At 41.7% G+C, this 144,179-nt stretch overlaps 1 protein-coding gene and 1 long non-coding RNA gene across 4 annotated transcripts; one reads left to right on the top strand and one right to left on the bottom strand.

Annotated features, from left to right (window-relative positions):
* On the top strand, nucleotides 55,384-59,650 carry LOC108635845. The gene is made up of 2 exons (XR_001917966.1): nucleotides 55,384-55,565; nucleotides 59,105-59,650. It is a non-coding gene; the product is annotated as an uncharacterized LOC108635845 (long non-coding RNA).
* On the bottom strand, nucleotides 57,332-124,054 carry SNX10 (sorting nexin 10). Of its 3 annotated transcripts, XM_018047083.1 has the most exons (8): nucleotides 123,865-124,054; nucleotides 123,300-123,356; nucleotides 87,817-87,863; nucleotides 71,765-71,851; nucleotides 68,277-68,377; nucleotides 67,622-67,720; nucleotides 59,636-59,845; nucleotides 57,344-59,182 (listed from the first exon to the last, which is right to left on the bottom strand). In XM_018047083.1, the coding sequence occupies exons 3-8, from the start codon at nucleotides 87,838-87,840 to the stop codon at nucleotides 59,101-59,103; spliced, it is 603 nt and encodes a 200-aa protein (XP_017902572.1). In that variant the 5' UTR covers nucleotides 87,841-87,863; nucleotides 123,300-123,356; nucleotides 123,865-124,054; the 3' UTR covers nucleotides 57,344-59,100. The 3 variants fall into 3 exon arrangements, with proteins under 3 accessions (XP_017902570.1, XP_017902572.1, XP_017902571.1); XM_018047081.1 differs by lacking the exon at nucleotides 123,300-123,356 and having other exon boundaries at nucleotides 57,332-59,182; XM_018047082.1 differs by lacking the exons at nucleotides 123,300-123,356; nucleotides 123,865-124,054 and adding an exon at nucleotides 123,739-123,853.

Here is a 144,179-nt window from a genome sequence, read left to right as displayed (position 1 = left end):
AGAAAGTGTCATTCATACACGAGGAGCCTGCTGTATTCATTTTATTACTCTCAGTTCCAATATTTTCTTTTCCTCTCTATGCTGCTACAGGGAATTGAACTCACCAAGAGGAGATAAATGTCAGTGTTATGATTTGCATCTCATTACAGGACTAGTGTTGTTTCCCATTTTGAAATTTACTCTATAGGCCAAATCTTTAAAGACATTCTTTTTTTTTCCATTTGACATTAAAATGACATATTTCAAAATTTTCTTTTGCCATTAAAATGACATATTTCAATGTGAAATATACCTACTTTGACTTAGGAAGAGCTTAATAATTTGGACCTTGCATTGGGTTTTCATGAGAACATCCCTATTTTAAACAAATAAACAAAAAAAGAAATTACTGTCTTGAGAACATTGCAATTAATCATCTTTGAAAAATGTGTTTACTATTAAAGACATCATAAAGAAAGATACCATGTATTACATTTTAGTAACACCACTTTTCTACCCTGTACAAATGTCTATGTTCAGACAAAGGGCAGTAGAAAGTTGAGGATTGAAGATACCATGTAAAAGACTAACCTGAATAATTTGGACCAAAAAAATATAGTTTCATTGATCTTTAGGTATGAATTTATGTATGGTTCTTCATTTCTGCTGATGTTTTCATGACAAAAATTAGCAATGCCTTGTGACAGTATGATTATGTCATATTTTAGCCATTTTGATCAGTCTTTGAAATAGTCAATATCCTCTGCCATCGCTTTGCCACACAAATTATGGTACCCAGCATTAAGCTCCCTGAGGATGGGCCGGGAGGAACAGTTATTTCTCTTCTTGTCTAGTCAAATGCCAATAACCACAGAATCAACTTCAAGGAGGCTGTGCTAGGTCAAGATTTGGGGTGTTTTAGCTTAAGGGCTCCTTCTCATATTTTTTAAATTACATATTTGGCCAGAAATCATACAAATTCCATGCTACCCAAGGTGGGGGAAAATGCTTTTCTCTTGCTTCTTAACTGTGAAAGGGGGTGTGTGATGATTGGAAAGGTAAGTCCCACGCTTTACCAATGGCAGGGTAGCCAACCAATCATGAGGTTGCCCTTCTTATTGTCTCATTTAGCATGAACTCACAGGTTAACAGTTGAAATGAGGGCTAGGGTTCAGAGCAACATCTCAAATTCCAGATCCCACATATACCAACCATAATGATGTGGGCAAGTTACTCACCTCTCTCTGCCTCAGCTTCTTTACCTACAGGTGAGGGTAACCATATACCTCTCAGAGTAATCACAGACGAGTCCATGTGACTGAAGTGTTCAGAACAGTGCCTGGCACACAGTAAGCACTATATCGGGGTTTGCTGTCCTCGTCACACATCATCATCATCTGTGGATTCCTTTTAGCCTTGCAGTCTCTCTCTCTTAACTCCAGATACTTGAGAGCAGCTAAATCAGCTCATAGCTGATTGGAATTCTTGGGTTCCTTCTTAAACACTGTTGTTGGAACTATAGCTTGGACAACCACCAAGATCTTGACATGATCTAATACAGCTGAAGATGCTCATTCTCTATGAGCCAGCAAAGCTACTCTCAGGCATATACAATGAGGAAATTCTTAGATCTGTGCACCAAGAGACTAGATTGGATTAGCATGGTTTGTAATAACAAAAAAAAAAGGAGACATTCAGATGGCCATCAACAAGAGGATGGATAAATAAGCCTAGAGTATTCCTATAACAGAATAACGAACAGTTGTATGAATAAATTATGCTACATGTATCAACTTAGACAAATCTCACAAATATAATATTTAGTGAAAAAAGTTACTCATAGCAGATCTGTATGATTCCATTTACATAGGGTTCAAACATTGGCAAATTTTTCTTTAAACAGCAGAATGATATGCATGAAAACATGAGAGTGGTTTATCTCTGGAAGCAAGAGGGGTGTTCTTGGAGTCTCCATGGTAATAATAATGTATTTTAATTTGGGTGGGAGGTATGTAGACATTTTACTGCAAAGTTTTATAACTCACATAGATTATAAAATTTGTAAGTATTTTAACATTTTATTCAAAAGCTCTTCCACAAAGAAAAAATAAAACCACCACCTTGCTGGAGTCCCACCCTGTCTCTCTCCTGTGGGGCTCCACACACACTTGTGTGCTTGTGCTAAGTTGCTCCAGTCATGTCTGACTCTTTGTGACCCTATGGACTGCAACCCCCCAGGCTCCTCTGTCAATGGGATTTTCTAGGCAAGAATACTGGAGCGCGTTGCCACTTCCTTCTCCAGGAGATCTTTCCAATCCAGAGATCGAACCAGAGACTCTTATATCTCTTGCATTGGCAGGCAGGTCCTTTAGCACTGGTGCCACCTGGGAAGCCCCACAAACGCTTACGGCAGCACAGATTTCAAGCAGCCCGTTTCTCCTCTTCAGTGCACTGGGGAACTCTGCAGCAGGTATTTTTCTGTTGTTCAGTCTCTAAGTCAAGCCCAATTCCTTGTGCAACCCCAAGAACTGTAGCACGCCAGGCTTCCCTGTCCTTGGCCATCTCCCCACGTTTGCTCAAAATCATGTCCACTGAGTCAGTGATGCCATCCAACCATCTCATCCTCTGTCACCCCCTCCTCTTCTTGCCCTCAATCTTTCAGAGAACCAGGGTAGGAATGTGCAGTAGGGTCTGGTTAGGAAAGTATCCTGCCTCTATTGACATTTTTATTTTCTTAATAGAAGAATGCAATATTACGCCAAAATGACATGGACACCTCATCTTACAAACATTGCTCTGCCCATCACCTCACAGGCAGGAGGTGGGTTTGCTTCCCCTGTTTGGTAAAGAGGAAATGGAGGCACAAACCACCACAGTCCTACCACCTAACTGTGCCAGTCACTCTGCTTCCTTCTGGGGGCTTCTGTTCTGTTGATCCCCAAAGGTGCCTTCAGACACTATCCGCAAGTTCTCTATAAACCTCTATAAACCATCCGCAAGTTCTTTTGGAGGTAGGAGAGTTATAAATCTTAAATTTAAAAAACAATGAAGGGAACACACCTTTGGGATTAAAGCCCAACTCTCCTGATTACAAGTTCCATAACTGAACGTCTTCTAAGTGGGATTGAAATCCATATGTGGTGTTCGTTAGGCACCACATGCAAGCTCAGAGCTGGGGAGAGAGGAGGGAACGCTGGAAGCTGGGGCCAGTGGTACACCTGCAATAAGGGCACAAGTCACAGACAAGAGCCACCAACCCCCACCATGGGCCCCTCCGGGCAGCCACCCAGGGCTCCTCTTTGCATCACGTATTTGTTTCTCAGACTCGGGGATGGGAGAGGAAAGAGAGAAAGGAAAGGAAGCAATTTTTCTTCTTAATAGGTTTGCTCCTCTTGCTCTGGGTGGAATCAATGCAAGTGGGGTTGAACACACTCCTTAACTTTCCCTCCCCTCAACTGCTTCCTTCCATTGTAAATAATTCAGACAGAATAAAATAATCATGTGCTGGTAATTACCACCACCCCCTGCCCCCAAACGAGTGATGACTGCAATGTGGTCTTCCTGGATGTTATGGTGCCCGGGCTGCTAGCAAGTTAAAGCTGGGATGTGTGTGGCATCTGAAGTTGAGGGCAGGAGGGATGTTGGTTGTTCTTCCTGAGCAGAAGGACAATGAAATGATGCTGCTGTGCTTCCGGGGAAATGGCTGGCATTCTGCTAAGAGCCCTGGAAGCAGCGCAGTTTAAACCAGCTGCTCTAAAGCAAATTCCCCTTATTTTTCATTCTAATTTCTAGCTTCATGCATCAGAATAAAGCTTCTGTGAGAGGCTCCAAGGCACCCCTACCCTCATCAAGAAAAAGTATGCCTTTTCTCCCAGCTTCGCAGAATTTTTATTTAGTGGGCTTATTTCTTCATGCCAACACCTTGCCACCTGTGTGGGCCTCATTAGCAGGAACCTTTAGGAGAGGAGTAAGCGGTTGTTCTGCTTCAGAATATCAGTAAAGTTCAGACAGCGATGGCACTAGTTACAATATGAGAGTGAGCATGTCTCGACCCCATAGAACAAAGTGGTGGCAACTCACCAAAAAGGGAGGGAGGGGGTCTCCCAACAAAACTGTGTGTGTGAGCAGTAGAGGGTAAGGGCTGTGTGGTGGAAAGGGTGTCATCTGGATAACAGTCATTTACAGGGACTCTGCTTGATAATAATAGTTCCTTCAAAAAAGACGCTCTGCAGACTCATCACCTTCATGGAGAATTAAAGAGGCTGTAAACAATAACTTTAAAAACAGCATAGATGGGGCTGTTATGATCTCAGTTTGTTACTGATACTCAGCGTGCATGCACGCAAAGTTGCTTCAGTCACGTCCAACTCTTTTGCGACTCTAAGGACTATAGCTTACCAGGTTCCTCTTCCACGGGATTTCCCAGGCAAAAATACTGGAGTGGGTTGACATGCCCTCCTTTAGGGGATCCTCCCGACCCAGGGATCTAGCTCACATCTCTCAAGTCTCCTGCATAGGCAGGCAGGTCATTTACCAATAGCGCCACCTGGTAAGCCCAATAGTCTTTAAATAAAAAGTTGGACTGAAGAGACTAAATGCATAAACAGGTAGACCAAACTCTCGCTCTTCCTTCTTGTTCTTACCCAGTCCTCTGAGCTGGCGGGGAAGCCTCAGGCAGTGGAGGGAAGAGGCCTTCAAAGCTCAAGGATTCTCCAGGCTGCCCGATACGATGGGAGTAGAAGCCGACCCCTTCTCTCTGGCTGTTTCTCAGAGCCACGAGGCTCTCAATCTGACCTGTCCTATGCTGTAGGTACTAGGCACATATGGCTATGCACACATTAATTTATTTTAAATAAGATTTAAAATTCAGTTCCTCATCTCAAGAACACAGCGGCCACACATGGCCAGTGGCCACCCTAGTGGTCAGAGCAGACACAGAACACTTCCATCATCTTAAGAAAGTTCTCCTGGACAAAGCTGCTTTAACACTGGCACACTGTAGAAGAAATGCAGGCGTGCTGACCACCTGGGGGAAGTCTTTCACAAGAGAAGGAACAGGATTCCCAGGGTGACATCATTTCCACATTTGGTGCAACTATTGAAATCAGTAAGTATCGATGGGAAACTACGCAACACCCAGTGTCTTTAAAATCCTATTTCTACATTAGTGAGTCTTAAGATATAATTACAGGACCTTTTCAAGTACTTAATAAGTATAACCCTCAATTTGGTTAATTTTCCTCTTCCATTGGATGTTCTTAATTACTAGCATAGGGAAGTTTTTGGATAGAGGAAAAAGCATAATCTGGGTGAAATTATTTTCCATATTCTAAGAGAAGAGTAGTGACTGCAATGATAATAAGAATTTTTGCATTAAAATATTACAAAATACATTAGGTGGAATAAATTCCAAGATATTAGCATTTGGAGTCGCAAAGAGTTGGACACAACTCAGCAACTGAACAACAACCCACAACCCCTCTATTCTACCTCAGAGAGAACCTGGGTCAACCCTCAGGTGTGTCTCCCAGCTTCAATCAGGAATCGGGCACTGTGACTGGCTCTGGAGGGTAAAAATGACCCAGACAGCAGATGCCAGCCTCACTATCAACCCAGGGAACGGGAAGTACAACGATAGGCTGCCCTAGAAAGGCATCCAGCAGGGAAGGGGTGTGAGCCTGGATGAAGTCTTAACACCATGTGTAAAACTCATTTTTAAATGCCATATTTAAATAACACAAATATTATGGTGCTAGAAGATTTCAGTATGTTTTACTCTAAAAACAGCACAGACAATAGAATATTGGTGTACTGCACTTAGCACTGGAGAAGGAAATGGCAACCCACTCCAGTGTTCTTGCCTGGAAAATCTCAGGGATGGGGGAGCCTGGTGGACTGTCATCTATGGGGTCACACAGAGTTGGACACGACTGAAGCAACTCAGCAACAGCAGCACTTAGCATTACCGTCACTGGGGGGAAAGTGGCATTCACATTTCTTGTTCCTATACTTTGAATAAGAGCAGAAATTTCAAGAGATTTCTTCTGACATCTAGAGCGTTACACATTTGTTTCAAATATTATTCATCTTTTTAAGGAACTCTGATACTTGACGTGTGTTCCTCTTGATTTTCCACCTCAGTATCCAGACATTTACTCAATTACTTATTTATTCATCTATTATTTTTTCCTTTGTTCATTTACACAAATGTTTTCCTTTCAACAAAAACATACCAAGCATCTGCTGTATGTAAGGCACTAAGTACAGAGCTGTGGTGGATTCAAAGATGCATCAAAAGCCTCTCCAACTAGCAGGCTAGGAAAGACCAGACCTTCTGTTCATCTGGTCATCTTCCCAAGCCCTGTTTACAGGGAGAATCGCCATGTGCTGGGCTCTATGTTAGGCTCTGATAAAACTTTCTTGCAAGATTTTGCAGTCATAAAGGAGAAACAAACAGTTAATCTTATAAAGGTGGTACATGACTACACGATGATTGTTAAAGGGAAGTGTAGGCAAAGAAAGTCCTTGGGGGTTTAGAAACAGGGGCGCCCGCTTCCCACCAGGAGAACAGGGTCACTTGCTGAAAGAGGTGCCTTTTGAACTGGATCTTAGAGCTGGAGGCGCACAGGCTGAAAAGGCAGGTCACAGGGGTTAATGGGGAACCTAAATGTTGACTGGTCTAGAAACTAACTACCCGAATACCATCCCAACTAACAGTGGAATGCAGACTCCAGCACCTGCCTTTATTAATGAAGGGCAGTCACTTTATCCATACTTGTAAATACCTAAGAACCTCTGTCTATTACATCTACTCCGTGATTGGTGCTCCACGTCCCAGGAAATAATTATATCATCAGTTATAATGCCACGCAGCTACTAACACCAGAATTCACTTACATTCCAAGTTGGTTCTTCTCCTTTCCTTAAATGTTTACCTGATAGTTTAATTCATCTTCAGAGTGATAGATCTTTTACAAAAGCCCCAGGAAGTGAAGGAAAGGATTCGTTCTCAACAGGTAGAAATTTGTAATGTAGGTGGTAAGAAGAACCCTGGACTTGAAGCCAGAAGACAACTTATGCCTGCTCTGTCATTTAGCAGCTGGTGACGCTGGGCAAAGCATACACATGCTCTGACCCTCGATTTCTTATCCTTCTATAAAATGGAAGAAGACAAATCATGTGCGCCTTCACTCATCTATAAAATACTGGGGAAACAGCAGCTATTACTACATTTAGATAAGAGTTTGGAATAGTTACTGTTAATTCATCATCTGCCAAAAATAAATCTAGAATAACTTTTTCTTTGTGAATAATGCCTTCTTCCTCAACAAAATACTAATTTTCTTTCTAATTTAAAGCTACTCATTCTTCAAAAATATTTTATAATCCACATTGATGTGAGTTCTTCTGGCTCTTTTTTATCTTCTTTCTAAGCTTTTGTTTGTTGTTTAATTTAGGAAAAACACAAAGGACTTATTTTCTAATTTAAATTTTGAAACATGAATTTTTTGATTTCCTACTGTGTGCTTAAATTCATATTTCTTGTCAGGCAAGATACAGACACAGTAATGGGCATGGGCTCAGACCTCAAAGATATTACAATCTGACTAGTTACTTAAGGTCCTTATGATTGATTAGATATTTCATCAGAAATATGCACTTTATCCCCCCAACCTCCATGGGAAGAGTGTGCTTCCCTACCCGTCAGCTTTGGGTGGGCCAAGTAAACATCTTTAACCAAAAGGAGACACAGGCTGAAGCTTAAAATGTGCTTGTGCAGTGGGGCTTGCCTTCTTGTACTCCTGCCATCACCTGGAGAAAACACTGTCCCAGTTAGCCCCTTGGTCCAAGTCAGGCCAGACCCAGATTCGCAGGATGAAGCAGAGCCAGTCCAGTTAGCCTGCAGATCCAGGAGAATAAGTGACATAATATAATTCACACAAACTGGTAACCCAAGGCACACAAGTTGCAGAATCCAACATTCCACACACTGGGATTGTCCCTGCCTCCCTTGGTAACTGTACCTATTGATAACACCATAACCTTACTGTATTGTTCACGATAAGAACTGTAAAGAAGGGCCCTACCTGAAGAATGTTGTTTTACTTTTCTGTCATTGAAAGCAATGATTTACTCCAGCTTTGGCCAAAATAAAGCACAACTATAAACAAAAGCTAAAACTGGCCCAGACTACAAGTTGTGCTCTGCAGTGGAAGTTTCTGGAACTCAAGCAATTATTTTTCCTTTCAGTGCATCATTCCTTTTCTTTAAATATAATTTGTTACTTTGGAATAACTTTAGATTTACAAAAAGCTGCAAAATTAGTATAAATGGTTCCTATAATCCCTTCTCTCAGCTTCCTCTAATGCTATCATTTATTTGGATTTCACCAGTTTTTCTCCTAATGTCCTTTCTCTGTTCCAGAATCCAACGCAGATTCCCACAATGCTTTGTCTCCTTAGTCCCTTCAAATTCACGACAGCTCTTTAGTCTTCCTTGGCATTCATGTCCTTGACACTCTTAAAGATTACTGGGCAGTTATTTTTCAGAATGGGTTTGTTTGTCTGATGTTTTTTCATAACTGGAGTGAGGTAATGCATTTTTAGTAAGAATACGGTGATGGTGTGTCCTTCTTAGTGTAGCACGGGGGGGCCAGGCAGGTGAGGAACTGTCTTATTGCTAGTGATAGTAACCTTAACCTTGATCACTTGGTTAAGAGGGTATCTCCTGGGTTTCACCACTGTAAAGTTACTATTTCTCCTTTATAGTTAGTAAATATATTAAGAAAGCTACTTTGAAGTTGTACAAATATCCTGTTTCTCTTCAAACCTTCAGTGCTGATTTCAGCATCCATTGGTAGATCTTGTTGCAACAACAGCTGTGGCATGTGCCGAACGGCAGATTACACCTGAAATTAGAGGGAAGCAGCTAATGAACCATCCCTTCTCTTTCAAACCTCTATTTAACCAGTAATGAGATTTGAACTAAGTGTGCAAAGGGGTAAAAGAGGTCCAGTTCCTGAAACGAAGGTGCCTCCGGCATAATTTCTGGGTTGCTTTGCAGAGTCAACTAAACAGCAGCTGACAGATCTTGCTTAGAAGGCAAAGAGAACAACTGGGACTGCACCCAAGTCCCATGCTAACCAAGGGGAACAAAGCCATGACATAGACGAGAAAACTGCAGTACTATGTTCAACACAACCAGGGGCTCAACTTATTCAGCTGGCTCCCTTGTTTTCCATTTGTAATTATAGTCACAAAGAGACAGCCTCCTCGTGTGCGACCCTACAGCAGAGCCCCAGACAACATCCTCATTTTCAATAACTCTTCCCCTTTATCTCACTCTGCCTGATGCCTAATAAGCTGATTGCTATTTACTTTGGACCAACAGCTAATCTGTTAATGATTGATTTTAAATTTTTACGGTCATTTGTCTCTGGCAGGACCTGAGACTGCAAAAGGCAGTCCTTTCCTACCTGATGAATTGGCTTTTTCTTTAAGAAAAAAATAAGAAAGAAAAAAGAGGAAAAAGATTTAAGTCAAAAGTCTTCATAGTTGCGTTCTGCTGACAAACAACTGACATTCAGTGAGACATTTCAATGCAAAAAAAAAAAAGAAAGAAAGAAATGTTAACTCTTCCCCTAAAATTCATCTGCTTTTGAAATAGTCAGCAAATAATAAAAGTGGACATTTTGCTAATGGTGGCATGGGGTAAAGACCCTCTTCCATACGAAGTAAATTGTAATTGTACCATAAATTTGCAGAGCCTGAGATTCTTAATTAACCAAATTGATGCTCATTGTCCAACTGGGATGGGATATCTAAACTAATGTCTTTACTGTCCTTTAAAACGATCTAAATTGCACACCATATGATATGCATATTTTTTGCAGAAAAGTAAATTTTACTTTCAATGAAAAAAAGAAAAGTCTATTGAATAGACAATGGTTAAACTTGTATCACACAGCAGTGCTCTGCAATTTAATCACTGCTTCTAAAAATAAAGCTATAGATAACTACAGTATTCTAAAAAGTAGAGGGAACACCAGGCATGGAAACACTGTGTGCATTTATAAACATTGCTTCTTCCACAAAGTCAAGCTTGCCTCAGAGATGCCATCTCTAATTTTGTAAATGAACACAACCCCATGGCTAGTATTCCCATCAAATATTTATTAAAACGCACCCCAAGACCTCTCATCTCAAAATGGAATTAAACTCATCCAAGTGTCTCTGAAAGATGTGAGTGATTTCAAATGTGAACCAGCACTTCCAAGAAGTGAAAAGGAAGGACACTGGTTCGAAATGATGTTTGGGTACCTGTAAGTGGTAGCAGGTCTTCCTGGAGGGCCAGTGTTATAAATTAGCAGATTCGACATTTTGCAGAGCCTCTAAATGGAAAGGCTCCACTGTGTGAAGGATAAAAGCCCTGATCTTATTAATATTTTAGATCCTGCAAGACAGTGAGGCTCCATCTGCTGTCAGTACTACGTGAGAAAGAACCGAGGCAGAAGGGGGACAGAAACCGCGGCCTCCCAAATGGTCTACTGACCTTCCTGAGAGGCAGATGTCATGTGACAGCAATTGCCTATCTCAGCAGACATGCTGGAAAACAGGAGAAAGTGTTAAATATAACCAGGTAGACAGTGATGAATTGACATACTGAAAAATCGAACGCTTCAGTAATCAGCCTAAGGATCTGATATCAACAACATTTTTCAGTTTTGTCCAAATTCATTGAAAGGTGTACTTTAGCAAGTTCACTTCTCATTGGTAAGACCTTTCATCTTTATGCTGCTTTTCTGATTGGATTCTGTGTCATCATCAGTTTGGGTGGCTCCACACACAGGAAGCAGACAGACTCTTCACTTGTGAGAGAAGGAGGCCTGGGATGAGCACAGATATAAATGGGTTTTACTCCAACATTAATTAAAAAACTATTAAATATCTATCACAGTGGTTATTTAGAAAGAATTATTAGAGCCATGGTATATGAAAATGCATCAGGTACTGTGTTCTAACAGCACAGTAAACCTGAAATATTAACATATTGCCTTCTATTTTGCAGTAGGAAGCTTCTATAACTATAATTCTAATTATAGAACTCTAATTAATGTCTACATGGCTTCAGATAACTTCATTAAATCATTGGAATATTTATATTATCCAAAGACAATCTCTATCCATTAGAATAAACAAATCCTTTAAAATAACTTTTAAAAATGCTACTGATGTGCTTTTCTTTTTATGAGACACATAAATCATATTATTTACTTTAAGGTTTATTCATCTCTGTAGCAGTATTCCAAAAATTCTTTACCTCTAAAACACTTTTTATCCCTGGTACAGATGGATGTAACAAGGCTGTCAGCTGAGGTCCTTCCCTCCTTTGAGTGTGAGGGATAGTTGCTCAGTCATGCCTGACTCTTTGCAACCCCATGGACTATAGCCTGCCAGGCTCCTCTGTTTATGGAATTCTCCAGGCAAGATTACTGGAGTGGGTTGCCATTTCCTTCTCCAGGGGATCTTCCCGACCCAGGGATCCTGCATTGCAGGAGAGTCTTTACCATCTGAGCCACCAGGGAAGCCTACAATTAATCTCCTTTGAGATTGAAATACTAACTCAAGTCTCCAACCCTCATCTTGTGGCAAGTTCAATATTCTCCCCTAGATTTCTGAGAATTCCCAAGAGTTTGTGTTCTCATAGTCACTTCTCTCTCCCCAATGACTTCTTTGGGGTGAGTTCTTGATCTCACTGTCTCTCATCTTTTATAGCTGCCCATACCAACCAAGATTTTGAAGGTAATCCCTTTTACTTAATTTGCACCAAAACACCACTCCAATAAAGTATCTGTGTGGAGGAGACTTTGTTCCCTTAAAAGTCTCTCATCAGGTCCCATCTCTTGCCGCCACCGTACGGTCTGCCGTACTTCATCGTTCTCTTTTCTTTCTCCTCTGCTTGCCCCCATTCCCAAATTCCTGTAAACTTATTCCACAGAGCAATTTGCTATCTCTTAGCCTAGCTCCAGACTGTTCAGACTATCTCCTGGGGACCTTATCTTCATAGCCAAATACTTCTATTAAGGTGGCAGACAGTCTCCTCCCTAAAAGGAATTCCTGGCTGGCTCTTAAAATAACAGCATTTTCCTCCAAGCTGCTCATATATTACAAGAGATAAGTGACTCATTCCTGCAAACAGTCAGGAAAAGAAACACAAAGGACAACTAATTTTGTGATAAGCACCATAGGAAAGCATCTACAACAGAAGGCCTACAGCAGACAGCAAGATAAGATCAGAACCTGGAGGCAACTGTAACTTGGAAGGCAGGATTCTGAGGGGATTCTGTCCTGGAAAGGACCAATAAAAGGGTTGATTCATAGACAGCCAGAGGCCGAGGGCCGTGCTGAACTGGAAATGAGCCTCTAGCCCAATGTCTTCCTAAGACTCTGAGCTCCTGGCTTTTCCCAGATATTTCAGTGTAGGAGCACCACAAATAGTGTTGTATGTGGCTAACTTCCTATTGCAGACTAAGCCAGAACTTAAGATGAGACAATTCCCTGCTGCATGGATGGGTAGAAAGAATTCCAGGAACTGACCAGAGTCAAATTCTTTCCCTTTACCAGCTTGAATACACAAGATAAAGCATCTTTCCACTACCTATAAGTGTCAAGCGAATCAGAACTATATGGAGATCATTCAACCTGTGACTTACAAACCCACATTAGATCAACAGCCTTAACGGGGTGTTGAAATACCAGATCCAAGAACCCAAATTGAGAGGATGACTTGATTCATTAGCAAATTCAGACACATCCTAACTCCTTTAAGACAATTCAAGCAGAATTTTACCTTAAAATGTTCAAACAGGTTTCTATTCAATGCATTTTTTATTTGCTCTCATAATAAAGAAATTATGACTTCTAAACAGATAATAAAAGTAAGTCAACTAGGTTCAAAGCTAAACAAGAATATATTAGTTCAGTGCTGGAAGTGTATATTCAATGTCTACTGTGTTTAACTCAGTGGGAGGCAAGTGTGAATGCCCATCAGTACACATTGGCATAAAATCATTGCAGACTGCTTGTAGGTGGTGGGGAGGGAATTGAGTAATTTTACCAAAATTTGTTTCAACTCACAGAAACATTTACTCAGCTATAATATGCTGGACAAAATCTGCCCATGCACTGAGGAGAAGTTACATCTCAAGGTCCGTGAAAGAAAATGTCTTGTAATTCATCCAACATTGTCCTTTACATCATAATAATATTATTCACCCTATGCTTATTGAATTAATTTATTTGATTCAATATATATTAATATATATAATTATATAGCAAGGGCTTCCCAGGTAGCTCAGTGGTAAAGAATCTGTCTGCCAATGCAGGAGACTCAGGAGATGTGAATTCAATCCCTGGGTTGGGAGCTAGCCTGCAGAAGGAAACGGCAACCCACTTCATGCCTGAAAAATACCCCACAGACAGAGGAGCCTGTTAGGTTACAATTCACTGGATCTCAAAGAGTCACACGACTGAGCAACTGAGCACACATACAATAAATTGCAAACATTTTCATTCTTACTGTAAGCCAGGCACCATTATAAAAGCTTTATATATGCTAACTCAAATCTACATTAAAACAACATTATAGGATAAGGTCTATCATTTTTTCCACTTTACAGCAGGGGAAACTGAGACATGGAGACAGTATAATCACCCAAAGTCCCACAGATAACAAGTTACCAAACTAGGATTTGAACACAGGCAATCTGGCTGCCCAGGCTTTTATACTTGTCTTGTAGGCCTTCTCTGGCTTCCACCAAATGCGGGTCCACAACTGATCCTCAGCAACTCCACAGCAGCAGCACCAGAAGCAAGAGCTGACTTCTTGTGATCTGATTACCGGTAAATATTTGAGGGCGGAGGACCCAAGAAAACCCCAGTAATCCAACCTAACTGCAGGGAGGGCAATAGCCAAATTAAGGGAATTTGCATTACAGAATGTTTTAGAATGTACTGGTTAGGTTCATTACAAATGCATATAGTGCTCTTAACCACAAGTCATTAAATGTTTCACGTCTAGGTTCCAGTTCAGTTGCTCAGTCGTGTCTGACTCTTCGCAACCCCATGGACTGCAGCATGCCAGGCCTCGCTGTCCATCACCAACTCCTGGAGTTTACCCAAATTCACATCCTTTGAGTTGGTGATGCCATCCAACCATCTCATCCTCTGTCGTCACCTTCTCCTCCTGCCTTCAATTATTCCAAGCATCAGGGTTGTTTCAAATGAGTCAGCTCTTCACATCAGGTGGCCAAAGTATTGGAGTTTCAGCTTCAGCATCAGTCCTACCAATGAACACTCAGGACTGGTCTCCTTTAGGACAGACTGGCTGGATCTCCTTGTAGTCCAAGGGACTCTCAAGAGTCTTCTCCAACACCACAGTTCAAAAGCATCAATTCTTCAGCACTCAGCTTTCTTCACAGTCCAACTCTCACATCCATACATGACTACAGAAAAACCATAGTCTTGACTAGATGGACTTTCGTTAGCAAAGCAATGTCTCTGCTTTTTAATATGCTGTCTAGGTTGGTCATAACTTTCCTTCCAAGGAGGAAGCACCTTTCAATTTCACGGCTGTAGTCACATTCTGCAGGGATTTTGGAGCCGCCCAAAAAATAGTCAGCCACTGTTTCCACTGTTTCCCCATCTATTTGCCATGAAGTGATGGGACCAGATGCCATGATCTTAGTTTTCTGAATGTTCAGTTTTAAGCCAACTTTTTCACTCTCCTCTTTCACTTTCATCAAGAGGCTCTTTAGTTCTTCTTCACTTTCTGCCATAAGGGTGGTGTCATCTGCGTATCTGAGGTTACTGATATTCCTCCCAGCAATCTTGATTCCAGCTTATGCTTCCTCCAGCCCAGCATTTCTCATGATGTACTCTGCATATAAGTTAAATAAACAGGGTGACAATATACAGCCTTGACTGTACTCCTTTCCTGATTTGGAACCAGTCTATTGTTTCATGTCCAGTTCTAACTGTTGCTTCCTGACCTGCATATAGGTTTCTCAAGAGGCAGGTCAAGTGGTCTGGTATTCCCATCTCTTTGACAATTTTCCACAGTTTATTGTGATCCCCATAGTCAAAGGCTTTGGCATAGTCAATAAAGCAGAAATAGATGTTTTTCTGGAATACTCTTGCTTTTTCAATGATCCAGTGGATGTTGGCAATTTGATCTCTGGTTCCTCTGCCTTTCCTAAAACCAGCTTGAACATCTGAAAGTTCATGGTTCACGTATTGCTGAAGCCTGGCTTGGAGAATTTTGAGCATTACTTTACTAGCGTGTGAGATGAGTGCAATTTTGCGGTAATTTGAGCATTCTTTAGCATTGCCATTCTTTGGGATTGGAATGTTCCAAGGACCTGCTTAAATAAGCAAATAAATACTATTTGCATATGAGGTTTTATATGCCAAAGTATTAAAAATAATTTTTTAAGATTTTTTTTCTTTTGATGTGGACCATTTTTTAAGTCTTTATTGAATTTGTTACAATATTGCTTTTATTGCTTCAGTTCAGTTCAGTTCAGTCACTCAGTCGTGTCCGACTCTTTGCAACCCCATGAACTGCAGCACGCCAGGCCTCCCTGTCTATCACCAACTCCGGGAGTTCACTCAAACTCATGTCCATCGAGTCAGTGATGCCATCCAGCCATCTCAATTGCTTATGTTTTGTTTTTTTGGTTGTGAGGCATGTGGGATCTTAGCTTTCTGACTAGGTATCAAAACTTTGTATTGGAAGGCAAAGTCTTAACTATTAGACCCCTAAGGAAGTCCCCTAAAAATAATTTGTTAACACATTCCAAGGAGTATATTACTTGGACTATTTGATTTCTTTGTGAACCACTTCTCCCATGAAAATACCAGAGTAAATACTAACCTGAGCTGGTGCACAGTTGGAATTAATTGAGGATGCATTAGTGAGGACATACTGCCACAGTAACAGCAGGTCTGCATGTCTAACCTAGTCTGTGAGACATTGCAACACTGTGAAATGTATCTTGCTCTGCTTCATCTTACATTGAGCACCCCCTTTGTCACAGCCACTTGGCAATCCTGAATATATCTGTATTTGAATCAGGCAGCTGGGTGGGCTACACTCCTCCAACTCTCAACATGCAGTTCTCTCTTCAATTCTTAGTGCCAACCCTTAATTTACATATGACATTAAACACTTAGTTGCTCATGCACTTGTTTAATTAATTTTTGCTTAATCATTCTTTTTTTCCTAAGACTCCAAAGAGGAAGTAAATCCAACACAGCTGACTGCCCGCCGTTCTTCTTTTTTTGGCAAAGGCAAGAATCTGTTCAGTTACCTACCCCTCCCACATATTCTGTTGTTGTTGTTATTGTTGTTCAGTGGCTTCAGTCATGTCCGACTCTTTGCAACCCCATGGACAGTAGCCTGCCAGGCTCCTCTGTCCATGTGGTATTTCAAGCACGAATACTGAGTGGGTTGCCACTTCCTTCTCCTGATCTTCCCTGACCAGGCAGCAAACTCCTGCATTGGCAGGTGGATTCTTTCCCTGAGCCACCAGGGAAGCCCCAAGATAACTCAGGACAAATCCTAACTGATCCCTGTGTGCTAGTGTGTGCCAGTGAGCAAATGCCAGCTGAAGGGTGTTCAGCAAAAGTCAGCTGGAGGGTTTCTGAGTTTCTGAATGCAAACTTATACAAGGATCAGAGAGGCTCTCTCCATTTCTATTGGATGTTACTATGTCTAGATGTGATGTCTGGCACCATGGCAGCCATTTATGACCATGAGATCAGCTAGGGTGAAGATGATAGAGCAGAAAAATGAGAAGGACCTGGGCCAGGCATGTGCTAGTGAGCAATTAAATTAACCAGCTACAGAACTGAACTTCTCTCCTTATAAACCTCTAGTTGTAGGAAATAAGAGTTATCCTCACCAGTTTAGCAAGTGAACACTTTCTGTTGCCCAGAGAGCTGAAAGCATCCTAAAAGAGATAGCAGGGAATGTGACTGTATAATTCACTTTAATTAATTTGTTCAACACATATTAATTGAGCGTTCACTATCCCCAGGCATTCTTCTAGAACTTGGGCATGAGCAATAAATAAAACAGATAAATCCCTGCCCTTATGAACATACATTCTAATGAGGAATTCACTTTGTGCAATGCCTTATATGCTCATCACAGCCCAAAGTGAGAAGAGAAAAGGCATCCAATCCTGGAAGGATGAGAGGAAAGTTGCATTTATTGTGCATCAGGACACTTAATCAAAGGCTATTTCATTCAGTCACTGTGGCTACATGGTAAGCTTGGTGCTGTGGCTCCATTTTACAGAAGAAGGTGTTGGGGCTCAGAGATCATATGTAGAAGAGCCAGGATGAGAATCCAGATCTTCAACACCAACTCTGACACTTTTTTAGCTCTCCTGCTACATCAAGGCTGAAGGATGTCCAGTGGGTCAAGAACTAGAGATCAACCAGATCCTGGTGTCCAAACAGATGGACACATCATGGAGACATATCTCTACCTGATACCAACACAGGGCTATTGTGTGCCCCTTAAGGACTGTAAACAGGACAAGGCAGTAAAATCCAGAACAATCCCAAACAGATGGATGTCTGGCAACTGTGAGATAAACATTCAGAGTTTTTGATGAGTTGGTGACAGTGCAGGAAAGAATAGAGACGGGCGCTCTGAAGGGTCTGTGATTTCCTGGCCTGTCAGCTCTGATCCAGACTGCCCTGCAAGGGATGTGGCACCACCCTCTGTAGATGATAAACACAGCTCGGTGATCACAGATAAGCTGACAAAAAGAGGGGAGTCAAAGGATGGCTGCTGTTTCACTTGAGAACTGCATGTTTTGCTATAATTATGCATAAAGGAATCCTTCCATAAATTTCTGTCTAGGATGCTATTTAATGACAACATGATGGAGGCTTCCATTTATTGAGCATCTGATACATGCCAGGCAGTGTGCTAAGTCCTTTCTATGTAGGATCATATTATAAAGTTAATTCTACTGTTAATTTTGTTTTTACAGATGAGGAAACCAGGGCACAAAGCATTTTCGTCATTTGTCAAACGTCTCAGAAAATAAGGGGCAGAGATGAGATTTGAACCCAGTCTGTCTTTTAACTACTGGTCCATACTCCCTGTGTTGAGGATTGATAGAACTTCAAGGCCCTGTGTGCTCACATCCTGCACTCCGACTTAGGATAGCTTACCCAAAGTGAAAGACTAGGTTACTTGATTGCTTTGTTTTGCCCAATTTGCCATGGGCCGATAGAGAGTTCTACTATATCTATATAGAACAGTTCCACCACATATGACTTATAACCCAACCTGCTCTATATTCTATAAGACCATCCTCTGACTACTTGGATGGTGTGACAATGTCAAATCACCATGAAGGTTTTCATTCTAAACATTTCCTGTCAGTCTCCATACTGTCTCATTGTGGACCAGCAGCAAATAGTTTAAGACAGGCACTGGTCCACAGACCATGCTTTGCACAACACTGACCCAGGACACTTAACAGGCACCCCCTAATCCTGAAAAGGCAAGAGGGTCAGTTGACAATGATGGGTGTTTTTATGTACAGGAACATCTTAGAGAAGGAAGTCCAACATTTAAAGACCCAATTGAAAAGGGTGTGTGGGGGGGGGGGGGTGTGGAAGAAGCAAAGACATTTATAAAAAGGTAGTTCACAGACCTAAAAGCATCCTTCATTATTATAAACTGTATTTGTCGAACAGTAGAACAGAAAAATAATTCTGATAAAGCCATTCATTGGAAAAGCACAGTCATTGGAGGGGTAGATCTAATATTAAATAGAAAACAAGATTAACATACAAAATTACCTACCTAATGTGATCCCATCTCCAACACATCCAAATCTGCTATCAAAAAAGGGCTGTGTAAAATATCCTGTCCTTAATTGTAATTTGGTAGCTATTTTAGCTACTGACTAGTATCACTATTTTCCTTAGCATACATATTCATATCTCCTAATTTTAAGAAAGTTGTTATAGGGGAGTTCTCTGGTCACCTAGTGGTTAAAATTCTGGGCTTTCACTGCCGTAGCCCCGGGAACTGGTCGGGGAACTGAGATCACACAGCAACAAGGCAGGGCCAAGGGAAAAAAACAGAAAGCTGTTATAAATTCATACTCAACTAAGGTATAAATGACTGATAACTCCTAATATTTCTCAGGGAGCATTTGCCTTTTAATGGGAGATATAGTTAGCTAAAAGGAATTAATTCAGTAGGTAAGTTGAAATCAGATAACAGATGAGGTTGGCTGGAACCCCTGATATTATATGGCCTGTGCCTCACAAGCTTGTCCCAGCTCTTCTTCCAAATAAAAAGAATAAGAGTGCTGGCTAACACCAACAAACCATGAGGCCAAAAATACAGTTGGCTGCCTGGTTCACTCACTTAGGAGGTACATATGTGGAGGCTTTTGAATTATTTAGGTTTTAAAACTCACCTACTTTCAAAAAGAATTTGAAAACACTAATGAAATTTTAAAAACAGATTACAAACAGTTGACGATATCCAAAAGACAGATAGAAAGATATTAGTAGATATCATATCAAATTCATTTACATTTTCCTCCCAGGACACAGCATTGTTTTTTTACTCAATAAAAATTTGCTGATTGTGTCTTCCATAGCACCTTCCCCAGCAGGTGTTCCAAATGAACAGATTTAATCAAAGCACATCAACTTCAAGGCTTAGCTATTTCTTCCTAAGGAAACATGTGGAAATTGATATATAAATTAAGAGTATTTGTTAAATTTCAAGCAAACAGCATGTTCTGTTCACTGTCTTATTTTCCCACTAAACCATCAGGAGCATCTCAGGCCTGAAGCACATTATGCACATTGTGTGTTATCACTTTATAATGGATTTAGAACCCAATAGACTCTCTTTCCCCTCACCTCACCACCAGATGATATCCACATAGGTCGAATCTGGTGTCAAGCAAATTAAAAGTGTTATTTTATTATCCAAAGTAATTGTTTAAGTATTAAAAGGCCATTATGCTGAATTGGCTATGTTGGTGATTATGCCATTAAGAATGTGGGGCTAACTATTGGTTAAGCTGAACGCCCATGTTCGTGAAAGCTTTCTTTAGGCTCTCCTATACGTGGCAAATCATTCTTAACTGGGTACTCCAAATGGTCTTTGTACCTCAGATGTATTTGTCTGAGCCATTAACACATTGAAGCCCATCCCCAAACTCCCCAAGCAACTATTAATTAACAGTGTAAGAAGAAAGAGCCAGGCCTCCCATTGTGATGTGGCTGGGACTAAACCTTTCAGCAGTGATGGTGTTCAGAACCAGTCACTGGATGAGATCTCTTATTGACATCAAATATTTCTATCATGGGAAGAAGCAGGCTGGGCAGGAAGGCTATTAAAACAGTGCTTTTATTCAGAGCACTTTTTAAACATCTGGGGGTGGGGGTACAAATATGTTTTTGAAAGATTCAAGGAATCTCAACCTTGTGAGGAATTTTGAAATGAACTCCTTAGCCTGACCCTCAAACAGCTCCCATATCTGAGGACTCAGTAGGTGCTAAGCCCTAGGTGTTTCAAGTATTATCACTGATGCTTACAAATTCCTGCAAGGTTTCTGTTTTACAGATGAGGAAAAGAAGCTTAGAGAAGAGACTCTTCGCAAAGTGTCATGGCAATCTAGAAGATAAAACAAAGATCCATACAGGTCAGTCTCCAAAACATAGGCTTCTATTGTACACTGACCCCCTAAAACAGCAATCTAGCTCCAAGCTTATATCCTATGCCAGAGGGTAGCTTGTTCAAGCACATATCTAAGAACCATATGGTTAATCATAAAACCAACAAAACCCTGTAAATATCCAGAAATAAACTTTACAGGAAACAGGCAAAATCTGTTTGTGATACATACACACACACACATACACACAGAGGGACAGGCTTGAACAATTGGGAAATCATGTCTCATTCATTCTCTTGTAAGACTCAGAATTGTGAAGAAGCCAATTCTTCCCCCCCCCCCATTAATCTATAAATTAAATGACTTTAATGAAAATCCCAACAGGATCTTTCTTGAAACTTTGAAAAATAATTGCAAAGTTGATCTGGAAGAATAAACATTCAAGAATAGCCAGGGAAATTCTAAAAATGAATATTGAGACATTAAAAAGTATGGTCCTGGCACAAAAATGCAGAGTGATCACATGAAATGACCATGATAGAACCCAGAAAGTATATGGGAATTTAGTACATAATAAAAGTGGCATTTTATATCAGTGGTAATAAAATAAATTACTCAAGAAATAATCTCAGAAAACTAGCTAGCCATTTGGAAAAAAAAAAAAAAAAGAGCTGGACCCTAGCCTCTTTCTTTATACTGAGTTAAATTCCAGAGGGATTAACAATTTAAATGTAAAAATTAATACTATAAAGCAATAGAGGGAAAAAGAAGATTTTTATTATCTGGGGAAAATGGCAGTCTTTCTTATCATGAGTCAGAGGCCAGAAATGAAAAGGAGAAAACCTGATAAATTTTATTTTGTAAAAAAAAAATGTAAAATCCCTATAATTTACAAAAAGGCAAATAACAAAAATATTTGCAATAAATACAGTTTTTAGAGTTAATATCACTTATCTAAAAATTATATAAAATACTCTTTTCTGGGGCTTCCCTGTGGTCCAGTGGTTAAGACACTGTGCTTTCAATGCAGGTTTGGTCCCTGGTTGGGGAATTAAAATCCCACATACTGACCTTTAGCAATAGAAAATGTCTTTAATTTAAAAATAAATACTCCTTTCCTTATATTTTCCACATTGCTTGATATATTTACAATGAGCATACACCATTTTTCTACTTAAGAAAATAATAAAGCTATTTTTATAATTTTAAAAGAAGTATTTGCTTAACCATGCCTATTTCCTCCCGGAGAAGGCAATGGCACCCCACTCCAGTACTCTTGCCTGGGAAATCCCATGGATGGAGGAGCCTGGTAGGCTACAGTCCATGGGGTCGCTAAGAGTCAGACACGACTGAGAGACTTCACTTTCACTTTTCACTTTCATGCATTGGAGAAGGAAATGGCAACCCACTCCAGTGTTCTGGCCTGGAGAATCCCAGGGACAGAGGAGCCTGGTGGTCTTCTGTCTATGGGGTCGTACAGAGTCGGACATGACTGACGTGACTTAGCAGCAGCAGCAGCCTATTTCCTCCAGCGTATAGCTTGCAATATTTAAAGGAACCAAAAACTTTAGTAACCAGTAACCTTTAGATCATACCATTGCAACCCTAACCACAGAGGGTCTCAAAGCTGAATGCCCTGAAGAATCACTCAGGATGGTTTTACTACTGATACCAGGGTTAGAGGACTTTGCTTTTAAAGTTTAACAAGCATCTTGATGCATCGCATCTGCTAACCTCACTATGAAAACTACAGCAGCATATACAATCACAGAACATTTTATCCTGCAAAAAAGTACACTGAGACGATCTCCACATTACCAGGAGATGCAGAAATATCAAGTGCTTCTTCAAGCAGCTACATTGCCCACTGAAGAACTGCTTTCTGTCTTGTAGTGTTGGTGGCCTCTTAAGACCTGACATTAGAATCTTGGTGCCAGAAGAAATTTACTGTCTAGGTTTATCCTCAAGATGGCTTACATTTTAGGCCAGGAAAAAATTCTGGGGTATGACACTAAATTCTCTGCAGCTCTGTGATGTGAAGTAATGGGAAGTCTGTCTTCTGCAGTTAAATGACTCCTACAGGAATTCAATCTTCTGCATGCAATCTGAATTTCATTTGCTGGAGATGTCACATATGTTTTCTAAGGTGGAAAAAAAAAAAAAACACTTCTGCTCCTTTATCGAAACTTTCCTGCTTCATCCTGATGATCTGATTTTTTCATAAACTTGGAAATGAACTTTATAAGTTTCAATTGGCTCCTCTTTTCCTCTCCAGTTTTCACTTCAATATTAGGATCTTCACAGGCTTTAAGTATTGAGACACTAGTACAGTTCACTAGGTATGTGTGATTTATTCAAAGCTATCTTGTTTGATCGGGGCTTCCCAGGTTGTGCTACTGGTAAAGCACTCGCCTACCAATGTAAGAGACAGAAGAGATGCAGGTTGGATCCCTGGGTTGGGAAAATCCCCTGGTGGAGGAAAGAGCACCCCAATTCTGTATTCTTGCCTGGAAAATCCCATGGACAGAGGAGCCTGGCAGGCTACAGTTCCTGGGGTTGCAAAGAGAAAGACACGACTGAAGGTCATGCTCCTTGTTATATTAGAAACTTAACATTTTAAGTCAATTGATGGAATGTCTAGACTTAAATGCAATCTACTCTGAGAGATCTTCCCATAATTGGGTTTTTCAAAGGACTTGAAGGCCTTAGAAATTGATCATTTTTTCCTAATTGTTTTTTCTCTTCTTTCAACTTTTAATGACAGTAGTTAGGTCCTATAACCCACATGTTTAAATTAAGCTTGCAGTCATTTCTCTCCTCATACATAGGTATTATGGTACTAGATAAAAACAATTGTTAACTCTTTATTGTTTATCCAACAGTTCATTTCATCCTTCTTCAATCATTATTTGATTGATTCTTACTGAGCACCAAGATAAAGTTTGATTACTTTGCTAGATCACAAGCATATAAGAATTTTGGAAACTAATTCTGAGTTATATAATTTTTTTCTTCCCCATGCTTCCCTCAAAAGGAACCAAACTCTATAATCACAACATAGCTCCAGGAAAATCAACTGTACAACTACTATGAAGGAAGTCTCAATAATCTTGGTAAATGGCCATGAAAAAATTTTGGAGTAATGTCTAATGGGGGACTAACTAGCATTACTTTCATCTGGCGCTCATGGCCCCTAAATGGGTGCTCTCGGATCTCCTAGTCTTTACTGGTGTAGAAATACTCAAGCGTCCTGCCACCCGCTGATGTATATGACACTGCTCTGCCAGCTGCTCTACATCATACTGGTTGAGGGACACACTCACAATGACCATTCTTCCAAAATAAAATTTACTCTCCTTCAATTTGGGAGTGGATCACTTGAAGACTTTTTAAGTTAATTAATTAGCTTGTTTGCCTGTGTTTGGGTCTTAGTTGCAGCTCGCAGGATCTTCACTGTGTCATGCAGGAACTCTAGCTGCATCGCATGGACTCTCTAGCTGTGATGTGCCAACATGGTAATTCCATGGAATGTGGGATCTTAGCTCCCCTACCAGGGATTGAAGCCACGTCCCCTACATAACCAGGCAGATTCTTAACCACTGGACCTCCAGAGAAGTCCCTGAGAGTGGACTGATAAAAGACTGCTGTGTGAACAAGAACTGCTTGTCTCCAAAGTCCTGATACACCAAAGCCTTTGACTACATGGATCACAACAAACTGTGGAAAATTCTTAAAGGGATGGGAATAACAGACCACCTCACCTGCCTCTTAAGAAATCTGTATGCAGGTCAAGAAGCAACAGTTAGAACTGGACATGGAACAATAGCCTGGTTCTAAATCGGGAAAGGAGTATGTCAAGGCTGTATATTGTCACCCTGCTTATTTAACTTATATGCAGAGTACATTGTGAGAAATGCTGGGCTGGAGGAAGCACAAGCTGGAGTCAAGATTGCCAGGAGAAATATCAATAACCTCAGATACGCAGAAGACACCATCCTTATGGTAGAAAGCAAAGAAGAATTAAAGAGCCTCCTGATGAAAGTGAAAGAGGAGAGTGAAAAAGTTGGCTTAAAATTCAGCATTCAGAAAACTAAGATCATGGCATCTGGTCCCATCACTTCATGGGAAATAGATGGGGAAACAGTGGAAACAGTGGCTGACTTTATTTTTGGGGCTCCAAAATCCCTGCAGATGGTGACTGCAGCCATGAAATTAAAAGATGCTTCCTCCTTGGAAGAAAAGTTATGACCAACCTAGACAGCATATTAAAAAGCAGAGACATTACTTTTTCAACAAAGGTCCGTCTAGTCAAGGTTATGGTTTTTCCAGTAGTCATGCATGGTTGTGAGAGTTGGACTATAAAGAAAGCTGAGCGCTGAAGAATTGATGCTTTTGAACTGTGGTGTTGGAAAAGACTGTTGAGAGTCCCTTGGACTACAAGGAGATCCAACCAGTCCATCCTAAAGGAGATCAGTCCTGAATATTCTTTGGAAGGACTGCTGTTGAAGCTGAAACTCCAATACTTTGGCCACCTGATTTGAAGAGCTGACTCATTTGAAAAGACCCTGATGCTGGGAAAAACTGAAGGCAGGAGGAGAAGGGGATGACAGAGGATGAGATGGTTGGATGGCATCACCGATCTCCATCAATGGACATGAGTTTCAGTAAACTCCAGGAGTTGGTGATGGACAGGGAGACCTGGCATGCTGCAGTTCATGGGGTCGGAAAGAGTTGGACATGACTGAGCGACTGAACTGAACTGAACTGAAAGTCCGGATAATGATTTGGGATTGGCACCTGCTCACCCAGGCAGTAATAAAATCTCTCTTTATCTCTCAACAACCTTGTGCTGCTGCTTGATTTCTGAGAAAAGTAAAAATTTTCTCTCAGTGTCCAGACCTTGCTCCATGCCCCCTCGCAAAAAACATATCAAGCTGGGATCCATCAGGGGTCTCCCTTGGAAGTAATTACCACGGATTTCACATACAAGATGATCTCATAGGAAGCTATTTTGGAAATCCCCAATATCAACGTGTGGGGTAGATGGCTTCACTCTGTGAAGTTTCAGCAAATCCCCTCGGATCACCCATTTGCATTAGTGTAATTCAAGACTCTGAGCTGTGACCAACAGGAATGGCAAAGAACCCTTCTTCAATAATTCAATAATTTCACCAAATTCCCATATCTTAGATGACTCATTAGTCATAAGAGTCATTATCATGACATGTGTTTTGTTTGGTCCCAAGCAGTCTGCTTGTGTTTATTTTGCTTCTAGATAGGCTCCAATACAACTTGGAAAATCTTGAGCCTAAAAATTGGGGGAATTACATAAAGTTCATCAGGAAGTCAGCACAGACTTTAAGCAAGTCTCTCATGCTTTGGGACAAGATGGGCTGGGTAATAATTCTCAAGTTGTCAGCTTGAAGGAAGGTCTCTAATCAATAGGCCACAGGGTTCTCTCTGTCCTTAGACATTGTCTCAATCAAAACGCTTCCCTCTGCCCCAGACAAGGACATGGATGGCATGCTTATCAAACCCAGTGAAATTCATTCAGCATATGAATCCCAAGAAACAGGACACTTGACATCCAACTCTGCAATATTTCTCAGGAAAACCACTCAAGTCGTGCCTATTCAACTTTCAGTGAAGATGGGATTTAGTTGCTTATGAAGAGTAAATTATCAGAAGATTTACACTGCCTGCCATTGTTTTGGTTTTTTTCTTCATTCTCATTAGCATTGCTTTGTTGGAGTGGGGGCAAAACGTGTATGCAGACTTTGGAACTGTGGTAAGTGTCCACGGTAGTTAGTTCCAGCAAATTATAGCCAGCATTTACTACCATCTTAAAGGAACAACCCAAGATATCACGCAGTGCTCCTTGACACACAAAACAGAAAATAAAAGTCCTTGCAGGCAAGTTCAAGTCCTATAGCTCAAAGGCTATTGAATTTTAGAGGTGATAAAAATATTAGAAATTATCTAGGGTGTATGTTCCATCTTACAAATGAGGCACTTAAAAGCTCCAGGATTCTCAGGACTTTCAAACACCCCACGACAATCAGACAGAGAGCCTGAAAGAGAAGCCCACTCCTTCCTTATATGTCACTCCCTTAATGCTCCAGCATGGGAACTCAATGCCTCCTTTTAAGTAGGTGGTGCCTCCCCTTCAGTCCCCTTCCTCCCCACACATTCCCCGTGAGCCCGTCACACCAGCATTCCTCCAAAATTCCATCCCTTTACTGTGACTTCTTCTGTCTAGAAGTCCTTCCTTCTCAGGCTGGAAACCATTCCTGAATCATCTTCCAGCTCAAATATCAGACTTCAGGGAAACTATTCACTCCATCACAGTTAGTTGCTTATGTTCACTTTGCCCATATTATGGAATTTTCAGACTGGTTTCCATCCCCCTGTCTCTCCCACTGTGAGCTGAGGAACAATGACTGTCAGCCATCTTGAAAATCCAGCTTCAAGCAGAGCCAGGTATTTGGTGAACAATAACTGGCCATATTAAAACAATCAAATCAACAACGACAATTAAAAGAAAAAACTTTAGGTCAAGCCGCATTCCATAATTCCATTCAAGCCACAGAGATTAAAAAGACAAAGGTTTTCCTCTCAAAGGGCTTACAATCCAGAGGAGAATTCATTTATAACTTAACAAATATCTGCTGAATGATGAATTAATGTGATCTAATTCCAATTCTCCCGTGTTGACAAGCTATTACCAAAATTCAACCGATCTCAGGGTGTTTTGTGGAGCCATCGTTTTTTATCTTGATTAACGAGACTTCCTACTTTGTAGTCTAACTTCCTTCATTTCATTGCATTTATCACAGCCTCCAGTGCTCAACTCTTACCATAAAGCTGTGCAGAGAACATAGTGGAAAAGTTCACTCACATACAAGTGTCCCCATGAAAAAGCTATACATTGGCCTGGAGTGGGGAAATAGGCCACATATTGCTAGCTGGAGTATAAAGCAGGACAATCAATCTGGTTATCAGATATGCATCAACATTTTAAATGTACACCTCTTAGTCCCACCATTTTCACTGTTGAAAATTTACCCTGTGAACAGATTTGCACAAATCTGCAAATATATATTCACTGTAGTAGGAGGTTGAAATAGCATAAATTTTTAAATTAAATCTATATCCTAGATCCATATCCATACAATCATTGCAAAGGATGTAACAGATCTAAATGCCCTGAGGAGAGACGTTCAATATATTATTAGTTTAAAATACAGGGCATTGGAGAGTTAGGCTTGGTGTTATCCCACTTGTGTAAACAAAGAATTGATACACATATTTTTATATGTATAAAAATTACTAAAATATACAAAAAATATTAACAGATTGTTAACAGTTGATGGTATAAAAGAAAGGAAGGAACAGGAGAGTTACTTATTTTGTACACTTCCGTAGTGTTTGAATTATTTTCCTATTGAATATATTCTATGATGTCTAAAAGTGTCTTCCACCTGCTTATCATCTCCTTGTTTCATCTATTTCAGTTTAGCCAACTTGGTTTTCTCAAGACTAAGGTTATAGATTCTATACTAACTCTCTCAAACTCATACGCATCTGCCAAACTTATTCTCTCCAAACCACTTTTTCTGTTGTAAATATGACCTTCCCAAGGTTTTTAGCTTATGATTAACCAGATGAAACCATCAGTACATAGACCTCCAATCTAGGTTTTGAGTTACAAAAGGTACTTTGGGGGGCAGAAAAATGCTAACTCAATTGCATTAGTTAAAACATCAGCGTTAGCAACACCACAGTGTCATGATGCAGGAGGTCAAAGATCCATGGACTCAGGGAGTCACAGCAGGGCTTAACTGGGGCAGTTCTGGTTCTGCCATTAGAACCATGAGCACTCCAATCTCAATGAAAATGCATAAGACACCACAATTATCTCCGGATCATCGACTCGGTAGACCCAAACAGCTCCAGTCTATCGTGTCAACGTGTATTCTGGGAGTCTTTAATGCACGGATCATTGGCGAGCTGCGCATAAAAGCCCTGTAAGAGCTGCGGCCGTGCGTGCAGTCAATGCACACTCAGGGACTCCCCCAGGTCCGCATCATTGGCAGCACATTGTGCCAATGCATACTTCGGGAGCCCTGTGCATGCTAAGGAACCATGTACTCCAAAAATACCTCTGAAATAGTTGTTACAGGACATGCACAGTATTCACTCCTCTAAACGGCATGTCAGCGAGTTTAGCGTGCAACAAATAACTTCTAAAAGGCACAAAACACTCCTAGAGGCCCAGCTTCACACACAGACGGTTAGTCCAGGGGACTGTGGCACGACTGTGGTGGGAGCATGGGTCTCTCCTTACAGTGAACAAAGGGATAGGAACAGCCAGTTTATGCAATCAAAGCCACTGCTTCTACTCCGAGCTGTCAAGGTTTTCAGTATATCACTGACTACTTCCTAATTATCTGCCTGGGTATTTGATGCTTAAGAACTAAGAACCTTCTCTCTCTCCCTTGTCTTGTTCCAAAGCACCTGCAGTGTAAGGTGAGAGGGTTAGAGGAAAGCGCCTTGGATCTTAAGCCTCTAGACTAGCACCTGCCCAACAGAAATATAACGTGATCCACATGTGTCATTTTAAATGTTCTTTGTGGTCACATTTTTAAAAGGTAAAAAGAAACAGCCTTAATAGATTTTAACAATATATCTTATTTCACCCAATATATCCAAAACATTATCATTTCAATGTCCCACCAATATTTTAAATGATTGAGACAGTTCACTTTTTTTTTTTTTTTTGGCTTCACAATCTAGTCTGTATTTCACACAGCACATCTTCATTTGGACCAGCCAAAGTTCAAGGGCTCAACAGCCCCACGTGTCCAGCGGCTGCCCCAGGGACCGCACAGCTACACAGGCCTAGGAAAAAGCACCCATCCTAGGAGCTTAAATGTTCACTGCGCCCCGTCGACTACCTGTCTCAAACAGGGGTCTGTCTAGCCTGCGCTTCCTCTCCTGGCAGCGCTGAACCTGCCGAGCCGCCTTTTCTCAGCCGCTTTTGCTGGTCAATCTGTCTGAGGCTTTGAAATCCTAACAAGGGCCACAAATAAGCTTTCAGAAACGGGACAGAACGACCTTAGGCCAAAGTGATACTGTCAGGGTCCGGTCCTCTTTCTCAGAGGTGGAGATGAAGAGAGCGAGGGGCTGCTGGGTGCGCGGAAGGGGAGCGGGCACAGCGCCCATTGCGAGGATGGCAGCCTCCCTGCTATACTACACCGCCCCCCACACTTGCGGATCAGCAGGGCTTGTGGGTCACGGGGAGTCGGCCCCAGCGGGCGTGGCTGGGGTCTGAGGCTGTCTTCCCAGGGACACAAAAGGCAAGGATGCGAGGAGAGGGAGACAGAGACAAAGATGCGGGGGAGGGAAGAGAGGAGAAGGGCCAGGGCGCTGGTACGGGTGCGGGCAGCAGACAAGCCAGGGCGCTGGTACGGGTGCGGGCTGCAGACAAAGCCGGCGGCTGTCAGGGGGACAGCGGGCGCCGCGCTCATCCGGGGACTCGCGGGACGTGGGAGGCGGGGGGCGGCCGGCGCCCGGCAGGCCTATTTGAATATCAGCCTCTGCCACACTCGGGGCGCCGCTGACAACTTCATTACCTCCGCGGATAAAAATGACTGCGGGCGAATGCAAATGGCGCGCCCGTCTCGCTGCCTGCCTCCGCTCCTCCGCCGGCTGCGGGCGGGGCCCAGCGCCGCGCCCCGCGCCGGACCCACCTCCCCACTCTGCCCCCGGCCCCGCGCAGCTCCGCCGGAGTCCCGCTGGCCCGTGGGTCTAGGACAGGAACGCGGTGGCGGCGGCCGGGAATTGCTAATCTACTTTAATTTCCTTGTGAATGTTAAGAAAATGCCCTGCTTCTTAACTGTCGTTGAATTAACGTGTGAAAATGCCAGAAAAAAAGACTACCCTGTGCATGGGATTCCTAAGCTTGAACCCTGGTAAGAGGAGGCTGGACCTCATTGGTTTCCAGCCACCAGGCCCGAGGTGATGAAGCTGGGCGAAAGCATCCCCAGCGCCCATCTTTGCCCACAGAGCAAGCAGGAGAGAGGGTGTGCGACGCCCTGTTCCCAACCTTTCGGGTCCTCCTGCCACCAGGGCGTTGCTCAGTCACCGTGCTGATCCCGCTCCCAAATTCCTGGCCCAGCTGAGCAGTCCATATGGGAATGGAGGCAAGTCTTGTGCAGAAGGGAAAGCAGCGTTTCCAGAGCCTCTCTCCTTCGTTTGCATAGAGGAGGGGAGGGCTCACTCCCTGGCAAGAAGTCACCTCTTGCCTTGGACAGCTGCGGTTATTGCATGTGGACTCCTTGCGAACTTCCTGAGGTCGTTTTTACTAATAACACCAGTAACAGCAATAACAGTAATAGTAAACATCTACTGAAGCCTTATTATGCACAAAACATTATGCCGACTGCTTTACCGAGATTATTTTATTTTTGCCACACCAACCCTATTGCTCTCCTGGAAATCAGGGCTTAGCCAAGCCTTGCAAGGAGCCCAGGGTAAGCCAGGTAGGAAGCGGTGGATCACGGGTGAGAACGAAGGCCTCCTTCCCTCTAGAGCCTAGCCTGTGCTCTCAACCATTCTGCAGTTTTCTGGGCCTCTCTTTCAGCTCACGTTGCTGTACCATGCCCCCTTCCTTCTCCCCTATCTCCCCCAGCCCCCGAGGCCATTCCTCCCTTGTGGCTAAAGGGTAAACCCTAAATAGTATAAATCAATCAGATCAGTCCCTTCTTTTGTCCAGGGCTTGACTCAGAAACAAGCACGTGACCTGTCCTGGCCTACGCGGAAGTTGGGGGAAACTCTGCTGGGTGGGGGCGGGTCTGAGAAATGCTTCCCTGCGGGATATCGCTATAGTTTCAGGGTGTTCACCACCTGGTGGCGCTAGTGGCAAAGAACCAGCCTACCAATGTAAGAGACAGAAGAGAGGCGGGTTGGATCCCTGGGTTGGGAAGATTCCCCGGGAGGAGGACTGGAGGCAACCCACTCCAGTATTCTTGCCTGGAGAATCCCATGGACAGAGGAGCGTGGGGTGTGGGGCGGGGGGAGACAGCCCATAGGGTCGCATAGAGTCGGACACGACTGAAGAGATTTTAGCACGCACGCACCACCTGGTAACCAGCAACAGAGCTACGCTCAACAGAGATAGATTTGCAGTATTTAGCGCAATTAATGCCAGGGCTGAAGTTTAGGAAAGTGGCGTCCTAGTCCTTTCTCTATCAACAGTGAAATCATGCTGCTGCTGCTGCTGCTAAATCGCTTCGGTCATGTCCGACTCTGTGCGACCCCATAGACGGCAGCCCACCAGGCTCCCCCGTCCCTGGGATTCTCCAGGCAAGAACACTGTAGTGGGTTGCCATTTCCTTCTCCAATGCAGGAAAGTGAAAAGTGAAAGTGAAGTTGCTCAGTCGTGTCCGACTCTTCGAGACCCCGTGGACTGCAGCCTACCAGGCTCCTTAGCCCATGGGATTTTCCAGGCAAGAGTACTGGAGTGGGTTGCCATTGCCTTCTCCTGCTTCATGTTTATTCAGGATTTTATTTAAGGTTAATTTCTTTTTGGAACAAGAAATAATATAAAGACATTAACAAATGAAAACTCGAGAAATTTGGCCGTGTCTATTCCCCACTCTGTTTCTTCATCTGTAAAATGACGCAAGAACTTCTGCTCCTGGGCAAGTACATCCAACCTCCTTCAGTCTCAAGGCTCTCAACAGCTTTTACCTAGCTCCCTTTTCCATCAGGACTTCTCTTTGCCTACACAGGCAAGTCATCTCTTCCCTCCCAGGGCATCAGACCCTCCATCTAACTGTGCTGCAAGCGCACATCCAGGTATCTGAGCTTGACTGCCTTTAAAATGTTGTTTACTAGCCTTCAAGTAGTCTCTCTGGGGCACTTGGATCTGGTTTTAAGCATTTTGGAAAACAATGGCTACTGAACCAGTCATTTGCTTGATTCCCTTGGCAATTGCTTTAAAATACAGAATCAAATTAGAATGGAAATTTTCTTTGATTGTTTCATTAAAGTCATGGATACTTTCTATTAAAATATGCAAAATATAGTATAGTATACTATACATATACTATAAGATATACTGTATTCTTTAATAATTCATCCGGAATCAATAAGTGGTGACCAGCTCAAATACCCTCTAATGTTTCCCACCACCAAGGAAAGGAAGCCCAAACTCCTTAACAAGACATTCAAGACAATTCACAGTCTACACCTAACCAGCTCCAGCCTTATCTAGCTACCATTCAGTTCAGTTCAGTTGCTCAGTCGTGTCTGACTCTTTGCGACCCCATGAACTGCAGCATGCAACACCTCCCTGTCTATCACCAACTCCCAGAGTTTATCCAAACTCATGTCCATTGAGTCGGTGATGCCATCCAACCATCTCATCCTCTGTCGTCCCCTTCTCCTCCTGCCCTCAGTCTTTCCCAACATCAGTGTCTTTTCAAAAGAGTCAGCTCTTCGCATCATGTGGCCAAAGTATTGGAGTTTCAGCTTCAACATCAGTCCTTCCAATGAACACCCAGGACTGATCTCCTTTACGATGGACTGGTTGGATCTCCTTGCTGTCCAAGGGACTCTCAACAGTCTTTTCCAACACCACAGTTCAAAAGCATCAATTCTTTGGTGCTCAGCTTTCTTTCTAGTCCAATTCTCACAACCATACATGACTACTGGAAAAACCATAACCTTGACTAGACAGACCTTTGTTGAAAAGGTAATGTCTCTGCTTTTTAATATGCTGTCTAGGTTGGTCATAACTTTTCTTCCAAGGAGGAAGCATCTTTTAATTTCCATGGCTGCAGTCACCATCTGCAGGGATTTTGGAGCCCCAAAAAATAAAGTCAGTCACTGTTTCCCCATCTATTTGCCATGAAGTGATGGGACCAGATGCCATGATCTTAGTTTCCTGAATTTGAGTTTTAAGACAACTTTTTCACTCTCCTCTTTCAGTTTCATCAAGAGTCTCTTTAGTTCTTCTTCGCTTTCTGCCATAAGGGTGGTGTCTTCTGCATATCTGAGGTTATTGACATTTCTCTCAGCAGTCTTGATTCCAGCTTGCGCTTCTTCCAGCCCAGTGTTTCTCATGATGTACTCTGCATATAAGTTAAATAAACAGGGTGACAATATACAGCCTTGATGTACTCCTTTTCCGATTTGGAACCAGTCTGTTGTTTCATGTCTAACTGTTGCCTCCTGACCCGCATATAGGTTTCTCAAGAGGCAGGTCAGGTGGTCTGGTATTCCCATCTCTTTCACAGTTTTCCACAGTTTATTGTGATCCACACAGTCAAAGGCTTTGGCATAGTCAATAAAGCAGAAATAGATGTTTTTCTGAAACTCTCTTGCTTTTTCGATGATCCAATGAATGTTGGCAATTTGATCTCTGGTTCCTCTGCCTTTTCTAAAAACAGCCTGAACATCTGGAAGTTCACAGTTCACATATTGCTGAAGCCTGGCTTGGAGAATTTTGAGCATTACTTTATTAGTATGTTAGATGAGTGCAATTGTGCGGTAGTTTGAGCATTCTTTGGCACTGCCTATCTTTGGGATTGGAATGAAAACTGACCTTTTCTAGTCCTGCAGCCACTGCTGAGACACCCCTAAGTCATCCTAGTGCATTTCTTCTCCCACGACATGGTACTTCAGTAGGCTGGGTGCCCACATTCTCTAGGATGCCCTTGAACCTCATCTCCAAGTTTTCCAAGTCCAGACTAAATACCACTTTTTTGCAAGAAGCCATTCCCTTTCCTCAGATTTAACGACACAGAATACTCAGTTGTCTAGTATTTGTTCCCAGTAAATTTAACATGTTTTGTGTTTATTGATACCCAGTATTCTAGAAATAACTCCCATGTCCAAATAGCAGAGGACATAAACATTATTATGCAAACAAGTAAAATGGGTTATAAATATTATAGCAGACTGTATAATAAAGCTCATTCCCAGTTTAAGGATGAGCTGTTCTCATGAAGGCATTAAAGCTTCTTTCACCTTGTTTGTGTTAGAAAAACTTTGATGCAGGTAATAAAAAACCTGTCTCTACTAGCTTACCTGGAGAATCCCAGGGACGGGGGAGCCTGGTGGGCTGCCGTCTACGGGGTTGCACAGAGTCGGACATGACTGAAGCGACTTAGCAGCAGTAGCAGCAGCAACTAGCTTAAACAGCAAACAAAATGTAATGTTTCCTGTAGGACAGCTCAAGAGAGCAGGTGCTGAGGTTAATTAATTCATGTTTAATATTGTCAAGGACCCAGATTGTTCTCATCTTTCCACCACTCCATCTTCAGCTTACTGACATTGTCCTTAGGCAGTTCTCCTCAGGGTCCCAAAATGGCTGCCATACTTCCAGGCATCACTTGAAGACATGGTAAAGTCCAGCCCAAAAAATGAGACTCAGTTCAGTCGCTCAGTCGTGTCCAACTCTTTGCGACCCCATGAATCGCAGCACGCCAGGCCTCCCTGTCCATCAGCATCTCCTGGAGTTCACTCAAGCTCACGTCCATAGAGTCAGTGATGCCATCCAGCCATCTCATCCTCTGTTGTCCCCTTCTCCTCTTGCCCCCAATTCCTCCCAGCATCAGAGTCTTTTCCAATGAGTCAACTCTTCGCATGAGGTGGCCCAAGTACTGGAGTTTCAGCTTTAGCATCATTCCTTCCAAAGAACATCCAGGACTGATCTCCTCCAGAATGGACTGGTTGGATCTCCTTGTAGCAGTCTTACTTTAAATTTCTTCTTACGAATGAGTCAGTTATACCAGCAGACCCCTCAGAAGATCTTTCCTCCTATTTATTTGGCCATAACAGGACCACATGCCTCTCTGTACAATTTCACTAGCAAAGGAGATGAGATAATCATCACTGATAACAAGTCAGAATTTACCTTTGAGTTATATTGGTGGGGAAGGAGTGGGGGAAAGGCAAGAATTAAGACAGACAATATCAAAACAAAAGCTGTACTTTAGTCACTATCTCAGTCATCTATTCCTGCATACAAACTATCACAAAGCTTACTGGCTTTAAAAAAGAAAATCTATTTTCCTGAAGAATCTGGGCTGGGGAAAAAGGAGTGATTCTCAGGGAAGAAGGGAAGATTATTAGGTAGGTATTTAAAAGTATTTCTCTGCAACTTATGGTTTATGATTTGAAAATCAAATATCCTCATATTTAAATTATTCTTGTGAGTATGTATGTGTGTCTATGCTCAGTTGTGTCTGACTCTTTGCAACCCCATGAACTGTAGTGCACCAGGCTCCTCTGTCCACAAGATTTCCCAGGCAAGAGTACTGGAGTGGGTTGCCATTTCCTTCTCCAGGGATCTTTCCGACCCAGAGATTTAACTCACATCTGCATCTGCCTGCGGATTCTTTACCACTGAGCCATCTGGGAAGCCCCCAAATTATTCTTATGTTGGTCTTTTCCACAAAATATGGTGTACATTTTGTATATTTGGAAAATATACACACAAAAAAATGGTGTATATTGATTTAGTCAATAGTAAGTTGGCTAAACACAACCAGCAATTTTCTTAGAGGGTGGTAAAATCATTTTTACTCTTTTGCTTTGTTTTTTCCTAAAAACTAGCTACATAATGGACTCCACATCTTAAGTTTTCCTGTCAATAATAATGCTTAAATGAATGAAGTAATTTTTGCCCTAAATCTTTAGCTTGCAGATATCTAAGAATTAAGATCAGGAGGATAGCAAGTAATTCTTTTGATTTAGCAGATGATTTGTTAATGGAATTACTAACCATGGGAATATTTACCCTTTTGGAAATCAGTAAATCACAGAAGCTTTTGAAGACATCATAATTAAGTAACCATTCCCCTCTTTTAATCAGGGCCAGTAGGAAAATTACAACATACAGTCTTTGTTTTGTAATGTCATGTTATTGTAAATAGGCCTTCTAGTTCTCCTGTAACTTTTATGTATCTGAGGCGAAAAAAAAAAAAGTTCTTAAGTTGTTGCTATAGTTAGATTCATATCATTTACTAAAATAATACATGGTATTCCTTTTGTGACTATATCTTCCATCTTCTTATAAATGTATAACTGCCACTATAACAATACCCAGTCAGATGATGAACGTTCACATATTAATGCTACCTCTCTCCCTTTTCTTTTTTGCCCAAGAAACTCATGGCAGCACTGGAACAAAACTGAATGTATTTCAACATCATCTTTGTGAATCACAGACCATTAAAGCCGAAATCAGCCCCAGAATCAGCTCTCTCATTTGATGAGTGAAGAAAGAACTTAAAGAATTTTCTGGAAGTTTCCAGGCTAATTAGTGGTAGTATGAGATCTCATTATCTTGTTTTCTGGTTGACTGCTCTTTACAACGGATAATACTATTAATGATTAACATTAAGGACAGAGCTAAGTTTAACCAGGTTATCAAGTCAGATTCTTTAATGTGGAATTGGTGACGCCCACTCAGTCATGTTCCTGCAGGGGGCAGGGTTTCCATTCTATTCTCAGGGGCAGAGAGCTTATCCTCTAACCTCCAGCCCATCATACCAAGAGAGCCCATCTAGCACTATATATACCGTCAAGCCCCACTCACAGATACCTCAGATCACCTCAGATCCCTGTTTTGTTACATGTCCAGCAGCCCAGGAAAAACCAGGGTACAAGGAACGTACTTGATAAGGTGCTTCTCTCTTCCATGCTTGTTTTTTAATTAGTGAGGAAAAGGGGGAAAAGAAGAATGCAATTGATAGTGTATTTCTTACCATCTCCTCAGCATCACAGTGAATTGAAAGCCAAATTTTAAGATTAGAATCTGACAGCTCAATCATGTTTTTTGTTCTCAAATGCTAGTTGAATTTTCCCCCTTAAATAATTATTTGGATTTAGAAATCCCAGGGTCTGTATTTTTTCAATAGGAAATTATTCCATTTGCTTCATTTATTTAAATCTACAACTCATCTGTTCAATTCATACACTTATAAACAGGAGGAAGGAAAATGTACTCCAACTCTCTAATATTTTTTTAACAACTAAAGCACAACTAAGAAAATGAAACCTCTACATTCCCCTCTTCCTCCACGTTCTCTTCCTCTTCTTCTTCCTTTGACCAACAACTGCTATAATCCACACTAATGAGGTAGACTGTGCTAAGAATTTTCTTCACTTAACATTTCTCATTATTAATAAATTTTACACTGACAACTATAAAGTGAACACTTAGGATTTATGCACCTAACCTAATTACATATGCTGCATGTATGCATTTCATTATTTACTTGACAGATTCATTCCTTGATATCATAAATAATTAAACAAGAATCAAATATTAACAATCAGATACATATTAATTCTCCTAAAATCTGTAGAAACAAACTATATTTTTATCTTCAGTTCAACAAGCACTGATTAAAATGTCTTCATTAGGCAAATTTCATAAGCAAAGTTCTTGGTCTACATTTCTTACCTTCTCTAAAAATTAAACCTGGGCCAAATTATTCCAGAATTACTTCATGGAAAAAAATAAATGTAGCAGTATTTCTAACAAGTCATTGGATTCATAATCTTTGTCAAGCACGGTTGCATCTTATATATGAAACATTAATCTTTGTGTTTGTTAGGAATTTTCAATATACTTTTTATTATAAACTAGGAACCAGCACCATCTTGGTTCTTAGTAGCATATTATCAGAGCTTCTTGTCTTATGAGTTGATGGGGTTAACCAAATAATAATTATATAACTCGTTTAAAGAATAATATCTAGGCATTGGATAATGGTAAGAACTACATTTATTGGGGCTGAAATTTTACCCTGAGATAAAATGTATAGCTGTTACTTTATCTGCTTTTAATGAGCTAGGTTTAAATTTTTTTAGTCATGTGTATCAACATCTTCATTGATCAATCTTTTCTCACATATTATCGAATTTGCTTTGGTAGAGCATACCATACAATTTCATCATTTAAAAAATGTTAAAGATTCATGGATAGCCACATTATTCATAATAGAAGATTAATGCCAGGCTGACAGGTTTTTGTAAAGATCTAACTCTTTTTTTCTAAGTGCATATACCATATCTATGTGAAATGTACCTCTGATGTTGCATATTGATTACTCTCCTCTCTTCTTTTCTAAAGCTAAAGAGAGAATATTATGGAATGATTGTCAGGGTTAGTGTGTCTCTGACCTACACATGTACTATTAATAATTTATGAGCTGACTTGAAATACAGCATCAAGAAACCAACTGAGGACCACTGCTGCTGCCTGGAATGACATATACTCGGGGTTGACAGCATGTGCACCCAGATTTTGAGGTCCTGTTGTTAAAATATGTAGAGAGACACAAACGTTCTAAGTGCCAGAGCTAACTGAATGGAAGGAAGCCACGCTTCTTTGTTACAAATCTCTAGGAGCTATATTTTTGTCTTTTGATCCTATCCTTTCCATGCCATGAAATTTTCTTATTAAATTATTTAATCAGCTTGCCAAGTGTACTCATGGTGTCTATAAACATTAGAGAGTCTCCACTCAAGAAATACGGAGGTATAGCAAGCAGAAGCTCGGGTCTTCTTATTAACCACATTCCTTCACATCCAGAGGTTGTCTGGGTGGATCCTTCCAGACTGTGTTCTATGCTCACACAAAGATAGTGGGGGTGGGGAGAGAGATTTCCCCCCTCCCTCAAAAATGGTGTCACGCTCTACACACTGTGCTGCAATTTGTTTGTTTCACACAACATATCAAAGACATTTCCCAGATCAGCATATATATTTGTAGTTCTTTTTTTTCCCCCTTTTTTTCTCATTTATTTTTTAATTGGAGGAAAATTGCTTTACAATGTTGTATTGGTTTCTGCTGAACAATAATGCAAATCAGCCATAATTATACATATATCCCCTCCCTGTTGAGCCTCCCTGCCCTCCCCCGATCCCATGCTTCTTGGTCATCACAGAGCACTAGCCTGGGCTCCCTGTGTTATATAGCAACTTCTCACCAGCTGTAGTTCATTTTTTAAACAACAACATAATGTTCCATTTTATAGAATACCATGGCTCATTTATCCACCCCCTTATTAACAGATTGTTAAGCTTCAGATTTTTCACAATTGAAAAACAATGCCACGTACACTGAACATATATACTATGTACTTGCTTAACTGTTTTGCTAAGACAGACTTCCAGAAGTGAAATTGTTAGGTCAGTAACTAATCTTTTAAATCTCCTTAACCCATCAGTTAGGTAAGAATCAAGAAGTATTACTATTTAGGATTTAAATATTATAACATTTCATTAATAGATTCACTTATAATATGTAAGTGTATTTTTTAAAAAACATACTTTTACAACTTTAAGAGTATGGAGTAATTTTGGGAAAGATTATGTTTTAGTTACATTAATTCCATATGTGAGTAGCTTTCTGCAAAAGCAGACTAAAGTCAAAGTTGTTTCCAATGTTTTAGCAATATGTCATCAAGTCATATGTCTGTATATATTATTTTTAACATCAATGTCCAAAGCAGCCAGTCTTCATTTCAGCAATGCTACCCATAACTAAGGATGTTTATGGAGATTGACAACTGTTAAACCACTGAATGCTTTTCAAAATATATTCAAAAAATTTTATGTGTGAAAACATTTCATCTAGGAAATGTAATTAAAAACAAGGTTATATGTATTTGAAACCATCACAAGTAAGTAAACTTATAAAATTTCCTGCTTTTCACCTAAACTGTTTGAAGCCTTCTACAAACAGTGTAATGGTTACCTAGTGTGTCAGGTTCTATTATGTGAACTAGAATATGTTTTCAGAGAAGAAGCTTGCATCCGATGACAGACACTTCCTATCTGCTAGGACTCATATATAAAAATTGGAACATTGATCATTTCATGTAGAGATTTTCCATAGCAAGAAGATAAAGGGAAATCTTGTTATGCTAACTGATTTACTAGTCAAAAGCAGCCAGGACATTGAAACCTAGAAACTAGTTAATGGTTTGTAACAAGTCAGAAATAAAGATGTTCAACCAAGAAAATGACATTAAGCAGCGCTGGCTACAAGAGAAAAGAGCAGCCTGTCAGAATCACACGAGGACTGTGGTGACAGGTAGACAATAAAATGGGATGACACTGGGTCCTCTCACCAGGGGTGTTTCCAACAGCTTTCTCTTGGGAGTTTCCATGCACTTCCTTTGTAGGAAACCTTCCCTTTAAAAATGGCAGCAGACCCCTTGGAGGTCTTATTAAAATTCTCCTTCTGTGTTATGAAGTGTGTTGTTTAAGGCAGATGGCAGCGCCCGAACAGTTCATTCTTCATCGTATAAAGGAAAGTGAGAACAACAGTCATACCAAGAAGGTAGCTTGTGGCTGACACATCCCAGTAACATTGCACGGTGGCCATCGTCAGAGAGGAGATGAATCAAAGGGGAAAATCAGTCCGCAATCCCACCTAAGATGGCAGAAAGCATGAATCTAAACAGAAGCAATATGGTACGTAATGAATATTTCATATTCAGATTGATACCCATTATATCTGCAAACAAATTTCATATACCAGTTAAAACCTCCATAGCACCACTAGGATAAACATTGTTTTTTGTTTTTAAGAGAAATTTCCTTTCATTCATTCTCCACTATAAAACTGCAGCTAAAACAGTGTAACTCTTCCTACCTCATTATGGACTATAAAGGCTATGCCACGCAAGAACTGAAAGAAAGCAAAGGGCCTAACTATTGCCCCATGACTTCTTTCATACAAGTAATTTCAAGGAATCAATCTACTTTATCTAAAATAATGCTATCACTTTTTTACTTACCCCTGTTCTAATGTAAAGTTAAATAATTTCCTGTATGTCTTAAGTAGTATAATACCACTAAACTATTTCCAATAGAGTAATAGCTTTGAGAACACTCTTCTAAACCATTTCTCTCTTTTTTTATTCTATCCCAACATATTTTAAGTTATATGACAAAATAAACATTTTATAACCTTTTTCAGCTGAATTTTTTCTCTACTAATGTCATTTCAACCAGTGGGAGATCTATATTTTCCATGCTGCAGTTCAACATCTAGAATTATTTCTGATATAGATTAGCTGTCCCTTCATGAACCATGAAAGACAAAATCTAAGCCTCTTTAAGCCCGTCTTGTTTGACAGCATGCACGTATTTACATGAAATATAAAGCAAATATTTGTTCTTTTCATACAAGCTGTCAGCACAAACTTGCGTTGTTTAGAAACCTGTTTAGACAAACAGAATTGGCATTTACCACATAACATATGGTAAAAGGTCAACAATAGGTAAAATCAAAGATTATCGAAAAAGAAAGAAAGCATTGACATGCATTTGTGGAACCAAAGTTGATTACATTATGCTGTAACTCATATAGTACATTGACAATTAAAACTTCATTGTTTATTCATTGTTTGTTTAAGAAAATGTGAGGCTTAATTTTAGTTGCTTCCTTATCAGAGTATTAACTTTTGGTTCACTGCAGGGATAGGTGTAAGAAAACTGTTACCTGGAAAGTTCCCAATTAAAATTGCTTTTCAGATTTTTCTCCACAGAACTTTCTAATTGTTAATAGGAACATACTCTGGACATTTCTTGATATTACTGCCACCTAATCGGGTCACTGAGCTACCAACTCCAACTGCCCAGGACAGTCAGGCTCTTGCTTCAAGGAACTAGTGACTCCTGAGTGTGCAGGAGCAGTGGTTTACCGAAAAATCAAATGTGCTCTCCTCCTGCCTTTAGGATTTGCACTATCATGGCTTTCCTGGCGAACGCCTCCACCCTGGGGGCACATTGCCTCTACCTCTAGACCTGCTCTGTTCTGAAGCCACAAGGACAGGACTTCTGCCTCCTGTGGACAGCGTCCCATCTGCTGAAAACACATTTTAATAAGTGAACTCTATTTCAAGGGAAATACCTATTGGTATTAACAAGAAAATAGCATCTCTACAAGATTCTCTGAAAAGAAATGCTGTCAGTGCCACTCATTCTACCTTCAAAGACAAGTCCCTGTAATTACTTTCTCCCCTTCATTTCCTTGTCCGGATAAAGCAACAAGATCAAGAGAACCTATCCATTTTCCCCAGATACCTTCCAAACTGTGTGTCCGCTTTTGCAGGCTGGGATCAGAAATTTCATTATCTGTATTTGTATTAGTAATTCACTGCACAGAGAGAACAGGGGGCAGAGGAGGAGAGCAAGCATGAAAGCAAACATCAGACAGACAATTGTATATATGCAAATGCTTGCAAATTTCTGCCAGCATCTCCCTATCTATAGCCAAGCAACATGGAAGCCTATTCATTCCTCAGTCTCTTCACTGCCAAACATGGTTGTGGATTTGAAGAGGAAAATTCAGGAAACATTGAACTTGCAGCCACTGAGACTAAATCTAACTCAAAAACTATTACATAAAAGGCTAATGCATAAATATAATCAATGATTTTCTAGAAAGACATGAGATATGCAGCCTCCTGGCCACAGAGAGCAGAAAAACAAAGATGCCCTGGGAGGGGGCAGGAGAAGGGATCTGTAGCAAGTGACTCTCCAGCCAAATTGTCAGAGGACTGAAAGGTTTACCTCCAGGCTTCATGTCGTGCATGTGCACAAGGTGCCTGGGCGAGAAGGGGTATGGGAAACCAAAAAGAGGCACGATGAAGAAAATGCCCCCCAATTCATAAATACAAAGCGTTCACTGTCAAATGAATATACATGGTGTTTGAAAATGACAACAAAAATCATCATGTATTTTGTTTTGCCTTGAAATCAGTTATTCTCAAACTGTTGGTAATAGAAAATTTCATGATTTCATTCTTATATGTATACTCTACTCACTGTAAATCCCTTTCACATATAGCAATTCCATTCATCCACAAAATTATGTTTCAGTGTAGGGTCAGCATTATATACCCAGTTTACAAGTAAAGAAACCTGGACATGGAGGTTGAGCCAGCTCCACTGTGAACAGAGAGCTAAAGGGGTGGGCCTGAAGAAAATCAAGAGACTTGTGAGAAGAGAAGGGAAGAGGGTAGGTGAAACAATGGATGTTTACTATGTCTACTAGTTGTCCTTCAGCTACGGCCCCTGATTCATTCTGTCTGGTATTATGGTGAGGTGTTTTCATGTGTATCTGCTCTCGGATGGACAGCCCCTGAGAACTTTGTATCTGTTATCATTGTATCTCCTGAAGGACTCAAGACAATCCTTAGAATATAGGATATGCTCAATAAATGTATTTTTGACATTATTGTTTCATTAAACTAGTTTAAAGAAAGTGAAAGTGAAGTCGCTCAGCCATATCTGACTCTTTGCGACCCCATGGATGGTAGCCTACCATGCTCCTCCGTCTATGGGATTTTCCAAACTGGTCTTTTAAACTAAAAGACCACTTCAGGTTTTTTAAGTTCTGTGGTATCTTGTTCCTTTTATTTCATGGATATACATAAAATCTCAAACACTGTTAAATACTTTCTAACACTGTCACAAGAGAAGACTCTACACATGGACATCACCAGATGGTCAACACCAAAATAAGATTGATTATATTCTTTGCAGCTAAAGATGGAAAAGCTCTATACAGTCAGCAAAAACAAGACTGGGAGCTGACTGTGGCTCAGATCATGAACTCCTTATTGCCAAATTCAGACTTAAATTGAAGAAAGTAGGGAAAACCACTAGACCATTCAGGTATGACCTAAATCAAATTCCTTATGATTATATAGTGGAAGTGAGAAATAGATTTAAGGGACTAGATCTGATAGACAGAGTACCTGGTGAACTATAGACAGAGGTTCGTGACATTAAACAGGAAACAGGGATCAAGACCATCCCCATGGAAAAGAAATGCAAAAAGGCAAAATGGCTCTCTGGGGAAGCCTTACAAATAGCTGTGAAAAGAAGAGAAGTGAAAAGCAAAGGAGAACAGGAAAGGTATAAGCATCTGAATGCAGAGTTCCAAAGAATAGCAAGAAGAGACATGAAAGCCTTCCTCAGTGATCAATGCAAAGAAATAGAAGAAAACAACAGAATGGGAAAGACTAGAGATCTCTTCAAGAAAATTAGAGATACCAAGGGAACATTTCATGCAAAGATGGGCTCAGTAAAGGACAGAAATGGTATGGACCTAACAGAAGCAGAAGATATTAAAAAGAGGTGGCAAGAATACACAGAAGAACTGTACAAAAAAGAGCTTCATGACCAAGATAATCACGATGGTGTGTGATGATTCACCTAGAGCCAGACATCCTGGAATGTGAAGTCAAGTGGGCCTTAGAAAGCATGACTATGAACAAAGCTAGTGGAGGTGATGGAATTCCAGTTGAGCTATTTCAAATCCTGAAAGATGATGCTGTGCTTCATGATCCTGAAAGTGCTGCACTCAATATGCCAGCAAATTTGGAAAACTCAGCAGTGGCCACAGGACTGGAAAAGGTCAGTTTTCATTCCAATCTCAAAGAAAGGCAATGGCAAAGAATGCTCAAACTACCGCACAATTGCACTCATCTCACAGGCTAGTAAAGTAACGCTCAAAATTCTCCAAGCCAGGCTTCAGCAATACATGAACCATGAACTTCCAGATGTTCAAGCTGGTTTTAGAAAAGGCAGAGGAACCAGAGATCAAATTGCCAACATCTGCTGGATCATGGAAAAAGCAAGAGAGTTCCAGAAAAACATCTATTTCTGCTTTATTGACTATGCCAAAGCCTTTGACTGTGTGGATCACAATAAACTGTGGAAAATTGTGAAAGAGATGGGAATACCAGACCACCTGACCTACCTCTTGAGAAAGCTGTATGCAGGTCAGGAAGCAACATTCAGAACTGGACATGGAACGACAGACTGGTTCCAAATAGGAAAAGGAGTATGTCAAGGCTATATATTGTCACCCTGCTTATTTAACTTATATGCAGAGTACATCATGAGAAACGCTGGGCTGGAAGAAGCACAAGCTGGAGTCAAGATTGCCAGGTGAAATATCAATAACCTCAGATATGCAGATGATACCACCCTTATGGCAGAAAGTGAAGAGGAACTAAAAAGCCTCTTGATGAAAGTGCAAGAGGAGAGTGAAAAAGTTGGCTTAAAGCTCAACATTCAGAAAACGAAGATCATGGCATCTGGTCCCATCACTTCATGAGAAATAGATGGGGAAACAGTGGAAACAGTGTCAGACTTTATTTGGGGGGGCTTCCAAATCGCTGCAGATGGTGATTGTAACCATGAAATTAAAAGACACTTACTCCTTGGAAGGAAAGTTATGACCAACCTAGACAGCATATTAAAAAGCAGAGACATTACTTTTTCAGCAAATGTCCGTCTAGTCAAGGTTACGGTTTGTCCAATGGTCATGTATGGATGTGAAAGTTGGACTGTGAAGAAAGCTCTGAGTGCCAAAGAATTGATGCTTTTGAACTGTGATGTTGGAGAAGACTTTTGAGAGTCCCTTGGACTGCAAGCAGATCCAACCAATCCATCCTAAAGGAGAACAGTCCTGGGTGTACTTCGGAGGGACTGATGCTAAAGCTGAAACTCCAATACTTTGACCACCTGATGCAAAGAGCTGACTCATTGGAAAAGATTCTGATGCTGGGAGGGATTGGGGGCAGGAGGAGAAGGGGATGACAGAGGATAAGATGGCTGGATGGCATCACCGACTCAATGGACATAAGTTTGGGTGAACTCCAGGAGTTGGTGATGGACAGGGAGGCCTGGCATGCTGCAATTCATAGGGTTGCAAAGAGTCGGACATGACTGAGCGACTGAACTGAACTGAACACTGTCAAAGACAGAACTTCAATAGTGGAAGCAAATAACCTATGTTCATAATTTACACATATTTTGACTGTCCTCTAAAATAATTTCCTGTTAATTTTACACAGGTAAGAAAGAGTAAGCTTCTGTGGTGCCTTTCTAAGTCACTTCATTTTGCTCTTCTATTTTTTTTCAGCAAATGTTATATTTGCTGAAAATCCGAGTGCCTAAGACTCCCTGTGTCCTTTCATAATCTGTTAGCATGCAGTTGCTCATCATTTGGATTTCACTGCAGTGTAGAAATGACCTTAGTCTTTCCTTGAGTCATTTAATTTCCATCTTTCTGGCCTTTCTCAAGGAGTCTCCTCAAAGCCTGTAATCTCAAGTACCGCTTCTTTTCCTTCTTTCTGGGTTTATAGCCGCCCTGCTTGAGATGGCCCAGCCTTTCCTGCAGTTAGACATGGCCATGAGCCTGAGTTCTTACAAAGAGATGTGGTGATGGTTACAACTACCAGATCATCTGTTTAAGGATGTCTGGGGTTTGATTTCAAAGAATCCAGGAAAGGGGGACATATCTGGGGCACAGAATGGTACAACTTCTACCACATGACCCTAACTTGAAACTGAGTGATGGGCACATGGGGATTAATTATACTACATTATCCCCACTTTTATTTCAATATATTTGGAATTTTCTATTGAAAAATAAGTTCAAAGGTGCTTGCCCTAGTTGTGTTATCTCCTTTCCTTATCACTGGCAGGAAATAGAAATGACTGGAGCGAACTTGGAAAGCACCTGTGGAGGATGGCAGAGCCAGCCACCCAGCCTGGGTCCTGGAGCAGGACTTGTCCACCTGTCTTGTAGACTTCCTGAAAGAGAAATTGATTTCTCGCTCATTTGAGCTATTGCACTGTGGGGTCTCTGATAGCTACAGAGTTCTCTACATAACTCAAGCCCCTTATTTAGTTACATTCTATTTCAAAACAGACTGGACCATAAAGTCTTTGGACCATGAAGAAGGCTGAGTGCCAAAGAATAGATGCTTTTGAATTCTGGTGTTGGAGAAGACTCTTGAGAGTCCCTTGGACTGCAAAAAGATCAAACCAGTTAATCCTAAAGGAAATCAATTCTGAATATTCATTAGAAGGACTGATGCTAAAGCTGAAGCTCCAATACTTTGGCCACCTGATGCGAAGAGCCAACTCATTGGAAAAGACCCAGATGCTGGGAAAGATTGAAAGCAGGAAAAGAAGGGGACGGCAGAGGATGAGATGGTTGTATGGCATCACTGGTTCAATGGACAGGAATTTGAGCAAACTCCGGGAGACAGTGGAGGACAGAGGAGACTGGCTCTGGTGCAGCCATGCAGTCGCAAAGAGTAGGACATGACTTATCGACTGAACAACGAATTTCAAAACAGTCTCCTTTACTCTAACAGCCAGCATAGTCTCACTCATCTTCCCCATTCCTTTACTTTCCTTGGGCTCTCTTATTGGTCGGCAGGGTTTTAGAACTCAATCAACATTTACTATGGTTACATTTTTTTTGTTCCTCTGGAGATCAGGCTGAACCACAAGCCATACAAACACCTAAATGGCACCAAGACTACCTTAAATTGCTCACAATCCAACTCACCGTCAAAACCCTTATAAAAATGTCACTTTTTAGTCTGGAAGTCTATTATTTATACAGTTATTGACAAACTTGATTTAGAAAAGAACTATACGTTACTATAGCAAAACTTAGGATGAAGTAGTAATGTTGAGAACATCTCAATCAGATAATAAAAGGTTAAGAAAAAATTTAATTTTCTTTACACAAAATATGTTTGTATTCTAAACCAGTATTCTTGCCTGGAAAGTCCCATGGACAGAAGAGCTTGGCAGGCTACAGTCCATGGGGTCACAAAGAGTTGGACACAACTAAACGTGAGTGCACACACACACACACACATTCTAAACCACTGTGTAGGCTGCATCTGATCCACCAGTGTTTTGTCGCTCACCTCCCCAGGCCAGCACAATCCAACACAGTGCTTTCAGGATCTTTGAATTTCAGTGTGTATACAAGGCAAATGCTCCCCAGTCCAGAAGTTTCTGTCCTTCCCTGTGGCCTCACACCAGCCTCTTCCACACTGACCCTGGCCATAGATTGGGCTTAATATGTATAGCCCAATCTATGGGTTAAAATAATTTTCTAAAAGGAGTTGTTAATCCTTGTGATGAATTGCCAAAGAAGGTCACAGACTCTTTCTCCAAAGGTCCTTAGAAATAAAGTAGATTTTCACAGAATGACTTTTAGAGGAGGTCCCGTGAAGGTCAGAGGATGACTTAGGTAAACCAACAAAGAGAAAAGCAAAAACAGGATGCAAGCTAATGTTTGTTATTCGTTGAAACTAAACAAAAGGAGGAGTTTGGGGAAGTTCACTTTTCAGGGTTAGACTGCAGGTTTCACTCTACTCACTTTTGCTCACAGGGAAAAATCTAATCAGCTGTAAGTACAGCCGACTATTCCCACCCTCGGCCCCCCAGTACTGTTCACACTCCACACTCCTCTCCCAGTCCTCCTGTCCACATCCTTCAGGAGAATTCTGTCTTTGCCAGACTAGTTCCTGAGCTATGGCTGCCCAGGCTGAACGAAGTGTGGGCAGGAATCGAGAGAACTGGGTTTACATTAAGAGTAAATAAGGTTAGAGAACAAGGAAAAGGCAAGAGCCAGTGTGGGCTAGGATCTGGAAGTTTGGAAGAGACTAAAGTTATCACAAGTTCAAAAAAAGCTGACAAGAAATGTGAGATGTATCTATGTCTATCTATGTATATCTATCTAGAGACAGAAAGAGAAGAGGACTGAGGCTTTTAAGAAAGTTTTGGAGGTTAGTATCAGAGTCCGTTGGTATTTTTTAAAGAGAATTCAGTAAGGCTTTAAATTATTTTTCAGTTGCTTTTTAAAAGTCAGACTGGGCTTCAGCTTTAAATGGGATTATATGACATAGCAGACTACATTTGGAAAAAATACTAGTCTGTCCATCAAGTCAAATATTCCAACTTAATCATCCACTATTTATTGAATATTGATTACTCTATTATGTACAAACTGAGCTAGGCACAGTGTCTTGGAAACAAATTAACCAAAAGAAATATTTCACCAAAATATTTCATCGAACGGTTTCTTTGATAACCGAAAAGAGGAATCTCAAGCAAAGCTTTGATTGACTGCCATGTAGACCTCATGAATGGACACCTACATCACCATGTGAAGGTCTTCTGCCGCAGAGAAATGAGACATGAGGCACTGCAACAGCAGGTTCTCCTACACCCTCCCAACAACCAACATTTTCCAGTTCCAGGAGGCAGACCTCTCTGAATCACCTACCACCATTCCTGAAGTTGGTCTGCTGCTACTTTTGCTAGTTCTACCACAGGAAAGGGGCTTTAAGAAGGGTCTGGATACCCTTTGCCTACATAGGAGTGTAACTCCTCTCTGACTCTGGAACTCCCTCTGTATTAAACTGTGGCTGGTGCTGGGAGGCTGGGGCGGGCCAGAGATAAAGTGCATTCTTCATCCTCCAGGGGCTTCTGCCTGAAGAGAAGATGGGTGACCACCCGTGCAGCGCAGGGGCATGGGTACTGCCAGAAAGGCAGTGCGAATGTGCAGTAGGTCCTGCCTGGAAACAGCAAAAGCGTCCCCTCCCTGCGGGGGGTGTGGTCAGAGTGGGCATCTGCACCAGGAGACATTTCATTAGAGTCTTGAATAACTAGGTGAAATGATCCAGGCAAGAAGGCATGAATAAGGAAACCCAAAGAGCCTTTCAAGCAGAGGAAACTTGCTCTGATTTCATCAGCACCTCACAACTTGCCCTCAGGGTGTATTATTATCTTCATGTTGTATATAAAGAAACAAACTCAAAAGGTTGAGGGACCTACCCCACGCCACTCATCTTTAGGCAGTGAACCTAAGATTTAAACTTAGCACCATACTCCCTACCTCTTTACAGAACCTGGTCACTGAAAGGGAATCCTTCTCATTTAGTGATATCCACATTGACTTCCCTGGGGGCTCAGTGGGAAAGGACCCGTCCAACAGATCAGAAGACGTGGATTCAAGCCCTGGGGTAGGAAGATATCCTGGAGAAGGAAATGGCAACCCATCCAAGTATTATTGCCTGGAAATCCCACGGACTGAGGAGCCTAGGGAGCTACAGTCCATAGGGTCACAAAGAGTCAGACATGACTTAGTGACTGAGCATGCAGGCACCCATCTCTCACACCATATCCTCAAGCACACTTACGATGAACATGTACGTGCTCAGTTGCTCAGTCATGCCTGACTCTTTGCGACCCTATGGACTATAGCTGCCCAGGATCCTCTATCCATGGGATTCTTCAGGCAAGAGTATTGAAATGAGTTGCCGTTTCCTCCTCCAGGGGATCTTCCCAACCCGAGGATGGAACCCTCATCTCCTGCATCTCTTTACACTGGCAGGCAGATTCTTACCACTGAGCTACCTGGGAAGCCCAAGGATGAACACAAGTGTCCCTTAATCATTCTGGGAAAAATATCCAAAGTATTATAGACTCAAAAGATCATGAAATTTTTATTATTTTTTCAGACAAAATTTTATAACAGTATCCCGCCCCCACCCCCCGCACACACACACACACACACACAAATACACACACACAGTATATCAACATATGAAAGGGACTGGGAAGTCCTGCAAAAATAATAGGCCATGAAAACTTCCACCCTACCTCCTTTTTTCCTTTTCTTTCTTTCTTTTTTTAAAATAACATTTATTAACACCTTTAAAGACATTCTGTATTTAGTCTTTTTATTGTACTGATGAGAATACTGCAGTCTACAGAGGGTGGGAGCTGCCTTTGGGTATGTGTTAATGGCAGAGTCAGAACCCAATTCAACAGATTTCCCTCCTGTCAACACTCTCTTGGGTAAATCACACTTCAAAGTGTCCATTCCATACCTCCAATATATAAACAGTACACACAGCACGAGAGCTGATAACCTTGTAATTGTCAACTTACAAATTACTCTCTTAAAAAAAATACAAAGAAATCCCTAGGTGAGAGCTGAGATGGTGTATACAAATTTGAAGTGTGTTTATACACACTATTAATCGCCCTTGTCATGGTTTACACTAGTTATCCAAGTCTTGCTGATATCAATTGTTTATCTTCACAGACTTCCCACTGAAATAATAATACTAATAACAACTACTAGCTTTTTTTTTGCTCTCAATGTGAAGGATAACATTAATATATTGATGCAAATTTCCAGTGTTTATCTTCATGCATGCACTTAAATGGAACCACAGCTGAAGAAATCACTTCTTAACAAGATAATCACAAAACAAATCTTTGTACCAAGTACTTCATTACTAGATCAAATTCCGTTATCACTAACTAAAAAAAAAAAAAATACTTTGGAATCTGGTTGGAATCAAGACAGCAAAAAAAAAAAAAAAGGTGGGAGAGGAGATTGGAAATCCTTTTGTTTTTGCAAAGATTCACATTATAGCACTATTTCTTATATTAAAATTGAAGTTGTTTGACTGGAAATTCTTTAACGTACAAATTTAAAAACATATTTCAAGAGCAGTCAGTACTCAACTTCGTAGAGTATTTATGAATAATAACACACTAGAAAAGGTCAATTGGGCTTTCTGTCTAAAAAGTTAAATATTCAGCGCCTGTATTCTGCATTTGTTACCAAAGTCCCCTTTATCAGCAGAAGGAGGCAAATGATACCCTGAAAATGTTTTAAACGTGCAACTTTGCTTATCTTCCTGTATTAATGATCCTTATGGCAGTTGTTACATTAACCTTATCACATTGCACAGCAATAGGGGAAACCGATTGTGAAAAGAAGAAAAAGAAAAAGCATTTAGTTTAATCTTGAAACCTTTTTTTTTTTCTAATCGAGCCTTTTTCTGATTGTCAAGGAGGGTGAAAATGAAAGTTAGATTTTTACTGGGTTTTCTTAAAACCTCAAAGAAGAAACTAGACATTTCCAAATGGGTGACTCATTAACCACCATATACTGTGAAAAGAACACAAATTAGAATATCGACGAATGGCTCATTCTATGAATTCTGGGTTTGCTGAGATCCACAAAGAGGCTCTGACTAGGAGACAGTCAATGGCTCCAGAGAAAGCCAGTTTCTCTTCCAAGGCTCCAAATCACTTATTTGTGGATACGTTATTCAAAACTTGCCATCTGCCTCTAAGACGTCTATGTCCTTCTTCATACATTTGTGTGCACGTAGAGGAAATTCAAAGGCTCCATCTTTTAATCCCTTGTACCTTTGACAATAGTAAACCTGACCCTGAGACCCTTCTATCTTCTTATTCTCTCAAGGTGCTTGAGAAACCACCTAACTTTATGACTAAAATTAATGTTTTTATTCAACTGCAGATGCTTGAGCTCAACACCCATACCAGCAGGGTGAGAATCAGCCCCTTTGGTTCCTTCAGCCAGGTAATATGCTTTTTCCTTTTTTTTTTTTTCTTTCTTTTTTTCATTTTCCTTTTAATGCAGAGCAGGGCTACTGATTACAAAGAGGCAGTCTGACTCCAGCAATAGGTCTTCTTCACTAATCCTCACTGTCATGGAAATTCCAGCTGCTACAAGAATAAGAGGCTCAATCCATATTTGCCAGCTCTAATATGAAATCTGTCAGAACCCAAATTAATGAGTTCCAAATTCCTTACATCACGATAACAGGTTAAGACTGGTCAATTAATTACATAAATCCTTCCCGATTCATTGTGCGTTTGCAGCCCAGATTGTGTCTTACATTACTCCATGACACAGGCCTTTTGGCTCCTGTTGTTCTGCAGAAAGGCCCCATTTAAGTGGAGGCTGCCTGCCACGGCAAAATGTTAAATGTCACCCGTTAAATTTGCACTTTTCTATAATTGCTTTTGTTAAAAAAAAAAAAATTAAATTACAGCACAGGGCTCCCAGTACACCACTACGCAGAGGGCTGGGGTTGTACTGAATGGATCCCAGGGCAGGCAAGCTGTCTCTTACCGTTTACACAGGTGTGATAGTTTACAGTCTCCTTTTTACCTGGTGCCCGGTAGGCAGCAGAGCCCAGAACGTGCACGTTTATGAAAAATATACCAAATTTCCCTAAGATCAATGGCAACAGAAACATGTATTCAGAAGATTCTTTTATGAAAAGATTAAAATAGGATTCTTTAGCCAGCTTCCCTTTTGTTTACCAGTGCAAGTATTAGGTATATAAAACACTTGATCTAATCACCTTTTCAGGACTATATATTGTGCAGATGTGAGTTATACCTGTTCAGGTCTTTGTGTTGAATGTTGCTGATGGTTTTGCTATTTGTAACTGGCACACACCTACAGAGGGCGAATAATTGAGGATTAAGATCTCAAAAGACTTTTTAAAAAGTATCCAGACTTTAATCCTTATTAAAACATCAAAATGCACCTGGAATTCCAATGGTTAGATTTAGATCTAGAACTGTAAGGGGTCCAAGCTCCGAATTCCGAGTGCCATCTCTCTTCACTGCACTACACTTCTGGTGGAGTGGACTCTTTATGCACCTAGTTGCTCTGTATCCAATGGAACCAGTGCCGGTTGTATTTCCTGCGTCATCCTTTTGACAGCTGGCTGTTCTGAGAATAAGTAAATGAACAGATGACGCTCCGAAGTACCGACGGAAACCTGGGTAGGGCGTGGGTTCTTTCCACTTGGGAGCCTCACCATCACACCACCAGGCAGAAGCTAGCCAGACCCCAGGCGGCGCGTTCTCCCACGGATCGCCGGGCCACCCGCTGGCCTGGCAGCGCCCCCCTCTGTCCTCCTGCAGCCTTGCACCGGGTCTGCCACTGGCCGCGGCCTTTTTTCTAGGGTAAAGGAAGCTCGGCCTCTGGGCTCCCTTGAGTGGGGTGAGGGACTTGTCTTTCCCTATACATTCCCCTCACACTCCCTCCACACACACGCACACATCAAATGTAGACCCAGGGCTGTTTCAGGACCCAGAAGCACGCGCTTCTTCCTCGGCGACCCAGTACCGCAACCAAGCGCACCTGTCCCCTCCCTACCCACAAGGAAGGGGGCGCATTAACGCGAAGGCGCCTCCACCGCAGGGTTTATTTAGGGCTCTGGGGAGACTACAGGGGAGAGGGGACAACCAACGTGTGCGGTGCGGGCGCAGATAAAACATTTGGAACGCGTGGGCTTCGCCCCAGCTCCATCGCGACCCCGGAGCGCTTCCGGGCCCCTACAGGCCACAACCACACCCTAGCCGGCAGCGCGTCTTCGCCCTCTCTTGGGCCCAGCGGCGGGGTCGAGGGCGCAGCGCCGCGCGAGCTTCTGCAGAACAAAGACGAGTCCAGCCCTAGAGTGAGAACCGCCGCCGCCGCCGCCTCCCCAGCTCCGGTCCGGCCGCCCTGACTCAGCTAAGCCGGAAACCCACCCGAGCGACTGGCGGCAGCCGGTTCCACTCCCGCTCCCAAACCAGCAGGGCCCCGGAAACGACTGAACCTGCAGTCCCCGGGGGTCATCGATATTCAAACCTCCCTCCCGCACCAAGCCCGTCACCTCAAGCCCCTCTGCATTATTATTTTTATTATTTTTTTCAAGCCGCCAAGCTGTCATTCTATTAGGAAGGGGGCCTCGCGGTGCCCACGTTCGAGGCAGGTGGGCAGGGGAGGGGGCACTGCAGGTCGGAGCTGTAAATCCTGTCTCTTTGCGGTTGTTGTTCCCACTCACCACCCGCCGCCCCCCTCCACCCGGGTTGTTTTTTTTTTTTCCTTTCTTTCCGCCTAGCAGTTGCTATGGGTTACCAGGACGGTTGCCATGGGTTACCGGACTGAGGCCGGCTGGCTCGCTACCTGCCACCCAGTCGCCGCGGCCGGCGGAGCGGCCCGGGTGGGAGGCAGCGGGAGCGCGCGTGTGCGGGCAGTGGCGCGGGGAGTGTGCGCGAGCCGGCCGGGCGCCGCAGCCAACAGGCGGCCTGGGTGCCGCAGCGGGAGCGCCGCCGCCGGTGGGGTGGGGGGCAGAGCTATAAAGAAGGCCCGGAGGTAAGAAGCAAGCAAAAACACAACCACAAGTTATGTCCGTGCTGTGCCTCTAGCAGCAAAGACAAGCGGTGTGGGGTTTTGGATGCGTCTACACTTCTCGTCGGGGGAGAAAGGGTATTTTCCTGTTTAGCATAAACCATCTGTATAGTGTCTTTAGAGTCTAAATTCCGCAGAAAAATTGTAGCTTTTTTTTTTTTTCTTGTTTCCTATTATTTTGAAAGGAAGTCTTTGGAATTTTGGAGAAAAGGGGTCAACTACCAGTTTGCGCAGCTAAAATAAATTAGCGTCCAGTGCACTGTTCCTAACAATGATCTAGAAAAGTTTCCATCAAGAGTGAAGAGCAATTGTGTTTGACTTACAGGAACAATGGTGACTCGTTTGTGAGCTGCATATGGCAAAGAAGAAAGCCAGAATCCTTTGTAAATATTTCAAATTTAAAGCAATTTTTGCTTATGTACATCCTAAAGTTTTTGAATTCCATTCTACTAAAATGTATTAATTCCGTAGGACCTTTATGTGCAAAGGAAAATTGTACCTATGCTTTGAATGTCTAATTACAATAATTTCAGACAGTTTTTTGTATTTGAAAATGTGTGTATATACATGTTATATATATATAATAAAGGTCTATATTCCAAACAAAAGCAGAAAATAGTATGAAATAAATTGTCCCTCTGTTGAAAAGATGCTGCATTGTATTCACAAAGTGACTTAAATTATTAAGAAGAAAACTTACTTAGAAATAGAATAAGCTTTTGCTATTTTTGTCTTAAAATTTTAGAAGCCTTTCATGGAAAAGGGTCTTCCTTTATGGCTGAAATATTGAAAACCTTATCTGTACCACAGCTGCTCAATAATGATGAATCCTCAAGGCACCAAAAAACATAAACTGAGTTCAAAACAGCATTCAATTTAATGCTGGGATATAATGGTAATTGTGGCTAAGCAAAATGAATTTGTTTAAATTCTTAAGAGCCATAAAAGAATTTTTTAATCTTACTATAGTAAGGTTATTGCATATCACTTGTTTGTATTTAATTATTTAGTAAAATGTGAACCAGAGTTAAAAAGCTCCTGCAAAATATTTAATATCTTAAGGTACATAATTCAAGAGTAGCATTTCTGTTTTTCCTTAGTAATTTTTAAAACTTGCAATTTTAACTCAATTTCTTTAATCACTTTCTTCCAAGTGAGACTTTAAAAGAAGCCCTAAGTAACAGGTTGTTGACTTTCATTGTTGACACTTTCGGATTGTACATAAACTCAGTTCTGAAACAGAACACATAAACTAGCTTAATAGGTGAATAGCGTGCCCTTTCAGAATTAGCCAGAGAAACATAGTTTTGCTGTATATAAATCATAAAACATCCAGGTTAAGAATTCTTTAAATTTGTTACATTTTAAATAGTTTTAAATAAACATCTATTTTATTTAGTTATGTAAGTAATTGTTTTCTTTCTCTAAAGAAAGCTTTATAAAAATATACCAGAGAAAAATAAGAGATTTGAACAAAGCAAGAAAGCCACTAGGGGCTGAAGTTCATTTAAATCTCTCAGCTGCTGGGAAATCAGTTTTAAGAAGCCAGTACTTAGATATCAAAACAACCAAACCAAGGCTATGCCTTAAATGTATACAACTACAGTGAATATGAAATCAAATTTTAACAAAATTATCCATTAAAAATTACTGATGATTCAGAAATATACTGAATTTAGATCTAAGTCAGAGGAAATATATTGTATAAAATAAGCAATCCAACAAACATGTTGTTTTTTTTAATGTTTAATGTGAAAATGATGATCTCATGAAGTTTACATACCACAGTATTACGCATTACTTAATATCAATTTTGACGGCTATAGTTTCGTCATCTAAGAATTACATTACAATTGGTGGCACAATATATGCTTTTCAAAACTACTGTAAAACATAACATGAATACAAATACATATTGCCAAGGAGCTGGTGACCACACTGAAATGACTGAATAGCAAACTTCACATGTCAGCAAGATAAAAAGAAATTGCTAAATCTTCTTTCCTCCAGTATTAAAATAATGAGTCTTAGATGATAAAGTAATAAGATCCAAGATACATTAAATCAAAATATTTACAAAAAATTCAATAACATTTTAGACCAAATAGAAAACAAAAAGGCAAAATTAAGGAAATCATTTGTATTCTATATTTAATTTTTTTCTGTTGACTCTCAGTTACAAGCATTTCAAAGACTTTTTAAAATAATACAGTAACTTTTAATAAACTCCTAGTTAAAATGAGGGTGAGGTAACATTTAATTAAAGCAACAAGTTATCCCCCTTATATAAAGATATCTTCTTGTTAATTTCAGAGATATTTCATACCATTCAACAAGGAAGAAATATGAACAGTTATCTCAAGAAAATGCTGCCTCATCTGAAATTTGAAGTTCAATGTAGTTTATCTAAGATATTTTATCTTTGACCACTATAAAAAGAGACATTTTGTTAAATTATACCAGTCCTTAGGCAGATGCCTTAAAAGAAAGGACTTTTTAAAAATGAATAATTAATTCTGAAATTAGCAAGTTCATATCCTTTTCTATATTATGGGAATATTTACTGGCAAATTTTATTAATTTTTATAAGATCCTACTTTTAACTTAAAGTAACAAGCAACCGTCACAGATACTGAAAGTTATCTAGTGCTAAGAAATTGCACATTAAGTCAGAAAATAAATCATGAACCTCTAATTCTAATTACACACAGATAATGAAAACAAATGGTTGTTCCCAGAAACCATGTGTTAAAGCTGATTTTGGACAATGAAAATGTATTTCTGAATCTATATATTGCAGATTTGTTACCGCTAAGCCACCAGGGAAGCCCTCTATATATTGCAAATATAAGCAAAATGACTAGCGCTATTTCTGGGCTTTTTATTTTTAAAGATGTAAACATTATTTTAACATGTCTCTATTCATAAGATACATTTTCCATCTAAGTGTGAAATAGAATAATGGAGAGGTTAAACACTCTTAAAATATTTCAATCAACCATTCCAAAGCTCAGTGTTTTTCCAGTGCAGAGGAGGGACCCACAAAATTCCAGCTGCCTGTCTGAGAGGCATTCTGGTCTGTGCCGTCAGTCATACACATACCTGCTGTGTTTATGCTAACACTGCCCCAGTAATACAAGAAGAAATGCTCCATCTGGATTTGAAATGCTACCTATTTACCTATCTTTTAAAATGCAATAAAGCCAACTAGATTTTGTTTAAACATATAAATCATTTCATCTGAGGGCAGGATCTCATTTTACCAATAGCGTGCGCTGATCAAGGAGAGTGCTGCATTCACAGGCTTTTAGCTTTTCACAGAAGCTTAGCCAAAATAAGACAACATAAAAATACCACTAAGAAACAACACAACATCTCTACAAATTTAAATACTTAATATGACAGTGAGCTTTAGGTAAGAATATATTATTCGCAAGCTTTATTCTCTATGACTGGACACAATTTGCTATTCCTAAAATGGTAACATTAGAATTATTTTTCAGGATTCCTGCGGAGCTGTGCTCATTTTACATCCGTGCGAACTGCTGTCATCACTACTATGTCCAAACCCAGAGGATGAACTGGAAAAGAAGAGAGGGGGGAAAATAATAAAAAGAGGAAATTGGTTTTCACAACACACTCAAAGCCTGAGTAACAGAGGAGAACTTTAATTATCTCCAGTCACAAAGAGAGACAGGAAATTTGGACTTTTAATTAGCCATTTGGAGTGCAGTTGGATATTTTTTTAGCTAGATAATTTAAACGCGAATAATTCAAGTCTGACTAAATGAAAGTCACATAATCAGAATGCAGATAATTGAATTTCTACTGCATTCATTAATTCAGTGTGGAGGTGTGTGTGAAGACTACTATGATGAGCTGTCACAGCTCAATAAAATCTCAGTCAATTAATTTTTTCATTATCTTAGTATTACATCAACAAAAAGTGGAGTGTATATATGTCTATACACACGCATATGTGTACGATGTGTTATATAAATATGTATACGTTAAATCAAAATGCAAGGAAATACCTTTCTGAATCATAATCTATATCGTTTTCTTTTTTTCCTTCCTCTTCTTCAGGGAAACGTCTGTTCATCAAGGCAAACTTGTGAATTGCTTCTTCTACAGAGTACTTGGTCTGCCCAGAAACACATGCCTCGATGTCTTCTGAATTCAGATGACTTTGCAGGAAGAGGTGAAGGCTGCTATCTGAAAGCAGAAGTGCATTCTGTAGAACCCTATGTAAAAGAAAAAAGAAGACATGATCAGTGCACAGGGAGGGACAGTTAGAGGATGGGAGAGAGAAAAACATTAGAAATGTGCCACTGAAGTGATTTCTCTACTCTGGCAAACTTGGCATTAATTACAGACTCTCCCTATTAAAAGGATGAAAGCATATGTTAACTTTTATTCGATTATTTGGAAATTTAGGTGAGTAAAAACATGAAGCTAATAGTTAAGAACATCTGTTAAAAGAATAACTTCAAGGACATTTCTTCAATTTAACCATCTGTTATGACCATGTGGATTAATTATGGAAATATTTTGCTTAGATAGTCAGAGAAATTTATTCTGCCTTTAAAAAATTTACTGCCTACCAGCATGTCAGTTCTGTGATCTTTATTGGCTAGGCTGTCATGAAACATCAAAACTTTCAACAACTATTAAAAACTGTATCAAAAAGTCAATACATTTCTCAGCATGTCTTACATTTTCAAACTTTACAAAGATGCTTATATAAAGGTTCACAAGGGCTCAATTGAGAGGGAGCATTTTTTGAATAGTTAAGGTTGACCTGAAATTTCTCCAAAATCTTCAGCATATTTTAAAATGAGTCACTAAATAAAATTGCTCCCAGCCAGTTTTACCATATATGTAATTAAAATATGATAAGTCTATAACAAGTACATACAAGCCTTCCCACATTCCAAGATCAAAGTTTACAAAGGGAGTACAGATTTCAGCTAGTACATCATGGAGAATGAAAAAGTGCCCTGTAGCCAAAGATATACATGCTCAAATTCATTTTATCAGTTAATGTGTCTTTTCTGAAATGCATATCAAAGAACACCCTTATGTTTAAATAAAAACTGGTTTTCTCTTTTTAGCAACGATTTTGACATATGATAATTTAGTCTCTGTTAATAGTTCAATAATGATATAACACAAAACACTAAGACCGGATGCTGGGACAAACCTGGAACACTGAAACGCAAGTATAATTCTGTTCAACACAGGATTTTTCATATGGAGATCTATGAGAAATAGAGTCTTTCAGACCAACAAAACTTACCTTATATTCTGCGTGTTTAAATGCAGAAAACAAGTTAATTAGAAAAGTAAACAAGTTAATTAGAAAAGTAAATCTCTTTTGATCATTCATACCAATTTACTTAAAAACCAAGGTCACTGGAATATTTCCTTCTCTTTCAAATAAGACAGTTATTTCTTAAAGAAGGCAAGCATCTAAAAATACACAGTATCAAAACCAGAATCTGGCTGTCCTCTTTGCTTCAGATAGGTTTACAAATGGTTTTTGAGAAAACTTTCTTTACTGACCTACTAAAATGAAAAGTAAAACCTTTGTGCGTTTTTAAAAGGCAAAGCCTCAAGCAAAATAGCTAAATATTTCTACTCTTCCATGTCCTCTGCCCTGAATTCCCTCAGTAAATGACCATATCACATGATAAAGATTAATTTACCAAGTACAAGGAGTAAAGTAGTAAATCCTTTTTACTACTCTTTGAGATTTATTTTCTACATTTATAAATGTTTACCACTCTTGTTTTAAATGCTTCAAATCAAGAGAAGATTTATACAGCAATGACCCATTAATATTAACTTGCATTCGCTGTGAAGTTTGAACTGAGTGTTTCCTGTGTCCTTCTGTCAGTGGTTTCCTGCCCACGATGTTACAAGTAACTGTTCATGGGATTATACTTACTGCTTTGTTTCTGTTGGAAATGTGTTTTATTTTCTTTATAAAATAATGGGTAATCTTTAAAATTGATTTTGGATGCTTCGAGGCATTACACCACAAAAGTAATGAGCACTAATGCCAATGATATTGGACACAAATTCATTTTAGCTTTATTTCATGTCTAAAGCAATTCTATTGAGCCTTGAACTGGTCACACACTGTTATTAACTTGCTAGTAACCTAACACATGGGTATAGCAAACAAAAGTGATCAGAGTCCAGGTTGATCAGGACCTCGAGGCTACTGTCTTTTTTCTTGAACTATAATTCAATTTCCAATTTTACTGTACATTAGACTCATTATTTCCGTCTTGTCTTTCTGCTTCATACTGCCATCTGGAGGACACACAAGTGAACAGCCAGAGGGAGCTTGGCACACCTAGTTCAAAATTCTGAAAGGGGAGAAGGATGTGGCTGGGAACATCTGAAGACCGGTACAGAGTCTTGAGTGCAAAAACATCTGCCCAGTTTAGGTTTTGTGAATTTCCTCTGTCTGGTTAGCTAAATTTATGCCATTGTACTCCATGGATAAGTTTTAAATAAGCAAAAATAATTTTTTAATTGTATTTATGATTTTTATTTTCAGTCGTGTTTCATTCCAAAATTAAAAATACAAAATTTTCAGTGTTTTCCCATCTGGTTCAGTAAGCATAATTAGTTCATTTTAAGTAATATCTGATTTACTGTATATCAGAGTATTGTGACTGCCATCATAATATTAAATCCTATTTTTACCCTAGTCATACTTATACCACATTTTCCACAAACAAATTTAATAGCAGAAAATCAACTTCGAACTTGACATCAACTTCAAACTTAAAATAAGGAGTACTTTGTAAAACAGTCAGTAAAATGTCACCTTTATAAGTCTCCATAAAAATAAACGTATATAATTTTCAAGCCCTCATAAAAGGAACAAAAAATAGCCTCTAGAATTTTAAAGGAATTTTAAGCACAAGGTATTTATAACATGAGTCAAAAGTTATTCCTTTCTCCATAATAACTTTAAACAAAGCAAAACCTGTTTTTGCTCGAATTAAACACATTTGAAAATCTGGTTTTCCTCAACACGAGTTTATTAGGTGTATTCTATATTGCTTCAGCTGAGAATATATATAGCTACGCAAATCATGTAACCCTAACTAAGGATGCTCTGAGTCTACAGAACCCAATTTAATGATATATATACACATCTGTATAGCGGGTGGAAGGTTAGCAGTTTGATGTAGAAAAAAAAAATTAATTCAGCCTGTTTACCTCTTACCACGAGAAAAAAATAAAACCTACAAATCTTCATTGAAGACATTCATGATCTGTGCTGTGGTGCCCTCTATTGAACATAAAGACTTATAAAAATTGTGTGTGTGTCTATGTGTGTGTGTGTGTCTGTGTGTGTATAAAACTAGCTGTAGTGTTTCCATGATACCCTTTCATAAAAAATTTTTTATATAAACTCATTAAATTTTTAAGACATACAGAACTGTAATATGAAAGTCTACCTTGTAAGGTATGTGTAGTTATATTAATGGGATGAATTCAGTAAAGAAGAAAAGCTGGCACCCACTTGTGATAAAAAAGTGCAAAAAAATAGTAGGAATGCCAGTTTCATAGCTGGAGACTTACCAACAGAGCTATAATTTAGTCTATAACTTCTTTGTTCATAACTATTAGTAAAAGTGACTTACAATTTAAAATTAGCCAGGGAGGAAATCCCAAAGGGAGATTATACCCAAGACTGAGGAAAAATGAATATATTTGAAAAATTTCACAATCATACCAACTTTAGCTAGCATTTAAGAGTTCTAATTATAAAGCTGCCAGTTCCTGGGATTAATATAGTGCCTCCGCCTTTCTTATAATTTCCTTATCTATAAAACTGAGATGAAACTTGACCCCTAATATTGTCATAGGTATTGAGATAAAACATGTAAAAAGCTAAACATAGCCAGTCTTCAATAAAATGATATAAATTCCTCTTATTTGGTACCTCAGCAAAGGAACAACTTTCTAATTTCTCTATGAAGACTGCCTGGCTATGTACTTTGCTATCAAATATGCATTACTTCACAAATGACCTTAAAATGGAAAAAATACATATTTATATTATAGATACACACCTATGCACAGAAACAGCAGTATTTTGGTTTCAAAGAGGTTGAACATATATAACACTCTTGGTTTATAACTTCAAAATCTATATAAAAACCAAGTTTTTTAAGAATTTAAAAAGCAGCATGTTTTATTTGGGGCATTTATTGGGGAGCCCCCTAATTTCATTCCCCTTCATCATCACCAGTTTAAAAACCAAGTCTTAAAAATACATGCTAAAAAGGGAATTCCTGGTGGTCCAGTGGTTGGGACTCTGTGCTTCCACTGCAGGGAGTTCAGGTTCAGTCCCTGGTCAGGGAACTAGGATCCTACATGCTGTGTGGTGCAGCCAACAATAATTAAAAGTACACGCTAAAAATCTACAATACATAGGCATATTCCGTACTTTAATATTGTGGTGTTTTCTTCTTAAATTCCAGAAGTGCCCTACAAACAAGGAACAGGCTACCAATAGTAGCCTCACTTAACGGGTAACCCACAGGGCCTCAGAGGACACCAAGGTGGGGCCAGGAGACAGATGGCTGAGTTGCACGTGGCATCCAGGTTCCCAAAGTGGGCTTAGGCTGGGGGGACAGAGGGGTCCACTAGAGGCAAAGACATGCAAGGTTGCTATTTCTACACACATGGGACAAAGAACAAGACTATGTATCAGATTTGAGGGGCACAGAAGACGGTGGGGAGGATAGCAGGGGCCACAGCATTCAGAGCATTTAAGTGAGGACTGAATCCAATGGTATGGTATTAGACTCCTTGTTTCCTTCAGGAGCAGACTACATAGAAGCACCAGCTTTCGTTTTTCATGTGAAATTCATCTCTTGGAGACTAATGTTCACAGACCATAATGGGACAAATAACTCACAATGGTGTCTGCTCCATGATTTGACTTCTGGATGACATCAAGATTCAACTTTAATGAATCAAGACATCCCTGATAAGTATGCAGTTGCCTCCCCGCTAGAATGGAAGCTTCAAGAGGACACGGATATGTGTCCGTCTTGTGCAGTCCTATATCCTCAGTACCCAGCCTGGTCAAAAGCAGTCACTTCATACATTGGCTCACTGAGTCCTTTCCCAACCCTTCTTTGAATGACACAACTATCCATGAGGTCGGTGATGCGTGTATTACATTATTGCACTTTCCAGCAAACCAAGGCTCACAGGAATGATTGGCTTTTCTGAGGTTACAGAGCCAGAAAACAACCAGGAGCCAAGATTCACAGGAGAGCTGGAACCCAATCCCTCGAGCTCCTGACCCAGGACACTTTCCATTATGACCTCTGCATGAAATTCAACCAGCAAACTGCCAAACCATACAGCGTGCAAGAATAACCTAGAGTAACTAAGCACAACCCCTCAACAGCCTACTGACTCTCACACCGGCATGAATTTGGTTGCCCAATTGTGCAAGGAAAGGTCATGTTCAAAACAATGAAGTAATTCCTAGTCAAAAAAACACATGCCTTGAGCTTAACAAGCAACATAACCAAAGAGACACATGGTGTCCTTTGATGTCAAATAAGGACACTTCTCTACAGAAAACAGGCAGCTCCCCAGATGCTTACGGAGACTGCAGGATATGACTAGCCCTGTCCAGGACTCACTGGCGATGGCTGGTCTGCAGTTTTCCCCAGCAGCATCTGGAGTGACAGGCCACTCTGCTAACTTGACTGTGGGGATCAGCTCTTTAGGGAGAGGCCATCAGCCACCTGGGTCTCATATAGACAATTAAAATTGGAGCTATCCCCAAAGGGAAAGGGCAGGAAAAACTTGAGCAGGTCTTTGTTCTGTCATGCCTATGAAACGCCACAGAACATGACTGTTAGGATTTCTGAGGACTTGGCTTGGTTAGATTCTTCTGTTCTCTTGTCATTTTTATTCCTCTGTTTCTACCCTCCCTTTTTCTTTTCCAGCCCTCCCTCAATTTATAACCTTGGCTGTTTCTGTATGTCTCCATGACCCCTTCAAAGGAAAAGCATGATACCAATCTAATAGAAATAAATATTAATATTCATGTGGATACTTAATACCCAAGCCTTTGATGAGTGAGCCATAGAGAGAGAGCGCCAGAGGGCAGTATATTATTTCAGGCTAGCTCGAAGGTGCCAAGTAGAAAATTCAAGATGGCTTCAGATCCTGAAGCTAGTAGAAAAAGAGTTCAGGAGACTGGGCCCTGCCAGTAACTAGTAGTCATAGGACTCAGCTTATTCCCTTATCTATAAATAGGAAGATAGAAAAATTAGCTCAAAGCTATTTCATGTCTAAGTGCATTAAAATAGTGGCTGACACTTGGATATCACACATTATATTTCAGTCTGTTGTGAGAGCTTTACATTCATTAACTGATTTAATCCTCTTGACAGCCTTATGAAGTAGATACTATTATCACCCCATTTTACAGGCGGGCAAACACAAGCACAGAGGAGGTAAAAGGCTTGCCTAAATTCCCAGCTAACAGGTAGCAGAAGCAGGATTTGAACCCAGGCAGTCTGGCCTCAGAGTCTGTGTGCAGATTAGTGTATCGTCCCATGGGATGAATATTCCAGGATTACAGAGTAGAAATTTAAAAAAGAGGAATTATAGCAGTATGAATTCAAGTCACTTTCACTGCCATACCAACCATTACCAAGTGTTCCAGAGCTAATAACCCACTGTGTACATGTGTGCTAAGACAATCAGTTGTGTCCAACTCTTTGCAACGCCATGGACTGTACCCGCCAGGCTTTTCTGTCCATGGGCTTCTCTAGGCAAGAATACTGGAGTGGGTAGCCATTCCCTTCTCCAGCAGATGTTACTGACACAGGAATTAAACCCATGTCTCTTACATCTCCTGCATTGGAAGGCAGGTTCTTTATCACTAGCACCACTTGGGAAGCCCTAATAACCCACTAAGACTATTTAAACACCAATAAATACTCTCTTATAAACATTCCCTCCAAAGAGTAGCAACAAGTTATTCACTCAGAGGATCTCAGAACAGTGTTAGCAGCCCACTGTAGAGCTGATGTTGGTATGTCGATCCTAAACGTTGTAAATAAAGAGAGTTTCTAAGAAGTGCCTTTTAATAAGGCACATTTATTTCCTGGCAAATTTTACTCTTGTCAGCTAAACTCCCAAGCAATTTGGCTCTGCTTTATAGCTTAAGGGAGTATATATTTATTATCTGATTCAATTAGTTCATTGTTTTCTTTCTGGAAGGTTTGGTCCTGAATCTGCACTGTGTGAGGTATGCCACAAGGTGGTGCTCTAATATAGGAAATGACTGAGCACAGCACAGCACAAATGGATTTATAGTTCTGAGGATTAGTATTGGCTTCTATTGCCCAATACCTGAAAGTTACTGTAGAGGACTGAATTGTGTCTCCTTGAGAGAGATGTTCTTCTTAAATCCCAGTAACCTATGATCATGACCTTATTTGGAAATAAGGTTTTAGCAGGTGTAATTAAATTAAGGATCTCAGGACAAGATGATCCTGGATTTAGGGTGGGCTCTAAATCCAATGATTGATGTTCTTTTGAGAAAAAGGAAAGGAAATCTGATACACAGAGAAAAGAAAGACATGTAAGGATGGAGGCAGGGATTAAACTAGCTTCCCTGGTGGTTCAGACTCTGCCTACAATCTGTCCAGGTTCAATCTGTAGGTTGAGAAGATACCCTAGAGAAGGGAATGGCAATCCACTTCAGTATTCTTGCCTGGAGAATCCCTTGGACAGAGACTGGTGGCCTAAAGTTCACGGGATTGCAGAGAGTCAGACACGACTGAATGGCTAACAACATAGGAAATAAATTATTGAGCATCCCTCCAAAGCAGATTATCAACATTTTAGAAACAGGAACATTCTCTCCGGCTTGATCACAGGACCCTCAATTCTTACAGAATGCTGTGCTCACATGTCCCATCTGACCGCCAGAGTTTCTGCACACTTACTTTCTGAGGAAATCTTCCAAACCCTGACGGCGCTGATCTACATGCTGGCGATTGTTCATGTTGAAAAACAGGTTTTTAGATGGAAGTTCTGGCAGTTGTCTTATGAGAAAGAAAAAAAAAACTTTTTTAATCATCAAATCAAGGTGATTTAGTTACAGAAATCCCTCAAAATGAAAGCAAATCATGCATGATAATTATCACAAAACTATTATATAATTATACACATATTTTATAGTTATATAATAAGGATATGAAAAAAATCAGTTAACTTAAAGAAAAAATATTTTTAAACATTTTTGAGGACTTTCATGATCAATACTCATATAAATTAGTATAATTCAAGTGGTGAATTTTGAACTCAGAGGAAACAGCCAAAAAAATAAAGCTATATATTGCAATTGAGAAGAAAGCCTACAAAATCCTTCCTATATATCAATACATGTCAATTTTTTAATTGATGTATATTGTTTACAATCTTATGTTAGTTTCAGGTGTTTTCCATTGTTTTTCAGGTTGTTATCCATAAATTATTACAAGATATTGAATATAGTTCCCTGTGCTATTCATTGTTATTTTATATATAGTGGTGTGTCAAATTTTTAAGTATTGAATATAATAATAAAGTCTTTTTCAATATACTCTTTAAATCACTTACACCAGTAATGCATTACTTTGGAGTCTCTGCCTCAGCCACACAAATTCTCTATACCTTCTTCTCACACAGGATGTTTTCATTGTAAAACACATGCTATTGGTCTGTTTAAAGAAAACAAAAAACATAAGCCAAAAAAGTGCTTTTCTTGTATCTTTAACACTCTATATGTCCCAGTATTCATTTAAAGTAGGATTTTAAAAATCAAAAATAGATTTGCATTTATGCCAGACTCAAATCTTGCATATAACCCACCAACATAGCATCCATGAAGACAGCTGGGGTGACATTAATGAGCAGTGATGTCCTGGGGCAAGGCATGAACCTGCCTTTCCCTGAGTCCTGACGTAGCTTCCTGCTCATCCATAGCACTCCTTTCAGAGGCAAATCATAAACATTAGGCAAAATCCTGAAGCATAAATGATCAGTAAAAGCTCAGGGTTATCCACTGCATTTAACCCCATCCATCCACCCATGGAGAAGTCTTTCGGGATTAGCAACACCTTCTCATGGTCCTCAACATGACATTGCAGAAGGCCACATCCTTGATACGGCCATCATCACAGACCACACAAATCACCAGGGATCCTGAAGTCACCTTTAAATAAGCGATCAGCATTCCCCTTCTCTACTAGGTGTGCAAGAGAGTGTGATCAAGTGAGAGGCGTGTGGTGCACAGGACAAGTATGTGTGTGGAGCCAAAGTCCAGTCCTGGCTCTGCTATAAGGAAAGTGACTTGAACTCCGGTTCCTCAGATGGGAAAATAGGGATGAGCTAGCACATCCCTGTTTCCCAGGGTCATCGTCAGGACTGACAATATGCAATGGTAAATGTTATCTCAATATCATCATTAGTTACTAGATGTAACTGGTACTTTCTGTTACTTTAAGGCAGATTTAGGAAAAGCCACCCTCAGAGTCCCTACCTGAAGCAAAACCTCGATGCTTCTCCTGTGGGTTTTACCCAAGGCTGTTTCTCCTTTGTGTAAAACAAGAGACTGGCTTATGTCTATTAGTTTTGTAAGAAGATCTCTATTCTGCCTATTAATTTCAACATTCTATTTAATAATCTTTATACTACCAAATGAGAAATTTTTTTGCCCCAGAGACTAATATTGTTTCAAAAACTGTTATCAACCTGCTTAATATGCACCAAAGGCTGTTTTCTCTGGGAAGTGTCAGTGATAGCAGGCATTAGTTCCTAGCCGTCCCCATGAGATGTACAGCACAGCTCCTGGTAACTTTATAAAATTCAAAGAATCTCAGGATGCAGGGAGGTTAAGAAATTTGTCCACAAAGTAGTTACTGGCCTAAATCTCATTGTGGACAATTTGGCAGCAAAACACGCTAGATGGAGTTTGTAGCACAATAATAACATTGTGTGTGTGGATTTCAAAGCACACCAAGGCCTCAACTAATGTGACCCTTGGGGACTCAGTCAGCAGGCCGTTTACATCAGAGTTTGTGCCCCAGCGAGGCCTGGGTGGGCATCCTCTCAGTGCTCTCTCCCCAGAGAGGACCAGGCCACTGCAGAGCCTCCTGAGCCTTGGGCACAGACGGAGTCCAGGTCAGCTCCCTTCATTTCTCTGCTCAGAACCACTGTGGATGGAATAACTGGAGATCCATGTGGTGCCCACACCAGACAAAGGTCTATCTATAAGTCCTTCATTTGCAGGACAAGCTCAGGAGAGAATGCATGAAGGGCTACTCACCTCGACCATCTGTTCGTTTAAAATTCCAGGTAAATGCTACAACTTCAGAGTTGTCTGGTATTATTTCCCTTGAGGCTAATTTAAATGGTTTAAACACCAGCTCCTCTACCTGCAAAGCTCTATGGGTCTATGGGTGCAGTGTCTAAGCAAGGCTAACTAGAACTATCCAGGCTCCCCATCCATTCCTAATCATACAACAGGTGGAAGCCTCTTCAGGATCAGGTTACACCGAGAAAACCAATTTATTAAGTTCCTCTAAATCTAGTTGCTGATTTCTGCTATCTACCAAGCCAAGAACATGTATTTATTGTCAATTTATTAGAATCTCAGAGAAATGCCAACCACTACTACCACAGAAAAATGCCAGAGCACCACCAAATAGTACTTGTGGAACCCATTATTTCTGGCTTTTAATGGACATTTCTGAACTCACATCAAGTTATTTATGTAGAAAAGAAGGATCTATACTTTCATTAACTCCCTGAGGATAATTCAATTTCATACCTACTATAAAGTGTGTCAATAAATATGTCAAAATTTGACCCACAAATTTTTTAGAGGAAGTCAGAAGGCAACTAAAGAATTTCATTTTCAAATGCTCAGTCTTATATACTCGTGTTATAATTTTCCACACAGAATGCATATCTAGAGTGACCTTATGGGTAAAACCAAAGCAAAATCAAAATACAAGGCATACCCTGATAATGCCCTTCAACACCATCATCAAAAAAAAAGCATTCTGAGTTTTTACTTATTTTCTAAGTTGAGGAAGTTTGAAAGAAAAAGGGAAGAAAGGAGAAAAAAGAGAAGTTTAGTGGCATTGAGGTGACCAATATAATAATTTAGCTACTAACAATGGGAAGAGTAAAAAGTGGCTAAATTTTATCTCACTTGTATAATACTACACAGTCACTGATAAAATCTGAGCCCATTTCTATGCTCTCAAGAGAAGTCTGAACTAAATCAGACAGAAGAAATGACTATCTTCATGGTCAAGGGCTAATAAACTATATACACCTGTGGGCCAAATCCAGACACCACTTGTCTTCACAAATAAACTTTTACTGGAACACAATTACACTCACTCATTTATGTATTGTTTATGGCTGCTTTCAGTTATTCTGAGAGTCTGTACGGCCCACAAAGCCAAAGATTTTTACTACCTGGCCCTTTACAGAAAAAGACCTTTATTCAAGATAATTATAGGAGGCCACACAACACACAATACTCCTCAAAAGATTATGATACAGTATTATTTCCTAATAAAATAAGTCATTTCTAGTTAATTACTTCTCTTAATTACTCAGAATTGAGACCAAGGCAAAAATAATTGCACATATTCATTTCCCACTTTTCTGTTCTACATATAAAACACTGCACATCTCTTTTCCAGAGAACTCTATATCCTCTCAGAACTTAAGATTTATCAGGTAATATAGTCTGCAGAAATATGCCATAACAGATCATAAAGAAATACCATTAATGAGCTATAAAAACTCTTTGTGAATTTTAGATGTTTCACATCTTCAACATGAAGGCAATAAACATTAAAATATTAATATTAACAAAGGTACAAAGAGGAATTCAAATAAGTCCATTTTTCAACTTTAGGAACCATCATATTACTTCATTTAAGAGACAAGCATTAGTTGCAATCATTCAAATTCAGTTCTTTGAATTAGAAACATTTTTATAAATTTCACTTATATCGTAGTACCCATCAAATGTATGCTACCTAAAAATTACTATGATTTCTATGTACTATTGATGGCATACTTACATGAATACATATCTCATAGTCGATATAAGAGTGCCAGAAGTCCTCCTTCTGAATCCTAGGATCTCGAACCCAGACACTTACAAATTCCTGTAAGGGCATCACAAAGAAATATGTTTCCAGATTGCAAGTAGGGCTCGGAAGGGCTGAGAGAAATGACTGTACTAGAACAAAACTGAAAGGCGCTTTAACTTATGTGGTTGTAATCCTTTAAAAAAACAAGAAGTTAATGAATCAAGCACCACAGGAAGTCCAAAAAACACTATTGCCACAAATGGAATTTTTACAATAACGCAAAACTGAGCTGGGCGCGATTTGGTTTTACAGGTTATATGAAGACAATAAGAACAGAGTATTCTGAAACTGATTTTCAATTTTTAATCATGAAAAATAGGTTCACATTTTTATCAAGTTTTAAAAAAGGTCATTTGATACTTTCTTCATTTCTCTGCATTAAAACTACAGGCCCTGCCTGATAAGTTACTTGCTGCTGCTACTGCTAAGTCGCTTCAGTCGTGTCTGACTCTGTGCGACCCCAGAGACGGCAGCCCACCAGGCTCCCCCGTCCCTGGGATTCTCCAGGCAAGAACACTGGAGTGGGTTGCCATGTCCTTCTCCAGATAAGTTACTTGCTAGAACACTAACAAGAAAGAGTGACAAAGGTCGTGTGAAAAGCAAGCAAGGAGGGCTGAAAATCACTTTTGCGCACCCCATGCCTGAGAATAAGCAATACTAACTTAGTAATATGAACAGAAAGATGGGTACTTTTAACATATGTTTCTATTCTTAAAATATACTTTCCCATGTGGTAAACTACTTCTTCATAACAACCTCATGTTATAGGTAAAAGTTAGAGAAGTTAAAAAAATACAGAGTAGATCATTTTATTCCTTTTTAAAGATAATAAGAACAGGAAACACGGGATAAATTTTAAAATACTTTTTGAAAAAGTGCTCTTCACTACATCAGCTTAATTTTAAAATATGAAAACATGTACAACAAAAAATTGTTATGTTTGGCATGATAATCTTTGAAAGTATCATTAATTCATTTGGTGATTATAAATTTGCTAACTGAATTTCATTTTACATATTTTTAACCTTTTGTTTTGAAGAAGAAAAAAGACTTCAGGACTGAAATTGTAGGCATTTCTACTGCTTTGCTTTAGCACATCTGAGGAGCAGGCTGTCAATCCTCCAGAGCAGCAGAAGAAGAAATATTATGGAGTTTTCTGGACAAAGAACCTCCATTCTGTTATGCAGATAATAAAATGAGAGTTTGCAAGACAGAAAATTAACAGAAAGGGAGAAAGACAGTCCACATTCCCTTAAATAGCTTTTGCTACCTGTAAGTCTCACCTTTTAAAGTAATACTTTGTTCTTGCATTGGAGATTTCTACCCAACTGCTTGTTCTCAATACGCATACAGAGGTGACGACTTAATGCTCCAAAAAGACATTTTGAAATCTTTTCATTATGTATTTTTAAAGTCATTTAGAAGACAGACAATAAAAACAAGGCAACAATACAGCAATGTTCTAAACATTTTGGCCATTATTTCTTAAACACACATTCTTAATTATAAGAAGGATTATAAAAACAATTGTTGATAAGAGCCCCTCTTACATAAAGTGTAGCTGGTTCAGTGTAAAGCAGATTCTGCCCAGGGGCAGAAATGAAACAGAACCCAGGCACCCTGCCCTCAGGGCACATTTCACCTCTATCTCCTACCAGAGTGTGTACGTAACTCATTTTCCCGCAGTGCTTTTCAGGCACCCATAGTTCTTAGAAGGAATGAATCAATCATCAGTGAATCAATAAACAGAGGGACAAATAGGTTAAGAATAGGAGAGAAGATCAGAGTCCAGGGTAGACCACATCTAACCCTCTAAAGTGTCCCCATACACTCAGGGCAAGACAGAATGTTGACAAGGGCTACCAAGGTTATCCTGCCCCCATTCAGCCGGACTAAGGGAGAAGTCTCCTAGTCAACCAGTCACATGTAAGCCACACTCCCTCACAGGGTGCTGGCAGCTCCACTTTTCCACTGGAGAAGCAGAAGTTCTTGAAAATCCCACAGGGAAAATTAAATATTTCCAACAGTTCAGTGTTCCACATTAACAGCAGAAGACACACACCCGTTACTGAAATAGTGAGCCTTTCCCCAGGTTAAACAAAAACGAAAAGACAAACAAATGCATTTGCCAATTTTATACAAACCTGTCATTTAAAAAAGGATTTCTGAACTAAAATTATAGAATCCACAGTTACTACAGCATCACAGACTCCTTGACCACTCAACATATTATTAATTGAAGATGGTAGTAATGACAAATATTTCTCAAAAAAATCAGAACTTTTCCCCCCTGTTTGTCTGCTATTGCCCAACTACTAACATCTAAACTTTGAGTAATATGTCCCTTTTCATGGAAAGAACACTGAAATTATGGTCACAAGACCAGGGGTAAATTCTTGTTCACTTACTTCCTAAATTATGTGCTTATTCACTGAGCCTCTGTTTCTACATCAGGAAAATAGGAATGATGGCTATCCAACCTATCTCAGCTGTTCATTAAGAGGATCAAATTATAAAATACCTGTGAAAGCAGCAGGAAAATTTTATTGTGCTACATGAAGTCAAATATTATATAGAAAGGAAAGTGCTTATAAACCCAAAGCATGAAGGTCTTCCCATAGACCTTGGTAATAAGCAATTCAGAAATGCTAACACAATTATCTTTTTTAAGTACAAATTTATTAATTTAAGAACCTAGTAGCAAATACTTTAATACCGTAATTTTTCAGTAAAAGGCAGAGAGACCTAAAGATTTCACAGGACTTGCTCGGAGCAGGCCCCTCATAATATTTGTAGAAGGAATGAATATCATAATGACAAATTACAGTAAGGAACCTAGTTTCCTCATCTTAATGGGTTAGAATTCTCAGATTCTACCTTTATTAATACTCATTACATCTAATCTTTATGTAGGGAAGGATATGTTGAAAACAGATTCTAAAACTAAGCTGGGAAAAAAAAAAATCTCCTAAGAACACAGCAATGCAGGCTCCGATGAGAGCGTATTTTGAGTTGGAGGCACACTCAAAATGCACACTCAAAATTAACTATGGTGCTAAGTCTCCAAATACTTTCTCAGTCCTGAAAATCTTTAACTTGGTTGAAGTGCTAAATGGTAAGCTTCCTTCCTTCTCATTCCCTTCCACATCTCTGTGGCCCTGAGAGCCATCCCAAGCTGCTGTTCTTCACATCCTGTTACCATTCCAGGGTGACCTCATCCAAACATATGGTTTCAAGCACACAGCACGAACTGATGATTCTCTCTCCATCTCAGTCCAGGCATCTCCCCACATATCCAGCCTCCTGCCTAGAAGGTTCACTTGAAAATCCCATTAGTACACAGAGTCCACACCCTTCCCACATCCTCCTCCTCATCTCATCCCCAGCAACCCAAGCCAAAAATCCAGAGTCCCCAGACTTCTGTCTTTGACTCGCTGACCAAGTCCTGCAGTTTCACACTCCTCTGATACACACACCACTCTATTCCCTCTGTGAGTGCTCTGACCCAAGGACGGATAGCATGCCCAATGTTAATGCAAGTGCTACTAATTGATCTCTGGGCCTGTATCCAATTCATCCCCCATACTAAAACAAGAACAGTTCCAAAGCACACATCTGATGATGTCATTTTCCTGCTGAAAATCCTACAAACCTGTCCCATGACCTTCAAGATCAAGTTCAAACTCTGTAGCTAGCACAATACAGCCTTTCATGATTTTCACGCTACTTATCTCCAAAGACGAAGCTTGGGTCACCATACATGATAGGTCATTTCACACCTGCACACCTCTGAACACGCTGTTCTCTCTGCCTGCACTGCAGTCCTCATCTCGCTTTCTGCTTTTTCCTTTATTGTCATCATCTGGTTCTTTCATTTTTTGCTAACTCAAATCCATTTTCAAAATGTAACTCAGTCACTAGAAATCCTTCTGGAATTCCTCTGGAAATCCTCAGATTCCTCCAGTCTGATTAATTTGACTCTTCTCCAAGCCCCTACTGCCTCCAGGCAGACCTTGGGCATCCTCTCTTTTCACCGTGCCTTGTTGCACTGTACTTACCTGCAGGCCTCCTTCACTAGATGCTAAGCTCCTTTAGGGTAGCTTAGGCTTTGCAGTATAACTTAAGTGCCTGGCACATCCAAAGCAGTCCATTAATACCACTTAATGAATAAATGAATGCCTGTAGGAATAAATGAATTGTCTTCAGGGGGAAAAATAAAGATGAGATCAAACTTCAACTGAAATAAAAACCTCATCCACTTGGGCTCTTGGACTCCATGAATTAATGATAAGTTATTTAGCAGCTGGTCTAAAGTTTATCTTAATTTAACAAACCCCTTCCTCTAAGGGCGTGCCAATTAACAGCACATGGCTACAAGAGCAATGTTTAAGATCTATGAGAATCAACTGTTTTTCGAGCACCCTAAAGAACTCCAGAAGCACCTATTTACATAGAAATAATTGAAAATCATCCTGAAAGCTCCAATAACCGGAGTCCCCTAAGACTTCTACCAGATGACAATTTGTTTGCCTAGTTGGAGTTAAAATGTGTACTTGAAAGTAATAAAAGTACATTTATTTTAAAATATTCCATAATTCAGATGGGCCTCCCCTCCCCCACACCACAATTAGTAGGAATTAGTGAAGTTTCACGATACTTCCAGCTATGAACAGCACACCCAGGAAGCCAATGTTCACCTATAATCCCTTAATTAGACGCATCCCTCATGATCCTGCCCACCATCCTTCAAGGGAATGTTGACAGCCTGTCAGCCACAAAGGACAGCTCCAAGTTCCATACCTAGAATCATATGGATTTCCTATGAAAATTGCTTCTGCAGCAGCAGTTAGTCAATTTAATAACCTTATTAAACACTTTAATGACTTCTTGGGCCTAATGATTATTTCTAGTATGAAGGAAGAAGTCAGGCAGAGTAGAATTAAAAATTTAAGCTAACCGATCCCTACTGTTCTCCATGTGAAACAGGCTTCTGAAGAAAGACTGCTGCACTGTTTGAAAATCTAATTCCTATGTTGTCTTATAATAATCATGCCTTGGTTTCAGTGTACCCCCTTCCCTCTCCCAGCCCCATTCCACGTTCAACGTTTATCCATGTATCCATCTACCTTGCCTTTTTTCCCTTAGTCCTTATATGAGATGAAATCAACAGTAAAAATCATCATACTGAACAAAGCATGCATATGGGTCATGCACTGTGGTGTGTTTTACACGTTTTCCTTTAATCTTTACAACAATCCTAAGAGGTCAGTAATATTATTACCCCATTTTACAGACTTTAAAAAAAATTGGCTTCTAAAGCTTGAACAACTGGCTCAAAGTCAAATGGCCATTAGGCTCAGCTAGCTTTCAAACTCTGGTCTGCCTTGCTCCAAAGCCTGGGCCTTACACACATTCTATCTGGTGGTTCGTAAGCAATAAATAATAAATCTCCAATTTCACTGTATTTTCAATTTCACATAAGTGCATTATTCTGGAGTGGAAAAAATTATTTTCTTTGCTCTTAGCTACAGCATCAGTTCAACCAGCATGCTCTTCTGAAATTCTGTCCCACTAGCCTCTCAAAGGCCTTATATTTTATTTTCATATTTGTAGCACCAAGCACAGTACTGGCATCCATTAGTAAGTACTCATGAAATGCTTGAGAATTAATTAACCAAGTGATTTCCTAGAAGATTCAAAAACAAAGGATGTATAGGTTCTGTATGCTGAAAATTATAAGATGCTGTTGAAAAAAATCAAAGAAGTATATACTTCTTTGTATATATTTATGGATTGGATGGTTGGCTGGCAACACCGACTCAATGGACATGAGTTTGAGCAAGCTCTGAGAATTGGTGATGGACAAGGAAGCCTGGCGTGCTGCAGTCCAAGGGGTTGCAAACAGTCAGACATGACTGAGCGACTGAACTGAACTGAACTGATGCTGAAGCTGAAACTCCAATACTTTGGCCATCTGATGCGAAGAGCTGACTCACTGGAAAAGACCCTGATGCTGGGAAAGATTGAGGGCAAGAGGAGAAGGGGGCAACAGAGAATGAGATGGTTGGACGGCATCACTGACTTAATGGACATGAGCCTGAGCAAACTCAGGGAGAGAATGATGGGCAGAGAAGCCTGGCATTGCCGCAGCTCATGGGGTCACAAAGGGTGGGACATGAGTTAATGGCTGAATGAACAATAAAACTTTTAGAAAAGAAATATAGGAGAAAACTTTTGCAACCTACAGTTAGACAAAAAGCTCTTAGATTTGACAGCAAGAGTATAATTCATACAAGGTAAGAGAGCTAAGGACTTCCCTGGTGGCCCAGTGGTTAAGACTCAGCACTCCCAATGAAGGGGGCACAGGTTCGATCCCTGGTCAAGGAACTAAGATCTTGCATGCCACACACTCCAGCCAAAAAATAAAATACTATAAATAAATCATTTAAAATGTTAAAAAAAAAAAAAGGAAAGAGAGCTAAATTCTACCTCACCAAAATTAAAAGCCTTTGCTCTGTACCTCCTGCAAAGAGGCTGCAAAGACAAACTGCAGACTGGAAGAACATATCTGCAAATCACTCAATCCTCAAAGGACTTATAGTTAGAATATATAAAGAATTCTCAAAACCCAACATTAAAAAAAAAAAAACACACACAAAGAATTCAACTAGAAAATGGGCAAAACACATGAAGAGACGTTTCACTAAGGAAGACACACAGACAATGAAGAAGCCCATGAGAAGACGTGCAACGTCATTAGCCGTTGTGCGTGTTTGTTAGTCGCTCAGTCATGTCCAACCCTTTGCGACCCCATGCACTGTAGCCCGCCAGGCTCCTCTGTCCAAGGAATGCTCCCGGCAAGATGTTGTGAGGAGGGAGGTGGGAGGGGGGTTCATGTTTGGGAATGCATGTAAGAATTAAAGATTTTAAAATTTAAAAAATAAAAAACTAAAAAAAAAAAAAAAAAAAAAAGAATACTGGAGTGGGCTGCCATGCCCTTCTCCAGGGGATCTTCCCGACCCAGGGATCGAACCCACATCTCCCGCATTGCAGGCAGAGTCTTTACCATTTGAGCTACCCTGGAAGCCATTCAGTTCAGTTCAGTTCAGTTCAGTCGCTCAGTCGTGTCTGACTCTTTGCAACCCCATGAATCGCAGCACGCCAGGCCTCCTTGTCCATCACCAACTCCCAAAGTTCACTCAGACTCACGTCCATCGAGTCAGTGATGCCATCCAGCCATCTCATCCTCTGTCGTCCCCTTCTCCTCCTGTCCCCAATCCCTCCCAGCATCACAGTCTTTTCCAATGAGTCAACTCTTCACATGAGGTGGCCAAAGTACTGGAGTTTCAGCTTTAGCATCATTCCTTCCAAAGAACACCCAGGGCTGATCTCCTTCAGAATGGACTGGTTGGATCTCCTTGCAGTCCAAGGGACTCTCAAGAGTCTTCTCCAACACCACAGTTCAAAAGCATCATTTCTTCAGCGCTCAGTGTTCTTCACAGGAAGCCATTAGGGAAATACAAATTAATACCACAATGATATGCCACTACATACCTATCACAGTTTCTAATGGTATTATTCACTATTTTTTTATTTTAGCCATCTTGACAGATATACTTTTTAAATCTTCACTGTAGTCTAGCTTTAAACTTTATAGTATAGTAAACATAACTGTGTTAACTGAAAAAACATTTATTCGGATTACAAAAAGATGAATACAGACAAAAGATAATGCCCAAAGCAGGTGTTAGGCTAGTGAGTTTCAGTTTTTTATAGCCTTGATGAGAATTTTATATCACAAAAATGAAGACTTGTTTCATTTTATACTCCCTTTCTCAGAACATTTTTTTCCTATTCCAAAGTATATACCATTGTATATGTTCATGTATTTGAACTGGAAGACTCATTCATTCAATTAAAATCTGTTGAGCCCTGGCTCAGTGCCAACAGAGAAAGAGTTTAACCCAACACCTTATTCACCAGGGTTCCAGCCAGGACTCCCACGTAACAATCTCAAAACGAAAATTTAGCCCATTTCACACAAACTACATTCTTTTACAAATAACATGCTTGAAAGGCAGAAGAAATGTACCAAGTAACCTTCCTTTATTTCTTGATAACAATTATAATAAATAACCTAAAAGACATACTACAAGGGATGTTACTTGTCACTTTATAGCTTGAAGTAGGTTTAAATGCCATCCTCTGGCAGTTTTGAATGATGACTTTTAAGAAAGCTTTTATTACTTCAGGATAAATAACTGTGGGTGAGCTTTGCCTTTTACATGAATTATAATAATTTGTGATGTTACAAGCTTCTCTACACAAGCAGCATCCAGAATTAAGTACAGTTACCTTTCTGCATCTCATAATAAATTAGGAAAAGTGAGTCGAAAAAGACTCACCTTTTACAACAAGAAATAATTGCCAACCTGTGTTAAACTACACCACAAGAACACGAAAGATCAGCAAAATCCAAAATATGAAAATGTCTACAGGTCAAAAGGTGTAGTTTCTTCAACAAATAAATTGCACAAGGGGGAAAAAGGGCAGAATAAGAGGTTTTAAGCAATATATTAACCAAATGCCATGTGTATTCCTTATTCGTATCAGGATTAGAATAACCAAATATACAAAGTTTTTTTCAACATCATCAGGGAGACTTGCACACTAATATTTGATGGTATAAAGGAATTAATGTTAATTATTTAAGCTGTGATAATGTGGTGTGTTTCTAAGAAGGGTCATTTGTTAGAAATGCATACCGAAATATTTACAGATGAAATTACACTGTGCCTAAAATTCATTTCAGATCATTCACCGGGTGGTAGCAGAAGGAAATGGGTGGGGGTGGGGCTTGGTCATGGATTAATAATGTGTTAATTGTTGAACCCTTAGGCATATAAGGGTTCATTATATCGTTCTACTTTGTATATGTTTAAATTTTATAATGAAAAGTTAAAACCAGTAAAAGAAGAGAAGCAAGAGAGTAAGAGAAAAAGGGATGGAACTCATCTCAAGAGGAGTGCTTTACGAAGAGACACATATGGCAACCGAAAGTGAGAGGAAGTCAGAAATGTGAATCTAAGAGCTAACCTGAGTTCAGCCTGTACTAACACCACTAACATAATGACGTCCTAACACTGACCTACCTCTGGAAAAGAAGAGTTTCTCACTATCATAAAAATAAAATATTATGTAACTAGAGAGAGACACAATTGCAAATTCAGATGATAACACCATGAAAATGAAGTCCCCCTCCAACTGCACTCCTAGTTTCTTGTCCACCTATCTAGGACTTTTATATATTTTTAATATTATATATATATACATATAACTGGCATATATATGGATATAGCATGTATACATGTGCCACATATATATAATATTATATACATAAGTAGCATATCAGTTCAGTTCAGTTCAGTCGCTCAGTCGTGTCCAACACTTTGCGACCCCATGAACCACAGCACGCCAGGCCTCCCTGTCCATCACCATCTCCCGGAGTTCACTCAAACTCATGTCCATCGAGTCCGTGATGCCATCCAGCCATCTCATCCTCTGTCGTCCCCTTCTCCTCCTGTCCCCAATTCCTCCCAGCATCAGTCTTTTCCAATGAGTCAACTCTTCACATGAGGTGGCCAAAGTACTGGAGTTTCAGCTTTAGCATCATTCCTTCCAAAGAACACTCAGGGCTGATTTCCTTTAGAATGGACTGGTTGGATCTCCTTGCAGTCCAAGGGACTCTCAAGAGTCTTCTCCAACACCACAGTTCAAAAGCATCAATTCTTCGGCATTCAGCTTTCTTCACAGTTCAACTCTCACATCCATACATGACCACTGGAAAAACCATAGCCTTGACTAGACGGACCTTTGTTGGCAAAGTAATGTTTTGAATATGCTTTTGAATACGCTGTCTAGATTGGTCATAACTTTTCTTCCAAGGAGTAAGCGTCTTTTAGTTTCATGGCTGCAATTAAGTGATTCTGGAGCCCAAAAAATAAAGTCTGACACCGTTTCCACTGTTTCCCCATCTATTTCCCATGTGAAGGGACCGGATGCCATGATCTTAGTTTTCTGAATGTTGAGCTTTAAGCCAACTTTTTCACTCTCCTCTTTCACTTTCATCAAGAGGCTTTTTAGTTCCTCTATATATGTGTCTATATATGGATGTGCTCACTTGTGTCCAACTTTTTGCAACCCCATGGACTGTAGACCTCCAGGCTGCTGTGTCTATAGAATTTTCCATGCAAGAATACTTGAGTGGGTTGCCATTTCCTTCTCCAAGGGATCTTCCCAACCCAGGATTGAACCTGAGTCTCTTACATCTCCTACACTGGCAGGCAGGTTTTTTACTACCAGAGCCACCTGGGAAGCCACCTGTACATATATATATATATATATAATTTTTAATGCAAATGGGAGCACACTGTAAATACTGCTTCATACCTTGGTTTATTCATTGCAAAATCTTTTAGAAATCTTTATGTGTGAGCACATAAAACTCAATGCTATTTGTTTTAAAACAAATTGTTTACTTTAGTACAGTTTTAAACATACAGGAAAACTGTTCAAAGATAACAGAGAATTCTCATATATCCTATATGGGATATATGGAAACTATATACCCAGTTTCCCTGATTATTACACCATATCACATATGTAGGGAGGAAAGGAGGAAGGAAAAACAAATTGATTTCTGGCGATTGGGAAAGCGTCATGTCTTGTCTTATCGCTGCCCTTTAAATGTCCCCAGCATCGCAAGACACCAGGTAGAGGCCTTGCTTATGGATATTCTTCAATATTATTCATGGGTTCCAGGTTAGTCAGTTTCCAGTCAGAAATCAACATTTAAAAATGCTTTCCTAGAGCAAGCCCAAAACGTTACCATCAATCAGCCTAAGTGTATCTTGGACATCTAAGTGTCAAGCTCAGAGCCAACACATCCAAAATAGCAGCACCTCCCTTCTGACTCTCCCTGTAGGGGCCTGAGTGGCTGGGTCCTCATGGGGCCTGGAACTTTCCCAGACACTTTGGTTCTGCTCTGCTCAGGGTACCTGCTGCCACAGAGCTAATGGATTTATTGTCACTCAAGTGTCAATAAATGGTGAAGTGAAGTGGAAAGTGTTAGTCGCTCAGCTGTGTCCGACTCTTTGTGATGGCACGCACTGTAGCCCCAGGCTCCTCTGGGCATGGAATTCTCCAGGCAAGAATACTGGAGTGGGTAGCCATTCCCTTCTCCAGGGGGTCTTCTCAACTAGGGAACGAACCTGCACTGCAGGCAGATTCTTTACCATCTGAGCCACCAGCAAAGCCCTAATAAATGGTAACTGACATTACATCCAATATAAAGTACGTGCATTTTGAGGGAATAAAAACTCTTATCCAAAAGGCATGAATCTCTAGAAGTTTAACTCAGCCATCACGACTCAGGAGAGCTGGGGAGACACACACACACAAAACAGGTCTCAGCACACCCTTCCTGTCACATCACATACACAAGACTGTCTCACTTAAACCAAGAAAGCCCTGGGCAGAGGAACAAACCCAGTTCCTTGGAGGGGCTAGAATGTCACACTTCATGAGACTGTAAACTGCTTATTTACATATCACACAAGATGAGCTCCATGTAGCTGGAGCCAAAGGGCCTTAGTAATATAGAAAACTCAAACTGTTCATTCTGGACATTAAAATATACAGAGAACAAAAATGCCTGACTCCACAAAAGACACCGTCTGAAACGTGTTTCCTGTCACAGCCACCTGCCTTTTCATAAGGGTTCTGGGTTCTGTCTCATTAAACAGAAGAGTTGATTCAGTTGGGTCCATCTAATTATTCTTATTAAAATATGTAACCATAATATTTTAATTGTAAATTAAAGCTGCATGCATGAATGAATCTGAATTCATTTTAATTTTACAATGGCCCAGTGCCAAGGCCTTTTTATGGGGAAGATCCATCAGCATGGATACTGCTCTCGTGGGAATTCAAACCAATGTGCAAATGGAACATGTTTAACTAACAAGGGAGCCTCTCCCTCCCTGCTCTCCTCTCTCTAGATTTATTGCAGTAATAAAGCTATTTTAACGAGAGAGTGCAATTGACTCCCCACCACCCTCGATCTTTAAAAGAAAAATTTACCAAACTTCTAGGCTGGCACTACCAGTTAGGTAGAACCAAGATGTCAGTCTGGGGCCATCTGCATCTTAAACTTTCTCTTTTTTTGCCACACTGCATGGCTTGTGGGATCTTAGTTCCTCAACCAGGGATCGAACCTAGGCCCTAGCAGTGAAAGCATGGAGTTCAAACCACTGGACTGCCAGGGAGTTCCCCGGTGTGCATTTTGAACAAGGATGGTAACTAGGTCTTGATTCATGTGCCAACCTCATGATTAATTAGCAACGTTTCCTGTGGGCACTGAGAGCAAAGTGCTTATACACACACTGCCCCCTGGGTCTGGATTCTAGAATAATTAGGGATACTGCATTCAGCCCTCACATACCCAGTTGTGGGGGAATCGAATTATTTTCCACTAAACAGCCACCAGCCACTAGAATATTTAAAGTCTCCACCAAAACCTCCTCCACTGCTAACTGGCACTGACTCCAGTGTGCGGCTGGGTAGGTGCTGATATAAAAATACCTTGATAACTGAGGCTTGAGGAAAGCCTCTTCTTGACTTATAAGCTGAGGCCTGAAAAATAAGGAGGAGTCAGTCAGCCAAGGTGGTGTGAAAGCAGTGGGAAAAACATCTATGAAAGCGCAGGAGCCCAGGGCTAGCAGAGCAATAAAGTCCCTGAAATAAGGAGTGAGATGGGTGCTGGGTGGAGGCAGGGTGGGAGACGAGCCTGGGGAAAGAAGCAGGGTAAGATCATCTGGAGCCTTAGAAACCACATTGAGGAATTTGCACTTTGTTCTAAGAGCAACGTGTTAGAAGCCAGGAAGTCACTCTGACCACATGCAGGAAATGAACTGATACGTGACGAACATGAATGTGCTATGGCACATTGAGAATCTCGCTGTGCTGTGCTGGTTTCTTGCTAACAGAGGCCAAAGTAAATTTCTAGACATTATACCTCTTTCTCCTTACGGATATTTTCCTTTTCAGTTGAAGGACTTTCCAGTTTAAAATTCTTTAACGTTATGCAGCTGCATTAACACTCTGTGTGTGCAATGCGCTCAGTCATGTCTAACCCTTTGGAACCCCATGGACTGTAGCTCACCAGGCGTCTCTGGCCATGGGATTCTCCAGGCAAGAAAACTGGAGTGGGTTGCATTTCCTTCTCCAGGGAATCTTCCTGACCCAGGGATTGAACCCAGGTCTCCTGCATTACAAGTGGTCTCTTTAGTGACTGAGCCACCAGAGAAACATTAATGTTATAATAACATTAATGTTATGATGTTATATAACCTTAATGTTATGATATTACATAATTATTTATAATAAAGGACTTTCACAAGGTCAATAAAATGCTTTCTTTATGTAGTCGGTTAAAATTTGTGTCTAGTTTTTATGAATTGAAATGAACTAAAAATTAACATCAAGCAATTAAACCAGCCAAGTCAAAAAGAAAAAGAAACGCTTCTTCTAACTGGAAAAAAAGTCTCTGTTGCTTTCATGGGGAGCTTTCCCCACCAAGAGAACAATTTTTAAAATGTGCCTTTGGAATAATGCTGGCCGTCAGCACAGCCCTGCTCCCTTGGCATAACCTGCCCAGGGCTCAGGCCGATACAGGTGTGTAGTGAAGCATTCAGCTTACCTGAAGGGAGGTCTGGCCTCTGCCTCTGACCACTGGGAGGTGATCTCTAGGGCCCCAGAATGTCCTGACTGACAAGAGTATCTTTGTTTGCCTGGGCTTTGACCACAGGACAGTCTAACAATGTGAATAGGTTGGAGGCTTAAGGTCACACTGTATGAGCCATGACCTCTGGAGGAACTGGAGACTAAAGGCCTGATCCCAGGAGCAGTGGACACTAAAGACTGACCATGCAGGCAGGATGTTGTTGTTGTTGTTGTTCAGTCGCTAAGTTGTGTCTGACTCTGGGACCCCATGGACTGTAGCACGCCAGACCTTCCTGTCCTCCACTATCTCCCGGAGTTTGTGCAAGTTCATGTCCATTAAGTCAGTGATACTATCTAGCCATCTCATCCTCTGCCGCCCTCTTCTTCTCCTGCCTTCAATCTTTCCCAGCATCAGGGTCTTTTCCAATGAGCTGGCTCTTCGAATCGGGTGGCCAAAGTATTGGAGCTTCAGCATCAGTCCTTCCAAGGAATATTCAGGGTTGATCTCTTTTAGGATTGAGATCAATATCTGAATATCCTGGTTTGATCTCCTTGCAGTCCAAGGGACTCTCGAGAGTCTTCTCCAGCAGGCAGGATGAGCCTCAGAGAAATCTCTGGACACCAAAGGCTCTGGGGAGCTTCTCTTAGGCATTATCATACAGAGGAGAACTACTATCACACCCAGCAGCTCTGCATTTGGGCCCTTCCCCAGGCTGACCCTCTGCACCTCTCCCTTCAGCTGATCCTAACTGGTATCCTTGCTCTGTAATAAACCATAACCGTGAATGTAACTGCTCTCAGTGAGTTCTGTGAGTCTTTCTTGTGAATAATCAAAACTGAAGCTGGTCTGGGGAACCCCTGAACTTGAAATCACTACTGGAAGTGACGGCAGTGTGAGGACTTGCAGTTTGGCCAGCTTCACAGAGAAGGTGTTTCCTGAAGCAAGCAGCTTGGTCCCAGTACTGTTTACTACAAGGACAAGGAAAAAGCATCCCTGATCATGGTACTGTGTGCAGCTCACTCTGTGAGGATGTTAGGGAGACTGACTGGAAAGGGATACAAGGTACCTTCTGGGGTTCTGGAAGCATCCATACCTTGATCTGAGTGGTGGTTACACAGTTGTACACATAAGTGAAAACCTACTGAGCTGCATACATAAGATATGGGCATTGTATGCATTTACTGCAGTTTACAGGTGTTATACCAATTTTTAAAAACTAAAAAACAAAAACACTGCCTTTGAAAATGGGGTGGGGGGCAGCCTGGACTGCAAGTGTGGAAGTGGGCTGGACTACTGAAGAGACTCTGAACTCAAACACGGGGCTGAAAGAAAGAATGAGAGATCTAGCAAAGAAGTTTTCTGGAAGAATTCTCTGAAATGGATTGTTTAGGGTTTTACATTTGGGGAAAGCAAACTAAGGACCATGCAGCCGTGTCTGACTGTGTCTGTGACTATGTGTGTATACACGGAACTGTTGTGTGTACACATGTGACTGAACCTGAAAGGTCCAACGAAACTACTGAGTTTCATTCAGCTCACCTAGTAACGACATGTGTACTACCATAATCATCAGGGCAGACAAACAGGTTCTTCCGAGGGAGACCGCTCAACCCAGGGCTGGTGTGCTGGTCATCCTACCCATCTTCCAGCCAGACAGCAACTCAGCAAGCTGGGGTCAGAAGCCTGGGAGGCCAGGCTGGGATGGGGAAGGGACAGCCTTCCCCAGATTATGTGAAACCAACCCCAGAGATCCAAGAGGCAACAAGCAGGACAAAACTGAAACTAGTGGCAGACAGTTACCCTGGGTGGTTACCAAAGGTGGGGGAATTCAGAATTAAGTAACGGAGCAGAAAACCCGAGACAGCAGGCCAAAGGGAGACTGTTCAAAGCGGGGAGCAGAGCCTGGGAGAATTCTGAGTCATGGAAAATGATACTTTCAGAAGCAGTGAATGGGAGTGAGCAGAGAGAAAGTGCAGCCACTGGAACCAAAGATAAAGGCCAAGATGGCTGCAGCGATGCTGGGGAGAGAGGGTGTGGAAGCAGGAAGACAAATGCTTTGTTCTTTCATTAGCCCCCTTCTATGATGCCCTATGGTATCTTGGCTTTCCTCTACAGATTTATGGTTAGAGAACGAAGATCCAACCTCGAGTGAGTCAAAGCACATGAAGTCTTTATTTTCTGATTTCTTAAGACATACCTCTTTCTGCTGTTCTGGAAACATCTTCAACACAGAACACGATCAATCTGAAAAATAAGATACAACACTTGGTGATTTGGAATCTCCATACAGGAGTAGATAGGCCCCTCAGGGCCTCCCGCCCAAACTCTCACTGAGAACCTGCCCTCTGGGTCTCTGAAAAGTGTACCTATGCTCCTCCCAGACCCCAAACCCTGCAGACTACACCAGAATGAAGATCGGTCCACCTGGGGATTGGGCATTTGGGACATGGCAAGACCAAGGCAGCTAGATGATGACAGGCCTTCGAACTGAAGATGAGGCAGAGTCAGGCCAGAGTCAAAATCTTGGGAAAATCAGAAGGGGCTGGAGATGTCAGTGAGCAGAGGGGCCATGAGGCACAGCAGGGTATGCTGGTTAGCACTGAGATGGAGAGAATGAAAAAGATACCCAGAGATCCACCACTGAGAAAGGCCCTGACTACTCAGATAAGAGATGGTGTGGCCTCAAGAAGGACAAAGGACAAAGGTTGGAACCTTGACTCTGACCCACAGTCAATGCAGGCAGCCTATCGGCTGATTCCAGACCCTGCATGTCCCTAGGATTGTCTATTGTTCCTTAAACCCTCATTTATTACAACAGCTCATTGGAGTTAACACCTACTCCTTGACCCCTCCCGCAACCCCCCCAAAAAAATTAAGTCCCCCAACTATAGACATGCACACGCACCTTACAATGGAAAGGTGGCTATGACTGCAAAGTCAGAATCTGCCTTTATTCTGATAAAGTACATCTGACCTCATTTTTCCAGATGATTATCATCCACAAGTATTTCCTGAACCTCTAAAAACATCCCTGGAACCCTAGGGAATACGAGGAAGCAGGAACACCAGCTCTGGCCTCCAGTCCCACGTGGTGTTAGGGAGGAGAGAACCCAGAGCAGACAGAGGAAAGAGCTCCTGCAGGAGGAGAGCAAGCCTAAACAGGGAGGTGGGGGAATGTCACCTGGGAAAGCTTTACTGAGAAAGTACTTAAGCTGAGGCCTAAACAGTGGTGTGATTTAGCCCAGAAGGTAACAGGAAAAAGGCATTTTAAGCAGAGGGACTGGGATGAGCAAAGGGGCAGAGGCTGGAAGGAGGAGCAGCTCAAAGAGTTTTGGTTATTGAAGGAATCTCTGCATCCCCTGAGAAGTAGGCCATGGGTTGCATCCATCTGGGGATTTGGCTGAAACAATGATTGGGCGGGTTCTTGACCCCTTCCAGATCCTCCTGCCAAGTCCCACTCCTCTTCCACGATGCTGCCCAGAAATCACCTACCAGCTCTTGCCCCAGCTCTTGGCCCCCATTACACAGTGAATTACGCGATTCCCTGCTGGCATTAACCTCACTTGCATCACAACCTTTGTATATTCTCTGTCTCCCCAACTGGCTGAATTTCTCCAACAAAGCATTCTGTGTTTCCTTGTGTAAACTTCACAACCATCCTTTACAGGGCTTCCCTGGTGGCTCAGATGGTAAAGAATCTGCCTGCAATGAAGGAGACCTGGGTTGGGAAGATTCCCCTGGAGAGGGAAATCGCAATCCACTTCAGAATTCTTGCCTGGAGAATTCCATGGACAGAGTAATCTGGTGGGCTACAGTCCATGGGGTCACATAGAGCTGGACATGGGTGAGCGACTAAGCACACACTTTACAGGTAAGGAAATAGAAGGAGGGTTAAGTTGCCCCAGGTCACAAAGGAAGGGAGAGATGGCAAGTCCACTTCCCAACCCTTGTCTTCTCATTGCCCAAGGCTGCCTTCATAACTGTGTGATGTAGACAAATGGTTTAAAGTTTGGGTCTTAATTTAATTCTCTCCAAAGGGTTTGAGTTTTCCAACCTCTCCCAGCCAAGGCAGAGGGACTCTGCAATTCCCATGGGGCATTGGCTACCCTGAGAAGCTAAAGACCAAGTCAAACTGTAAAAATAGGAAGCTAAGAAGTCTAAACCTGTCCCAAAACATCACAGAGAACACATGGTCAAGCTTTAATATTTTGAACCTGGATAGTGGGATAGGGGTGCGGTTAGGGGGCAAAGAGCTTTATTTTCCACTGATACACTTCCAGATTGTTTGAATTTTTCCATAATTTTACACTTTATGAAGTAATAGTCATTTAAAAATAGACACCATAATTCTATCAGAAGTGTTAAAAAAAAGAGATGACAGGCCCAACATAGAGTTACTTGTGCTCAAACCAAGACTTAATTCCTAACCCGTCTGCCATTACAAGGCTGCCCAGGTGGTGCTAGTGGTAAAAAACCCACCTGCCAATGCAGGAGACACAGAAGACTCGGGTTTGATCCCTGGGTCGGGAAGATCCCCTGAAGGAGTAAATGGCAACCCACTCCAGTATTCTTGCCTGGAGAATCCCATGGACAGAGGAGCCTGGTGGGGTACAGTCCATGGGGTTGAAAAGAGTCTGACACGACCGAAGAGACTCAGCACGCACTGCCGTTACAACCTTTCCCAAGAGTGCAATCCTAATCAGTGTGGAATTTTCTAGTCAGCACCAGTGAGGCTGCTCTTTCGATCCCCCAAAGGAAGATGAGATAATCCCCGTCTGTCCCCCCAGGGAGGTTACCTAAGCCAGAAATGATCCTTTTGTTTGTTTGCGGCTTCTTTGTCTCGCCTCTGAAAACCTCTCCCTCTCTGCAAGCCTCTGGAGCTCCTCTCTGCTTGCTGGGTGGAATCTGACAGATTCATGAGTCGTTCAATATGCAAATTAGATCCGTAAAATCTATCAATACTTGGTTGCATTTTTGTTATTCTACAGAAGAAATAATGACTCAAACACAAATTATAGAAGTTTTTACTTCATGTTAAATAAATAGCAGATTCAAATGTAGGAAGAGATGCTACCTTTACAACACGTGACACACCGATAAAGTGGGGGGGAAAAAGGAAAATTATATACTTTTAAAAAGAAAATAAAGCAATGTATTTGATGACTTTTCTTACTCTCCCTTTGTGGGGGGGAGGGGGAACAGCTCAGTTAATTTCACTTTCTGTGTTTGTTTCATTTCCTCCCACAATGTTCAGCAAGCTTTCTATTCCAAAAAAGAAAAAAAAAATCACTGACTTCTTATTTTCATCTATTTAAGGATATACCATCAGTGGGGTTATTTAAAATTCAAGGTTTAATTCAGTGCCAGTTTTCCCCAGAGCAACTCTTGTTGGCACCTATGTCCTTTGCAGGTCTGCAGTGGGGACTGCAGGTGGGGATAGGGGTGGAGGGCACAGTCCTCCCCTCCTCTGGGGGAAGTTCTTGGCCAGGGTCTTGCTGCAGGGGGTGGCTCTACAGGTACCCTGTTTCCTATCACCTGGGGGGCCCTCCTCAGACACAGAAAACAGCCTCAGGGATGGGCACTGGACTCCAGAGAAGCCCATCCCTAGGGTAGCCAGGTGCCAGAGGCGTGGCCTGGCGTGGAAAGCAGGGAGGGCTGGCACCGGTTTCCTCTCAGCATCTGCAGTAGGAAACACCAAGACTTGGCAGCTCTCTGGGTCCTGAAGCTAGGAAATGATGGTGAGAAAATGGAAAGATAACAGTGCTTTAACTGGAGTTCTGCAGACCAGAGCTTATACTTAAAAAGAAGTCATGATGTAGATAAAAGATCTCTTGAGATATTAAAGAAACTGGCCACCAGAAAAGCTGGGTTTGCAGAAGCCAACTTCAGCTGCTGATGTGCACACGGCTGCCTGCACCAGCACCATAACTCGGAGGTCTTACTTCCCCAGGGGCTTAAGTGCCCAGGGTCTCCGGTTCCCACGCACAGCATCCTTACGATAAACAACCTCTTGGTCGAGCTTGAGGGAGATAGCAATTCACGTAACCAAAAGAGCTCAACAAAAAAGAAAAAAGAGCTGCACCAAAACATGAGAATGGACAGAAGTGGGGCGTCCATGCACTTTTGAGAAGGGCCAGCAAGGTGTGCAGAACCATCCGTAAACCAGACGCATGTTGCTCTTCTTAGAGCTTTATAAAGGCAAAACTCAAATGGAAAAATAAGATGAAATATGAAATTCAGTTAAAGACAAAAATTATCATTTTTTTGTCTGGAAAGACAAAATTACCATTAAATTTTCCCAGCATTTATCACGCAAATACTCACAAATATATTAAAGAGGGTGGCTGTTGTTCAGTCCCTAAGTCATGTCCAACTCTTTGCGACCCCATGGACTGCAGCACGCTAGGCTTCCCTGTCCTTCACCGTCTCCCAGAACTTACTCAAACTCAGGCCCATTGAGTTGGTGATGCCATCCAACCATCTCATCCTCTGTCACCCCCTTCTCCTTCTGCCCTCAATCTTTCCCAGCATCAGAGTCTTTTCTAATGAGTCTAAAGAGAATGAGCAGTCTAAAAAAATTACTGGTTCATAATACATAAAATAATGAAATACTAAATTGCTAATCTCTAAGACATCTCTACAATGGGTTCCAATTATGGTCATAACTCCAGTACTCTTGCCTGGAAAATTCCATGGACTGAGGAGCCTGGTAGGCTACAGCCCATGGGATCGCAAAGAGTCGGACACGACTGAGCAACTTCAGTTTCAGTTTCAGGGCAAACGTAGGGTCTGAAATCCAGAAACAAGAAAAAATATATACATACGTATAATATTTTAGCCTCACAACTATTTTGGAGGCCTTTAGGATAAGTGCTACCTTTGACTTACGGATGCTCCAGACACAAGCATGTGCATGACCTCTCCTTCCCTTCATACACATGCTAAGGAGAGTTACTGAGGGATAGCAAAATACAACCAGGATAAACAGAGTTCAAGGGGGAAAGTCATAAAAAGCAGATGAAGGAGAGAGGAGGTGACCACTAGAGCAGACAAGCAGGCAATACTGGACTTCCTAACGTGTGCTGTGACATCCTCTCTCCTCAAAACAACCCAAACTTCCCAGATCAAATCCGAAAATATTTTTCACACTTCCCGAACAGTCTCCTTCCTCTTTAATGCTACTAAGTTTCTCCTAATTAGTGATTCATCTGGTCTACTCATTTTCCCCTTGTAGAAAAAGCTGATAAATCTCAGAAGTTGGGGGAGGGGTATTAGTAATTTAAATATTTAATGTGAGTTAGTCCAATTGGATTGCATTTCTATTAACCAAGAGCGATCAATCTTCACCTACTCACTCCCATCCCCCACAGCACAAAACCATGCACTCTTGGTTATATGGAGTTCTTTCCAGGCTGATGTATCCCTCAGCGCCCTGCCACAGGACCATGAAAGACCTAGGCACACAGCCTCCTGAAGAAGAATAGAAGACGCCCTGCTCTTTTCTCCTGTCAACAATTGGAGAGGCATTCTTTCAACTCTCCACTCACCCTACCCCTTCACTTGATAAGAGGACTTCCCATCAAAATACTACCTGATGGTAGCATCAAAAGAAAAAATATCTGGAGGTCCAGTGGCTAAGACTCTGTACTCCCCAATGCAGGGGACCTGGGATCCTTTGTGCTGCAACTAAGACCTAGCACAGGCAAATAAATAAATATGTTTTTTAAAAAAAGAATAAAATGCCTAGGATTAAATGTATCAAAAGTACAAAACATAGTCTGAAAACTCAACACACTATTCAAAGAAATTAAAGAATCTAAACAAATGGAAAAACATCCCATGTTCATGGATTGGAAAACTTCGTATTGTTAATATGTCAATTCTCCCCCAAACTATTTGACAAATTCAGCACAATCTATATCAGAATCCCAGATAAATTCTTGCTAAAAACTGACAAAGCAATTCTAAAACTCCTATCTAATTGCAAGGAACCCAGAACAGCCAAAACAACCCCGAAAAAGAAGAAAAAAGTAGGAGGACTCTTATTTCCTGATTTCAAAACTTGTTACAAAGCAATAGTACTCAAGACAGTGTGGAACTGGTACAAGGATAAACAAATAGATCCACGGAATAGAACTGAGAGTCCAGAAATAAACCCTTACCTCTATGATCAACTGATTACATCAAGGGTGCCAAAACCATTCAGTGGGGAAAGAACAGTCTTTTTCATAAGTACTCCTGGGACAAGAGGCTAGCCAAGAACTAAGTTGGACCCCTACATTATGCCATATATAAAAGCTAATTCAAAATGGACCAAAGACCCAAGTGTTAAGAGCAAAAACTATGAACTCTTAGATGAAAACAGGTAAATATATTCATGGCCTCAGATTTAGCAAAGGATTCTTAGATATAATACCAAAAGCATGAGCAACAGAAGGAAAAAACAGACTTCATGAAAATTAAAGTTTTGTGCTTCAAAGGATACCGTCAAGAAAGTGGAAGTCAAAGCACAGAATGAAAAAATATCTGCACGTCATTCATCTGATAAAGAACTTGTATTCAGAATATATAAAGAACTCTTACAACTCAGTAATAAAAAGACTTAAGGATCTAAAGTAAAACAGGCACGGTATAAATGAAATTTTCTAAGAGAATAGAATTTATATGTTCTCACCAAAAAATAAAAGGTAAATAAGTGAGATGATGGGTGTGTTAATTAACTCAATGGGGGAATCCTTTCACAATGTATACATATACCACTGTATTGTACATTTAAAAAATTTTTCAACTGTACCTCAATAAAGCTGTAAAAAAAAATACTAAAAAGACTTACTTACTTTAAAAATGGGCAAAGGATCCTGAATAGACATTCCTCCAAGGAAGATATACAAATGGACAATAAACACATGAAAAGATGCTAGATGTCATTAATCACTGGGGAAAGCAAATCAAAACCACAGTGAGATACCACTTCATTTCCATTAGGCTGGCTAGAATAAAAAAGTCAGATAATAACAAATGTTGGCAAGAATGTGGAGATTGGAACTGTCATATATTGCTGGTGGAAATACAAAATGGTATAGCCCCTTAGGAAAACACTCGTATTTTCTCAAACAATTAAACAGTTACCATTTGACCCAGCAATTGCATTTTAGGTATATACTTAATAAAAATGACACAAATGTCCACAGAGAAACTGGTATATAAATATCAGCATTATTCATAACAGTGAAAAAGTGTAAACAACCCAAATGTCCAGTAATGGACAAATGGGTAAACAAAGTGTGGTATATCTATATAAGTTGTATATCTATATAACGGAATATTATCTGACAATAGAAAAGAATGAAATACTGACACAAGCTACAACAGAGATAAACCTTGGAAACATCGTAGGAAGCGAAAAGGAGCCAGTCACAAAAGTCCACATATTATGCAACTTCCATTCACATGAAAATCCAGAATAGGGAACTTTATAAAGACAGAAAAGAGATTTGGGGTTGCTTAAGGCTTGGGGCAGGGGACAGTGGGTGAAAGAATGGAGATGGGGGTTACAAAGGGTGATAGCTAAAGGACAATGAAATGAAGTAATGAAAATATTCTAAAATTGACTGTGGTGATGGCTGCACCTATCTATGAAGACACTAAAAACCACTGAATTGTATATTTTAATCGGGAAATTGTACAGTATGCAGATATCACAGCAAAGCTATTTAAAAAAAAAAAAGTAGAGTACTATCTAAAACCCTTCATTCACACCCCTAGCGTCAATCATCCTGCAAACCACATCTGCCAAGAGAAAGACCCTCCAGGCATCATCTCTCCCAGCCCTTGTGGTTTCCTCATCCCTACCTAGTTCTAACCCCCTCCTCCCTTTGCCATCTCTTCTTCTAACCCTGTCTTCCACCATGCCCCAGGAACCCTCAATACCAAGCCAGCAAATGTCTCACACCTGCATTACCTCAGCAGCTTTAGCTGAGCTTAGTCCTGGCTTCTCCACTCTCCTCTTCCCTGTAACCCTCCCAGGCTGAGGCTGCTCATGTCCTCAGCACTCCCATTTCTCAAGATGAGGAGAAACCAAATTCCCCTGGTCATTGTCATCTCCAGACAATAATTGCCAAGAAGCACCCAGAACCTAGGCATGGGATCCAACTCCCTTCTCCTCACCTCCCAGCATCAGTTCCTTCTCCCCAGACTCCTGCTCCTCATCTCTGCATTTTTAGAGGCCTCCTTGCGTGTTCCCCGCCACTTTTTCCGGATCCCTCCAAGGAGGACCTCATTCACAGCATGACCTAACGGTCCCTGGTCTCACCCTATTAGCCTGTTCCTCTTCATTCCTATAACCTAATCCTTTGTTTATCAATAATTTATCAATCATGTGGCCACATCCCAACCACGAACTGTTCTTTGAAACAGAACACTAAAAGCCTCCTCTGACCACTACAGCCAACCCTTCCTTTTCTCACTTTCTCACTGTCATACAATTTGCTCTTCCACTTGAATGGAAAGCCACCAGAAGTTTTGATCCTACCCTCTTATTCCTGCTCCGGACTTCACTTCCTCACCATTCACGTTTTCTCCCCTCCAGCATCCTTATTTTCCTGTTCCATTGACACACAGCCCCTTTTATCTGCCAGTCCCCCAAACACGGATCAACATAGCCTCTGTCTCCTCCACTTCTCTCTTGTCCTGTTCACTATCGAAGAAAAATCCAGTCATTTCTGTGACAGGCTCCATCTCCAGGTTCTGAGTTCCAGCCTAGGTGGGATTCTCCAGGGTTCAGGAGTCCCTCCGCTCATCCAGCAGCTTCAGACCATTATATCTCATCCAGCAGCCGCCTCCTCCTCCTGGTCTACTCCCCCTGGTCTTTTCCCACTTCATCAAACAGTAAGACCATCAGGTTTATACTCTTCATCTTGGTCCTCTGCTACCTTGGAATCTACCCATACGTTCACCCACTTCCCTTAGTCTCCAAAAAAACAAAACATAAAACTCCTCCCTGTCTTCATGATCTTATCTTCCCTACCTTCTTCAATACATCAGTCCATCAATTATTCCACCTCCTTAATAACTCCAGCTTCTTTCTTTTCACTAGTCCCTTCTCCTTCCCCAACAAGCAAGCTCGGGTTCCTCTCACCCCAGTGTAGAGGGGAAGGCCTGGCTAGTCCATCAGTCTAGGAAAGACCCAGCACTGCGGTAGACATCAGAGATGGGAAAATGACCAGGTCCTGGGTTTACTTACATCAGAGTGGGAGAAGAAGGAGAGTTATCCAATAAATGGACAACTCATCCATAAAAAAGAATGAAAGTTTGCCATTTGCAAAACATGGATGGATTCAGAGGATATTATGCTAATGAAATAAGCCAGACAGAGAAAGACAAATACTGTATGATATCACTTATACACAGAATCTAAAAAATACAAAACCAGTGAATATAACAGACTTCCCAGGTGGCGCTAGCAGCAAAGAACCCTCCTGCCAATGCAGGAGACATAAGACATGGGTTCAACCCATGGGTCAGGAAGATCCCCTGGAGAAGGAAATGGCAACTCACTCCAGTATTCTTGCCTAGTAAATCCCACGGACAGAGGAGCCTGGCGGGCTACGGTCCACAGAGTCGCAGAGTCAGAGTCAACTGAAGTGACTTAGCACAGCATGGTGAAAATAACAAAAAAGAAACAATCACAGATATAAAGAACAAATTAATGGTTACCACTAGAGAGGGGAAAGGGAGAAGGTCAGGATAGCAGTAGAGGATTCAGAGGTACAAACTATTAGGTACAAAATAAATAAGCCACAAGGATATATTGTACAACATAGGCAATATAATCAATGTTTTATAATAACTATAAATGGAGCATAGGAGAAGGCAATGGCAACCCACTCCAGTACTCTTGCCTGGAAAATCCCATGGGCGGAGGAGCCTGGTAGGCTGCAGTCCATGGGGTCACGACACGACTGAGCAACTTCACTTTCACCTTCATGCGTTGGAGAAGGAAATGGCAACCCACTCCAGTGTTCTTGCCTGGAGAATCCCAGGGATGGGGGAGCCTGGTGGGCTGCCATCTCTGGGGTCACACAGAGTCGGCCACGACTGAAGCGACTTAGCAGCAGCAGCAGCAGCTTTTAAAAATTGTGAATCTACATTGTACACTTGTAACATATAACATTGTGCATCAACTGTACTTCAATTTTTAAACACTCCAGGAGGAGCAATCGCCTTGTGCCAAAGTCCCAAGGCAGAGCAAGCCTGGCTTACCTGGAGCTAAGGAAGCCATGGGGATGGAGCTGGTGGAAGACAGAGAGGGGCTCAGAAAGGGAGGCAGGCCCCCTGTGGACCTCAGTGAAGAATCTGGACACCCTGCGGGCATTTCCAGCAGGTGAGAGACAGAATCTGACTTACAGACTATCAAGGGCCAGAACAGAAGCAGGGAGGTCTGTTGGGAGGCTACTGACGTGGTACAGCTCACAGGTGGTGGTGGCCCAGACACAGAGCAGCAGCAGAGGGAGGTATGAGAGGAAGTGGCTGTTGGTGTGCTTCCCCCTTTGTGCATATCCAACTGGACAAGAGAGTAAGCAATGACCCACGGCTGCGAGGAGAAAAGGACCACGGCATCTATCTATTCCAGAAAGGTTCAAGACTTCTTGGTGGTCTGCGCTCCCAATGCAGGGTGCACATATTCAATCCCTAATCAAGAAACTAAGATCCCACATGCTGCAGAGTACAGCCAAAAGAAAGGTTCGGCGAGACATGCTTCAGGGGAAGAAGGTAGACACTCACGGTAGCTCAGGCCCTGCAGGTGATGAGTGAGGTCCTGGTGGGGAAGAGGGTGTTCTTCTCCCCACCTCCACACTGACACCAGAGGCTGGTCTTAACTTGCAGATGGTGAGTGGCCTGTGCTTGGTGGGGGACCTGAGCAGTTTTTGTGGTGAGGCACTACGCATGGCTTCCCAGCAGAAGCCACAGACTCACACTCACCTTCCGCTTTAATCAGGGCAATTCCCAAAGGGTCACCACAGCCTCGTCTCTGCTGCTCCACACCCGTTCTCTGTCTCAGTCACCACCCCCTTCTCACACCCAAAGGAGGCCACAATCAGAACCTCCTTGTGCACATCCCCATCCAGACATCCTCCAGGCACCTCAAACTGACTGTGTCCCATCCAGGCTGGCTGTCGCATGCCACCTCTTCCTGCCCGCCCCCAGAACACAGCCAGTTCTCCCTCCTCTTGTGCCATCTGTCTTAGTTAATGGTGTCAGTATCCAAACACTGACTCAAGCAAGAATCCCAGACACCATCTTTGATTGCTTCCTTTCCCTTACTTTACAAATCCAGCTGGTCAACAAGCCCTGACCATCCTTTCTCTCTAAAGCCCATTCCCTGCTCACAGCCTCCAATGTCTCTAGCCTAATTCAGGCTCTCGACACTTCTATCCTGGACTTGAGCTGGAACAATGGTAGATTCCTGGGCCGGTCACCCTTAGCAAGTGCTTATATATGATTTTTGAACAAATGAAAGAGAATGCATAAATAAAGAAAACGATTGAGTGAACAGATGAGTGAGGAAATCAAACAAAAGAATCAATGAATGCCGTGTAGAAACAAAGAAAACTAAAAAAGATATAATCTAGTGGAAGAAATGCAGCCAAGCAGGTACAAGGTGTCAGGTGACATAGTGTTATAGCGTGGGAGGGACGGAAAATATAGAGATTGTCTTCCAGGTGTCAAGGATGAAACTGGGCACTTCATATATGCTTCACACACGACTCACCCAGAAACCATGTGATATACTGTGCTCCAGATGGGGAAATCGGCATTCAAAGAAGTTACTGAAAGAGAACTACCCAAGGCCATCCAACACATAGGGGCAGGGCTCAGACTCAAACCTAGGTCTGCAGTCCTAAATCCCATGTTGGTTAATGGGCACAGGCTTAAAGGAAGGGCCAGACTCCAAAAGATAATGATAATAATCAACACCCAGAGAGTCCTTCTGCCAACGGTCACTGTGCTCAGCACTTTACATGTATCCTCATAAAAAATTCTATGAGGTAGATGTGAATATTAGCGCCATTTTAGACTTAAGAAAACATAAGTACCGAGAAGGTAACAAGTAATTTGTCAAAGGTCATACAGCTACTAAGCAAAAGAATTGAGATTTGAGCCCAGGTGGTCTTGCTGCCATGTCCATGTTGCCCTAATGATGGAGGTGAGATGCCAGAGGTGGGTTCCAGGTGGGAGGAGTGGTCTGATTACCCAGAGAAGCAAGAAGTTACAAATCACTTTGGAGAACAGGAAGTTACTCATTGTGGCTGGGATCAAGAGGTAAGGGGGGTTCATGTTTGGGAACGCATGTAAGAATTAAAGATTTTAAAATTTAAAAAAAAATAAAAAATAATAAAAAATAAAAAAATAAAATAAAAAAATAAAGTTTTACCCCCCCAAAAAAAAATAAAATATTTTATAAAATGTAAAAAAAAAAAAAGAAAAGCTATGTCTTGATGTCTTTCATCAGGGTTAGGAAAATTCTCAATTATAATTCTACTTTGGTGTCCTCAGTTAAATAAAATAGTATTTTTATTTCTCAAAAAAAAAAAAAAGAGGTAGTGGAAAGTGGGACTCCAGGGAAAGGTGGGACTAGACAGGCGGCTTCCTATCACCTGGTCCAGGCCATTGGCCTGACTTGTCTGATCAGGTTCCTCCCTCCTCCACAAGGTAGTCAGCAGTTGGAGGAACACATTCACCGTTTTCTTAACCAAGGTGTTTCGTTTTCTTGCATCTGAACGTGGAAAAGGCAAAGGAATAACTGACTGGTTCAAGGTTTTACCGTTAACTCCCCCATATTCCATGGAGATAATATCAGTGCCATGATCCCTTGGCATTGATTTTTTTAATTATTTAAGATAATTTTATTTATTTGTTTTTGGCTGCACTGGGTCTTCATTGCCGTGCGGGCTCTTCTCTAGTTGCAGAGAGCAGGGGCTACTCTCTAGCTGAATTGTGTGGGCTTCTCCCTGTGGTGGCTTTTCCTGCGGTGGAGCACGGGCTCTAGGGCATGCAGGCTTCAGCAGCTGCAGTTCCCAGGCTCTAGAGCACAGTCTCAGTAGTTGTGGCGCACAGGCTTAGTTGTTCCACGGCATGCGGAATCTTCCTGGATCGGGAATCAAACCCATGTCTCCTACATTTGCAGGCAGATTCTTTACCACTGAGCCACCAGGGAAGCTGTGGCACTGATTCTAACACATATTTAGTTTGAAAAGATTACCCTATTTTTAAAAGTCCTCTCTGATTTTTTTCCTGGTACTGTAAGTGTCCAATACATTGTCACCTTCACACCTCATTGTGCTGTGCTGTACTTAGTCGCTCAGTTGTGTCCAACTATTTGCGACCCCGTGGACTGTAGCCCACCAGGCTCCACTGTCCATGGGATTCTCCAGGCAAGAACACTGCAGTGAGTTGCCATACCCTCCTCCAGGGGATCTTCTTGACCCAGGAATTGAACCGGGGTCTCCTGCATTGCAGACGGATTCTCTACCAGCTGAGCTACCAGGGAAGCCGTTACACCTCACTACTATGAGGTTATACACAAGTCTGTCAAATACAAATTTCTGTTAGGAACACTTTAGCAGAAAAAAACGAAAAGGCAGATCCCCAAAACTAACTTTTAATTTGAAAACTTCTTTGGGAAATTTAAAAAAAAAAAGAAGAAGACCAGGTCCACCAAATAATCCAAACAAGTCCTTGGGTCATTTTTGAGCCTACTGTGGTCATAATCCATCAACCACAGGAAAAGGTCATCTTGAAATCTGCAAGTGCTATTCTAGTTCCTTCTTTCTTGAAAATCTCAGGGGGGAAAATGATCAAAGCCTCCCAGCTTGAAAGAGACCAAGATGGTCCTTCCCCATGGTCAGGAGGACAGACTAAGTAAGAGAGCCCAAAGGAATGCCCTCTGACCTCTGAAAGTAAATATTCTAAAGCAAAAGAACTATTTTGCATTTTTTAGTTCAAATTAAATTTAAAGTGGTATAATTCAGGAAGTTTGAAAAACAGAGAAGTAAAATTACCACCCATACTTAGGATGACCATATCGCCTGGGTTAGTCAAATCAGTACTGGCTTATATGGGTCACTCTGTAATTATTAATAGCACGCACACACATACACACATTTTAAGAGTGCTCAAAAGCATTGTGGTTTAAATGGTAAGTTATTTCTGGTCATCCTAGCATAATCCACTGTTCAAAAGAATCATCACAGTTTTGGTATATTTCTTTGCTGACTTTTTCTTACGTGCATATTTTTTTATCATCATAATCAAGTGTTTTCACAAACCTAGATCTTTTCTTCAATTTTTATTACAACAAAAATAGCATTCTATGTTCCTAGATAGTTAAGTCACAGCATTCCACTGAGTAAATGTTACCTTTCTTCTACTGTTGAACATTTAGGTGGCTGCAAGATAGCTTTAAAGGAAATGAATTTGTGGGGTACTTGGCTCAGAGGTTGAAGTGTCTGCCTGCAATGTGGGAGACCTGGGTTCGATCCCTGGGTCGGGAAGATCCCCTGGAGAAGGAAATGGCAACCCACTCCAGTATTCTTGCCTGGAGACTCCCATGGATGGAGGAGCCTGGTGGGCTACAGTCCACGGGGTCACAGAGTCAGACACGACTGAGCGACTTCACCTTCACCTTCACCTAGAGGACCAGTGTATAAATCTCGAGAGAAATTTCAACCTAAGTGAGGAAGAGTCAAAAAAATTAGTAATTAGGAGGAATTTCACTAACTCCATTTTTATGAACAGGGGAGTCCCCTCTTTCCCTCTAGACCAAGCAATTTCTGCATTCTTCTCTGATTAAGGGCTTGCCGGATTCAATTCCAGCATGCCTGTGTGACTTTTCCATTTGTGCCCATACAACCCATGCTCCACACATGCAGAATGAACCTCTCAATACAAAATCCAGATCAAATGCCTCTTCTGCCTCAAGTCCACCAACACTGGCCACTGCAGTGAGAATAAACTCCAAATCTCTGACCGTGACTTAAAAGCCTCCCCGCTCCCCAGCGACTTACAGACCCTGTGGTCTGATCGCAGCCTACATTCCTGCTTTACCTGCTTCTACTCTCTGCTTTACTCTCTGCCCTTCTCTCCATCTCTTATATGTACCAACTTCATTCCATCTCAGGGCTTCTATACCTACTAGTCCCTCTTTCTAAAACATTTTTCTCTAAATCTTTTCTGATTGTGTCCTCAGCTCAAATGTCACCAGAGTCATCTCTGCTGCAACACCTTAACTAAAAGTTTCCTCCCAAAGTCATTCTCTTTTCAATTACACTACTTTATTTTCCTTACGGCACTCAACACAACCTGAATCTATGTTATTTGTTTACAGGTGTATCTGCCCCTGTGATGTGGGCTCCAAGAGGGCAGAGACTCTGGCTAGTTCACTGCTGCACCCCAGAGCCACCTCATAATAGCAGATGGACAGCATATAACTAGAAGGAATAAATGACACTGGTCAGAGAGTCACCATGAGAACAGGTACCTATTCAATCTGAAAAGTACTAAAATTCTGAAAGAGATGGGAATACCAGACCACCTGACCTGCCTCTTGAGAAACCTGTATGCAGGTCAGGAAGCAACATTTAGAACTGGGCATGGAACAACAGACTGGTTCCAAATAGGAAAAGGAGTATGTCAAGGCTGTATATTCTCATCCTGCTTATTTAACTTCTATGCAGAGTACATCATGAGAAACGTTGGGCTGGAAGAAGCACAAGCTGCAATCAAGATTGCAGGGAGAAATATCAATAACCTCAGATATGCAGATGACACCACCCTTATGGCAGAAAGTGAAGAGGAGCTAAAAAGCCTCTTGATGAAAGTGAAAGAGGAGAGTGAAAAAGTTGGCTTAAAGCTCAACATTCAGAAAACTAAGATCATGCCATCTGGTCCCATCACTTCATGGGAAATAGATGGGGAAACAGTGTCAGACTTTATTTTGGGGGGCTCCAAAATCACTGCAGATGATGACTGCAGCCATAAAATTAAAAGACGCTTACTCCTTGGAAGAAAAGTTATGACCAACCTAGATAGCATATTCAAAAGCAGAGACATTACTTTGCCAACAAAGGTCCGTCTAGTCAAGGCTATGGTTTTTCCAGTGGTCATGTATAGATGTGAGGGTTGGACTGTGAAGAAAGCTGAGTGCCGAAGAATTGATGCTTTTGAACTGTGGTGTTGGAGGAGACTCTTGAGAGTCCCTTGGACTGCAAGGAGATCCAACCAGTCCATTCTGAAGGAGATCAACCCTGGGATTTCTTTGGAAGGAATGATGCTAAAGCTGAAACTCCAGTACTTTGGCCACCTCATGGGAAGAGTTGACTCATTAGAAAAGACTCTGATGCTGGGAGGGATTGGGGGCAGGAGAAGAAGGGGACGACAGAGGATGAGATGGCTGGATGGCATCACGGACTCAATGGACGTGAGTCTGAGTGAACTCCGGGAGTTGGTGATAGACAGGGAGGCCTGGCGTGCTGCGATTCATGGGGTTGCAAAGAGTCGGACATGACTAAGCGAGTGAACTGAACTGATTAACCCCTTTGTGTTGTTCTACAAAATGATCAACCACTACTATTATGCACAAATAATGAAATTAATGAAATAAAATGTTCATCCAAGAACACATCACAACCAATATACAATATTACCTGGATTAAAGGAATTAAATTTTTGCTTTGTAGTTCTCTCCACCAAAATATAAAAAAAGAAAACCTCTAGCAGTCTGAAATAAATAACAGGGGTCTCTAAATGGCATTTAGGTCCATGACCAAATTTTTAACAGTCCACAGTAAAATGGGAAAAAGAAAACAATGCACTGAATTTCTAGACAGCTAAAATCTTTCTATGTAAAGTACTCTGCCTTCTTTTTAGATTATGTCTTTTCTATTTTGGGGGTATCAAAATAAGCCTCTCTTTTGCAAGAAAACAATAATTGTATCTGATCTGTTTTGAGGAGGTTTTCATGCCCTTTATATAAAAAGCAAAAGGTTGGCAATCCTGTGTTAGGCCTTAACTTTCTTCTATCATTTTAGAAACCCAAGAACTCCGTAGAACTGGGTATCATTCATCTCTGTATTCCCTGTACTCCTTCTCAACTGTGGCCCTTGGAGGTTTTACTAAGCCCACAGAAGTACTGACTCTAATTCTGCAGCACCGGGGGCCCCTGGCTCTACGGTGAAAGGTTAGGATCAATCAATCAATCATTCAATCAATGAGTGACATCTATCACGGTAGGGAGAAGGGTGGGCAGGAGATGGGAGATGGAGTTGAGGGAGACTGGCATGCGCAATGCATCCAGAAAAATAACCCCTCCCTAACATCAAACCAGGCTTCCCTGGTGGCCCAGTGGTAAAGAATCCACCTGCAATGCAGGAGATGGGGGTTCAATCCCTGGGTCAGGAAAATCCCCAGGAGAAAGAAATGGCAACCCATTCTAGTATTCTTACCTGGGAAATCCCATGGACAGAGGAGCCTGGCGGGCTACAGTAAAAACAGTTGCAAAGCGTCGGACACAACTGAGCGACTAAACAACAAGCAAACAATATAAAAACTACCTGGAAAATTATAAGTAAAAAATTTAAGCAACTTGTCTAGCCCCTTAACAGAAGTCATTGTTGAACCCAGAGAAGTGAGGACAATGAAGCCACAAGGATGACCAGTGGTCAGCCGGCCTTCTTCGCTGCCTCCCGGTATGTGACCAAAATCGTGGGAAGCTGTCAGTGCGGCAGCCGTGAATTCATAGGCTGTGGTGAATTCATGACCAAGGTAGTCTGGCCAGGAAAGAGCTTGGGACAAGGTGTCACAAAACTGACCGAATTAAACTAACCCAGTGGGAATCAGTTTCAAAGAACGCTAATCTTGTGATCTTGTCAGCAATTTTTAGAAGTCCAAAGGTTAACAAAACACCAAGAAGGAAAACAAATGCAGGCAGCTGGGGACTGGGAAAGAAAACCATGACTGGCCTCTTCTCGGGGCAGACTGGGCATCCTGGCGTGAGCAGAAGTCAAGATTTGAAAACTGTTACCCGCATAAAGTTCGGGAAAGGGTGAAACAGAGGGGAGAAGCATCATGCTCATTAACTAGCTCTGTCCAGGCTCGGGGGCTCCGGGTGCCACTGCTTTCCCCGCCTTGGTGGAAACCAAGACAGGATTCTATCCGAGTCAGGCCAGAGCTCACACTCCACCTGGACCAGAACACAGGATTACTGGCTCCAAAGCCTGGAGCTCACACACCCTTCGACCTGGCATCCCTACATCTGGGAAGGGATCTTCGAGAATGACCAGCACCTAGGCGCTAAGCCACACATCTGAGTCTGCTCACCGTGGCCATGTATATTGCTAAAAAAGTTGAGACCACTCGAATGCCCATTCCTAAGGGAGCGATTAAACAAAGTGAACCCCATTCACAAAAACCTTGTCGTTCAAAACACAGGGTAATATGGAAGTACTGAGGGGAGGGGGCGTGTCCATGACACACTAAGGGGAAACGACAAAGGGGAAACTGCAGAACAGCAGGCAGGGTGATTCCAGTGTTTCAGTATGGACATAAATGTGTATACACACTGATATGCACGGGGATGCACAGAAAGATTCCAGAAGGATACACGCCAAAGCGTATGCATGTATATACACACGTGCATGTGAAAGCAGGGGAGAAGGACCCATTTTCTTATTTTTTACTTTATACACTCCTGGACTGTTGACAACTTTTTTTTTTTTAATATATTGCCTTTGTGATTTGAAACTATAGATCAAATAAACCTGTAAGGACATAAAACATATATAAAATAAACAAGAGCTCCTCACCCCAGTCATCGTTATTCCTCTTGCTCAATCAGGAAAAACCAGTCACCAGGACGGAAAGCAAGGGTGGAGAAGGGACTGCTCTGGCTTGCCCGCCTTCTCCACCAGCTGCTGGATATTTCTCCCTCCCTTAGCTGACACATCAGGTTGTATTTTTATTTAGTTCTGATCAAGAACAACGCATACTTTTTGAAGCAGGATTTGCACTAGCAGAGAACAAAATAAGAAGTGCAGAAAAATCGGTTCCGGAGTGAGCTCTGCCCAGTCTGCGGCAGTATCAGGCGCTGACAGCCAGCAGCTTTTTGGCCGAATGTCTCCTTGATACGCCTTCCTGACTCCACCCACAGAGTCTACACCCATCTCTGAATTTTTTTTAGGGGGGGCCACATCATGCGGTTTGTGGGATCTTAGTTCCTTGACCAGGAATTGAATCCAGGCCCTTGGTAGTGTAAACTCAGTGTCCTAATCACTGGACTGCTGGGGAATTCCCTACATCTTTTATTTATAATGCATCCTCCCTTTGCTTCCAAATGAATGTGAAGTAGTTCTCCAATAGATTTAAGGCAGCAAACAATAATTGATCTAATGATTGTAAAGTTATTAACATAGGCACTGAGGTAAGAATGAGGGAAAAACGAAAATCTTATTTGAAGTATAAAGTCCTACCACTCATAAGCATATTTAATTTTTGGTTGCTATACACTAATGCTCCTTAAAGCCTGTACTTCAAAAGCAAAGTTTACAACTATCAGGAAAATAACCTAGAAAGACATTACTACAATATCTACTTCTGATTCACTGAATAAATCTAAATTCAGTAAGCTTCCTCAATGCTCTTCAGAGGCAGCTAACATTTTTCATAAGCCTTCCTCCAAATTATATAATGTCTAATAAATCTTCTGACACACACCTACCTTGCTAACACAGCAGTTAGATCATCTTCAAAAACTTAGCTTGGAAGGTAGCAACAAAATGTTTAGAGCTCAGGTTTGGAGCCACTCACATCTGGGTTCAAATCCCAACTATGCCACTGATGGCTGTGTGACCTTGGACAAGCTACTTAACCTCTTTGAGCCTACATGTTCTTATAGAAGAGGGGAAGATACTAAGCCTTAGAAAGAGGAAGTAACTGGCTCAAAGTAACCACCACAAGATCACCCACTTGTTCAGGGGCAATGCTGGAATTCAAACCCATCTGTCACTAGGTGACTGCTACTCCCTTTTCAGATCTCTGTTCCCGTCTCACTGTCTCTGGGGAGCTTCCCCTAACTCCCTCCAGCAGAGTCAAATCCCCCTCGTTACACTTCCCTGCACCAAGCTCTTCCTCTGTGGTTCTGATCTCAGCGAGATTCTTACCCTTATTCATTTAGGCATTGAGTTAATGTCTATCTCCCCACCAAACTGTAGGCTCAGGGACGACACAGCTCACACTGTTCTTTATTTAGAATCTCTGGCCTAAAGGGAGATCTCTGCCTTAAGGGACCAGGTAATTAATGGGTTCTCTACATACATTTATACTGACTGAACAAATAAATGGGAGAAAACAGTGCTCAGAAATCACTCAGCCACTCAGGCACCGCACTAAGGAAGCACAGGCAGCCCAGTGTTCATTGATGTATGGGCATCGTAACACTTGACACCGAGGTCCTTTTCAGAACCGAAAAGGATCTCAGGTACAAAGCCTCGCAGAGGTGAGATGGACACGGCAGCATCCTCGCAGCTGAAGGAGGGCAGTGTGAGGTATGGACTCTTCATCAACCCGGTTAATACATTATTAACAATAAACTGCTTTTCTGATTCTTCTGATTGATTTTTCACTATATATGGCTTCTGTTTTATTTTTCCTGCTAGTTTAATTAGCTTTCCAATCCCTTCCTTGAGTATCTTTTTTCTCAAAATACTTTAAGCAGACTCACATGTCATTCACAGGCTAGGTTCTTAACACTCAATTGTGAAACTGAAAACAACTGTAATAAAGGAAACTATATATACACACATACACACACAAAGTTACCAAATCTATGTTCTTCTCCACAAGCCACTGTCACAAGGAAAAGCCCAAGTGTTTCAGAATATCGTATTTTTAAGCAAGTCATACAGCACCATCCCACATTACACTCACTCCCAGTGTAAAAATACTAAGCCAGTAGAAACATTAAGTTCTTTATGAGAAAGGAAAATATCCACAGGAAGCTATTTTAGTCTAAAAAGATTTTAAAAAGAAAATTATATTTGTTACTTGTCAAATAGTGAGGTTCTCAGGGTTTCAGGATTTTGATTATCACTCAACAATAGGCTTGATTTCACAATGTTTTTATTTTTTTTGCCACGAGTGAACAACAAACTTTAAGAGGTGAGAAAAAGTAGAGAAAAGCAGGAGACGGAGTTTTGCTCCATGAATGTTCAGGATAAAAAGGAAAATTACAAACTTAGCCACATTGGTTTGGCAGAGCCTAAATTCACATAAGGCCTAAACTATCTGCCCCTTTTCAGTAGGCATGTAATTCCTCTGCACATTTTTTCCAGAGATTTAGAGATGTTGCAGGTCCCACCATACAGGCCAAGCAATCTTGAAAAGTCCAGTTAAGCAACCTCCCAACCAAGAAAAGTGCCTCAGGTGAGTGACACTACAGCCTTGGGGAGGAAAGAATTCATTTACAGGACCTAACAAGATCACGTGTCTCTTAGATGAACGGGGCTTCCCCGGGAGCTCAGCTGGTAAAGAATCCGCCTGCAATGTGGGAGACCTGGGTTTGATCCCTGGGTTGGGAAGATTCCCTGGAGAAGGAAATGGCAACCCATTCCAGTATTCTGGCCTGAAGAATTCCATGGACTGTATAGTCTATGGGGGGGTCTCAAAGAGTCGGACTGAGCAGCTGAACAACAGCAACATCTCCACTTACTCCTCCTGGTGACTCTAATAAGAAGTTGACAGTGCCCAAAGTCTCTGCTTTGCTGCGAAGCTGAGCCCCTCTGCCTAGGAAGCAGTCCCACACATCCAGGGAGCACACCTGGGCATCAGGCTCACCTGTCAGCCCTGGCGGAGGAAGAGAACCCTCATAGACCGTCTTCCAGTTGTCAAATACTAGGCAACCCATTCCAGGCACTTCACATGTAGTATACACATGACTCAGGCAGAAACCATGTGCATCTTGTGCTCCAGATGGGGAAACCAGCTGAGGGAAAGGAAAAGATAGGGCTCTCAACCCATTCACCACCACCCAGGACCAAGGAGACCACAGCCCAGGCTGCTGCTTCACAGGGAGCCCTTAGTCCTGGCTAACCAAAGACTGCCACTTCAAATCACAACTCAGCCCTGTCACCGACACTACTGTATACTTGTGAGTCAAAATCACATATGCTTTTATTTCCTGTTTGCTCTCTGTCTCCACAAGATAGCCTGTGACTCTTCTGCTCAAGAAGCCATTCTACATACTGAGAGGCCACAGCCCCCAAATGGCCAAGGCCGGAAGGCAGTCGGCTTCTGAAAGACAACAGGGCAGGACCAGCCATCAGCCCCTGGGGACCTGCCAAAGCTACACAGTTAGGGTTGCTGCTCCTCTCTCTGCAGGAACCCAGGAGAGCCACTGTAGACACCAGAGTGCTCTCTCTCCAGACACTGAGTCCTGGGATCTAGTACCAGGTACCAGGGCTTCCCCGGTGGCCCAGTGGTAAAGAATCTGTCTGCAGTGCACAAGATGTGAATTCAATCCCTGGTCAGGAAGATCCCCTGGAGAAGGGAATGGCTACCCACTCCGGTGTTCTTGCCTGGGAAATCCCACGAACAGAGGAGCCTGGCAGGCTACAGTCCATGGGGCTGCAAGAGTTGCCCATGACTGAGCGCCTAAACACCACCCCCAGCCCAGGTACTGGGTAATGGCCCCTGATCCAGATATACCTCCAGGGTGGCCCAGTGGTCAGAGTCAGGGGATGAGGCGTGATCATCATGGTTAGAGGTCAGGCTGCTCAGGGAAAGGAGACAGAGACGACGAGGGGGAGGGGGAAGAAGATTCTGAAGGCAGGGCTCAGAAACGAAGCCTCCCTCCCCTCTTAGGGAAACTTGACCAGCGCCCTAACTGCACCCACTGTCACCCTACCTACTGAAACCCTTAGGCACTAGGTGGCCACCTCAGCCCAGCTTCCAAGGCCACCATCTTCTGGCTTCACACTCCTCAACACATTTTCTGCTCCCTCCTCACCACTGCGCCCACCACTGAGATGAGAGCCCCCTCCTCGTCTCCCTAGCAAGAGGCCTGGTGTCCCCAGATGCTCCCCCACCTCTCTCTGCCTGGCCCCACCTTACTCTTCCCTCATTAGGACAAAACATCAGCTGCAAGCACTCCCACAGCCCTTGGAAAGGCCAGGAACTACTCCAAGCACTTTATACACATCCACTTCTTTCCTCAGCACGAGAGCCTCTTCAGGAGGCATTATTAGTACCCCCACTTTACAGATTAGAAAACCGAGGCACACAGAGATGACGTGACTGTCTCAAGGCCCCACAGGCAGCACCCAAGTCCCTGCTCCCAAGGAGGGAGCTGCAGTGCCTCTTACAACATAACTCCAACTGCCACCTCCTCCCCAGGTCTCCCCTGGCCTCCGCGGACACCTCGTGCAGAGCGCCTTGCAAATCTCCAGACCACTTTCCACACTGGCTGGAGTGAGGACTGGCTAGGTTCTTGTCTTCTCCCCCCTCTTAGACTAAAAAGCCCCTGACTAAGGCCTTGGGGTATTTCTACATCATCTTTGTATTAGTTTCCTGTTGCTGCTGAAACAAACTGCCATTGACTTAGTGGCTTGAAACCACACAAATTTATGACCTTAGTTTTGTAGGTCAGAAGTCCAACACAGATCTCTTCAGGTTAAAATCAAGGGCTCAGGCTGTGTTCCTCCTGGAAGCTCTAGGGGAGGATCTGTTTCCTGCCTTCTCCTGCTTCCCAAGGCTTGGCTCATGGCACCTTTCTCCATCTTCAAAGCCCACAACATATCATCTCTCTGACCCTTCTGCAGTCACATCTCCCTCTGAACATGGCTGGGAAAGGTTCTCTGCTTTTAAGGATGCACATGACTGTATCAAGCTCACTTGGATGACCCAAGGTAATCTCCTCATTGATCAAGGCCCTTAACTTAATTATACCTGCAAAGTCCCTTTTGGCATGCAAGGAAAAACGTTCACCGGCTCCAAGGGTTAGAATGTAGACCAATGTGGAGGCTGTTATTCTACCTACCACACTCCTTCTACATAAACCTTGAACACAATGGCCCCCACTGAACTTCAGGAGCTGCACCAGTCCCCAAAGCCTGGATTATATGGCCCTTCCATGGCCTCTGATTGAGGTGGACATTAGTGATGTACCTCCCAAATCCCCCAAGAACTCTTTGAAGGAGTACCCCCAAACAGAGAAAGTGATAACACATGGTAGACACCTAAAGATGTCTGATAATCTGGGGATCAAACACATTGCTAAGGAATTTACTGCATTCAGCTCATCAATCCCTACCTCAACCACTATTTTCTATTTTTTGCTCTGTATTTTACTTTTATTATTTTTTAAAGCTTAACACTTGTTTCAAAATGTAAATAATGCCCAAAGGTCAAGAGTAAAGATTCTCCTTCTCTCTTCTGCCTCTTGGTCATTTTTTGGTATCCTTCCAGAGACGTTTTATGCATCTGCAAGTAGGATATATTCCTATTTATTTCCTACCCCCAACTCCCTTTTCTGTAAATGCTAACATCACTTACAGTCCTTCCCATGCCTCACTCAACACAGACTGCTCCACAGCTGTCCACAGAGCATCCTGATTCTCTTTTTGGGTACTATTCCACTGTGCACAGCCAGAGCACAATTCAGTTCACCACTCCCCACACTGACAGATACTCTTTTGCCATTAGAAACAGTGCTCAGCAAGTTTGTGTGAATTTGTCTGAAGGATAAATGTCGCTAAGTGGACTGAATCAAGCAAGGCAATGTGAATGATTAACTCTGGCAGGTTCTGGCAGATGCCCTCTGCAGGGGACTAATACAAATTCACGAAGTGCGTATGTATGAGTTCTGTTTTCCCACATCCTCCCTAACATGGATGGTTATCAAATTTTTTTACTTTTGCCAAACCCAGGTAGGTGAAGTGTAGTATGTTTCAATGCACTTCAACTGGTATTTTTTAAATTATGCGTGAGGTCAAGCGTTCTTCATGTGTTTAAGAGTCATTAAATTACTTTACATTGACTTTTTGTTCATATCCTTTGACATTTTCCTACACCGTTCTGTTCTTTTCCTTATTAATTTGTATTCTTTATGTATTAGGGAAATTAACCTTTAATGCATAACATGAAACATATATATTTTTCCATTTTGTAATCTGCCTTTAGTTTTGCTTACAGGGGTTTTGCTATGCTGTTTTTAAGTATGAATTGTATCAATTTTTTCCTTATGGCTTCTAAGTTTTACAGCACACTTAGAAAGCCCATTCCTACTGAAAAGTTATAAAAATATTCTCCTTTGGATTATTCTAGAGATCAGTCACCTACGAGCAGTGAAAAGTTCTTTTCTATGGTCATGGATTTACATCCTGGCTATAATGTGCTTATCACATGCAAACAAATTTTAACTTTATAAAGTAACTTTTATTTTCTGATACTCTGCTGTTTATAAAGCACTGTCCCATGACAGTCAGTGAGACAGGCAGTGCAAGACTTATCTGTCTTATTTTATAGAGGATAGCTTCCTAAGCCAACACCCAGAGAGGTTAGTCTCCTATCCACATCCACACAGTATGGTCCAGACTCACACTGAGGACTCCGGAAGCTCTTCTCTCCTCTCCCCTCCACTGCCTCTCTTCACAAAACGACATCTATCTCATTAAAATCTTAAAGGACATCGCCAAAGGCATTTCTAAATAACTTCAAAAGAATGGGAATAACTTTTCTATTGAAAAGACAGTATTGGACTTCCCCAGTGGCGCAGTGGATAATTATCTGCCTGCCAACTCAGGGGATACAGGTTCGACATGCCAAAGAGCAACTAAGCTCGTGAGCCGCAACTATGGAGCCTGTGCTCTAGAGCCCGGGAGCTGCAACTACCGAGCCCAGGTGCCACAAGTACTAAAGCCCACACACCTGGAAGCCTGTGCACCGCAACGAAGAGTAGCCCCCACTAGCCGCAACTAGAGAAAGCCCACACGAAACAAAGAGGACCCAGCACAGCCAAAAAATAAAATAAAATTTTTAACAAGGCCTTGAATGCCATGCCAAGGACTACAGGGGGAAAAAAAAAAAAAAAAAACCCACAGTATTATTTAAATGGGCCACACAGTGATCCATTCAACAGTGACTCATCCTCAAATGCCTGTGCCAATGTTCTCAACAACAGGCAGGATTCCGTGTTCCTACAGTGTGCCTATATAACCCTGCAACATTTACTGAAAATTAAGAGATGCAAATGTCCCCAGATCCCAAGGCTTCTGAGTGGATCATCAAGAGCAGCGCTTCTCATTTTGTGGTGAGTTATATTTAAGCTATGGAAGGCTCTTTTCAAATGACACATATCCCAGCCTTCTCATCACCCACCCCACCAAGGGTATCCCCCCAGGAGCGTATCACTTGCCCCCTCAAGTATACTGACGGAAGAAAACGTTTGAAAACCACTGTCCAGAGCACAGAGTCTGTATCTGCACAATTCCTGTACACCGCACGGCCTTGGTTCTCCCACCAACCCAGACTCTTCTGCCATAGTGTCCAGTTGCCCTAATGAGGTCAGTTCTGAAGTTCCCCCCTCCGGTCCTTTGTGCCTTTTGCTTCCTCTGACATCCCCCTCACCCTCTTCCCTCCCCAGCCCACAAAGAGGGCCCCTTCCCACCCTGCAGGTATTGGTTTAAATGCCACCTTCTCGGGAGTCTTTCCTTACTGCCCACTAAAGCAAATTCCCCCCAGAGCACTCCATTCTTTTATTCCATCCTTTTATTTTCTCCTTTAAATGTGTCAGTCTGCATGATTTTTATCTATTAATTTACTTTCTTGTTTATTGTCTGTCCTCTCAAAAGTCCCACAAGGGCAGGGGCTTTGTTCATGTCATTCACACTTTATAACCCTAGAACGGAGCAACGTCTCTGGCATATAATAAGTGCCCATTAAAAAGTGGGTCAGGTAAAAGTTGGCTTAAAGCTCAACATTCAGAAAAGTTGGCTTAAAGCAACCGGTCCCATCACTTCATGGGAAATAGATGGGGAAACAGTAGAAACAGTGTCAGACTTTATTTTGGGGGGCTCCAAAATCACTGCAGATGATGACTGCAGCCATGAAATTAAAAGACACTTTCTACTTGGAAGGAAAGTTATGACCAACCTAGATAGCATATTCAAAAGCGGAGACATTACTTTGCTGACTAAGGTCCGTCTAGTCAAGGCTATGGTTTTTCCTGTGGCCATGTATGGATGTGAGAGTTGGACTGTGAAGAAGGCTGAGCGCTGAAGAATCGATGCTTCTGAACTGCGGTGTTGGAGAAGACTCTTGAGAGTCCCTTGGACTGCAAGGAGATCCAACCAGTCCATTCTGAAGGAGATCAACCCTGGGATTTCTTTGGAAGGAATGATGCTAAAGCTGAAGCTCCAGTACTTTGGCCACCTCATGCGAAGAGTTGACTCACTGTAAAAGACTCTGATGCTAGAAGGGATTGGGGGCAGGAGGAGAAGGGGACGACAGAGGATGAGATGGCTGGATGGCATCACGGACTCGATGGACGTTGAGTCTGAGTGAACTCCAGGAGTTGGTGACAGACAGGGTGGCCTGGTGTGCTGGGATTCATGGGGTCACAAAGAGTCGGACATGACTGAGTGACTGAACTGAACTGAACTGAACACTTGATTGAATTAGTCCTAGCTAATTCTCTCCATTTCTGCATCACCGTCAAGTTTTTAAGTAGCCCCAACCACATGGGCTGGGAGGATGGACATTGGACAACTTGCCCGGCCCCTCCTGTTGGCCATCTCTGCTCATGATTACTCAATCATTTGGGGAAAAGAGAAAGCAATTTAGCCAGAAACAGTCCAGGGTGGCATGTGTTGAAGACCACGTGCCTTCCTCTATTGTTTTCTCTTTTTCCTCCTGGTCTAATTCCACTGGACTGTGGAGGATGAGACTGGAGAATGATGTTAAAGTCACACCATTCATCATCAAAAACAGCAACCCAACTAAAAATAACAGGCTGTTAATGATGGGGCCAGACACTGTGTGAAGAATGCAACATGAATCATCTCATCTAACCCTCAAGAGAGCCCCTCGGGCAAGTCTCACTACCTCAGTTTTACAAATGAGGAAAAAGCGTGCAAGGTCATAGAGCTAGTAAATGAAGGAACCAGGACCCAAACCCAGCTAGCCAGACCCAGGAAAGCCCTTGTCCTCCCCACACAGTATCCCCTACATCTAACGCAGCATCCAAGTTACATGCTTAGAAATAAATGCTAAAAAGGGAAGTATGAGAGGAGAATACTAACCAATAAATAGAATTATTTAAGTCTCAGATGCTTCAGGGATGTGGAGATTGGAGGCAGAGTTCTGTCTGTACATGAACTGGGAAAGTTCACAGCCATACTTCCAGAAATGATTTTTTCATTCTCAGAAAGGAGGTAATATTGAGACAAGTGTAGTGTCTTCCTCTGAAAGACCTCTTTTTAGGGTCATTAGCTATAAAGGAGGACCCCTAAGAATAACTAGAGGGCAACAACAATCCAATTCAATGAGCAGTTACTGAGAGCCCACTGTGTTTAAGAGTTCTAGGTTTGGTCCTGACAAGGGCTGTTTTTAATGGTTAAGCCACACGCCCTGAGTTCTAAGATGTAAAGATGTCCAGATACAGACATGAAACAGTCTCCTTGTAATGCAAACTTCACTCTATGTGCCAAAAGAAACAGCACTGGTAACAGGGTTACAGGAAGGAGGAGGGTGCAAAGGGAGAAGCTTCATGAAGGAAAGGAGGACCTGACGAGGCCTTGATGCTTGCATCAAGCAGGGAAAACAGGACCAGCCTGGGGTGATTAAGGAGTAGCACCATTTGGGAATTCCCTGGTGGTCCAGTAGTTAGGACTCCATGCTTCCACTGCAGGGAGCACAGGTCCAATCCCTGGTCGGTGAACTACAATCCTGCCAACTGTGATGTGTGGCCAAAAGCATCACTTTCAGTAGACCTAAGTGTTCAGCCCCCCAGCAGTGGAGGGCCTGCATTGACAGAATATCATGAGGAGGTAAGCTGGGAAGAGCTCTAATGGGCATCCTAAGATGGGGAAGTCCTGAATGATGAGAGGAGGAACACTGACTTCTCTTAGAAGGCAGGGATGTAGTACTCAGAAGCCTGCCATGATGGTGATGATTCATCTGGGGATGGGGTGGAGGATGGATTGATAGGCCATGAGCTTCATCAGAGAGCTGCTGGAATGCACCAACCAATAGAAGAGATCAGGAGGGTGGGAGATGGCCAAGCACATCTCAAAATAACAAGAAGCAGAACCCTAAGGATTTGGTGGGGAGGGGTGAAATCATTTTGTGTGATACTACAATGGTGGACACATCATATATTTGTCAAAACCTGGCGTGTACAACACTAGGAATTAAGTGAACCTCAATGGAAAGTACAGACTTTGGGTGACAAATGTATCAATACAGGTTCATTGACTATAATGACATACATGCCACTCTGATGCCAAGGCTGATAACAGGAGAGGGGAGGCGGGTCATACATAGGATCTCTCTGTACGTTCCATCAGTTTTGCTGTGAACCTAAAACTGCGCTTAAAAATCAAACCTATTAGGGCTTCTCTGGCAGTTCAGTAGTTAGGACTCCGTGCTTCCACTGTAGGGGGTCCCAGTTCAATCCCCAGTCGGGGAAATAACACTCCACAAGCTGCACAGCACCCCCCCCAAAAAAAACACATCAGGTTTATTTAAAAAGATGTATGGGGACTTCCCTGGTGGTCCAGTGGCTAAGACTCTGAGCTCCCAAAGCAGGGGACTCAGATTCCATCCATAGTCAGGAAACTAGATTCCATACACCGAACTAAAGATTCTGCATGCTGCAACGAAGACACGGCACAGTGAAATATTTTCTTTAAAAAAGATGTATATAACAAGAATAACTTGGAGACAGCATGATGGAAGAAGGGCGTCAAGAGTGACTCACCAGCCAGGGACTGGAAGAAGACTGGGGTCACAGGCAGAATGGGGAAGCTGGAAAGGAGGTCTGTTTTTAGAGGTGAGAGAGAACAAAGATGAGTTCAGCTGGGAACAAGCCAGGATGATGGTGGACATCCACACAGAACAGCCTTCAGGCACCTGAAGAACAGGTTGGGGCTCAGATAAGAAAAGGGTAGAGGCGTGCAAACTGGAAGCAAAAGCAAACGCTACCTGTTCCTCTTTTAAAGTGATAAACTGTCTTTCAAAAAGGAAAATCATTGCAACACACCAGAAACAGTCTTCCCACTTTGTTGCAAAAAACTCTTGCTGGGGAGGCAAGTTTATTTACAAAGGAAGACAGCAGCACCAGGGGTTGTGATATACTAGTCACTTTCAACTCTGCCCAAAGTGACACCAGTCCAGATAGGAAGAACTGGCAAGTTATCTGAGGCACAGCAAGAGGGGCATTTCACCTTTAAGCAAACTGTCCCCTAACAAGGTTTTCCAGGTGGCACCAGTGGTAAAGAATCCACCTGCCAATGCAGGGAGACCTAAGAGACCTGGGTTTGATCCCTGGGTCAGGAAGACCCCCTGAAAAAGCAAATGGCAGTCCATATCGTCACTAAGAGTATCAGACATGACTGAAGAAACTTAGCATGCATGACCCCCTAACAAGAGTAGGAAGGACAACGTGAATGCCCAATAGCCTGACTCCCAACCCTGATTCTGCCCCTCGCCTGGGGAGATTGTTTCACATCTCTGTGCCTCAGTTTCATCATCTGCAAACTGGGGATAATGGCCTGTTTCATGGATCAGCTGTAAAGATCACATGAACACATGTGGAGCTCAGCTACTGCATCAGCTACTGTCACTGAGCATTACTTTCTAGAGTTTTCCAAGACTCCTGAGGAAGAAAATGCTGAGGTCTCTTCCTGAATATCACAGAGCAACTGTGCCTTTTTAAAAATATCCCCTTCAAGTATAGGATTTGTCAGATGGGACAGGAATATTTACAGAAGCAAAATATTTTAAGTCTATATGCTCTGAAACAGCCCACACAAGAAGTGCACACCTTGGCCTTTGCCTGTGGCACAAACTTACCCACAGTTGCTTGGCATTGGGCTTGACCCAAGAAGAAAGAGATAACATATAAAGTTATTATGTGTTAATAACTGTTAATAGTGGGTAAAATGCCAAACACAATATTCCTTAAACTAGCTGCCCAAAGCACTGACTGCAGTCCAAAGCATCTGACTCATATCTGTCCACAGACCCAGTCTGGCAAAGGTCTCACCTCAAACAGAGGTCACATTTTTTTCAAGGTTTCCCAACCATCAGGGAAAAGTGCAAGCTACAAAAAGCCGGTATCAGGTCTGCACTCCTCCATAAAAGGTGAAACTGATCTCCCAGTGTAGGAATTTTGAGGTGCATCTGGGCAGAAGCAGTCCCAATTCTCAGGGTCTGATCACCCAGAGAGAGCTGACAGAAAGGCTCCACATCCCCTGCTTTGAGACACTAGAATCTAGAATCTAGGGCTGTGGGAACACCTGCCTCCTCCTCAGCGGTCCCAAATGCCACTCTACAGTAAACAGGGCTGATGCGCTAGTGAGGCAGGGGAGGATAATGATCAGTAATAGAAACCTCCCTCCTGTGCGTTATATTCATAGTTTCTAAGGAGCAGCGGTTCCCTGCCTACAATGCCCCTTATTCTGTTCTGCACTTTGAACTGTTAGGGTTCCTAAGTCTGAGACGAACTGGAGAGCATCCATAGTCATAAAGATAAAGACCCTGTGGCTCATGGGTAAGGGAGGAGGGTGAGGGGCAGGGCTGAGAGACCCAGAGAGGGACCCAGGAGATGGTGGAAGATCAGGAGGCCCACAGGGTGACTGCTCAACTCACCTAGTAAACTCTTCTGAACCAGCAGAGCACGTGGCCGGGTAGATTTCTCAATCAGTGAAAGATTTCGCCATCAAGATGGAGAAATGGGCTTGGACTTCTCTGGTGGTCCAGAGGATAAGACTCTGAGCTCCCAAAGCAGGGGCCCCGGGTTCGAAGCCCACATGCCACAACCAAGCCCACATGCCCCAATGAACAACTAACGATTCCCATGTGCCACAGTGAGAAGATCCAATGTGCTGCAACGAAAATGTAGTGCAAACCAATTTTTTTTTTAATCTGACATATGTGTATATATATTTTAATATCTATAAATTTGGTTTTGACATTCAATCTTTATTCTAAGTGGCATTTACTTCTGTGAATGGTGTGAGGCTTAGATCTCATTTTTTCCTGACTGGACCGATAACAGTCCCAATAAACTTTACTACAGTAAATTTAATCACATGATGAATTTCTATCTTGACAAGGGAACTAATTCTGGACTTGCTATTCCTGGTCTGAAGTAACGTATTTTGATGTCCAGTTGAACAATACATTTCAAAATATATTGCCTATTAGTATAATGTATTGATATTTTCCCAGGAAAATTTTTATCAATTTGTAAAAATTAAGTGACTTTAAAGTGCTGGCCTAAACTAACAGCAGGTTCATGACCTATTAGTCTTAGTCAGTCACTGGAGCATCAAGCTTTGGCCTGACTTCCCAGTGATTCACACCCTACATGGAAATCTCAGACTTCGTGGAATTTCACTTGAATTTACAAATCCCTCAGCAATAACTTTCCAACACTACAATCGACCAACAGGCCTGAACAGCATCCTTGTGCCTTAACCAATACATGTTCTGACTCCTTCCTTGCTTTCTCTCAAAACAAGTTTTATCCTCCTGGCTCTCATCACACAGTGCTATAGATTCCCATCTTAAATCACTGCAGAGTGGTTCCGCTAACAAGACAACATGCCAAAAGATGATGTATTTTAATAGTGCTTCCAGGAAACTTTGTTGGCCTCTCCCACACTGGGGAAGAGGGTGGGAAAGCTGGGAGTCTTTTGGCTTTTTGTAATTCATTCACCTGGCACCACTCATTCCAAAGGGAAATACTGGGGTGTGATGGAAAGAATATGAGACTGGAAGTTAGGAAACCTGAGTTTTATAGTCCCCTTTCTACTTCTAAGTAGCTGCATAGCTCAGATTAAGCTATTTCTAAAATTAGATTATAGGAATAGAATAGTCATTACCAAATTTTCTTTCTACCATGAATGACCCTTTAAGAATCTAAAGGAAGGACCTCCCTGGTGGCCCAGTGGTTAAGACTCTGCACTTCCCTGTAGGGGGCACAGGTTAGATCCCTGGTCAGGGAACTAGGATCCCGAATCCCATGCAGACAAAAAGAATAAACAAATAAAAAAGTATTTTTAAAAAAGAGAATCTAAAGTAAGCTGTGGATTCTCACCTCTAGAATAATATACTCTTGTACAAGAGTATGGAATCATATGTTTTCAGGGAGTTCACAGACTCCCTAAAGCCTATCTCTGCATTCCCAGGGTCAAGATCACTGAGACCTACCACAAACTTCTTAAAAATAACACAGAATACAACAGAAATGTATGTAGAATCACAAAACCTTAAGCAAAGTTGAATCATTTCCAGAACTAAAAGCATCTTCTTCTCCTCAGAGACTGAGAGGAGGAAGTGGTTTCTTAGGGTAAAATAAATGAAAATGCCAATTTAGGGCTGCCCTTGATTGAAGTCTGGCTAAGCCCTTCACCTACATTCAGAGAGGAGTGCCTGAGGGAGAGTACCCATTCCAGAGCCAGGCTGCCTCATTCAAATCTCGGCTCCATCATTTATTAATTGACTTAGGCTTTGTGCCTGTTTCTTCTTCTGTTATTGAAAAGGGGATAAGGGAAGAAAAAAAAAAAAAAACTAGGGCAGAATAAAAACAATACATATCTCAAGGACTGTTAATATACATATGGTACTTGAAATCAAGCCTGGCAGACGCTAAGCCCTAAATAACAATTCCATGTTATAGAAATCTAGGACACATTTGCTGGGTGGTTAAGATCTTGAGCTGAAGAGTCTAGGGAAGCCATAGATATCTTGATAACTCATTTTCCCTCAGATGTAAACAGAATCTGCTTCAGAGGTTTGTTATAAGGATTAATGAGCCTGCCATGTTAAAAACTCTTCACAATGCCTAGTACATAATCAGTGCTCAGTAAATGTCAGCTATTGTTATGAACAATTCTGGGAGGCAAGGATTATCAGTACCTTTTTTTAGTTCTGAAGAAAGGATAAATCAGAAAGTTAAGTGTTCTGCTGACAGTACCTCAGTTAGTAAATGATTATCCCCAGATTTCAACTCCAATAAATCTGAAACCAGAAGTTGTAACCACTATCACACACAACCCCTTAATTTGAACAGGGCTTAGAGAACAGAAAAGCTGATTCATACCTACTAATTTTATGAGAGAGAGAGAGGGAAAAAAAGACTGTTGGTGATAAGAGTCTTTTATCCAAAATGCAGGGTATTTATTCTCCAGGGAGGTCAGTCATGACTGGCCAAAAGCCCTCATTTGCTACTCTTAGAAATGCAAGACTGGAAAGGCTGGACCCTGGTCTCACTGATTTCAAACCCCTGGCAAGTAGTTGTTAAACCACAGCCCTCACATCAAAAGAGGAAAAAGAAGCCATTTCCCATAATAGCTGAACAAACAAACTGAGTTCCCTAAAATGCAAGTAGAGACCCTAAGGCTGAGAAAAGTATTATTAAGAATGCTCCAAAATCACATAGAAATGCCACAGTAGAACACAACATTAGTCTTTAAACAACAAACTTTTATGCGGAAAGGAATGAAGGTGTTTATGCCTGTTTCCAACACCAAGCTCCAGGGGGCCTTCCCTGGAGGAAGTAAAATAAGAGGAAGTTCCTACCACAGCCCTCTGTTGCAGGAGGAAAAGCATAGGTTCAGTCAGTCAAGAGACCCTGGTGAAGGGCGGTGTCACCTGAGAGCCACACCCCACTCCTCCAACACCAGTTTCCTCCCTAGTGAAATAGTCACCTCAGAAATGAGAATGAAATAGACCAGCAGGAGAAACAGGGTGGTCCACTGAAATACAGGTCAGTGCTAATCACCTTTCTTCACATCTTCTATATATTTACTTCTGGGTGTATGGTATTTTTTGTCTTCTTTCAAAACAGTCCCATTAGTCAATCTTAAATCTACCATGCCTTTAAAAAGCGGGGTGGGGTGGAGGTACAGTGCTTAGGACTAGGCATCATTGATCATTGGAAGGGATGATAGAAACAGCAGAAGCATCTCATTCAACTGCATCCTTGGAGCTTGGTCCATCGGATGGAGTAGCCAGTTCCCCCCTTTGGCTGCACTCATCCCTGCCGCCCAGCCCCCTCCCAGGGGCTAAGAGGGACTTTATGCATTCCCAGCCTACCCCCACCCCCACGCCCCTAGAGGTGTGGAGAAGGCTGCGGACGGAGGGGGTCAGAAGCCCACCACAATCTAGGCCTGTTTCTGCTCTCACTGGCTGGATGACTCTGCTCCCTAGGGCCTTAGTTTCCCAGCCTTGAAATGAGAGGTTTGAAGGAGATCACATGAAAGCCTCCTGCCTGCTCTAAATTTCTAAACCCATTATTCTGATACATAAACGTGTTCTGCAGAAATAGAAGCCCTTACTGGCAAGCAGGGCTTGTGGTTCTAGGTCCCCCTTCCATTCCCCTCAATCCCCCGCGGTCCATCTTACCGAAGTATGATACATCAGAACTGAAAAACAGGCTGTTGCTTTCTCGTGGCACCAGACCTAGTAATCAGTAAAATCAGTGGATTTTCTCTCGGGTCTTTTCCCTCAATCCCACAATCCCAAGAAAACCCCCTGCCTACCTCTCCCAATTTCTAAACTCAAAGCTATCCTTTCGTGAATTAAAAATACCCACCCCAACCAGGCCTGGTGTAAGGTGTCTCAGCACATTTCCCGAGCCCCGCCCCCCTCCCTCCGCCGGCGTCCGGGATTCCACCTCTGCCCCACCTTCTCCCCGGGGTGTCTTTTTAGCAGGATCGATCCGATCCGTGCCCTCCCCTGGCAAACCAGCCGACCGATTCCTCTTCCCCGGCAGGAAAAGAGGCAACGCCCGGCTCCAACCCCAGGAGACCCAAGCATCTTCCCAGCCCGCAGAGAGAGGCACCTGGGCGCAGAGGAAAGGGCCTTAAGCCTCCGCGAAGGAAAGGAAAGGGCGGCTGGCTAGTCCCTGGTCGCGGTTCCCACCCGGCGGCGCGAGGGAGGCCTTCCCGGCCGATCGCCTGTCACTTACGGGCGGCACCTCCAGGCAGAGCCGGGCAGAGCAGGGCCAGCGGGTGGCGGAGTTTGCTGACTCAAAGGCGCGGCGGCGGCGGCGAGCGCCGAGGAGCGCACACGAGCGCAGCCCCGCGCTCCCCGTGCACGTAGCGGCCCCGCGCCCGCGCTCCGCGCCCGCTATCGAGGCCGCCGCACCGCCCAACCCAGGTACGGCCCCGCGGAGGCCTGTCCCGCCCCTGCCGCGGACCTGGAAGCTGCGCTCGGCCCCCGAGGCTGGGGAGAGCTGTGCGGCCGCTGGGGGGCGCCACTTAAAAGCCCCCAGGAGCTTGCTAACCCCGTTCCGCCCCCTTAGTTACTTATGGAGAGGATGGTTGAATGGGAAGAGTGATAGATAGATAATGGTACAATGTCAGTGGTAGAACCTAGGTGGTGGGCATATGAGTGTTTACTGAAAAATCCTTTCAACTTTTCTGTATGTTTGAATTTTTTCACAAGACATCCTGGGGGGAAAGAAATGAGGTCTGTCAAGGTGGCTGAATCAGCAAACCGTTTTCCAAGTGGCATCTTGGGTTGCATCTGACCCACTTGTTCGCGTGGAAAGCCGCAATAATCACTTAAACGGCTAATGGGTGACTACATGACAGAATAATAAAGGCAGTGTTTTTAAAAATCCACTGAGTAAATGTTAAAGATTTTACTGGTTTTATTCAATGATTCATGATTCAGTTCAGTTCAGTCGCTCAGTCTTTGCGACCCCATGTATCGCAGCACGCCAGGCCTCCCTGTCCATCACCAACTCCCGGAGTTCACTCAGACTCACGTCCATCGAGTCAGTATGCCATCCAGCCATCTCATCCTCTGTCGCTCCCAATCCCTCCCAGCATCAGAGTCTTTTCCAATGAGTCAGCTCTTCGCATGAGGTGGCCAAAGTACTGGAGCTTCAGCTTTAGCATCATTCCTTCCAAAGAAATAGCCAGCATCCAGTTCAGCAGATAGGAAGAAGCGCTAAGGAGTTGTACAAAGTAAAAGGCTCTTACAGACTTAAGGCCGGGAGACAAGGAAGTTATCCTAGCAAAAATCGGATTGGTCATGGCAAGATCACTTTTTTCTAGAAGACAGAGGTCTATCAGGGAGACAGTCACACTGCTGACCAGGTTGATATTAAGTTCCCATTTTGTGATGTCTCAGCAGATGGCCATAGTGGTAAAGACCCAACTGCCAATCCAGAAGACATAACAGAGCAGGTTAGATCCCTGGGTTGGAAAGGTCCCCTGGAGGAGGGCATGGCAACCCACTCCAGTATTCTTGCTTGGAGAATCCCATGAGCAGAGGAGCCTGGCGGGCTACAGTCCATGGGGTCCCAAAGAGTCAGATGTGACTGAAGCAACTTAGTACACAGTGCAAGTGCTCACCATAAGTGACTCCTTTCTGGGCCTATTCTCTCTCTTTTAATAGGAGTCTAACATTTCATAATTTAAACATGAATTTTCTCACTAGACACAGCCAGACCCACTGATCATTCTAGGTCATTCCAGGCTTACCTGAAAATATCCAAGTCTATATTCCACACTCAAATTGGCTTAAGATAACTTCTAAGTCTACAATGTTGTGTGCTTAACATCTGGGATCCTAATAATTCATTGCTAAATCTTGGATCACTTGCATTTAATCTCCTAAAATCGCAACCCAGCTATAACACACAAGTAAATGTAAATATGATCACTTCTGAGAATCAAGTTAAATTATCTTTTTCAAATTCTTTTCCCTATGCTGCACAAAGCATTGACTAGAAAACAACATGCAGTATGTGTCTAAGATCCTAAGAGATTCTGCAAAATTAAAATCTTTCTAAGTATATTATCAATAAGAGCATGATTTTACAATGTGGGCAGAGCATTAAAAAATAAAATAAAAAACCTTTGGAGAGTCTATAGGAGTCATTTAAATATCTGACTTCCACAGAAAGGAAGAATATGAAAAAAATTCAGAATAGAATAAAGTAATAATGGATTTTAATCCACTCTATCAGGGTAGCTACTAGGTGGTGTTTCTAGTTTAAGAATTGTAATGTACAACCTGAATCCAGGGGACTGAGCTAAGTGACCACCACATTTTTAGATTGTGACTTTTTATTATACTATCAGGGAGAAGACTGGACTCTCTGGTTCTTAAGAAATCCTAGGATGCTAATAAAATCACCATAAAATTGCTATTAAGAAGAAATCCTCTTGCCAGTTCCAATCCTACCTCAACTCTGGCTTCTAGGGTCAAGTTAACTGATTCAAACCCCAACTTTATCACCTCTCACTATGTGATACTGGGATAATGAAACTCTCTGGGCCTCGTTTTACCATCTGAAAAAAAAAGAGATGATAATAATAGCACCAGCCTCATAGGGTTGTTGTGGGGGTTAAGTGAAACATTTCAGGTAAAGCTCCTGAACTATGCTAGAACATAGTAAGTGCTCAATAAATTTTTATTATAACTGTTATTACAACATTGTTCTCTTCTCTAATTTCTTTCATCTCCAAATGCCCCTAGTTAGACATATTAAGGAAAGCCAACTGTATCCCCTACCTCTAACTCAAGAATCAATAAGAAGACAGAGTCCATCTGTCTCCTGGGGAAATTGCAAAATATACAGACAGTAAAAATAGAATTTGCCTGGACTTGATCTTCAGCAGTTATAATTAACTGATACAATACAGTTATTCTATACTATCCAAAATTTACATGAATTGTCCTGCCTTCTTGAGAAACACTGTCATGGTACATATTCATTCTGTAAAAAAAATGGTCTTATCATTCATCAAACAACTAATAATGAGATGTGAGCAAAAAAATTTAAACAAATAATTTGGATTTTGATTTCTCATTTTACATCATCTTTTTGCAATAATATGAAGACATACTGATTAATGTGAATAAAAAGAATTTCTCTTGACTATCACTGATGGAAAATTAATCAGTCAATCTAAGAAAGAAATGGAAAATTTTATTAGTGCCAAATTGAGGATTATAACCTGGGAACAGCCTCTCAGAAAACTCAGAGAACTGTTCCACCCATTAGAGGTCAAAGCATAGTTACATAGGTTTTTGAGATAGAGGACTGTACCTTAAATGACCTATTAATAGTTTGCACAATCTGGATCTGCAAGTACCAAGTAGTGGGTCATCATGGTGCCTTACAAGATTAAGAAGGAATGTTATCTTTAAGGAGTCGTCTTCTTGGTGCTAGGAGAATGTTGTTCTTTATGACTGAGTAGGCATTTTTGCTGCTGTGGAGGTCTGGTCAATGTAAAACGCAGATACACAACACACAGTAGAGTGGGAAAAGAAGGCCAAAGGCCAGAGAAAATTTTTCATGTTTAAATTTTCCTTTACTTGCCTTAGAATTGAGCTTTATTTCCTCATGATCAATCTAATGTGTTTTTTCAAAATACCTCTCTTATGCATCCATCCCCCCAGAAAAAGCTAGAAAAAAGTTTTGAGACTGCTTACTTACTTGTAAGGTAAAGAGGTTTAGACTTCTCCATCTACTCACTCCTCCATCTTCCTTATGTGTTTATTGACTACTGTTCTGCCAGTTAACACCCCAAACCTATTAACTTTGGCATAACCTTTGACCAACTCCGTCCCCTGATTCACTCAGATCTAAGTCCTGTATATTTCTTCTCAGTTAGATCTTGGTGTTACCTTCTGCTTTCCATTCTCATGTCTAAACTCTCAGTTCAAAATCCTACAATAGCCTCTTTATGAAACTAAGCAGGACCATGTGGGACTCTTTCCTGTAGCCCCTGTTTTTCTTGTTTACAGGGAATAGACTCCAGCCTCCAAGACCTTCCCTGAGTTCCAAAGGGTAGATTGGAACAGCTGCTAATCAGGGAAGAGAGAATATGCAGAGACACAGAAAGAGATGACTTGAGGCCAGATTGAAGGGAGGGCAGGCCCTGCAAACACCATGATCCTTATTTGCAACTCATCCCTTGAACCATTGCTATAAAACTCCTCACCAAATCCTCCCAGTTTGGAACACCTGGGTTTTTGAGGCACAAACCCTTTGTGTTCCCATTTGCCTGGCAAGTCAATAAAGCTATTCTTTTCTACTTAACCCAAAGCTCTGTCTGAGATTCGATTTGGCACTGATGCAGAGGCTGAGATTTTGGCATCATTTACGATGGTCTGATTAAGCAGTTTTCAAATATTTTTAGCAACAGGATATTGTCTTCACAAGAACCTCATTTATAAACTAGTGAAACCAGTATTTCATTACTATACATTTATGAGAAGATTTCAATTTTGTAACATTAGTTTATCATAAAGAAATTAATGTACTCCCAGAAGTTGCTTTGCTGAATCAGTTCAGTTAAGTCACTCAGTCGTGTCTGACTCCTTGCGACCACATGAATCGCAGCACGCCAGGCCTCCCTGTCCATCACCAACTCCCAGAGTTCTCTCAAACTCAACGTCCATCGAGTCGGTGATGCCATCCAGCCATCTCATCCTCTGTCGTCCCCTTCTCCTCCTGCCCCCAATTCCTCCCAGCATCAGAGTCTTTTCCAATGAGTCAACTCTTCACATGAGGTGGCCAAAGTACTGGAGTTTCAACTTTAGCATCATTCCTTCCAAAGAACACCCACGGCTGATCTCCTTTAGAATGGACTGGTTGGATCTCCTTGCAGTCCAAGGGACTCTCAAGAGTCTTCTCCAACACTACAGTTCAAAAGCATCAATTCTTCGGCGCTCAGCTTTCTTCACAGTCCAACTCTCACATCCATACATGACCACAGGAATAACCATAGCCTTGACTAGACAGACCTTGACTAGACAGCCAGGCAACGTCATGTCTCTGCTTTTGAATATGCTATCTAGGTTGATCATAACTTTCTTTCCAAGGAGTAAGCGTCTTTTAATTTCATGGCTGCAATCACCATCTGCAGTGATTTTGGAGCCCCCCGCCAAAAAGTCTGATAGTTTCCACTGTTTCCACATCTATTTGCCATGAAGTGATGGGACCAGATGCCATGATCTTCGTTTTCTGAATGTTGAGCTTTAAGCCAACTTTTTCACTCTCCTCTTTCACTTTCATCAAGAGGCTTTTTAGTTCCTCTTCACTTTCTGCCATAAGGGTGGTGTCATCTGCATATCTGAGGTTATTGATATTTCTCCCGGCAATCTTGATTCCAGCTTGTGCTTCTTCCAGCCCAGCATTTCTCATGATGCACTCTGCATATAAGTTAAATAAGCAGGGTGACAATATATAGCCTTGACATACTCCTTTTCCTATTTGGGACCAGTCTGTTGTTCCATGTCCAATTCTAACTGTTGCTTCCTGACCTACATACAGGTTTCTCAAGAGGCAGGTCAGGTGGTCTGGTATTCCCATCTCTTTCACAATTTTCCACAGTTTATTGTGATCCAAAATCAAAAGTTTGTGAATGACTCTTGGAGTCTCCTATCAGGGTCAACATCCAACTTATTTCTCTATTCAGTTGCTCAATTCTGAGAAAATTCTACTCTATGCTGAGAAGTATTTGTAAATAATAAGAGCTTGTAGAGGAGTTTTGAGAGTCCCTTGGACTGCCAGGAGATCAAACCAGTCAATCCTGAAGGAAATCAACCCTGAATATTCATTGGAAAGACTGATGCTGCAGCTGAGGCTCCAATACTTTGGCCACTTGATGCAAAGAGCTGACTCATTGGAAAAGACCCCAATGCCGTGAAAGATTGAAGGCAGGAGGAGAAGAGGAGAGCAGAGGACAAAATAGTTGGATGGCATCACCGACTCAATGGGCATGAGTTTGAGCAAGCTCCGGGAGATGGTGATGGACAGGGAAGCCTGGTGTGCTGCAGTTCATGGGGTCGCAAAGAGTCAAGACACCTGAGCGACTGAACAATGAGTGGTTGCCCTACGGTTATAGTTTATACCAGAATGACTGGTCCTACTACTCATTTATCACTTGCAAGTGAGCTGTCTCACCACCAGACTTCCTCTTCTGGGAAATGCACAGTCTTGGGGGAACTGTCAATCAAGGGTGGTAGGGGAGGCAGGTTCTGAGACCCAAGTGAGCCAATCAGACCCTTCTGGAAATTTGAATTATGAGGGAAATAGCATCAGATCAGGAAATTAATTCAAGCTCCCAGTGCTGGGAGCCTGGGTTCAATCCCTAGTTGGGGAACTAGATACCACACGCCATAACTGAGAATTTGCATGCCACAATTAAAGATCCCACAGCTAAGACCCAACACAGCCAAATAAATAAATAAAAGCATTGATTTTAATGCCAGATTTTACTTCATTATTACAAACTAAAAATAACAAATTTTTTGGTTAAAACTGACCAAGAACAAAGTGTAGCATTACTGAGCATATCCTGAACATAAATCCAGGTCCAAGTCATGTAACTTCTAGGCCTTTGATACAAATTGCAGTATAGTATAATTACCACCAACCTCAACCAAAGAGCCAGTGGAGAAGCCCATCGTCTTGGATGGAGCAGTTAGAGGTTCCTGTTCTGCATTTATGGTAGCCTTTATTTCACATCTATGGCACTCCTTCTGGATCATGGGTGCGTTACGGCCAATAGCCATGCTGAGATAGTAGAGTGCACTGGTTAGGGCTCCAGAGTCAAAGGTTCAGTTCTAATTCCAAAACTTTTACTTGGTAGCCAATTGACCTCAGGCAAATCATTTCATCTCTCCCAACCTTAATTTTCCTAACTGTGAAATAGGATCCACCCTACAAGGTTAGAGGAGGTAAAGTATATAAATAACAGCCCAGTTTTGCAACAGAATTTTTTAAAAACTTCATAAATATTACTTAGTGTGCAGTAAAATTCATATTTTATACCAAGACCAAAAAAAAGTTAAACATAAAAAATTATCTCTGCCCTTTGGCTTCATCTCGCTCCCCTTTGGTGCACTGTGTGTCTGCATTATGCATAGACCAATCTGCCCCATTTTTGGACATTCTCCTACATCAACAAGACAACTCCTTAAAAGATAACATTCCTTCCAGATCTTGTTAGGGGCTTAGATCAAGATGTCTAAACCATCCACAATATGCGTCATTTAATGTACAGCCCTTTGTCTCAAAATATTTGTATAACTGTGCCCTGACATATATGTATATGCTGTTGTGGTACACAGGCTTCTCTAGCTGCGGAGCATGGTCTTAGTCGCCCTGCAGCATGTGACATCTTAGTTTCCAGACCAAGGATCAAATCCACATCCCTTGCACTGGAAAGCAGATTCTTTACCACTGGACCACCAGGAAAGTCCCATGTGCCCTGACTTACCGGAATAGTTCCCAGAGCTTTCTGAGATGTTCTTCCAGGGTTCTAGTCCTCAGATTTGGCTTGAATAAAAATTTCCCACTTCTTTCTTAGATTAACTGTTTAATTTTATATATAGATATAGGTATTGATATATGGTCTAGAAGTCCAGACTCAAACTTTGAACAGATGCCACCCCTGAGGAGAAGAATGACCCAATACTGCTGCTGGTCCATGTAACACCTTTGTGAGCATTTTTTTTTTTTAAGCTTCTTTTCTTCCAGACAATTTACTGCCATCTGCTGGAAAACTATCATTTTAAAATGTTAAAACTGACTACCCTGTGACAAGAGATACCTAGCGTTGTTCAGGATACAACCTGCGCAACTGTGCTGCATGACCCTAGAGGCCATGCCCTTTATGGGTAATGATTGAACTTCTTATAATGAAACTGAGATCCAGTTGCATTCTGAGGTTTATTCAAAGCAAGTTAAGTTGGCCACATGAATAAACATTAGTTTCCAATGTGTTAAAATTTAGCACATAACACATTTCAGTGTACAAAGGTGGCTGGGTGCCAAAGCAATGAGATTTGTGGGTTGTCATTGCCAGCATCAGAGACTCAAAGCTTATAAGTGCTGGGAGGTCTTAAGTAGTAGCAAGCTTGGGTATCAGATAAGACACATTTATTACCTCTCAAATCCTTCCTTTTAGATGGCTGCTGCTGCTGCTGCTGCTAAGTTACTTCAGTCATGTCTGACTCTGTGAGACTCCAGAGATGGCAGCCCACCAGGCTTCCCCCATCCCTGGGATTCTCCAGGCAAGAACACTGGAGTGGGTTGCCATTTCCTTCTCCAACTCATGAAAGTGAAAAATGAAACGGAAGTCACTCAGTCGTGTCCGACTCCTAGAGACCCCATGGACTGCAGCCTACCAGGCTCCTCCATTCATGGGATTTGCCAGGCAAGAGTACTGGAGTGGGTTGCCATTGCCTTCTCTGTTTTAGATGGCAGGAATGCAATAAATTCTTGCATAACAAAGTATCATTTCTCAGTAGTCCCAGGCATCCATTTTCTTGCTTTTCTTTATGTTTCAAATATCATTTTGAAGCACCAGGAATTGATGCACCAGCCATTTGCTCACAGCAGCTTAAAATATTTTTGCAATATTGATTTAAATTAAGTATTAAATTAATTCAGTTACATTTCTGTCTGTGTGGATTTAGATTCTCATGGTCAAAATGTGATGCCAATTAGCAGTGAATGTTAGAACTGTGAAGAATATTATTTGTATGAAAGTATTAAATAATATTCCATTCAGTTCAGTCGCTCAGTCGTGTCCAACTCTTTGTGACCCCATGGACTGCAGCATGTCAGGCCTCCTTGTCCATCGCCAACTCCTGGAGTTTAATCAAATTCATGTCCATTGAGTCAATGATATCATCCAACCATCTCAATCTCTGTTGTCCACTTCTGCGCCCACCTTCAATCTTTCCCAGCATTAGAGTCCGTTAATTCATCCAAAAAAATCAAATTTAGAATTGCCAGTTTATTGAAATAAATTAACAAATTTTATGTTTACTAAACAGAGTTTTTTTTTAACTTTAATAAGTGATATTGAATGTTTAAGAAGAATTAGCTTTTAAAAAACACTGAAAACATTCAGTAAAAATATGTTCAAAATTTGTTCATTTTGAATAAAGCTACGTATAACTTTTAATTCTTTGATCGTTACTGTCAATAGAAGAAAAATTACGTAAAAAGATTCATTATGATCATAAAATTAGTGATTTAGTTAAAATAAATATCTTTATGAACAAAGTGAAGTGAAGTAAAAGTCACTCAGTCGTGTCTGACTCTTTGCGACCTCATGTACTATACAGTCCATGGAATTCTCTAGGCCAGAATATTGGAGTGGGTAGCCTTTCCCTTCTCCAGGGGATCTTCCCAACCCAGGGGTCAAACCCAGGTCTCCCACATTGCAGCCGGATTCTTTACCAGTTGAGCCACAAGGCAGGGAGGGATATTTATGAACAAAATACAATAATTTATGAACTATGAATGTATTACTTTATTGCTCATACAAACATCGCCAACCCAACAGAACATCCAGATATGCTCAATAATCGAATTTAGTCATCTTTGGTATTTCACTAAACGTCAATCACATAAAAACATGACTATGAATATATTTTTCAATTTTGACATTAGGAAGTTTGATCTGTCAAAGTAGAAGAATAGATTATATTTCATTTAACAGTTTGTCAGGTTGATTTATAACTGGTAAATATTTAGACACATGATATGCCTGTCTTCATTTTACTCTTGGCCAAGGACTTATAAACACATTTATGGAGATATAATGAATAAAATAAAATTAATATCAAACTACATAGAAGTATCATTTCAAGATGCATCATAGACCTAAATGTAAAAGGTAAAATTATTAAGCTTCTAGTGAATATTTAGAATGCTATTTGTTGAGTTTAAGGCATTAAAAGCATTACTCTTCAAGAAAAACTTGATAAGTTGGGCCACATTAAAATTAAGAAGTTCTGTTCATCAAAGGATACCATTAAAAGAGTAAAAAAAATTAACCAGAGTTGGAGAAGATGCTTGCAATATATGAAATCTGACATAGGACTTATATTCAGAGTATACAAACTACTCCTAAAAATCAATTTTTGAATAGTCGGACAACCCAAAAGAAAAATAGGCAAAATCTTGAACTTCCTAAATAATGATATTCAAATGAATGATAAACATAAAACAAAGTATTCAGCCTTATTAATTATCAGAGAAATCCACATTAAAAATGTCAACTAGAATACGACTAACAATACTAAATTCTGCCAATGATGTGGCTCAACTAGAACTCTCATAATCCACTTGGGAAAATCCTTTGATGTCATCTATGTAAGCTGAACATATATATACGATGTGGCCTAGTAAGTGCATTCCTGGATAGATGCCCAACATAAATGCACACACATGTTTTTGAATACATGTAAGGATATACAGGAAGGTTCTTAGCAACACTATTCATAATATCCCAACTGTCAATAACCCAAATGACCATGAGCATCAGGAGAGAAAAATAAATTGCCGTGTATTTGAAACGAAACAGGACCCCATGGTCCTTCCCACCATGTCCTCCACATACCTTTTGCTGTGGACAAAGTTAGCCAAAAAATAAGTTTAATCAGAGAAGTGAGAAAACGCAGAAACAAAGATAAACAGTCAAACAAGACTAAATAATAACAGTTTAGTCACTAAGTATAGTAAAAAAATCTTTAGTTCCTCTTCAAGGGCCATAGATAATAATCTGAGCCATATCCTGTGAGCTATCTTGTAGATACTGAAACCTCCCACCAGGTGGAAGAAGTTAACTACATAATGACCAGACTGTAGCCATGACATAAGCTGCCAGAATTCTGGGAACTAGCCTCAAGAAAATGGGAACAAACCAACCCTAGAACTGAAGATTAACTGTACTTAAAACAATCAAGATGACACTTCCCATCTCAAGACAACTGTCAGAGCTGGCTGTGCTGTTTCCACATGTAGCCATCTTCTTCCATTTATAAAAGCTCTTGCCCAGTGGTTGTCAGTGGTGGGGCAGGGATGGGGGGAGTAGGCCTTTGGACAGGAGTCCACCCTTCCTCACCCTACACCCTTGGTTCCCAGAATCCAAAATAAGCAAACTTTCCTTTCCACCAACCTTGCCTTTTATCTGCTTTTGAGCAGCGAGCAGCCGGATCCCACTTTCAGTTACATAGTCATACAACACTGAGAGCGAATGCTCCTACTGCTGTGCACAACAATGTGAAGGACTCTTATCCCATATTGTTCCATGAAAGAAGCCAAACTCCAATACAAAACAGGCAAAAGTCGTCTGCAGCATTATTAGTCATGGCAGTGGGAGGCTGTGACTGGAAGGGGAGTGAGGCAATATTCTATTCCTTGACCTGGCTGGTGTCTACACAGGTGCATAGGGAGAATGGACACACAGAGAGAGATAAAGATCTGATCAGATTCCCCTCACACATCTCACAGCTCAGCCTTTGCCAGCCAAGAGACCACTGTATCTAATCTCCCTCCTGTAAACTCTTTGTGTGCTTGGTGCTCAGTCATGTCCGACTCTGTGAGACCCCATGCCTAGGCTCCTTTGTCCATGGGATTCTCCAGGCAAGAATCCTGGAGCCGTGCCCTTCTCCATGGGATCGTCCCAATCCAGGGATCAAACCCGCATCTCTTACATCTCCTGCATTGGCAGGCAGATTCTTTACAGTTTGAGCCATCAGAGAAGCCAGTGTAAACTCTTCATACTCCCTCTAAAGGTTCTTCTCAGAATTTCCTCTTGGGAATGGGGAACTGTTGACTCCTAGCTGAAGCGCTTGGTAATTCTCCAGGATGAGGACCTCAGGGAGGGTCATCAGTGCTCCACTGCGTGAGATATCTTCCCCTGACACTCTATGGCAGCCTCGAATAACCACTGAAGTCAAGTCCGTGGTTTTGCTGGTCCTAACAGTGGTCCTGGCCTCCCCTTCATGAGATTTTTCGTTGCTTCAGTATTTGGCAGTTTTCACTGCCTTTGAGGATCCTGATAAGCATCATTGGAAAATGTAGATATAGCTTTAAGAATTTCCCTGCTCAGCGTTTGGATATTAAAGAAATGAAGTGAATGAATATTTTAAAAAAAAAGGAAAGAAAAGAGTTTCCCTGCTCAATATTTACATAAGCAAGAAGAGCAGCATTAAGAATTTGAGCAATATGACTTCCATGAAGGTCTTCATTCCACTCAGGTAAAATCTTCTCTGGGCCAAGGTCATCTATTTTCAGCCCTGTGAAGCTTGCTTGAGCCAGTAATGAATGATTTTATTTGGTTGAAATTTTTTTTAATGTGGGCCCTTCTAAAAGTCTTTTTTGAATTTGTTACAATATTGCTTCTGTTTTTCATGTTATAATTTTCTGGCCTTGAGGCATGTGGAATCTCAGTTCCCTGACCCAGAATCAAAACTGCATCCCTTGCAATGGAAGGTGAAGTCCTAACCACTGGACCTCCATGGAAGTTCCTGTTTGGTTGAATCTTATCAAAGTAGAATAAATGGCTTTTGTGAGCATATTTTTTTGCAATCTCAACTAGATGTGACTATCACATTAATTCCTGCATAGTGAGGCATTTTCTTATTTAACACACCTTGTATACAGTTTTGTGCATGCTGCCCTGCCTCCCTGGCCTCCCAATCTAGAGACACAACTGATAACCTACTCTCCATCACAGTGACATCATTATCATTGCTTCTGGAGGCAGCAGCAGGAGCAGCTTCCTGGAGATGATCAAAAGGAAAAAAAATACAAGATGAAGTGAGGCTCAGGGATGCAGTGGGATGGAGTGAGGTGTTCTTCAGTGTTTATGACTCAGCCCCTTTTAAAAAAAGAAAAGTCAAATTTAATGGTTTATTTTGTCTGCATGAAAGTATGTTACGGCAAAACATCAACATCAGCTTCAACTAGCTGGCAGCAAGATAATTGTTAACAAGGTCACATACTGTAATAAACAGCTTGACTCCTGTGTTTTCTTTTTTTAATGTTCTTTGACAGCTTTTAAGTTTCACATCTCACTCATGAGTCTGGTGCTCCCCGCTTTGCTACCAGCAGGAAGTTCAAACACATACAGAATCCTCACCTTGGCCTTACTTCCAAACATTAGAGTACCCTCACGCCATTCTCTTTTCCCTGCTCTCTCAGCTATTCAGACCTGCTTAAGGGCCACCCTATTCTCCTCAGTGAATAATAAACCTATTCATGCTCCCTTTAAAAAATTTGTATGTATTTATTTGGCTGCACTGGATCTTCATTGCAACATGTGACATGTGGCATGTGGATCTAGTTCCTTGACCAGGGATTGAACCCAGATCCCTTGCATTGGGTGTGCAGAATCTTAGTCACTAGACCACCAGGAAAGTGCTTTCATGCCTTTCTGATCTGTATGTGGCATCATCAGTTTCAACATCCCAGCCAAATTTGGGATTGGGATCCATTCTATTTTTTTCTGAGTGGTCATAACATATTCCCTTAGCAAGTGTCCCTTGTATCATATTCTTAGGTAAAATTTGTACAGATGTGCTACAGATTCGGAGAAGGCAATGGCACCCCACTCCAGTACTCTTGCCTGGAAAATCCTATGGACGGAGGAGCCTGGTAGGCTGCAGTCCATGGGGTGGCTGAGGGTCAGGCATGATTGAGCGACTTCCCTTTCACTTTTCACTTTCGGGCATGGGAGAAGAAAATGGCAACCCACTCCAGTGTTCTTGCCTGGAGAATCCCAGGGACTAGGGAGCCTGGTGGGCTGCTATCTATGGGGTCGCACAGAGTCAGACACGACTGAAGTGACTTAGCAGCAGCAGCTACAGATTCACTAGGGTTTAACATAACCCCAGGTGAAGGCCCCCAAATGAACTCCATATCTAAGTATAAAAAATGGTACATCTACGTTAATGGCCAAATCATAACGCTTTGAACTATCACCTGCTTGAGAGCACAGTCTCAGCTTCCCTTCCCTCAGACCCCTCCTCCAGGTATCGTTGGAAGCCCCCAAAACTGTCCTCATGTGTTGATAAATCTGTCAGCATCAGTCACCACCTGGAATCATCATATTCTTTGTCTGTTGCTCCAACAATCCCACGTTACTGTCCACTGCCAGTAAAGCTACTACAAGGAAGTTCGCCTTGGTTGTTGTGATGGAGCCAAGTTGGGAGAGAAAATTTGTCTTTTTCCTCTTGTATGAGCTTCCTCCCTGACCCGGCCCAGACACTCCTCCACATTGCTCTCCAGTGAGTGAGACAATGCCCCAAGCTTTTCCACTTGTTTTGTCACTGCACAGGAGAAGACAGTCAGCCCTTTCCTGAATGCAAGCCCGCTTTGAGGAGCATTCTAGGAACTCAGATTGTCAGACAATCTGACAGCTTTAGAATTGTTTCCTGCAAGCCATAGTTTCCTCTGCCACCCTGGCTGTCACTGGCTCTACTTAACAACCCCCCCAGCATCTCCTGGTTTCTATCTCCTTGGCAACAGACAGGCCTGAAGGAGCACACTTTCCATCTTTTCTCCACAGGACAAAATTAGGGTGCCCACAAGTAGTTCACCAATGAAACAAAGACAATCGGATAAAAAGAAAATGGAGAAATAAAGGAGCAACTGATCTGAACAATGAGCAAAATAAAAGAATAAAATTAGCATGTGGACCTAGAGATTATCATACTAGGTGAAGTCAGACAGAGAAAGACAAATTACATATGATATCACTTATATGTGGAATTTAAAAAATGATACAAATGAACTTATTTACAAAACAGAAACAGACTCATAGGAAACAAATTTATGGTTAACAAAGGGGACAGAAAGTGTGGGGAGGGATAAATTGGGAGTTTTGGATTAGCATATACAGACTGCAGTCGGACATGACTGAGCGACTTCCCTTTCATTTTTCACTTTCATGCATTGGAGAAGGAAATGGCAACCCACTCCAGTGTTCTTGCCTGGAGAATCCCAGGGACAGGGGAGCCCGGTGGGCTGCTGTCTATGGGGTCGCACAGAGTCGGACACAACTGAAGTGGCTTAGCAGCAGCATACATAAAATAGATAAACAATAAGAATTTACTGTATAGCTATACAGTATATTCAATATACTATATTCAATATCTTGCAACAAACTATAATAGAAAAGAATCTGAAAAAAAAAATATATATATATATATATGAGCTTCCCTGGTGGTAAAGGATCCACCTGCCAATGCAGGAGCCGTAGGTTCCATCCCTGGGTCAGGAAGATCACCTGGAGAAGGAAATGGCAACCCACTCCAGTATTCTTGCCTGGAAAATCACATGGACAGAGGAGCCTGGTGGGCTACAGTTCATAGGGTCACAAAGAGTCAGACATGACTGAAGCAACTGAGTATATGTATAGGCTTTCCTGGTGGCTCAGATGGTATAAAGAATCCACTAACACAACATTGTAAATTAACTATATTTTAATTTTTAAAAGTTAACAAAAGCAAAAGAAAATATGTAAGGATGGAAAGAAGTAGTGAAAATGGCTGGTTATAAAAGGTATGTAAATTACCCTTTCTTTTTTGTTTTCTTAGAGAAGGCACATAGAACAGGTACAAAGTGACAACTGTAATTTCATTTTCTCAAGATATAATCCATTTCTCTATTTTGTTTATGAAAATAAATCTGACTGTAAACCCTGCTCCACTGGATTAGTGGGAAAGTCAATCTCAGGCATTACTAAATGCCTGTTAATGCCTTCCCCCACAGTCTGATTCCTGCCTCCATGCCAGGCTAAAAAAGGAACCAGAGATTTTACTCAGAGCTAAATATTTGAGGAAGCTTTAGATTTCTAGTTTCCACTGGTTCTCACTGAGATGCTCATTGACCAAACTCTCACAGTCCTTTCATGTTATTTCTGTGCCATGGCATTTGATGAAGCTGCACCAAAAAAAAAAAAATTGCATGTTCTAAGCATGTTAACAAAGACAAGTAATTCCATTAGAGAAAAAGATATAAATACAAAAGAGGCAGAAGAAAAGCAAGAACAATTGGGTATTAAAAAATTGCGAATAAAAATTCTGGGGAAAATTATACTCAATGAAATTTAAATCTCAGTGCACGCACAAGATAAACTCTAGGCTGGACACAGGTGAAGAGAGAATTATTAAACTGGAAAACATAATTACAGCATTTGCCCAGGATGTATCAGAGACAGTTGAGAGATGTGGCTAATAGCATTGACAGAGTCCAAAATACACACAAGTGGTACTCCAAAAAGAGACACTGGATTGAAAGGTTGTAAAGTGATGTTTCAGTTCAGTTCAGTCACTCAGTCGTGTCTGACTCTTTGCAACCCATGAACTGCAGCACGCCAGGCCTCCTTGTCCATCACCAACTCCTGGAGTCCACCCAAACCCATGTCTATTGAGTCGGTGATGCCATCCAACCATCTCATCCTCTGTCGTCCCCTTCTCCTCCTGCCCTCAATCTTTCCCAGCATTAGGGTCTTTTCAAATGAATCAGCTCTTCGCATCAGGTGGCCAAAGTATAGGAGTTTCAGCGTTAGCATCAGTCTTTCCAATGAGTATTCAGAACTGATTTCCTTTAGGATGGACTGGTTGGATCTCCTTGCAGTCCAAGGGACTCTCAAGAGTCTTCTCCAGCACCACAGTTCAAAAGCATCAATTCTTCGGCGCTCAGCTTTCTTTCTAGTCCAACTCTCACAACTATACATGACTACTGGAAAAACCATAGCCTTGACTAGACGGACCTTAGTCGGCAAAGCAATGTCTCTGCCTTTCAATATGCTATCTAGGTTGGTCATAACTTTCCTTCCAAGGAGTAAGCATCTTTTAATTTCACGGCTGCAATCATCCAGAATTGTTAAAAGTCATGATTCTTCACATAGAAAGTTCACTCTAAAATCCAGGAAGAAAGATAAAACTAAACCTACACTTAAAGAGTTATAAAAATGATATTCTAGAACATCAGAGATAAAAGAAAATCTATGAAGCTGCCAGAGAGAAAAAGTAGATTACAGGAATTATTTACACTGACTATAACCTTCGGTTAAGAATCCGCCTGCAATGCAGGAGACCCTGGTTGGGAAGATCTGCTGGAGAAGGGATAAGCTACCCACTCCAGTGTTCTTGGGCTTCCTTTGTGGCTCAGCTGATGAAGAATGTGGCTGCAATGCAGGAGACCTGGGTTCAATCCCTGGGTTGGAAATATCCCCTGGAGAAGGGAGAGGCTACCCACTCCAGTATTCTGGCCTAGAGAATTCCATGGACTATATAGTCCATGGGGTCACAAAGAGTCGGACACGACTGAGCAACTTTCACTTCACTGATCTTCTCACCAGCAGCAACAGATACCGGAAATGCTTAGCAAAAACAAATGACAATCTGGAATTTTTTTTGTATCCAGCTAATTGATCATTCAAGAGTGAAATCAAATTTAAGATACACTTAGATGAAGGGAATTTCATACCCACAAACAAACAAAATCAGGGCTCTTGAGGTAGCTACAGCTCTGGCCCACAGGGAGGTCAAGGGATACCGAGAAAATGTACTGGCTCTGAAAACAGTTGCCACGAATTTGTGTCCCACGTGCCAGGCACCATCTTACTTTATCCTTACTTTGCCTCTGCAATAACTCATTTGCTTGACATCTTTAAAGGATGTTGCTGCTGCTGCTAAGTTGCTTCAGTCATGTCCGACTCTGTGCGATCCCAGAGATGGCAGCCCACCAGGCTCCCTCGTCCCTGGGATTCTCCAGGCAAGAACACTGGAGTGGGTTGCCATTTCCTTCTCCAAGAATGTTATATATTTTCCAGGTGAGATGAAGTAGAAAACAATAACACTCCCCTCACTAGAAAATTCTGGCCAGCACAATTGCTTGCAACAAACTCCACAATTATTATGAAGAATGTACAACCATATTTCGAAAGCCCAACACCTCACAGATAAGAGCCTCTTAAAATTCAGCCAGACCTCTTCTCCTTTTATCTATTGCAAGTCTTCACTATGTGGTAGCCCAGAAAGCAAAAAGGGACAGGAAATGTTAGAGATAGATATGACAACACCAGCAAAGAGAGAGGAAAACTTTTTGAAAGCAAGTCTGAGAAGATCCCTGTAGTTCCAGCCTCACAAGACTGACGTCCACCCACCCCACTAGACTCTGAGCTTCCTGAGGACAGGACCTGTGCCTGCAGACATCTGTAGCTCCAGACACAATGCCTGACACAGAGAGAGTAGGTCCTTGATACTCACTAGGATGGAAGGGGGAGGAGATGAGGGAAGGAAAGGAAAGAAAAAAGGAAGCTGAAAGGAACACGCTGAAAAAAAAAAAAGCAGAAACCCAAAACCTGCTAAGAAAGCCCCAGTCAGCTGATCCTAAGGTGTATTAACCTATTTTGTCTCTCTCCCTCTTTTTTTTTTTTTTTTTTTTTTTGCCCACGCTTTGTGGCATATGGGATCTTAGTTCTCTAATCCAGGATCAAACCCATACCTCCTGCAATGGAAGCATGGAGTTTTCACCACTGGAGGACCACCAGGTAAGTCCTTATTTTCTCTATTCTTTATTCTCCTAGGGTCTTGATCCTGGAGAGATTGTCCCTCCCCACCTCCCTAACCTGGGCCAGCTAATTCCTAGAAAAAGCAAATGACTCCCCTGCAAGTACGCCTTTAATATACAAATGAACCAACCAATCCAGAGCTCAAGCCCTAACCCTCTGGTTTATCAAACTCTCACACACCAAGCCAGTATTCTCCCTGCCCTAAATTGCCCCAGGCTTCCCTCAAAGCTCATGGTAGAGAATCGCCTGCAATGCAGGAGACCCCTGTTTGATCCCTGGATCAGGAAGATCGCTGGAGAAGGGATAGGCTACCCACTCCAGTGTTCTTGGGCTTCCCTATAGCTCAGCTGGTAAAGAATCTGCCTGCAATGTGGGAGATCTGGGCTAGACCCCTGGGTTGGGAAGATCCCCTGGAGAAGGGAAAGGCTATCAACTCCAGTTTTCTGATCTGGAGAGTCTATACAGTCCATGGGGTCACAAAGAGTCGGACACAACTAAGCGCCTTGCACTTTCACTTTAAATTGCCCCAGGGTCAGGTGCTAAAAATTAGGGACTACCCAAATAGCCCAGTGTGTGGGTGTGCTGAGTCTAGTGTCTGACTCTTTGTAGCTCACCAGGCTCCTCTGTCCCTTGGACTGCAAGGAGATCCAACCAGTCCATCCTAAAGGAAATCAGTCCTGAATACTCATTGGAAGGACTGATGCTGGAGCTGAAACTCCAATACTTTGGCCACCTGATGCGAAGAACTGACTCATTTGAAAAGACCCTGATGCTGGGAAAGATTGAAGGGGGAGGAGAAGGGGACGACAGAGGATGAGATGGTTGGATGGTATCATCGACTCATGAGTTGGAGTAAACTCCGGGAGTTGGTGATGGACAGGGAGGTTGGACGTGCTGCAGTCCATGGTATCGCAGAGTAGAACACAACTGAGAGACTGAACCGAACTGAACTGAGGCTCCTCTGTCTATAGAATTTTCCAGGCAAGAATACTGGAGTGGGTTGTCATTTCCTACTCCAGGGGATCTTCCCAACCCAGGGATCAAACTCTCCTCTCTTGCATTTGCAGGCAAATTTTTTATCACTGTGTTACCTGGGAAGCTGTAAATAGCCCAGAGCCTGCTGAAATTATTTAAACTATCTATTCAGTGTACCTACTCTGCCTGGCGGATTCCTTCCCAAGAGAATCTCAACAAGGCTCTGAGCCAGGCTCTGCCCTCTCCCACTCTCCTGTTACCTGGCTGTCCCTGGTCCTTCCCCATGTGGCCTTGTGTGGAGGGCGTGGTGGGCCTCCTGTATCTACAGATCAGCGTGGATAAACGTCTTCATGACAATCATGTCCATATCTGTGGGGCTTAACTATGTCTGATTAAAACAAATTCTAAGTACATTTTTAATACACAAAGTGGCCTTTCTTTCCGTAGAAATATCTTTCCAACTAAATAACAGAATTGTGTCGAGAATAGAGATAGCTTTTGTGGATTTTTCCTGTAATATCTATTTCATTAAGCAAAGGGAAATGAAAACTCCACAAATTATATAAAAAGAAAACAAACAGCCCATATCTTTGCATCAAGCCAAAGATATGAGTCCTTTAAAGAGAGAGTCTCTTCTTTTCTCCCTCAGGTACACTATGGTCAAGCACTGAAGAGATAATAGCTTGGTTCTGGAATTTTTTTAAGTATTATTATCTAGAGAGCCCGGTTCAATTTCCATTTGAGAGAAGATGAAATTAACAATACAAGTAGCATTGTATTGTGTGAAGCAATATTGAGACAGAGTTAATCACAGTCTGTTCTGTTCCACTGCCTCATTTGGAATATTTCTCTTTCTTCAGTTTCACTGTGATTCACTTTTCCTGGAAATTAGTGTGAACAAGACGAACCCAGTTCAGGCTGTTCTGGAGTTCTTTTCCTATACAGAAATGAA

This window comes from Capra hircus, chromosome 4 (genome assembly GCF_001704415.2).
Source record: "Capra hircus breed San Clemente chromosome 4, ASM170441v1, whole genome shotgun sequence".
NCBI lineage: Eukaryota > Metazoa > Chordata > Mammalia > Artiodactyla > Bovidae > Capra > Capra hircus.
The sequence above is the reverse complement of the archived record's forward strand: the minus strand, read 5'-3'. Positions and strand labels throughout refer to the sequence as shown.

What these genes read in the sequence shown, in the direction of transcription:
- SNX10 (XM_018047081.1), bottom strand. Translation starts at nt 87,840, where the DNA reads ATGTTTCCAGAACAGCAGAAAGAG. An exon ending in TTCCAGAACAGCAGAAAGAG is followed by an intron (nt 71,852 to 87,816) that starts GTATGTCTTAAG and finishes ATGCCCTTACAG; the next exon opens with GAATTTGTAAGTGTCTGGGT. An exon ending in ATAGATTATGATTCAGAAAG is followed by an intron (nt 59,183 to 59,635) that starts GTATTTCCTTGC and finishes CTTCTTTTCCAG; the next exon opens with TTCATCCTCTGGGTTTGGAC.